Source organism: Pongo pygmaeus, chromosome 3 (genome assembly GCF_028885625.2).
Source record: "Pongo pygmaeus isolate AG05252 chromosome 3, NHGRI_mPonPyg2-v2.0_pri, whole genome shotgun sequence".
NCBI lineage: Eukaryota > Metazoa > Chordata > Mammalia > Primates > Hominidae > Pongo > Pongo pygmaeus.
Genome location: NC_072376.2, coordinates 1,308,726 through 1,449,688, shown reverse-complemented (window position 1 = coordinate 1,449,688; position 140,963 = coordinate 1,308,726). Strand labels below are relative to the sequence as shown.

General features: G+C 55.7%; 3 protein-coding genes and 1 long non-coding RNA gene across 13 annotated transcripts; 2 read left to right on the top strand and 2 right to left on the bottom strand.

Annotated features, from left to right (window-relative positions):
- Positions 1-14,204: 14,204 nt before the first annotated feature.
- NKX1-1 (NK1 homeobox 1) lies at positions 14,205-17,740 on the top strand. The gene is made up of 2 exons (XM_054486645.1): positions 14,205-14,667; positions 16,857-17,740. The coding sequence occupies exons 1-2, from the start codon at positions 14,205-14,207 to the stop codon at positions 17,738-17,740; spliced, it is 1,347 nt and encodes a 448-aa protein (XP_054342620.1).
- Positions 17,741-24,915: 7,175 nt separating this feature from the next.
- Positions 24,916-71,812, bottom strand: UVSSA (UV stimulated scaffold protein A). 3 transcript variants are annotated; one of them, XM_054484496.2, is made up of 14 exons: positions 71,627-71,812; positions 70,664-70,763; positions 69,080-69,410; positions 66,949-67,069; positions 65,424-65,804; positions 63,987-64,099; positions 63,590-63,718; positions 53,206-53,317; positions 44,515-44,659; positions 43,856-43,990; positions 40,181-40,364; positions 39,422-39,530; positions 36,527-36,701; positions 24,916-34,608 (listed from the first exon to the last, which is right to left on the bottom strand). In XM_054484496.2, the coding sequence occupies exons 2-14, from the start codon at positions 70,759-70,761 to the stop codon at positions 34,515-34,517; spliced, it is 2,127 nt and encodes a 708-aa protein (XP_054340471.1). In that variant the 5' UTR covers positions 70,762-70,763; positions 71,627-71,812; the 3' UTR covers positions 24,916-34,514. The 3 variants fall into 3 exon arrangements, with proteins under 3 accessions (XP_054340471.1, XP_063519536.1, XP_054340472.1); XM_063663466.1 differs by having other exon boundaries at positions 71,248-71,649; XM_054484497.2 differs by having other exon boundaries at positions 71,076-71,633.
- A 155-nt stretch (positions 71,813-71,967) lies between these two features.
- LOC134739397 (uncharacterized) lies at positions 71,968-84,828 on the top strand. Of its 3 annotated transcripts, none has more exons than XR_010125995.1 (3): positions 71,968-72,147; positions 83,818-83,905; positions 84,337-84,828. It is a non-coding gene; the product is annotated as an uncharacterized LOC134739397 (long non-coding RNA). The 3 variants fall into 3 exon arrangements; XR_010125993.1 differs by having other exon boundaries at positions 71,981-72,310; XR_010125994.1 differs by having other exon boundaries at positions 83,818-84,828.
- MAEA (macrophage erythroblast attacher, E3 ubiquitin ligase) lies at positions 78,652-129,721 on the bottom strand. Of its 6 annotated transcripts, none has more exons than XM_054484491.2 (9): positions 129,559-129,721; positions 107,593-107,775; positions 104,137-104,340; positions 97,066-97,188; positions 91,831-91,907; positions 86,601-86,709; positions 83,066-83,199; positions 80,053-80,248; positions 78,652-79,713 (listed from the first exon to the last, which is right to left on the bottom strand). In XM_054484491.2, exons 1-9 carry the CDS (start codon positions 129,625-129,627, stop codon positions 79,618-79,620), a joined length of 1,191 nt encoding a protein of 396 aa, XP_054340466.1. In that variant the 5' UTR covers positions 129,628-129,721; the 3' UTR covers positions 78,652-79,617. The 6 variants fall into 6 exon arrangements, with proteins under 6 accessions (XP_054340466.1, XP_063519535.1, XP_063519534.1 ...); XM_063663465.1 differs by adding an exon at positions 109,052-109,204 and having other exon boundaries at positions 78,652-80,248; positions 129,559-129,621; XM_063663464.1 differs by lacking the exon at positions 129,559-129,721 and adding exons at positions 109,052-109,204; positions 110,038-110,150 and having other exon boundaries at positions 78,652-80,248.
- Between the last annotated feature and the right edge of the window lie 11,242 nt (positions 129,722-140,963).

Below are 140,963 nucleotides of genomic sequence, written 5' to 3'. Positions count from 1 at the left end.
TACAGGTGAAGCAACTTAATGTCTGAAGATATATTTTGAGATTCCAGAATAAAGGTGTGGCTTTGGATACACAAAACCATATTGACACCAAAATGCTGACAGATGTTGCATCTGAGTGACAGGTCCCAGGAAGCTGATCTTACTCTGCTCTGTATTTTTGTGTGTGTTTGAAATATGTTATAGTAGAGGGTACTTTTTTTTTTTGAGACGGAGTCTCCCTCTGTTGCCCAGGCTGGAGTGCAGTGGCGCGATCTCAGCTCACTGTAACCTCCGCCTCCCAGGCTCAAGCAATTCTCCTGCCTCAGACTCCCGAGTAGCTGGGAGTACAGGCCTGTGCCACCATGCCCAGCTAATTTTGTATTTTTAGTAGAGACGGGGTTTCACCAGGTTGGCCAGGCTGGTCTTGAACTCCCAACCTCAGGTGATCTGCCCACCTCGGCCTCCCAAATTACAGGCATGAGCCACCGTGCCCAGCCTAATGGTACTTTTTAACCTATTGCCACCCACAAAACAACCTCAATAGCTGACCAAATGGAAAAAAGACAAAGCTCACAAAAAAGACAAAGTTCACAAAAAAAACAAAGCTACATGGCTAATATTCATGAAGGAAAATGTTTCTTCTCACCAGTGTCCACAGAAACGGCAACTGCCACAGAAGGAGACAGGGACGCCACCCTGTGGGATGGTGCCCATGCCAGTGATGCCGGAGACGTTACCCAGCCTTTAGGAATTCCCTCCCTTTAACCCAACACATCACTTCTGCTGTCTCCTAGAGGTGGACTCAAGTCTAAACAAGAGTCTGCGCAGCAGTGGTTCCAGGCACAGAAAGCCAGACTGCCCAGGCGCACGGACTGACGGCTCACGCCCTCCGTGTGACGGGGTTCTGTGGGAACAGTAAAACGTGTGTTACGAAGTCTGCTATGACAATAAGAAATGCCTAGGATATAAGGAGGGGCCAGCATCCAAGCGCCCAAGGCTATAGGTGCAGCGCCCACATTTATGTTTTTTTGTTGTTTTTTTGTTTTTTTTTGAGACAGAGTCTCGCTCTGTCACCCAGGCTGGAGTGCAGTGGCATGATGTCGGCTCACTGCAACCTCCGCCTTCTGGGTTCAAGCAATTCTCCTGCTTCAGCCTCCTGAGTAGCTGGGACTACAGGTACTCGCCACCACACCCGGCTAATTTTGTAATTTTTTTTTGGTAGAGATGGGGTTTCACCATATTGGTCAGGCGAGTCTCAAACTCCTGATCTTAAGTAATCTGCGCGCCTCGGCCTCCCAAAGTGTTGGGATTATAGGTGTGAGCCACAGCGCCTGGCCAACATTTATGTTTTTAAGAAGCAGAAAACGAGATGAGAGGAAAGCAGAAAACGGCAAGGTGTGAGCTGGGCCGTCGATGTGCCGTGGGTTATGGGAGATGTTGCTTCTCCTCTGTGCTTTTTCATGAGCACATGTTACTTTGATCACTAGAAAAGGCAACAGTTGTCTACGATCACTGTGAGTGCAGGATGTCCTCACAGAGACCTGGCAGGGTTCGGCCAGGTCAGCAGGAAGCCCAGGTGGCATCCTCGTCACAGCTGGAAAGAGATACCGTCCCAACCAGCACCCCCGCTGGGATCACGGGGTGTGGTCCTGGGTGGTGTCTCTGTTCACATTCCCTTATTCATCCCCAGCCCTGAGCTGCCTCCCACATCTGCCATGTTGGGGAGGTTGGGGAGGGGACATGGAGCCTCACCCCCTGGCCTCCTCAGTGTGATGACAAATGGGCACTTGGATAGGGGCTGGGAGGACTGACGTAATGGGGCATCCTTTGGTGAGGCAGCCGCCAGGACCCATCTTGAGTATTGACCCCAGGGCACATCAACAAAATTAAGTTCAGTAATTGGCTGGGTGAGGTGGAAGCTTCTGTAGTTCCAGTTACTGAGGAGGCTGAAGTGGGAGGATCATTTGAGCCTTCGAGTTCCAGGCTGCAGTGAGCCGTGACTGCGCCACCGCACTCCAGCCTGGGCGACAGGGTGAGACCCTGTCTCAAAAAGTAAACAAAAGTTATCATTGGCCCAGCACTTTGGGAAGCTGAGGCAGGAGGATGCCTTGAGCCTGGAAGGTCGAGGCTGCAGTGAGCCAAGATCTCTCTGCTGCACTCCAGCCTAGGTGATAGAGTGAGCCTGTCTCTAAAAAGAAAAAAAAATTATGGCAGACATTGCCATGAAATGAAAAAAGCAACAGAAAGTGAATGCCAATGGTGAAAGTTTTATTGAATTTATATATTAGTAGTAAAAAAATTAACTATGTATTATAATGCAAAATCGGAAAAGGAATGGGTTGATGCTTTTTAGTGACATTAATGTGATAAATATTTCCTTTTTGGAATGATTTTAGATTGACAGCAAAGCCGCGAGGAGCATGAGAGAGCACCCACCCACACCCCACGGCAGCCCTTATCCACCTCTTAAGTCACCCCCGGGCATTTGTCAAAACTAGGAGAGCGGCATCGCCACGCAGTATGAAGCAAATTACACACTCTCTGGGATTTCACCAACCTTTTCCCCCAAGAATGTCCCTTCTGTCATCCAGAGTCTAGTCCAGGACACCAAACTGCACTCGGCATGGATGTATTTTTAGCAGAAAAAGGCTCGTGAAGAAACGTGTCCGAGGTAGTGAGTGCCGCGAGGCGTGGGGGCAGCCTGCGCCTGGAAGAACAGGGTGAGAGCCACCGAGTTCCGCAGCTTGGTCTGTGCGGCCACTGTGCCATCTGTTTATTTTGAACCTACTGTTTACACAAAAGAACGAGTGGGACCTGGGGTGGAGTGGGGACAGGAGCTGAGCTTGAAATTGAACCACGCTCCCAAACCGCAGGCCTCCTCTCAAAATGGATGCGTGTGGCCGCATCGGCGGGCCAGAAGCAACTGTGAACCGGGATTCTATAGACTCGCTTCCGTGTAGGGCACACACTTAGCAAAGGACGTTTACATGCTCATATGCTACCTGTCCACATGCACACACCCGGCAGTACCCACAGCCGCCACTTCAAGCTTCGACCCACAAAACGCATTCGTGGGCAGGAGTGTTGATCACGCACATTGTTTAGAAGCACGTCTCCTGCGGTGGGAGGAAGCAGGTAGCCCGTTTGTTGCTTTCACTTTTTTTTTTTTTTTTTTTTTTGAGATGGAGTTTTGCTCTTGTTGTCCAGGCTGGAGTGGAGTGCAGTGGTTCGATCTCGGCTCACCGCAACCTCCGCCTCCCGGGTTCAAGCGATTATCCTGTCTCAGCCTCCCAAGTAGCTGAGATTGCAGGCAACCACCACCATGCCTCGCTAATTTTGTGATTTTAGTAGAGATGGGGTTTCTCCATGTTGGTCAGGCTGGTTTCGAACTGCCGACCTCAGGTGATCTGCCCACCTCAGTCTCCCAAAGTGCTGGGATTACAGGCATGAGCCACCACGCCTGGCCTCACTATTGTTTTAAATTCCCTACAGACGGGGTGCCCACTGCCCGGTCACCATGCCCAGAGACAGTGAGGAGGACCTGGGCCAACTGGGCAAGGGATCAGCCTGGCCTGACAGGGAAGGGGTGGCGTGGAGTTTCGAACAGGGAGCCAGCCCCGCTGAAGCCCCCTGGATCCCCGCCAGGAGGTTCCAAAGAACCTCAGTCTCCCAGAAGACAGGCGCCTCTGAGGCCCACAGCTACTGGGCAGGGCAGACTCACTGGGCCACACCTCCAGGCCTTTCCCACTAGGAAGCCCAGCAAGGGAAGGGCTGCATTCACCAGAGCCACCTGCAGGCACCAGGCTCCCTGCAGCACTGAGGACTAGGGGAAAAGCAGCCGTCAAGCTGCAGTGTCTGTGATGTCATCAGATTTCACCCCAGACCACCATGTGTGTCCTGATTTTGGGCATGGGACAGCGGCACTCCTGAAAGGCACACGACCTGGGGCAGCGGAGCCAGCGTGGGTCCTCCATTCCACCAGCAAGCCAATACATCCTGCATTGGGGGGCAGTCTTGGCAGGCATAGGGGGTTGACCAGGGCAGCCAGGATGCAGCCTCTCTGAAGAGCTAATGTCAGAGCAGAGAAATTCATGTCAAAGAGAAGATGAAGAGGACGTGACTTCAGAACAAGGGGACAGCCAGTGTGAAGGCAGCTGGCCCGCTCACCCCGCAGGCAGCAGGGGGGCCATGCGGTGGGGGTGTGGGAGTCAGGAAAAAGAGAGGGAGGGTGGGCAGAGCAGTCCTGGCAGGCCCCGTGGACTCCGGCTACCGGCATGGGTTTGCCTCCGAGTGTGGGGTGGTGTTGGAGGAGCGTGAGGACTGGGCTCCACACACGCAGGGAATGGTCTGGCCAGGCCCTCACTTCAGAGAAAGACAGGAAAGCCGGTGGGGGACAGGGGCGCTCCAGGCCCCAAAAGACAGCCAGGAACGTGGGCACCTGCCCACCTGCCAGGCCTGCAGCTCCAGGCCAGCAGCACAGGCAGGCGGGCCCTCCACCCCAGTCTCTCAGTCCCACCCTCCACCCCAGCCTCTCAGTCCTGCTGGCCAGCTGAGGGCCCCACCTCAAGCAACCCTGCCTGACATGCCCACTGGCTGCGTCTGAGGGAGCGGGGCCATGCTGGGCCTGCTGGTGGGGACGAGGCCAGCGAGGCGGGCAGCAGTATCCCAGGCCTTCGCAGCACCTGTCCCCAGATTAGATTTCCCCTTTCTCATTACCACCGTAATGGGTCCTTCAGACCTCATTCCAGCCCTAGATATTATCTGACCCGTATAATTAATTAATTATAGCCCAAATATTATAGATTATTAAAAATAGCATAACTAATAGTGTAATATCTCAAGCTGTCGACTTTAATAGTCAACATTGTCTTGGCGGAGCTTATCAGCGCGGGACACCCGGTGAGAATATTGATTCCGGGTAATTTTAGCCGTCATCTGCCATCCTGACGGGGAATTGTCAGGTCCTCACCCGAGCTGGGCCTCATTTGAAATCGTTAAACCGCCGCGCAGCTCACAGTGGATCTCAATGTTTCCTTTTTCTCCCCTTCAATATGTTTCGGCAACAGAGAGGAAAATAAATAGAGAAGTGAAGTGGGGGAAGAGGGAGAGGAGGATCCGTTCAAGAGGAGGGGGTGACTGACTTGTCTCTTGCCTTGGGGACGCTGGACTGTGCATCCCCCGTCTTTTCTGGGGGGCTCCTTTTGGCCAAGCCCACGAGGCTGTGAGGGGGAGGGGCCAAAGGAGGGCCGAGGGACTGAGAGTCAAACACAGACACCGCACGTGGCACTGCAGCCCGGCCGGAGACCAGGGGGCCCAGTCCAGGGGCCCCGCCACAGGCCCGCGACAGAGGCCCCGGACACGCTCAAGCCAGGAGCAGAAACACACGCACCCACGCGCACAGATCCACAGACGCCCGGACGCTCACACAGGCCGTGGTTGGCATGCACCGTGCGGTCACACACGGACACGGACACGCGTGGACGCCCCGCAATGCACACGATCGTAGGGACACGTGGATGCGGACACTCGGACACACCGCGCGGTCTCAGGCGCACGCACCCACTCGGAGACCACAGGTCGGACGCGCGGGATGGACACCCACGCGCCACTCACGGGGTCTTGCGGGTGCCGGGAGGGGCCGAGGCTTAGCAGGGGGCGGGGGGATCCGCGAAGGTCGCAGAGAATCAGAAAACGCAGGGGCGGCGCGGGGGCGAGGGCGGGGCCGGCTCCCAACAGCCGAGAGGAGGGGGGCCGGCGGGGCTGTGGGGGGAGGGCAGCTGCGGGGGCGGTGCAGGCCAGGAAGGAACGGCCCCCGGGGGAGGGGCTCGGCGGTGCGAGAGGCGTGGGGGGGGGGGTCGCTGCGGGGTGGGCGGGGCCTTCTGAGACCCCGGCCTTGGGCTCAGCCCGGGGCGCGCCACGTGAGCGCGCAATAGCCCGTGCTCACGCGCCTACCCCACCCACCTCCCGCGGACACGCGCCCACCCCCAACCGCCTCCCGCGGACACGCGCCCACCCCCAACCACCTCCCGCGGACACGCGCCCACCCTTACCCCCTCCCGCGGACACGCGCCCACCCTTACCCCCTCCCGCGGACACGCGCCCACCCTTACCCCCTCCCGCGGACAAGCGCCCACCCCCAACCACCTCCCGCGGACAAGCGCCCACCCCCAACCACCTCCCGCGGACACGCGCCCACCCTTACCCCCTCCCGCGGACAAGCGCCCACCCCCAACCACCTCCCGCGGACACGCGCCCACCCTTACCCCCTCCCGCGGACAAGCGCCCACCCCCAACCACCTCCCGTGCTCACGCGCCTACCCCACCCACCTCCCACGGACACGCGCCCACCCCAACCGCCTCCCGCGGACACGCGCCCACCCCCACCCCCAACCACCTCCCGCGGACACGCGCCCACCTTTACCCCCTCCCGCGGACACGCGCCCACCCTTACCCCCTCCCGCGGACAAGCGCCCACCCCCAACCACCTCCCGCGGACACGCGCCCACCTTTACCCCCTCCCGCGGACAGGCGCCCACCCCGACTCCCTCCCCGCGGGCGGCCCCAAGCAGGTGGTGGCGCCAGAATCACTCTCCAAGGCTTCCTCAGGAGCGTTCCTCAAACTTCTAATTATGATTCATGCGCGAGATGATGATAATTTAATAATCACGGAGCTGCGGGAGGCATTAACCTCAATTAAGCTCATTGCGCGGCCTGACCCGCCCTCCCTACGCGCCCTCCGAACCCAGAGCGGCCCTGCAGGGCGGGGTGAAGGTGCCGAACTCTTTCTCTGTGCCAGGTATTGAGCACCTGCTCTGTACCTGGCCTCTCAACCCCTTACTCCTCCTTCCTCCCCGCACCCACCCTGGAAGCTGCCTGCTCCCCTGCGCCAGGCGAGGGCCGCCTTCTCACGCCCGGAGCCCTCCCAGACCGCATCCGCCGCCTCCCTCCTCCCTGAAAGGCTGCGGTAACCGCGGGGTCTCCCTGAGCGCGCTCATCTCTGCCCCTTACGGCCACCACAGTGCCCACCGTGTCAGAGGAGCCACGAGGAGCCCCGTGAGTGATAACGGGGAATGGGCTCCTCGTGGGGCACGGCGTGCTGGAGGAAACGCTGGCACCCGCGTCTGGGGTAACGGTGGGGAGGATAGAGGTGAACACATGGAACCCTGTCACAGAGGGAGAAACTGAGGCAGAGGAGCCAGGTTAGAGGGTGGGCTCCGGGCAGACGCACGGTGGTGGTGCTGAAGCCACATTTTCTCAACCCCAAAACTCAGCGGCCTGCAGTGGCTAGGGGCACCACTTCTTCCAGGCGGGTGGTCTCTGTTACAATGTCTCTGGGAAACAACCCAAAAGACAGGGTCGAGGCGGCACCGTCTCCTGCTCTGGGCTGTGGTCGGCTCAGTGTGGCTGCCCTTGGTGGACTCATCAGGATGAAGGCTTCGCTTTGGATCCAGTTGGCTCCACGTCTTCATTCCAAGTCCCAGGCTGAGGGAGTAATCGCTCCTGCAGCACGTTCTCATGCAGGGGGTCTCCAACCGGCAAGGGGCCCTTATGGCCTGAGCTCAGAACCCACACCTCACCACTCTGTCCACTGCGGATCATGGGGCAAGATCAGCTTCAGCGTGGCTGGAAGTGTTCGTTCCCCAGAGGAAGGCCATGGATCACGGAGAGGGTAAAGGGAGGAGAATTGTGAGTAAACTCTCCCATGGGTCACATTGCTGATTCAATTAACGCTTCCCCAGTTGGATGGGGCTGCAATGAGGGAGGACGGGCCCTACCGTGAATGCACACCACACATCCTGGCTCCTGATTTGAGCTGGAGCCAAGCTCCACAGCATGGCAGGGATGACCACTCCCCCTGTGCAGGGGACTCCTCAGGTCTCTGTTTCCACCCTCTTCCTGCACGGCCTCTGGGGAGGACAAAGCGGAGCCAGAGGCAGGGATTCAGATGCGTTCAGATGCCCGGGACTTACCAAAGGCAGGGATATCAAGAGGGAGTCCAGGAAAGACAGAGCCAGAACTGAATAAAAATACCTCTCTGTAAAGTCCCCCATGGCCTGATCCAAGGGCAGCTCTGGGGTGTAAATCCCACCAGCTGCTCAGCCATGGAGGTGGCGGTAGTGCGCTCCCAGGTGTCTCTGGGGGCCCAGGGAAGTTCCTCCAAGTTAAGCCATGGCACTCACAGCAGCCCAGAGCAGGGGTCCACCAGCCCACACAGAGAAAATGGATCAGTGCCAGGCCACACTATTCGTGGAGGACAGAGTCAAGGTGGCCAGAGCCATTTCCCTGCCCAGGGGCTAGACAGATGGACCAGGATGTCAGACCGCTAAAAGGGTGGAGGTGGGGTGCACAGGCTGAAACACTGCCCCACTGGCCAGCATTGGGCCCTTCACTCTTCCCTGTCCCAGAATGCTTTTGCCTTTTGCATCCTGCCTCCACCTTGATGAAGGACAGAGCTAAGTGAGACACACACCATGTCCAAGAGCCCACAGTCTCGGGGGCGGCGGGGTGGGGATCCGCCAGTGAACAGATAAAGGTCACGTGACGTGTTAAGGCAGAACTGCGGAAGCTTGGGTTGGAGGGTTGCACAGGATGGCACCTGCCTTACTTGAGGAAATCAGGGTGGTTTCCAGGTGGTGCTGCCACCAAGGGAAGCAGGGATGATGCATGTGCACTAGTGAGTGGCTAAGGGCACCAAGAGGACATGGCAGCTCAGCCATCCAGGCACAGGGAGGGGCTCGGAGTAACCACCAGCAGAGAGGACATGGCAGCTCAGCCATCCAGGCACAGGGAGGGGCTCGGAGTACCTGGTACAGGCCTAGGGAGCATACAAGGTAGCTGGAAGGATCCAGACAGGAATGGCCCCTGTTGCCAGGCTGCAGATCTCAGACATGGTCCCTGGCATTTCTGGAAGGGGAGGAGTACTATTCAATTTACGTTTTAGAATGATGGAAAGCAGACAGGAGGCAGCCAGGCTGGGGCAGGGGCAGGCAGAGGCCAGGAGGCCAAGGCACCCCCAGACCCCCACTCAGGAGGGGTCTCCTGACCATGTGTCTTCAGGCAACATGACCCTGGTGATTCCCACAGAGACCCCCAGACGACTGTGGCAGCCACAGACAGGAGAACGCCTATGCTTCAAGCCCTGAGTACCGACAGGAGCTTGGGGACAAGGGAGGGAAGGTGGCCATCCCAGGCAGGCTCCAACCTGGGTATGCTGCTGCCCCATGCAGTGTAAGCCAGTGGCAGGCAGAGGCCAGAGAGGGCAGGGGCAATAAGAGAGAGTCTGGAGGGACAGAGCCTGAGGAGTAAGGACCCCTCTGGGCTTGGATGCTTTCTCTCAGAGACCAGTCACACGATTACCTACGACTTTGCACATGAAAAATGCTGTGTCAAAGGAACCCCAGCGTTCACATAAAAACCCTACCACTTACCGGCTGGGGACACTGAGCACAGCATGGGTCCTCACTGGCCTCAGGTTATGTATCTGTAAGGTGGTAATCCCTGCCCTGGCCTGACCCTGTGGTCAGTAAACCCTCAGGAGCCAGGGTGCTCTCCAAGTTCAACCAGCAGCACCCGGGAGAGGGAGCCAGCCGCGGCCACCTCTGCAGCCCTGATGGGAAGCCAGGCGTCCTGCCCTCCACATACTACCCATGTCCCCAGTTGTTCCAATTGTTTGTATCTTCTTGTTTTTAAGTTTAAAGGGTTTCAGCCTCACCTTTGCATCTCTGGTGGGCTCCTCGCCAGAAGCCAGGCCCTGTGCCACGTGCTTTCCCTCCTTAACTCACGCAGCTTGCAGGTAGGAGAATGGAAGCCCACGCGGTGAACGGCCTGGTAAACTTCTGGCCCTTTGGTGGATGCTGGCTTGGTCGAGGTGAACGGGCTGGCTTTTGATCGGGCTGTGTAATGTACGCCGTGCCAAGACTCCACACACAGCCTGCCGCCCTCTTCCTCCCCTGGGGCAGCCCAAAGTTTGAGAAGGAGTCGAGAGCGGGGCAGGGAGGTCAGAGACGGCTGGCTGGAGGCCAGGAGACACTCGGAGTTGCTGGCGCTGTCCGCGGTGCTGAACACGGCTCGAGCCCGTGGCCTCCGGGGGCGTGGCGGGAGCGCGCTGTCCGCGGTGCTGGCGCTGTTCGCAGTGCTGAAGCTGCCCTGTGCGGAGGCGCACGAGGCTGGGGCCGCGGGTCTCCAGAGCTGACGTGCTCTCGAGGTCAGAGCCTGTGTCCCCTCTCGCTTCTGGTGTCCCGAGTGTGGTGCCCTCTTTCTTGAGGAGTCACAGGCCCCTAAGTGGGCATATCTTAGAGAAGGAACCCAGGCCTGAAAGCAGAGGGCTCCCCTCTGACTTCCCAAACTCTGGTGATCAACATGGGTCGCCGTGGCGCGGAGTGTGTGCAGGGGCGACAGGAGGGGACACAGGAGCCTTCTTCCCCGTCCTCCGCCCGCACCCCCCGCCCCCGTCCGGCAGATGCCAGGAGGTGCACAGCGAGGCTGTGGGGCCACGGGTGGGGTGGGGTGCACTTCGCACCAGGTAAACACTATACAAAGTGGAGGTGATTATGCCTCTGCCCAACCCGAGAGCCCCTGGGACCCTGCTGCCTTTCCAGCCTATCCAGCTAAAGCTTTCCAGGCAAAGAGAGAAGGGACCCCCCTCCCTGCACCAAGTAAAAGGCTGTGACCTTGTCGTCATCATTCGCCCCATGAGGGGAGGGTATCAGGGCCTGGAAGCTCGCATGGGACTCAACCCCTACAATTGACAGATGAAAAAAATGAGGCGGGGGGTGGTTCATAAACCCATGCTGAGTTCGTGGCAGTGGTGGCTGGCTCCCCCTCTTCCTCTTGTCCCTCAAACTTTAAAAACCTCTAATGCTGGGAAGAAAATCCTTGAAGTCTCAGCTCCCACCCATTCCTTTCCTCATGCTCCCTTCTAAGACCCTTTACAACCACCCATACTTCTGCTGTCCCAGGTGTGTTCCTGCCGACGCCCACACCCAAGCCCATCGTGACCGCACCTGGACCTGCAGTAGGGGAGAGCTCTGCAATGGAGGGAATGTTTCCTGTGCACTGGGCAGGCAGGGGCAGCCCACCCCCGGCACTGATTTCACCTGTCAGTGCCCACCTGGCGCCCTGCAAGAGAAGCTGGTGTCTTGGAGATAACCCGAGATGGCAGATGGGCAGAGATTGCACAAATGGGGGTCTAATTGACAATCAATTGTGATTAGGAGTGTAAGGACGTCTTTATAGCCCCAGACATGCTAGGCTGAGATCGGGGAGGGGAGGGAGGTTTCTGGGGATCTGAGAGAGGAGGAAGAGGGGTGCCCTGCATCTCTGTGGCTTACCTTGTTCCTCAGAGATGGGGGAGGGGTGGGGCAGGGGAGCATGCAGCGATGCCCTCTCCGAGCTTTTCCCAGGGGAGGCGACGGGAGGTGCCCTGTGTAGCTCTGGGGGACCCCTCAGGCTCCACCACCCGGCCCCTGCTCCTCTGAGCCTGACTGAAAACTTCGAAGTTCATTACCCTGCCCGCTGCCGCTCACATGAGGATGGTGTGGGGCAGAGAGAGGAGGGGAGGGAGGGCTCAAGGAGAACCTTGGGCCCCACAAACTTCAGATAGCCACGTGCTTTCGTCAAAGTGGCACTCAACCCTGACCAGCCCCCGCCCCCATCAGGGAGAACATTCTGCAGTGCTTGGTGTGCACGTGTTTGCTGGGAAACGAGTCATCGTTGTATATTATAACACAATTTCGTTATGCTATTCCCTATCGTATATAATGTGTTATATTTACTATGTTTTAGTGACAGTCATCATACATACTGCATCTATGTTGTATAAAACATCTTTTCCATGTGATTGTGTTCGTTTTGAAAGTTGTACTAAGAGGGCTGTGTGCCCATTACCCATCCCTTCCTCACGCGCAGGTGTTCCAACTGTCTGGGACCCGGCAGGGGTGGGTGTTGTAGCTACTAGTGGGAGATGTTTGGCTGAGGTCAGGCCGTGGCAGGGACGGACGCTTTGAGTGGGTAGTGCTTGCAGGGAGACCCGCAGCCAGGTCAGGGGTCTGCCCTTGAGACTTGCCCGGCCCTCCCCCACCAAGGCTGCGCCCGCCACCCAGCGGCTGTGTCTCCTGGGGAGGGGGCACAGGGACCTGGAAAGGGTCTTGTGTGCCCCTTCTCGGGAAAGAGTTAAAGAGGAAGCCAAGACCAGCGCGGAGCTGGCCCTGGCGCTGACGGGGAAGAGGGAGATGCAGGGATGCCAGTGCGTTTGTGAGGGCTCTGCCGGGCTTGTGTGCCTGGGTGCTCGTGAACGGATCTGTGCTTGTGTGTGCTACGCACTTGTGGACGAGTGTGTGTGTGTGTGAGTGGCGTGTGCACCTCTATATCCAAATTTAGCTGAGGGAGGGGAGAGTGTGAAGAGTGAAGACCAAGATGGGGCGGAAAGGAGATAATTGCCTCCCTGCGATGGGAGATTACCCACCCTTCTTCCCCAGAGGTGATTTATAATTTAAAGATAAAGAATCATCAAGTCCTGGCAAGGAAGGACACAGTGTTGTGGATCTGATTAGAATCTCGGGATGGACCAGCAGCGGGGAGGGCGGGGGAGGGGAAAGGGGAGGGGAAGAGGGAGGGGAAGAGGGAGGGGAAGGCCTGCGGGCCCCCCTCCCCCAACAAGTTCCAGCCTCCCTGGGGCTCAGCGTGTCCGAGCTTGGCCCAAATTACAGCCGATCGGTCCACCATTATTTCTCCCAACTTTTAATTTCTGCTTCCAAAGGATCATTGCCCGCGGTAATTGCAAAGGACCGCCCTGCGCGCGGAACAGGCTCCGGGGACCGCAGCGTAAGGCGGCGCGCACACCCGCCGGTGCGCGCGCTCCCACTGCCGGCGCCCACCAGGGTCCACCTGCGTCTGGCTGCTCGCTGCGTGGGCAGGAGGAGGAGGGAGACGAGCGACCCGCCGGGGAGCTACCGCGATCCGGCACTGGGACTCCGGACGCCAGGCCCAATCCTCGAGGGCCGAGGGCCGCAGGGCCCTGTCCTGCAAACAACGCCGCTGTAGATAAAACGTCCCCAAATACTCAGGCCGCGGGGCTTCCTGTTTATCCAGATGTGGAGAAGGGGGCATTTGTCATATTATTTTTGGAAGAAACACACATGTTTCCCTTACTTGAAGAGGATCGATTTTATGTAGGCCGCCTGCTGTGTGTGCAATTTGCCGGTCCCCCTTTTGGGGGCGGGTTAAGAGGGACAAGCAGTCTTTCTCATTTTCGATTCCACTTCTAATGAGCGGCCGGGGGGCCGCCTGCCCCGCCCCTCTGCTGGGACTCCAGGTCGGGCCCTAATTTGACGACGTGAAAGGGGCGGGCGTGGGAAGGGATGGAGGGGCAGAGACCCTGAGCAAGAGAGACCCCGGAGACGCAAAAGGAGACCCCAAGCGGGAGCAAGCGAGAGAGGCGGGACCGAGACCCACGGAACGCGCGGGAGGGGGCTGCAGACCCGGCGGAGACTCGGAGAATCGCGCATGAGAACCTCTCCCTCTATCCCCACCCCAACTGCCGAGGGGCGCCAGAGCTGTGGGAGCCTTCGGAGCTCAGGGCCCTGCGCGCTGGGGGCCCGGAGGAGAGGCTGGGCCAGTCACCGCATCCTGCGCCGGGATGTCCCAGCCAACTCTTGGCGCTCGCTGGCCCGCGCGCCCTGGGGTCTCTGCGGCCCCGCCGCAGATTGATCCCGCAATTATTTAAAAGCCGGGGCTGTCTCCTCCCCCTTTGCCAAGGAGGCTGGCGCGCCGTTTCCGGACGAGCGGAGGCGCAGCGACGCGCCGCTGACCACGACAGCCGCCTGCGGACCGCGCTGGGCTCCGGGCTGCGTGTCTGTTCGTCCGGCCCGGCGGCTCCGTCCGTGTGTCCCGTGCGGAGCCCGCCTCCTCGGCCCGGGACCGTTCGCAGCCAATTAGGCGCGCGCGCTAACGAGGGCGGTGGAGCCCCGCGGCCGCCTGCGGTCGCACGTGTGTTCGGCGTGTGGGCGCGTGGGCGCCTCCGGCGGGGCTGCCATAAATGCGCGGACCGGGCGCCGCGGGCGCCTAAGGCGGCGGCGAAGGCAGCAAAGGCCGAGCGCAGGGCGCGGCGCCGAGAGTGAGAGGAGCAGCGGCCGCCTGCGCGGGGTCGTGTGGCGGTGCCGGGGCCGCCAGGGATGGGAGCCCAGTAGGCGGAGGGAGCAGAGCCGCCGGAGCGGCGGGAGGCCGGCATGAGCGCTAGCGGCCCCGCGGCTCCTGGGGACATTCCCGCGCTGCCGCCGCCTCCCAGGCCAGGTTCGGGGCCCGCACCGCCCGCTCCCGCCGCCGCTGCCCGGGAAGCTATGGACGGGCGCGCCGAGCTGCCGGCCTTTCCCCGCGCTGGAGCCCCGCCGCTCGCGGCCAGCGACACTGTGCCTGCGGCGCCCGAGGGGGCTGGAGCGGCCCGGCCCGCAGCGCCCCTGCGCCCCACCTCCTTCTCGGTACTGGACATCCTGGACCCCAACAAGTTCAACAGCAGGAGGCGTCGTTGCTTGCTGCTGGGCCCAGTGGCGCCCGCTGCGTGCGCCCCTTGCGCTTCGGCCCCAGGCGCCCCTGCACCAGCCGCCTCGGGACGCCCGCCTCGCGCGGAGGAGCTGGAGCGCCGCACCCTCGCCGGCGCCGGGGGAGTCGGAGCCGCCGGAGCTGAGCCGCCGAGTGAGTAGGATGCGCCTGGCACCAGGTCGCAGGGACAGGGGGACCGGCGGCTTCTATGCGTTTACAACCCTGGGACACCATGGCGAGTTGGGTCTGGCCCACGCCGAGGCTCCGTGGAAAGTTCGCAGAGCGCCGGGTCCGCACCAGCCCACCCGTGGCCTCCATCCGACCCGGACTGCAGGGCCTGCATCGCCAGGCTCCTCTGGAGAAGCTTAGCCGAGTCAGGCCCAGGGGCTGCAGGGTTGTGAGGCCGGTCCAGGGTTCGCCTCCGCGCGTCTCCGGCCTGGAAGGGTAGTTGGTGCAGGAGGCGAGGGGCCGCGCGCGGTGGCTGTCCCGTGACCTCCCCGCCCCCACTGTGCCCGCCCGAGGCCTCCCTCCCTCCCTCCCTCCTTTCTCCCTCTCTCTCTCTCTTTTTTTTTTTTTTTTTTTGGACAAATCAGACTAATTGTGACAAAACGCTGGTTATCTCTGGAAAAACAATTAAATCTCTTCGATTACAGTTAAGGGGAAATGTGCTTAGCGTCGGAAAGCGGCCGGTAATGGGGCGGCCCGCGCCCCCGGTCGGGTCGATATCCCATTACGGCGCGTGCATATCTCTTTCAAGCACCTTGCAAACTCCCCCCGAACATCTAAATTATAGGGTCAAAATTCGGATAATTACTCGATTAAAACCTATTACACTTATTAGGGGCCGCTATTGATCGCGAATTGCATTTGACCCGCTCCTGATTGCTTTTTGTGTCCCCTCCCCCGCCTCCTCCCTCCAACTTTCCGGCCCTGCTGAGGCACAGGGAGGACAGCGCGGGGCGCACCGGGCTGGGCCGCGGCCACCGGCTCCGCCCCTGGAGGTTGCGGGCCCACCTGCGCGGGGCTTCTTCCGGGTCGGCAGAGATGGAGGGCGAACAAATCCGGCTGAGTGGAGTGGACCCTACGGACTCTGCGGCGGCTGCGCTCAGAGCCTCCACTTGCGGGGAGCCTATGGGGCGGAAGGCCGGGATCCCGCTGAAGCCGGGAAGGCGCGCGCATAGTACAGCCGGGGAGTCATTTGGGCCAGGCACCCGGGGCAGGGCTGGGACGGCGCTCGCGGTCGTCTAGGGGCGGATCCTACTCCTGCTGAGGGACGCGGGGACCCAGACCACCTGCTGGCCTCCATGCCCGGTGGCCAGTCGCCCTGGAGGAATCTGACAGGAGCGATTGGTCATTTCTTACCGGAGATTTCGGTTCCGACCTGGCCGGAGAGCAGGCCGTGGCTGCCGCTGGGCAGCTCTGTGGAGGGCACCTGCCCCGACTCCTCCTGACTTAGGCCTCTAGTGCCGGGGCATAGACGACCCTGCCTGGGAGAGATGCTTTCTTCCAAATTTCAGAGACTCAAAATGCAGTCACTTCAGGGCCTCTGCTTGGAGGATGCGGAGCTGCTGTTCAGACTCGGCCGACGCGGGCCTTTAGGCCGCGGGGAGCCACTCCGACCTGCACGCCCGCCCAACCCTCCTGGTGAGGCCGAGCAGGGCCCTACCCGCGGCAACTCTGCGCAGGGGCCGAGGCGCGGGCAGGGGAGCCGGGGCTGACCCTCGCGACCGAATCTCAGGGCCTGGAGGCTTGAGGTAGGGTCGGGGCCAGGGCATAGGATTTGGGTCCCCTAAGCCCCATTCTCTCGGCCGGCTCCGGCCCCACCCCCGGGCCTGTTATTAAATGCCCGGTAATTGGCTGGCCCTGCGCCGGCGGTAATTGGAGGGTAATATAGGCCGAAATAAATTAAATGCCCTTAACTAGTTTGTACATTACACAAAATGAGTTTAATTAAGTTTGTATCAGCCCTGCGGATCGATCAGAGTTTCCACTCCGCTGTAATCTCCGCAGCCGGGCCCGGCCCGCAGCACCCGTCCAGCCCCGCTCAGGCAAACACGCCTGGCGCTGCGAGAACCGGCAGCGCGGGGCGAGGGGGACCCTCTCCATTGAAAGAAACAAGCAAGGGACCGAGAGGAGACGCGGGCGGCGGGAAGGAAGGACAGGCCGAGGGGAGGGAAACGACAGAGCGAAGGAAAGAGAGAGGAGGCGGGTGAAGAAGCAGGAGGAGCTGAGCAGGAGGAGGGAGGGAACCCTGGGGTAGGAAGCGGGGCGCGCGGAGGGCGGGATCTGGGAACGGGCCGGTCCTAACTGCCCTGTCCTGCCCTTGTCCCTCCCACCCGCAGATGCCGGCGACCCCTACAAGGCAGGGGAGGCCGAGACCAACGACACCAACGGCTACAACAGCGGCGGCGGCGGCCACAGCCCGAGCGCGGACAGCGGGGACGGGGTTCCCGACGACGAGGACGACGACGAGGACGAAGCGCCCGAGACTGAGGCGGCGCAAGGCGCGCAGGAGGCGCGGGGAGGCGGCGGCGGCCTCGGGGCCCGCGGGTCGGGCTGCCAGGGCGCAGCTGAGACCGACGCTTCCCCCGGAGCCACTGTCGACGAGGCAGCGGCCCCCGGACCCCGCGGGAACTCGCCCGGAGCCCCGGGCCCGCTAGGAGGTGCAGCGGCGCCGGGGGGAGCGGGGACCACCCCGCAGGGCACGGCGACGGCTGCAAAGCCCAAGCGGAAGCGCACGGGGTCCGACTCCAAATCCGGGAAGCCGCGGCGAGCGCGCACAGCCTTCACCTATGAGCAGCTCGTGGCGCTGGAGAACAAGTTCAAGGCCACGCGCTACCTGTCGGTGTGCGAGCGCCTCAACCTGGCGCTGTCGCTCAGCCTCACCGAGACGCAGGTGAAGATCTGGTTCCAGAACCGCCGAACCAAGTGGAAGAAGCAGAACCCGGGCGCCGACACCAGCGCTCCGACCGGCGGCGGCGGCGGACCGGGACCGGGGGCCGGGCCTGGCACGGGGCTGCCCGGCGGCCTCAGCCCGCTCAGCCCCTCGCCGCCCATGGGCGCCCCGCTCGGCATGCACGGCCCGGCCGGGTACCCCGCGCACGGCCCCGGAGGCCTGGTGTGCGCCGCGCAGCTGCCGTTCCTGTCGAGCCCGGCGGTGCTCTCGCCCTTCGTGCTGGGCTCGCAGACCTACGGGGCGCCCGCCTTCTACGCGCCGCACCTCTGAGCCCCGTGCCGCTCCGCCCCCGAGGCCACCGCCGGGCCCGGCTGTTTTCTAAGATTCCAGTCGTTGACTCTGTACATAACCGGTTGCTACGGAAGAGTTTTAAATTTATAAATGACCATGCGCGTCGGGGCAGGGCAGGCGGCTCCCGCGGGCTCGGCCCGCTGCGAAGCACTTTGCAGAACTTCACTCAATAAACCGCAGGCGGCCGCGCCCCCGTCTCCCAGGCTCCCGCGCCGCCCTCTGCCCGGCCGGGCCCACCCATGAATCCTCTCCGGTGGGTACCAAAGCGCCTCGGGTGTTGGCCTTGAGCGGGACTCCAGCCCGTTTTCCCACCGGCCTGGCGTCCCCCGGCCGGAATTCAGGCCTCTCTGCTGGTGCCTGCCCGTCGTCGTGGGCGCAGGGGCTGGGCGCAGGGGCTCACCCGCCAAGCTGGCTGAGGCTCAGGTCCCAGCGTCACCTCTCTGACCGCCCCCTCCGCGTCCCAAAAAAGAAGATCACGGGTCCCGGAAAGTGACCACCTGCTTCCTCTTCGCCTCTCCTCTTAGCTACGGAGCTGGTGGGGCCGCGGCTGGGTGCGCAGCATAAAGATTCCGCCTCCTGCTCCCCACCCCTGCAGCCTGCTCCGGTCCCACTCCCCTGCCCCGCAGCCCCGCAAGGGAGCACCGGGCTGGGCGTGTCAGCTTGGGGGCGGTGTCAGCTTCGGCTACTGCCTGGAGGAAGAAGCGCCTGCCTGCTTTCCCCCAGAGAGGAGAAGGGGCTGCCTGGGCGCAGCTACCTGCCTAAGAGCGTCCCAGCCCATTCAGACCCCGGCCCCCAAGAGTCGGGTCGAGTGCTCCCTCTTGGAGCTGCCACCTCTCCTCCAACGACGCTGGAAACCATCCCTACATCCCCTCACAGGCTCTCGGAGCCCTGTGGGTTTGGTGTTCGCCTGAGCTGGGCTCGGAGGTGAGAGGCAAAGGGGCCTGGGCTGGGCGGCAGTGTGGATGCAAAAGCTGGTGCTTGGAAGCGGGGAAGGGCGACGTGGGGAGGGTTCAGAGCCCCAGAACTGGTGGGGAGGCGGCATGAGACACTGGCCACAGCCGGGCAGGTGCCGCCCCTCTTCTGCCACTGGCGGGCATCCTGAGCCCTGCCTCACAGAGGGAGCCTGGCTGTGTGTGGCGGCTGTGCCCTGACTGGGCCCAGTCTCCTGGTGTCCTGTCCATTTTCCGTGAGTGGGCTGAGCTCATCTCTGGGCTGTCAACCTGACAGCAACCACTGGGGGAGGGCTGGGGGCAGGTGCCGGCAGTGAATACCCAGTGCCACACGCAAGATGGGAGACACTGCTGCCCACTGGCCCGGCCAGCACCTGTGGACAGAGAGCAGGCCCAGAGCAGCACCAGCCATCGGGCAGGTTGAGGGGGGGCGCAGGGGCGGCTGGGATCACCCTGTGCGTTTGCTGCCCCCACACCCCGGGCCCCAGGCAGGCCTTGGCTCCTCCAGCCAAGGGCCGGCCTGACTCCCAGTTGCTCTCTGCTCCCTTTCTGGGTCTGCATAGGTGAAGTCACCTGCCTGCAGCAAGTGTCCTGAGGCTCACCAGCCCGGGGGCAGGGCAGCCTCTCCCTCCTCCCTCCACTGGCAGAGCTCAGGCTTGCTGGGTGGGGGTCCATGAGGGAAGGCGAGCCACCTGCAGGTGGCCAAGTGTAGCCAGAGGGTCGACTCACAGCTGAAGCCAGTGCGGCGGGCTTGGCTTGAGCTGGGCACTGGGTCTGCTGAGTGGGAAAGCAGCTGCTGCATGGCCAGGAGGAACCCAGGTCTGTGCTGCAAGGGCCCTCCCCTTTGCTGAGCTTGCTGGAACATTCCAGGAGCTCACAGCCCCACAGGGAGATGATAGAAGGTGGCTGCGACGGTGCAGGCCAGATTCAGACCCACTCAGAGCCGGGCCGGACCGCTGCGTGCAGCCCTCCCACGGAGCTTAGATCCTGGCTCCCCGTCCCTCCAGCTTCCACATGCTCCCATCCTGGCCTCCTCTGTCTCCTCCCCTCAAGACTCAGCCAGAAACACAGAGCCACACCAGAGGGCCCCTAGCAGTGCCCCTGGGATACAGGATGGGATGGAGGGTATGGGCCGGGGGCTGACCCCCCTCCATGCACCACCCCTTCTCTAAGCTCCCTGGACAGCCCACAGCCTCATGCCGCAGGTGTGGGGGCATTTCCTCCAGTCTCTGGTTCACAGTCACTGTGCAGCGGACCCTCGTCGGAGTCGGAGTGCGTGCAAAGCCACCTGAGCCTCCCACTGCGCTTTGCTGAGAGTCACATGTGGGAAACTGAGGCCCGGCGGCCATGGGGCTTGCTGGGGGCAGTGCCAGCTCTGGTGCCAGTGGGCAGTGCCAGCTCTGGTGCCAGTGGGCAGTGCCAGCTCTGGTGCCAGCGGGTGCCCTGCTCCCTCCTGGAGGAGCCTCCACTTTTTAGCCCACACTCCTACTGGGTCCCCAGGCCCCCAGTCTCCCTGGGGGGGGGGTTGGGGTGCCGTTCCCTTGCCTGCCTCCCGGGGAGCCCTCAGGCTGCCCCACCACCCCCATTTCCACCAGGTTTGGGCCTCCCCTGCCCGCCATTTCCAGTCTAGGCCACCTGTGCCTGACTCAGTTTCAGCTTCCTGGGCCTGTGCTGCAGGCAGAGGTGAGCGGGAGCCTTGTTAGGAGTCTCGACTTGTCCCCCACTTTGGTGTCAGGGCCGTGAGGGAAGGTCTCGACCCCAGGATCTGAGGGCACTCTTCCATGGACCCTCCTCCTAGGGCTCAGGACCCATCCTGCCCTGGACCACACCTGCCCCAAGTTCCCAGAACTGCACACATGTCGTTGCTGCAAAGCCAGGCACAGAAGTGGCCTCTTATCAATCGAGCATGACAAGGGCGGCGTTTGCTCTCACGCCCTGGGCTCCCGTCTGCTGCCCAGGGACCACTGAGCCCAGACGGTGAGGGGCCTCCCAATGAGGCCACCTCCCCACCCCCACCAGCCCATGGTGCTGTGGTCCATTGCTGTGTGGGTCAGGACTGGGTTTGGCTGCGTGTAAGAGAAAACCTGAATGAAGAGAGTTGAAAGGAGACTGTTTATTTTCTCTTTGTGAAGGAATTCTGGCCGTGGCAGCCCTGGGCAGTTTTCAGACCTTCACTGAGTCCTTGGAGACCCAGCTCCTGGCTCTCTGTGCTGCATCAGGCCTGGGCAGCCCTGGGGCCTCAGCCTCACAGACCCCAATGGAATCAGAGGCTCCAGCCACCACATCCTCACCCCCTGGCTGCAAAGAGGAAGAAAGGGAGCAGCTGGCAACACCTCTCTCTTTTAAGGAGCTTTCCTGGAAGCCCACACAACACAGCTGCTCATGTCCCATTGGCCAGAGCTGGGTCACGGGCCCTCTCCTAGCCAAGGGAGGCTGGGAGGTGCAGTCTCCCCCGGGGCATCTCACTCCTAGTGAAAGGGGAGGACAGATTTGGGCCACAGCTGCCCCTGCCGAGCCCCCCTGTGCTCCCCACCCCCATGCCCACCTGCCCACACCCCCAGCCCCAGGCAGCTGGGCTTCTGAAGAAAGTCACCCTCAGCCCACCTGGTCTTTTCCAAAGCCCAGGGCCTCGACCTGGGTGGGCACCCAGCTCCTACACCCTAAGGTGTCTGGTGTACTCTCTTCATAACCCCACCCTGGGTTGGCCACAGGTCCAATCCCATCTTCCAGCCACAGGATCTTGTCACCTGCCTGCGTCCTGCCAGGGGAGACAGCCCCTGCTGGGCTTTAGATGAGACCAGTGTCTCCCGGCTTAGGCATAATCCTCCCTGGACCCCGTGGGGTCTCCAGCTCTCCCCCTTTCCTCCCAGCCTCCAGCCAAAGTATCGCGAGAGCCGTCTACACCTGCTGTCTACACTTCCTCCTCACTTCTCCTCCCCTAAGCAGGCTCTCGCCATCACTCAGGCCCTTGGCTGCCCCATCCTGGCGTGGCTTCCTCAGCGCCCTGCTCACTTGGTGGCTGGTTCCTCCTGCTCCGAGTCCTGGGGCGGCCTGGGCTTGGAGAGCCCTCATCCTCCACTCGCCTTCCTGCCATGGCAATGGTGTGCCTGGCCCTGTCCTCGCCCCGCGATGTCCTGGCAATGGTGTGCCTGGCCCTGTCCTCGCCCTGCGATGTCCTGGCAATGGTGTGCCTGGCCCTGTCCTCGCCCTGTGATGTCCTGGCAATGGTGTGCCTGGCCCTGTCCTCGCCCTGCGATGTCCTGGCAATGGTGTGCCTGGCCCTGTCCTTGCCCCGTGATGTCCTGGCAACGGTGTGCTTCTCCCTGTCCTCGCCCCACGGTGTCCTGGCAATGGTGTGCCTGGCCCTGTCCTCGCCCTGCGATGTCCTGGCAATGGTGTGCCTGGCCCTGTCCTCGCCCTGCGATGTCCTGGCAATGGTGCGCCTGGCCCTGTCCTTGCCCCGTGATGTCCTGGCAACGGTGTGCTTCTCCCTGTCCTTGCCCCACGATGTCCTGGCAATGGTGTGCCTTGCCCTGTCCTTGCCCGCGATGTCCCCCCAGGGGCCAGGGGCCCTCCAGGCACCACAAAGCCAGACCAAGCTCCTCCCAGACCAAGCCAGCCCCACAGCCTCAGAGCAAACCCCAGGCACCAAGCACCCTCCCCACATCCAACCTAATCTACCCACATCCAGATGCCTGAAAACACCCTGCATCCAACCTGATCTACCCACATCCAGATGCCTGAAAACACCCTGCATCTAACATCCCCCCCGCCACCCCCACGTTGTTCCCCCATCCCTAGGGCCTCCCTGCGGTGCTCAGGCCTCCCCACACCCAGTGTCCTGCCTGTGATGGCCGCCACCTGGGTCCCCCATTTCTTCCCTGGTGACTGAGTGCCCTCTCACTCCTGGTCTCTTCTGGCCGGCTGTGCACAGCGTCAGCTGGGAGGGGGGGAGGTGAGGCTGGACGAATAGCCCGGCAGCAGAGGGAGGTGAGCGCAGGGAGGAAGGGGCAGGGGTGGGCGGCCAGGCAGGGCTGCAGGACCGCACCTGAGGGAGGAGGTAGGGCTGAGCCCCATCCCTGCCCCCATGACCACTGCAGCCCCCACCTGCCTCCGGCACTGTTGCCCCTCCCCCATCCCAAGGTCACCTTTCCAGCCACAGAGGCCCACGGGGTGGGGGCATCTCATCCATTTGGGGGGGGGCCTTGCTCATGGGATGGGGGGCCCCTCCCCCATCCCAAGGTCACCTTTCCGTCCACAGAGGCCCATGGGGTGGGGGCATCTCATCCACTTGGGGGGTGCCTTGCTCATGGGTGACAACCTGGGGATGTCCATGTCCTGCCTCCTCCCGACTGCCCCGCAGGGTGGTCCCCTTTGGAGACAGCTCTGCTGGTGCAGACACCTTCTCTCTTTTCCTGGGAGGCTGTGGCTGAGCGCTCATCTCCCAGGCTGAGGGCCCCATGTCCTGCTCTGGGGCAGCAGGCAGCTGGGTGCTGCCTGTGACTAGGTTCTGGCCAAGTCGACATGAGCAGTGTGTGTGGGAGTGGGGGACTGAGAAGGCTCCTTATGGGAATCAGCTCAGAGGGGAGGCAAAGCCCTCCTCCTTCCTTCTGCAGACCTGGTGATGGCTGGAGCCCCAACAGCCACCTTGGGCCATGAGGTAGCCTTGGGGCTGGAGGCCACGTGCTCTGATACTGAGCTAGGAACTGGAAGGTGCTTGGGGGCACCTACCCTTGGACCCTGATTCAACAGGACACAAACCCTTCTGTCTACGAGCCACTCTTATTTGGAGTTTCTGGTTCTGTGTCGCTAACCCTGACACCACTTTCCATGGTGGCCCATCCACCCCAGTGCTGGGGCTGACCCATGCCCGTCAGTCCTCCCTTGGTCACTCCTCGCACTCACCCCCTGCTGCTCTCCGGGCCGACCTCAGCCAGTCTGCCCTGGATGAGGGCAGCAGCACGCTGGACCAGCCGGCACGGGCTCCCTCCCACTGTGAGCCCTACCAGTAGCCCCTGCATCCCTGGGAGGGAGGCCTGAACCCTTGACCTGGCACTGAGGACCTGCTCCTGCCAGCCCTGCCCACCGCACCCAGGCCACCTGCCCTGATGGGCACCCAGCCTCCAGAATCTCTCTGCTCGCTGCCTCTGCCCTACTCAAGAGCTGCGCCCAGCAGATCCAATCACCAAAGTGGCTGTGCCTGTGTCTGGTGGCCATGCTCTGTCTGCAACGCTGTTTCCAGACCCCAGCTCCTCTGTCCTCACCACCCAGGGTCACCCTCTGTTTAGCTGTGCACCCTGGGCAGCCTGGGCCCTCTCTGCAGCCTCCACTGGCTCTGCCCTTCCTTGTGGATGCCGGACCAATGGAGCTCCCTTCCCATCCTCACTGGGACTCACAGTGTGCACCTGCCAAGGCCCCCACAGCTGCAGTGACCCGCCTGCAATGTGAGGCTGCCACAGTGCCTGCCCTGTCCCCTCTGGGCCTGAAGCCTCTGGGGATGGTCCTGTTTTTAAAGCCCGGTTGCCTGGGCTACCGGCCTGTGTCAGTGCAGAGACGCATGAGAGGGACGGACAAGCTGCTGACCCCTGGCCTCTGTGCTGCTCCTCAGCGTCCCAGGCTCAGTCAACCCCAGATGTGCAGCGCTGGAGGCAGGGGTGTTGCAGGGAGCTCCCAGGAACTGCCAGGGGTCCCTTTGGCAGGCAGCGTAGGCGAAGGGAGTCTGCAGGTTCTTCCTGAGCCGTGGGACCACACTCAGGGTCCTCAGGAACCCCAGCCCTTCCTGGGCTGTGCAGGCCCAGCTTTCTTCCCAGCCTGAATCCTTGCTGGCCCCTTCTCTCCCTGGGGAGGGGGCGACCTGCTCCCATGGTTGCTCTGCAGGAACCGGGCACAGCCCTACCCTCTGGCTCTAAACGCTTCTGCAGGCCAGACCGCCCCAGGCTCCTCCACCCCCTCCATCTGCCTGGCTCATGGGGACCCAAACCACTTTGTGGCAAGTGTGGGTGGAAGGGGTTTGCTGAGGGGATCTGAGAAAAGGAGGGCCCACCCCCAGCACCCCCTTAGTGCCAAGTCACTGACAGTGCCCTGAGCCTGCAGTGCTGGAGCTGCTCCCAGGGGCACAGGCCCCACCCCCTCACCCCACCAGCCAGAAGGGCCAGCCTAGCACCCCCACCTCACAGGGCCCCTCACTTGGTCACAAACACTGAGTCACAGGTTTGTCTTTTAATCAGTATCCATGAAAATTCATTAAAAGGTCTGATACGAAAAGCACCAGGCTAACAAATCAGTCCTGAATTCAACTTTACAAAAACACCCTCTCCTCTTTCATCTCATCCCTAATATTCCCACTTTATCTCAAGGTGCAGAGAAATATAAAAGGGGTCCTTGACATAAAAACGTATTAAAAAGCCACCATGAGTACAATGTACGGTAACAGCATCTGACTCGGCCGGCAGGACAGGAAACCTACAGAGCCACCATGCTAGGGCTTTGTGTGAGCAGGCGGGCACTCCACATCGGCACGTGTGAGCAGGCGGGCACTCCACATCGGCACGTGTGAGCAGGCGGGCACTCCGCATCGGCACGTGTGAGCAGGCGGGCACTCCAAATCAGCACATGTGAGCAGGCGGGCTCTCCAAACTGGCACAAAGCGAGGGCTCATGCATAAGAGGTGCAGGGACACCTGGACAGCTATTTGAAATTTAAAAACTGGGTTTCCTGGCTCACATTTTGTATCAAAAACTAGAAGTAGATCAATGATTTCAATATGAAAATGAAACCCATAAAAGTACTAGAAGAAAACATGGAAAACATTTCAAATATAATCTTTGAGGGGGAAGAACATTCTAACTAGAACACAAAACTTAGAAGCCAAGAAAGATTGATAATTCAACTACATAACTCATGAAAGGAAGATCTGAGGAACGAGATGCCCACAGTGGCCGCTGAGAAGCTCTGCCACACTCCTGGAGGCATGGAAGGCTGTGCCCACACAGGCACAGAGCTGTGTGCGTGCCTGAGAGGAACCTGAGCTACTCCGGCCCTCACCTCTGGCTGGCTTTGTGGCTGTGTGCAAGTAAGAAGTGAAGGCAAAGGTACAGTTGGCAGCTGCCTGCTGGAGCGCTGACCACACATGAACTGCATGTCGGCGGAACTGCGATGGAGCGCTGAAGGCACACTCACCACACATCAACTGCATGTCGGCGGAACCGCGATGGGGCGCTGAAGGCACACGCACCACACATCAACTGCATGTCGGCGGAACTGCGATGGAGCGCTGAAGGCACACTCACCACACATCAACTGCATGTCGGCGGAACCGCGATGGGGCGCTGAAGGCACACGCACCACACATCAACTGCATGTCGGCGGAACCGCGATGGGGCGCTGAAGGCACACGCACCACACATCAACTGCATGTCGGCGGAACCGCGATGGGGCGCTGAAGGCACACGCACCACACATCAACTGCATGTCGGCGGAACCGCGATGGGGCGCTGAAGGCACACGCACCACACATCAACTGCATGTCGGCGGAACCGCGATGGAGCGCTGAAGGCACACGCACCACACATCAACTGCATGTCGGCGGAACCGCGATGGAGCGCTGAAGGCACACGCACCACGCATGAACTGCGTGTCAGCAGAACTGCAATGGAGCGCTGAAGGCACACACACCACGTGTGAACTGCATGTCAGCAGAACTGCGATGGAGCGCTGAAGGCACACACACCACGTGTGAACTGCATGTCGGCAGAACCGCAATGGAGTGCTGAAGGCACACACATCACGCATGAACTGTGTGTCGGCAGAACCGTAAGAGTTACTGGTGCAAAGCACTTAAAGGGGTCCTCTGTCCAGTCACTGGCTGAACATGAAGCTGATGAGGTGGACACTTCAAATTAGTCCAGAACATACACTAAACAAAAGGTAACAGCAACAGAACAACAATAAACTCGTGGAGAGGGTATCTGATTTCCAGAGTTGCACAGCACATTATTAAAGTGTCCAGTCTTCAAAAAATACATATATATGAGACCACAAAGAAAGAGTATGTTATTTCCTTGGCTCTGACATGGGAAAAAAGGTCATCAATAGGAACTTCCCCTGAATAAGCCCTGATGTTGAACTTAGTAGACAAGTCCCCTATCTATCTATCTATCTATCTATCTATCTATCTATCTATCTAACTAGTTTTGAGTCTCGCTCTGTGGCCCAGGCTGGAGTACAATGGCTCGATCTTGGCTCACTGCAACCTCCGCCTCCCGGGTTCAAGCAATTCTCCTGCCTCTGCCTCCCAAGTAGCTGGGATTACAGGTGCATACCACCACGCCCGGCTTAGACAAGTACTTTAAATCAGCTTCTATAAATATGTTCAAATAACTAAAGGAAACTGTGTCTATAGAATTAAAGTATGAGAATGTTTCACTAAATAAAGAATATGAGTAAAGATACAGAAATTATAGAAGAGAGCCAAATGGAAGTTTGGAGTAGAAAAGTACAATAACTGAAATGAAAAATTCACTAGAGCAGCTTGACATATCTGTGACCTTGAAGATAGGTCAACTGAGATGATCCATTCTGAGAAGAATAAAAAATTCTGGAATAAAGGAAAGTCAAGGAGGCCTCCAAGGCTGTGCCCAGCTCCACATCAACACACGTAGCTGGAGTCCAAGTGGGGGAAGAGAACAGGGACATAAAATATTTCGAGAAACGACAACCTAAAATTTCCCAAATTTGCGGAACCACGATGGAGTGCTGAAGGCACACTCACCACGCATCAACTGTGTGTCGGCAGAACCACGAGAGTTACTGGTGCAAAGCACTTAAAGGGGTTCTCTGTCCAGTCACTGGCTGAACATGAAGCTGACAAAACTGAAGGATTCAATACCCCACATTCAATATCAATATAACTAGGCAGAAGATCAATAAGGGAAGAGAAGACGTAAACAATCAGACTACAAAAAATATTAACCTCTATATCCAAGAAGCTCAAAGAACTGCAGGTAGGACACACTGAAAGATCCACAATTAGACACACCACAGTCAAACAGTCAGAAGCTAAAAAAAGACTGAGACACGGTGCGGTGCTCCTGCCACGGAAACCATGGAGGCCAGAGGCAGTGGAATGACATCTATAGAGGACTGAAAGAAAAAGAGGGCCAACCAAGTCAGCCATATCCAGCACAATTATTCTTCAGAAGAGAAGGAGAAATTACAACATTCTCAGATAAACAAAAACAAAGAGAATTCATTGCTAGAAGATCTGTCCTACAAGAAATACTTGAGGCCGAAGTCCAAGACAGCACACTCAACTCCACACAAAGAGCACCGAAAAAGACAACTGCAAAGCCACCAACAGAGACAGCAGAAACTCATTTCTGTTTGTACATCTTTTCTTCTTCTATGTGATTTAAAAGACAACTGCATAAAGCAATAATTACAAGACTGCTGACGGACTTACAATCTAAAAGGTAGCATTTATATGACAAATACAGCACCAAGAAGCTGAGAGGAAACAAAGCTACTCGAAGTGAAGGTTTTTGTACATTATTAAGTTCATCTGAACACTTGATTGGTTTTACGTTGTTACTGTAATACTCAGAGCAGCTGCTAAGAAAATTACTTTTTAAAAAACCAGTAAAACAGACAAGGAAATTACAATGTTACAAGAGAATTAAATGTCCATTTAACACAAAAAAGTAATGGACAAATAAAGGAAGAAAGACAAACAAGACAATATAGAAAACAAATTTAGAAATGGCAGATACAAATCCAGCTTTCTCAGTAATCATACTGAATGTAAATGGATTAAACATCCCTCTCAAACAGCAGAGACCAGCAGGACAGATGAAAGACATGATCCCACTATACGCTGTCTACAAGAAACACACTTTTGATTCAGAGCAGAGACCAGCAGGACAGATGAGAAACACTATCCCACTATATGCTGTTTACAAGAAACACACTTTAGATTCACGGCAGAAACCAACAGGACAGATAAGAAACACGATCCCACTATATGCTGTTTACAAGAAACACACTTTAGATTCAGAGATACAATGAAAGTTAAAAGGTGAAAAAAGATACCATGCAAACAATAATCAAAAAGAGCTGAGTGGCTATACTAATAACATACAAAAGGGACTTAAAGACAACATTTTTTTTCACTAAAGACAAAGAAGGACATGTCATAATGATAAAAGGGTCTGTTCATCAGAAAGAAATAGAAATACAGATGCACTTAACAGAGCTTCAAAATTTATGAAACAAAAGCTGACAAAACTGAAGGATTCAATACCCCACATTCAATATCAATATAACTGGGCAGAAGATCAATAAGGGAAGAGAAGACGTAAACAATCAGACTACAAACCAATCAGACCTAACAGGCTTCTATACAACACTACAAACCAATCAGACCCAACAGGCTTCTATACAACACTACAAACCAACCTCTGACCCAACAGGCATCTATACAACACACAAACCAACCTCTGACCCAACAGGCATCTATACAACACACAAACCAACCTCTGACCCAACAGGCATCTATACAACACACAAACCAACCTCTGACCCAACAGGCAAATATACAACACTAGAAACCAATCAGACCCAACAGGCATCCATTCAACACTACAAACCAATCAGGCCCAACACGCATCTACACAACTCTACAAACCAATCAGATCCAACAGGCATCTATACAACATTACAAACCAACCTCTGACCCAACAGGCATCTATACAAAACTATAAACTAATCAGACCCAACAGGCATCCATATAACACTACAAACCAATCAGACCCAACATGCATCTATACAACCCTACAAACCAATCAGACCCAACAGGCATCTATACAACATTACAAACCAACCTCTGACCCAACAGGCATCTATACAACACTACAAACTAATCAGACCCAACAGGCATCTATACAACACTACAAACCAACCTCTGACCCAACAGGCGTCTATACAACACTACAAACCAATCAGACACAACAGGCATCTATACAACACTCCGCCCAACAAGAGCAGGATAGATATTCTTCAACACTCTGGGACAGAAAATATGGTATGCCAATAAAATAACTCTCAATACGTACAAAAGATGGGAAATCATACAATCTATGTTCTTTAGCCATAATGGAATGAAATAAGAAACCAGTAACAGTCCAGGTACGGTAGCTCACGCTTGTAATCCCAGCACTTTGGGAGGTGAAAGCGGCAGGATCACTTGAGCCCAGGAGTTCCAACACAGCCTGGGCAACATAGTCGGACCCTGTCTCTTCAACAAAATTTTTAAAAATTTAGCTGGGCTCGGTGGCTTATGCCTGTAGTCTCAGCTACTCGAGAGGCTGAGGTGGGAGGTCGAGGCTGCAGTGAGCTGTGATCACGGCACTGCACTCCAGCCTGGGAGACAAAGTGAGATCCTGTCTCTCAAAAATAAGAAAAGAAGTCAATAACGGAAGGAAACTTGGGAAATTCACATATATGTGGAAATTAAACAACAAACTCTTAAATAACCAAGAGATAAAAGAAGAAATCACCAGAAAAATCAGAATATACTTTTAGATTAAAAAAAGGGAAAACACAATATACCAGAACTTAAGGGATGAAGTAAATCAGTGCTGAGATAAAAATTTATAGCTACAAATGTCTATATTAAAAAGAAAGATTTCAAATCAGTAAGCTAATTTTCCATCTTAAGAAACAAGAAAAAGAAGAGAAAATAAAACCCAAAGCAACCCAAAGGAAATAATAAAGATTACAGTGGAAATTAACAAAATAAAGAATGGAAAATCATACGGAACAATAAACAAAACCAGAAGTTCTTTCTTTAAATAGATCAACAAAATTGATAAATCTTTAGCTAGACTGAGGGGAGTAAAAGAGAGAAGAATCAAATGACTAAAACCAGAAAAGACTATGAATAGGCTGGGAGCATTGGCTAAACATCCACAATCCCAGCACTTTGAGAGGCCAAGGTGGGAGGCTCACTTGATGCCAGGAGTTTGACAAAGATCAGCCTGGGCAACACAGCAAGAACCTGTCTCTACAAAAAAATTTTAAAAGAAAATGAGGGCTGGGTGTGGTGGCTCATGCCTGTAATCCCAGCACTTTGCTATGCTAAGATGGGAAAATTTCTTGAGGCCAGGAGTTTGAGACCAGCCTGGGCAACATAGTGAGACCCCATCTCTACCAAAAATAAGCTTTTAAAAAATTAGCCAGTCATAGTGCCATGCCCCTGTAGTCTTAGCTACTCAGGAAGCTGAGATGGGAAGACTGCTTGAGTCTGGGAGGTCAAAGCTGTAGTGAGCCATAATTGTGCTACTGTACTCCAGCCTGGGTGACAGAGCAAGACTCTGTCTCAAACAAAACAAAACCAAAGATAGAAAATTAGCTGAATGTGGTGGTGCATGCCTGTGGTCCTTCCTACTGGGGAGGCTGAGGTGGGAGGATCACTTGGGCCCATGAGTCTGAGGTTGGAGTGAGCTATGATTGCACCACTGCACTCCAGCGTGGGCAACAGAGTGAGACCTTGTCAGTTAAAAAGAATTTTTTTAATGCTATGAACAATTACATATGAACAGATTGCAACAAAGAACCTAGAAAGGGACAAACTCCTGGAAAGATGCAAACTACTGGAACTAAACAGATCTATAATAAATGAAGATACTGAATTAGGGAAAAAAATCCCACAAAGAAAAGCCCAGCCTGCACTGGTAAATTCCACCAAATGTTTAAATAATTAACAACAATCTTTCACAAACTCTTCCAAAAAATAGGAGGGGAGGGAACACTTCCCACCTCAATCTATGAGGTCAGTAGTGACGTGACTAAAGCCAGACAAAGACATCACAAAAAGACTACAGACCAATATCCCTCATGAATACAGATGCAAAATCCTAGCAAACCAAATCCAGCAGCATAGAAAAAGGATTATACACCATGAACAAGTAGAATTTACCCCATGAATGCAAGGTCGGTTCAACATATGAGAAACAATGTAATATACTGTATCACTACAATAAAGGGCAAGAATCATACTATCATCTCAACAGATGGAGAAAAAGCATCTGACAAAATTCAATACTTTATGACAAAAACACTCAACAAACTAGGAGGAGAAGGTAACTTTTTCAACCTGATAGAAGCATCTACACAAAACTGCATTGTTAGCATCACACTCAATGGTGAGAGACTGAAAGCTTCCCGCTAAGATCAAGAGTAAGACAAGGATGTCTGTTCTCACCACATCTATTCAACATTGTCCTGGAGGTACTAGCCAGAGCGATTAGGTAAGAGAAATAAAAGAAATCCAGATGAGAAAGAAAGCTGTTTGCAGATGACATGATTTTGTGTATGGAAAATCTTAGGGAACACACAACTAATTAGAATGAATAAACAAGTTCAGCAAGGAATGCAGGATACAAGATCAATACACAAAAGTCAGTTGTACTTCCACATATTAGCAATGATCAGCCCCAAAGTGAAATTCAGAAAACAATTACATTTGTGATTGCTTTTATAAATGCAATTTACAATCTTTTAATAATTTATAATTGCATTTATAATCCTTTTGGTTATAAATCAAAAATTACAAAATGAGTAAATTTAACAACATAAGTGAAAGACTTATATACTGAAAACTACAAAATACTGCTGAAATAAATTTAAAAAGACCCAAATAAATGGAAAGATAATCAGAAGCTCATAACTCAGAAGATTTAATATTAAGACGGTAATACATCCCAAAGCAATCTCTAGATTTAATGTAATTCCTATCAAAATCTCAGCTGCTTTTTTTTTTTTTTTTTGAAGAAACTGATGAGTGGATCCTAAAATTCATTTGGAAATGCAAGGGATGCAGAATAGTCAAAACAGCCTTGAAACAGAACAAAGTAAAACTTATCACAACAAAGCAACATTGATCAAGGTACTGTGGTACTGGCATAAGGTTAAACAGGTCAATGGAATAGAGTCAAGTGCCCAGAAATAAGCCTGTACATTTTTGGCCAATTGATTATCAATAACGATGAAGAGATAGTTCAATGGGGAAAAATAATGTTTTCAACAAATGGTGCTGGGACAGCTGGATATCCATATGCAAAAGAATGTGGGCTCTTACACCACATACAAAACTTAATTCACAGTGGATCAAAGATGTACACATAAGAGCTGAAATTATAAAATGCTTATTAGAAACTAGGTGTAAATCTCTGTGATCTCGGATTAGGCGATGGCTTCTGAGATGTGACAGCAAAAGCATAAGCAACAAAAGAAAAAAACAGATAAATTGCTGGACTTCATCAAAATTAACTTCTGTGCTTTAGAGGACACTAACCAGAAAGTGAAACAACAGTATGGAACAAAGTTTTTGCAAATCAGCTGAGTGCGGTGGCTCACACCTGTAATCCCAGCACTATGGGAGGCCGAGGTGGGTGGATCACAAGGTCAGGAGATCAAGACCATCCCGGCCAACACAGTGAAATCCCGTCTCTACTAAAAATACAAAAATTAGCTGGGCATGGTGGTGCGCACCTGTAGTCCCAGCTACTTGGGAGGCTGACACAGGAGAATCGCTTGAACCCAGGAGGTGGAAGTTGCAGTGAGCCGAAATCACACCATTGCACTCCAGCCTGGCGACAGAGCAAGATTCCATTTCAAAAAAAAATAAATAAATAAATAAGTTTTTGCAAATCACATGAGGATCTAGTATTCACACTATACATATAAACTTCTGGCCAGGAGTGGTGGCTCATACTTGTAATCCCAACACTTTGGGAGACTGAAGCAGGAGGATCACTTGAGGCTGAGTTCGAGATCACCGTGGGCAACACAGTGAGACCTCATCTCTACAAAAAATTTAAAAAATTAGCCAAGTGTTGTGGCGTGTGCCTGTAGTCCCAGCTACTTGGGAGGCTGACATGGGAGGATGGCTTGAGCCCAGGAGTTTGAGGCTGCACTGAACTATGATTGTGCCACTGCACTCAGCCTGGGTAAGAGCAAAAGCCCATCTCTAAAAGGAGGGGGGGAAAAAAAACTGTTACAACTCAAGATAAATAATTCAATTAAAAATAGGCAAGAGATTTGAATAGACTCCTCTCAAAGAAGATACACAAATGGCCAGTAAGCACGCGAGAAGATGTTTGGTACCCTCCTTCAATGCTGCTGTGAAGATGTATGCACAAGCTTCCACATGGGCAGGTTTTCACCTCTTTTGTTTTATACATTGGAGAGGAACTGCATGGATAAACCTTGAAAACAGAACGCCAAGTGTAAGAAGCCAGGGACAAGAGGCCACACGTATGAAAAGGCACATCCAGAAACAGAAAGCAGATGACTGAACGGTTCACTAGCCTTTGTGTTTGTGTTAAAAACAGCATTTGCACAGAAGTGGGTTTCCCAGAGTTCCTCTGAGTGGTCGCCTCCTGGCTGGGGAATGCACGCTCTGAAGACTGAGCTGCACGCACATTTCGTCTGTGCTGAACCCCACACCACGACACGCACTGGCCTCATGAGGACTCGCAGAAGCCCTCTGGAACAGGGTCACTGCCTGTGTTCATATCTCCAGGCCTGAGGGCCTCTTCTGCGAGGCCAGACCCATCACCAGACGATGCCGAACCCTGTAGCAGCAGAGCGGCCATACCTTCAGGGCATTTCAACGCGCCATTTCCTTACATCAAACACAGTAATAGACAAGGCATGGTTACTGCCCAGACCCAGGCCCACTCTGCTGTCCTGAGACACTGGCAGAGGAAGAAGGTGCTGATGGCCAGTGCACTGGGCCCCGCTCTCTAGTTCAGTGCGTAGTTAAACTGGTTTGAAAACTTCTCGTGCTTCTTCTGGTCCATCCGGTTCATAGCTGCCACTACCCTCCGCACAGCTGCCCTGTGGGGAAACAAGGCAAGATGTGACCTGGGAGGCTTCCTCCAGGGCCTGGGCTCCCAGTGGTGGCATCGCCAAGGTTAGGCACTGGTCCTGGGGCAACTGCTACCCTCAGACACCGACAGACTGCCTGTGGGTGCCACCTTCAGAGACAGATGGGTGACGGGCCCCTTGGCCCTGGCCTGAGACAGAGACAGGCTTAGAAAGGGCCACCCCAGGTCCCAGAACCGGAGTCTGTGGCGGGTGGTTCTGTGCAGTGAAGGTGGCCCCAGCGCCACCTTGGCACTTCTCCCGTGGCCTCCCGCACTCCAGGATGAGGACAGCCTCCCCCTTGGCTTCCTGGGGAGTGGCCTTGTAGGAGATGCAGACAAGAGGCATCAGGACGGCCCTGCCCGCTGCTGCACGCACGGCTCCACAGCCAGGGCTGGAAACCTGGAGGGCTGCAGCAGGGAGGGCACGGGCGGGGCAGGCATTCTGGCGAGCAGGATGAGGTGTGCTGGGCTGACCAGCTCAGGTGCTGTGATGCACGAGGGTGTGGAGCCAGCAGGGCCTGAGGCCACAATGTGGTGAAGCTGCTGCTCAGCTGCGGCCCCTGTGGGGCTGCCAGGCACTGCTATGGGGGCCCCTCGAGGCAGGGTTTCGCCTGTGGTCATCCCAGATCCTTTCTGTAGGGAGGGGTCTGGGCCACACAGCTGTTGCGAAGAGCCAGCTCCTGCCATGGGCTTCATTGTCCCCATGAGACACAGGGAGGAGGCCTGGCATGGGCCCATTGGCCATTCCTCCTCCTGGGCATCAGCACCAAGGCTGGCCTCTGCCCCTGGCTGATCCACGGGAAAACAGCCTCACCCTGAGCTCCAAGGGCTGAGGCACCTTGGGTGGCCGGCAGACGTGACGGGTCCAGCCCTGTGCCAGGGGCCCCAGGCAGCCTCTCCACAGCCCCTGCCAGCGCCCCTGCCCCACCCAAGCAAGGCTGTGGATGCATCACCCACAAGCCCAGGGGAAGCCTGGTCTGAGTGCTGTGAAGGCGCCTCCCACTCGAGCCCACTCAGGCCGGTGCATGGTCATGCTGGTCAGGAGGGACCTCCTCTCCCCAGTGCACTTAGCACCTTCCAGGTGTGTCCAAGGGAGGGTTTCTGGGACGGTGACGGGTGGGGGCCACCTCACTGGTGCTACCAGACAAACCTGCACCAGCAGGGACTTGGCACAGATTTGGGAGGGAGTCAACAGCCTCAGGTGGCTTCTAAACAAGCATTCTGGATTTTTCTTGTACGAGAACAAGGCAATGTGAAGACAGAAACACAAGGGCGTGTGAGTGGCTGGTGCCCCAGCTGACAGACCGCACACAGGGACACCGGGCTCGTGGGCTTCGCACTCTGGCCCTGCCGTGGCCTCACCAGTCACACAGGCCCACGCTGGGCTGCAGAGACACCAGGCCAGCCTCCCAGAGCCAGTGCTCAGAGCAGCCACGCTGGGGCTGGGCTCTGCTAGGGCTGACGCGTGGACCCCCATTCTGCCGGCCTTTGCAGTCACCGCCCTCCCTGAAGTCACCGCTGCAGAAATACGCAGGCACTGACCTGCGGGCACAGCCAGGCAAGGTAGAGAGAGGCTCATTCTGCACCAGCTGAGGCCTGTGTCCTGACACAGCTCCCCCAGGAAGTGAGGATGGCAGTGCCTGGCGGTTGAGCCCCTCTTATCCTGGGGAATGCTCAGGGGCGTTCCTGACTAGACCCTGCCTGCTGCCCCTGCTGGCTGGCACTACCCCTCCCTGGGGAAAGGCTGGGTGGTCCCCCAGGGGAACTCAAAGCAGAGGAGCCCCTGGAGGCCCCAAGTCCCTGGAATATCTTGGAGCTCAGATGGCCCCCCTCAAACATCCTCACACGGGGGGCCACGCGGTGGGAGGTGACCCAGCAGCCACTCTTACTTGGCGAAGACTTTTCTCCCGATGCGAGCGCGGGCGGTGTCAGCCTGAGCCTTCAGGTTGGTGAGACTGGGGTACCTCCTCTTCTTCCCCCTGCCTTTCCCGCTGTACCTGGACGAGCCGAGATCCTGCCCTGTGGCTGCTTCCACGTCTCTCATCAACTCAGGGTCCTGCCATTCTGCAAACAAAACTCAAGCACTTTAGGAGACGTCTGGCACTGACCAGAGCCCCTCTTACCTGAGGCCCCCAGGAGGGGCTCTTGGTCTCGTCCTGCCAGGGGGGCCGGGTTGGCTTGCCCATGGCCGTACCCTGGCACCAGCAAGCCCGAGAGGATGCTCAGCGGGTAGGGTTCCCTGAGCAACAGGCTGGGGAGGGTGGGCATGCTGGCCCCCGTGGGGTGAAGGCCACACAGAGCTTGCCCCCACCACCCCACACCCCCACAGGCTGCTGCGGCCCAGAAATGGGGAGCCGGGGCTGGGCCCAGAGGCCACTCCTAGGGCACCCATGGGCCTCCCAGGCTGAAAGGCGGCCAAGGCCAGCGGTTGGGGGGTGGCGCCATCTGCAAGCTACTTTCCTGCCTGCAGGCTGGACCGTGCCCCACTAGGCAAACTGTGGCCCTGCTGGACGCCTGCTGGTGGGGAGGTACGTGTGGCAGGGCTGGGCCGAGCATGATGCTCAGCAAAGGGCTTTTCTTTTTCGTTGATCCAAAGATGACCTGGTCTCAGGCCTCAGGCCTCAGAAAGGCAGGCTGGGGCTCTCCTAGACAGAACTGCCCTTCCCAAGCAAGCCGGGCATTGTCTGCTTGAGGCCCTGTGGCAGTGAGGGGACAGAAATGTCAACAGCCCCACTGGGCAGCCTCCCAGGCTGAGTACCCATCATGCAGATGGCACTGAGGCCCTTGGCGGTCACAGGCCCAGGCTTCCTGTGGGGTTCCCCACACAAGGCAGAGGTGGGCCTCCACCAGGCGTGGTGCTGGTCAGGCTCGGGAAGGCCACTCCTGACGGGACTGTGATGGCCGAGGGACTTACAGACAACCCTGGCTCACAGAAGGGGACCGGGCACGGATACTCCAGAGGCACCCGCTCCTGCAGACAGGACCCCATGAGCTGAGCCAGCAGGACCAGGCCATGGGGGCACATCCCCGGAGGAATGCCCACACCTCGGACGGATGGTCAGGCCTCCCAACTGGATTCTTTGAAGTGAAGGAATACGGGGCCCACAATTCAGATACAGGAACGATTAATCCAAGATTAAGGAAAACTGTCCAAACAGTTTATCTCCCAGTAATAAGAAGGCGTCACAGTTTAGGAACCCAGTGAATGGAGCAATTGTTTAAACACAACGAAAAAGCCCTGGCACCCAGCAGAGATGGAGCGAGCTTCTCAGTGAAATGAAGGAGCAATTTAAAAGCCTTTGAGGAAAATCAATAGATGCTGGGACCGCGCGGCCTTCCTGGGCGCTGACGGGCCCTGCAGCACCACGCACATTGTCAATGAGGTTAGCGCCAGGGAAAGGAAAATTGCGCCGTGCGCGAGGGAGGCGGGGATCAATACTGTAGTTAGTAAAGAGATGCTATTTCACATCTGACTGGCCAGCGCCGGCCGCAGCCCGCGGCCTGATACCTGTTTGTTAACAAGTCACCAAGGGCTGGAAAACCAGATACTCTTCAGGGTTGACACAAAAAGTAGGCACTTAATTTGCTCCTGAGTGTGAGCCACCAGGCAAGACCTCACCCGGAGATTAGCAGGTCAGGGCCTTCCTGCCGCCCAGGGCTGAGCTGCTGCCTCTGGGCATCAGGCTGCACTCAACATCCACCTCTCATGACCAGAGTGCAAGACGCCCGGGGGGCCATGACAGAGACAGCTTGGAAGGGATCCTGGGCCCCCAGCGCTGCTCTTCAAGACAAGGTGTGACCCCCCGCTTCGGGCCAGGGCCAGGGCCAGGCCCAGGCCTGCAGGCGTGGCCACTCTCCAGAAGGGACCGAGGCCGGACGGGAGCTCACGCCTGTAATCCCAGCATTTTGGGAGGTGAGACAGGAGAATCCAGGAGTTCAAGACCAGCTTGGGCAATACAGTGCCACCCCACCTCTACTAAAAATAAAAATACAAAAATTAGTCGGGCATGGTGGCAGATAATTCCAGCTACTTGGGAGGCTAAGGCAGGAGGATCGCTCGAACCTGGGAGGCCACGACTGCGCCACTGCACTCCAGCCTGGGTGACAGAGAGAGACCCTGCTTCAAAAAAAAAAAAAAGCCAAATCAGATTTTAAAAAGGAGAGAGAGCGCCTGAAGCTGGCCAGGGTCTCCAAAAACAAATCTTCCTTGGAAAACAGATATGCAGGGCGGGCAGATGGGCCCTGCTGACATGGCAGTGCTGCCCCACAGTGGCCTTGCTGTCTGGGGCCTCGGGGCACCCGCACTCCTGCCACCATAGCAGTGGCCACACGCCTCCTGGACAGAGCTGTGGCCACCTGCACACTGAGGCAGGTGCGGGGCATGGCTGAGGAGGCCAGAGGGGTTCCTGGAAGCCACTCTGGGCTCAGCCCAATCACTTCTCTCGCCTCAAGGCCTTCACCTGCCTGAAAACACAACGAGGAAGCAGGACCCAGCCACACAGATGGCACACAGATGGCTTCGGGGCCGTGGGTGCCCACCTCCCAGTCGGGGCCTCATGAACACGTTACCCCCTGAAGCCGGAGCATCCTCTGGAGCCCCCAGACCCTGGACCCTCGGGGCAGCATCCCCTCCTGATTCTGCCAGTTACGACCCAGAGGCTTGTAGCTCCGTGGACCAAGCTGGCAGAGCGGGAGCTCTGTGACTCTGCAGACACACCCCGGGCCACTAGTGGTAGTGAGTCCCAGGCTGTGCCTCCCACGGTGCCTGCCCCACCCAGACCTACCCGGGCGCTCCTGCTTCTGCAGCCGCTGCCGCTGCTCGCGAGCCCTGTCCTCCGGGTCGAGCGGCCATCCTTCGTCGTCCCTTGGAACGATCTTCCCATGGAAAGGGCACTGCACAGCGAGGACACGGTGGCCGAAGGTGGGGAGGGGTCCGCCCGCCTTGACCACCTCCCCCCACCACCACGACTCGGGCACAAACAGCGACCAGGGAGGGTGGCATCGCAGAGCCAAAGTGTACACAACCCTGGAATCACGCACCCCTTAGGGGAGGGCGTCCTGAGAGCCACAGGGACATAGGGATGGCTCCGTCCTTCCTCTGGAGCCGGGAGCCCTTGGGCAGCTGTGGAGAGTCTAGGCCTCCCTCATGCCGGCATGGCCATAGCGACCCCCCTGCACCATGCCCAGCTGCCAGGCTGGGAGCTGCCCTGGCCCCCTGGCCTCTCCTCACTTCTGAGGAGCCCAGGCCCAGCACAGACCCGGGCTGCAACCACGGAGGACACTGTGTGTCTTGGCCCCTGGAGAGTCCCCAAGCCGGTGCCCAGGTGTCAGGCTTCAGGGCCCTGCGCAGGAGCCCCAGACACCATTCTCTGATGGCCAACGGCTAAGCAATTTCTGCCCACCGCGGACAAGCCCCTTCTATGGGCTTCTCAGTGCTCACAAGCGTCCCGACCCAGGGCAGGGGCAGATGGGGCTCAGCACCCCTCTGGCTGCCCCACCTGGTCCAGCCCACACCCACCCCCGCCCTCGGGCCATGGCCTCACCTTCAGCCGGTCTTGGCGCTCACAGAGCCGGCCGTCTGGCCTCGGGGCACGGCACCGGTGCTGCACAGGCTCAAACCTCCCGGCAAAAGTGATGTGGCGGCTCCGGAGCATCTCGGAGACGTCGGCATTGACCACTTCCTCCTCCACCTCGCTGGGCTTCCAGAAGCGGTGCTGGGAGTCAGACCTGCAGACAGAGCCAGAGGCCTCATAGCGTCTGCAGGGACCCCAGAAGAGCGTGGCCACGGTGGTGCAGGCACAGGGGAAGACCAAACACCACTGCAGCCCAGCCACCCCAACCCTGCGGACAGCACCCAGGCAAGAGAACACGGTCACTCCCGCCTGGGTCTGAATTCTGACACCACGTGAACCAGCCGCGAGACCACGGGCACGACCGCCTGGGTCTGAGTTCTGATGCCACGTGAACCAGCCGCGAGACCACGGGCACAACTGCCACCTGCAAGATGGGCTCTCCCTACAGGGCAAGGGCGACAGCTGCTGGGTCCTTGAGGCGTGACCTTGAAGGCCAACGGGGCATCCACATGAAGGTTGTCTTTCCACTGCAGGGACGTAAGGACAGGGCGGTAGCGCACCCAGGAGAAGGAGTGAAGACCGTCCAGCCTTTGGCAGCACAGAGGGGCTGGGTGCTGGAGACCAGACTCTGCTGCCCCAGGTTTCCCAGGCGTGTCCGCTCCCATGCTCTGCGGTTGTCACCGGCCTGGTTAGAGATGCTTTCCTGCGGATGCCACGGGATGGGGGAGCTGGGTGTGCTGGCCAAGAGGAGGCCGGCCTCAGAGGACTCCGCGCCCTGCACACCTGGATGCCCAGGTAGGGGAGAAGTGTCTGAGGGGCCCTCACACAGACCCGACTGCCCCTGTGCTGCCACCAGGTCTCCTTCTAGGGCACACAGCCACACTTGGGGCCAGCAGGAACTGCGGAGGACAGATGGGCAGTGCCAAGGGCTCCCAGTGATGAGAGGCTGCTCAATACCTGCTGACTGGGGAACGGTCGGCTCTGCCCGAAGCTCCCGGGCTCCCACACCCTGTGCCCGAGGGTGCTGGAGGAGCAAAGCCCAGCAGCCCTGCCCTCACCCCGGGTCCACAGACAGGAGCACAGCCCCAGGCACGGCCCACGCTAGGGAGAAGGGACCAGCAGGAGGCCCTGCCCTGGGGCCGCCTGGACCTCATTTCTGCATCCACCTTGGTCTGGGATGAAGCTGGTTTGGGATAAGGCAGTGGGTGGGGATGCAGGCAGAACATGCTGCCCGGGGCCTTGGCCCCACTACAAGCAGACATGTCTCGGGCAAAGCCCTGGCGGGCTGAAGAACAGCACCTGGCCATGTGCCCCGCAGTCAAGGAGGTACATGCGGCTCCCCCGAGGGTGCCTGACCGCCTGGCCAAATGCCTCCTGCCGCATCCGAGGCCCCGTGTGAGAAGCAGCGATGCATTCTGCCCCCCGGAACTCGGACCAGAGGCGCCCTGTGGATTGCAGTGAGAACACTCAGGAGCCGGCGCACAGCAGCCACACCACAGGCTCCCCTGCTTCCTCCCTGTCCAGGTGCAGGGATACTCCCATCTGCTCCCCTCTGCTCCCCTTAGCTGAGGACCACCGGCTTTTTTTTTTTTTTTTTTTCAGAGTCTTGCTCTGTTGCCCAGGCTGGAGTGTAATGGCGCGATCTCAGCTCACTGCAAACTCTGCCTCCTGGGTTCAAGCGATTCTCCTGCCTCAGCCTCTTGAGTAGCTGGGATTACAGGGGCCCGCCACCACGCCCGGCTAATTTTTATGTTTTTAGTAGTGATGGGGTTTTGTCATGTTGGCCAGGCTGGTTTCGAACTCCTGGCCTCAAGTGATCCACCTGCCTTGGCCTCCCAAAGTGCTAAGATTACAGGCGTGAGCCACTGTAGCCAGCCGGGGCCCGCCAGCCCTCTGTGTACCAGGACGGCTTAGTTCTAGTGGTTGCCTGTGGCTGCCACCCCCATCAGCCCTGTCTCCCACCACGGCCTGGCCAGGCCCTGGCCTCCCGGACCCACATCGTCTTGACCTCCTGGATGAAAGGGGCGAGCCCAGGCTCTTCAAAATCCCTAAATGTGGCTGAGAGCCAGAGGGCAGGACCCCTCCACTTGGTGAGGGAATGTGGGGTGAGCAGCCCCTGCCATCCTGGCTAGGGGCCAGCCAGGAGGAGTGTGGCCCTCAACTGGCTGTGGGGCACATACAGCACCCAGGTGCCATCTTGTGCACCAGCCCATGCACCCCCACCCACGCAGCTGACACGGGGCCCTTCCCCAGCCCGGGCCGCTGCCATGTGTAGGCTGCAACTCCATCAAGCCGGCCACCACAACAGTCTGCAGGCAGTTGGGGGAAACATGAAGCTGTGAGCTCGATGCACCAGGTGCGTGGTGCTGACGGGCCAGGCAGGTGGAGCGTGAAGCCAGGCCTGCCCAGCAGGGCCCCGGTGCCATCCAGGACTAACCAGGTCCTCACCAGCAGCTGTTCAGGCCTCTCTCTCGGCCCAACTGCCTGGGGGCTCAGGGCAAAGCCTATGGTCCTGGGGACAGGCCAGGCAGGCGGGAAGAGGGACAGGCATCCGCTTCTCCATGGGAGCTTTGCTGGGCGTCACCTGCCAGGCTCAGAAACCAAGCACTGGCCCTGGGGCACCCCTGGTGGCAATGTGTGGCAGGGACAGCTGTTTCTTCCCAATCTCTCTGGCCACTGAGCAGCCTGCCCAGCCCCTCCCTCCTCACACTGTCCCTAATCTGGCCCCCATTAGGGGCCCTGCAGCATTAGCTTTAGTGGTTACGGTGTTTGCACAGGCAGCCCAGCCCTTGTAACGGATGCTGTGGGGACGGCAATATTCCGTGTCACACCTGGCCCTGGGTCTTGATGGCAGGGACTGGCAAGAGGTCAGGGGGACCCACCTCTGCCCTCTAAGGGAGACACCTTAGGGTGACCTTCCATCTCAGGACACAGCCTTGGCACTGTCCTCCCCGCCCTCTCCCGGGTGTGGAGAACCGTCCTGCGGCAGGAGCTGAGGAGGCGGCAGGGGCCCTGCTCCCCCAATAGGCCGTGCCAGTGAGCTGTGGCAGGGGCTGGAGTACCCAGGTGGCCTCTTGAGGCCCAACAGTCTGGACTTTCGCACAGATGATCCCCGTGTGCCCCCTTCTGCTGCAGCTTCATGGAGAAGAGGCCGGCGCGGTGAGGAGTGCAGAGGGGGAAGTGGGCAGGGAGGATGGTTTCCCGAGGCTCCTTGCAGAGCCCCCACCTGAGGTCTGGACACACGGTCACTGTGAGCAGCCGTGACACGGTCAGGAACTGTGCATCCTGAAGCAGGCTTCAGCCAACTGTGCATCCTGAAGCAGGACAAACTGAACGGGCCCCAGGGCCGCCTTTAGGGGAGTGGTTTCTCGTCCAGCTGTTCCCACAGGATTGATAACACCCGAGCTCCATGGATGGCCCCCGACACAGCAGCAGAAAGGCTCAAAAAAGCCCTGCTGGGCTCCACGAGCCGGATCAGCAGGGGAGGCCCACCCCTGCGCCCCTCCAGGCCCAGAAGGTAGGGCAGAGCTGGGAGACAGGGCCAGCTTCCTCAGACCGAGGGAGGCCTGGCAAGCCGGCAGTTCCCTCCTCAGGCTGGGACCCTGGTTGTGTGCCCTGGCTGACTTCAGACACACGGGTACTCACTTGAGAATCTTCCCGGCTGTGGGGAGCTCCTGGCCCCAGTAGTGCAGGTCCACGCCGTAGGGCACCACAGGCGCCCGGGCCCGCTCTGCTGCCAGCTTCTGGGCCTCCTGTGGCTCTGGCAACGCTCTGGAGGGGCTACAGGAGCAGAGTGGGACATCCTGACGGTGCTGCTGGTGCCAGCCACAGCCACCCTCCTCTCCCTCCTCACCCCCACAGCAAGCCTGGGGCCTTGGTCGGATCAGGTGAGCAATGGCTTCCGCCACACGACGCCTGGGCCTCAGAGCCACCGCTGAGGTCCTGTGAGAAGCTCTGGGCCCTCGTCAACAGCTGGCCTCTGGTCTGCAGTCCTTCACCCTGGCCCAGAGGTGACCTGACATCTGCCTCTCAAACCCCAGCCCTGGGGGCTCCTCTCAGAGGCACGGGCAGTGTCTGGAAGGGTATTTGTTGGCCCAGTCCCACCCGGGCTCCAGCTTATGCTGGCACTGACAAACCCAAACATGGCACCAACACTGCTCACCCGGCCGGGGGTGCAGACCCCAGGCTTCCGCCAAGATACCCAGAAAAGGCACTGAGCAGCCTCTCAAGGCTGGCCAGTGCTCTGGGCAGAGGCTGTGGCAGCACCGGGCAGGGGGCTCAGCACACAGGACACTGGGAGTCACCTGGCAGATGAGGGTGGGGGCAAGTGGTCCCGGAGCTGCCGCAGCTGAGCAGCCGCAGAGGTGGGGTCCGATGCCTCCTCGTCCTTCCTCGTCCTCGTCCGCAAGCCCCGCACAACTGTGTCTTTCTCTGGTGCTGCCTCCAGCCCTGAAACAGACACGTGTCCACTCCCTGCCACCACTCCCACAACCCACCAGGCACATCCCGCGAGACTGGGCAGTTAGGATGCGCCTATGCGTTAGCGTGTTCCATCTTCCCGCAGTCCCGAGGTGGGTGCCTGCTATCTGCTCCTCACGGGCGAGGGTGAGGCCCGGAGCAACAGGTCAGGCCATGCTCTGCTAGAACATGGCAAGCGTCGGGGGCTCCGGCAGTCCCGCCTTGTGGCCACACTGTTCACACACTGTGCTGCCTGGCTTTGCAGAAGTGCCAGCCTGAGCAGACGGATTCGCCAGGCTGTAAAGAAGCTGGGAGCAGCGAGAGCCCAGACTGCCCGGCACACTGTGCCCACAGCCCCGGCAGCTCAGGCTCCGGTGGTGAGATGTAGGCAGCCTGGAGCCCTCCCCAGCACCCAGGCCTGAGGTGGCAGCTGCTTGGAAAGGCCACCCACAGGGTGCTCACATGGTCCTCAAGGAGAAGAGACACACAGCTCCACACAGGGTTTCAACCCACATCTCCCGCCGACGTAAAACCGTGATGTTAGCGGGGATTCCAGCCCCTGTGTCCCCACAGAAACGCCTGGGGCTGCACCACAGCTTCAGCAGGCGCCTCTGAGAGCCACAGGGGCCGCTGGACCAAGGCCTTGGCCCTGACAACTCCCTCCCTCTGTCTGCCAGGCAGAGGCTGAGTTCCAACAACCAAGATGCCGTCCCGGAGTGCCCGTCGAAGAGGGTCCGCCCCGCCGCCAGCAAGACAAGGCCATGGCGCTGCGTCTCACCAACGTCCCACAGAGATGACAGGGACGAGGCCACCAGCCCCTGTCTTCCACAGCCCAGCATGCACCCAGGGTCCCCGGAGCAGAACAAGGAGATTCTCCAACACTGCTGGGCCCTGACCTGCCTCTCCCCTCCTCCTGCACCACGGCCTGCGCTCGGCTCTCAAGCTGCTCCGTGGGGCTCACCCTGACCCTGATGGCACCTCTCAGTCAAGGCAGGGGCCTATACTCTCTAGCGGCTAAGCTGGTGTCCTGAGGCGTCGGGATGGCAGGGGGCACAGGAGGTGCCAGGTAGGCTATGGGTTAGGACAAACGGCACCACCCACCTCCTGTGGGGGATGCGCAGGTGTCAGCATCGTCGTCTCTCCTAAATTCCCAGGAGGAGAGAGAAATAATTGGAGCGCAGAAAACAGTTGAAGAAACAATGAGCCACATTTTCCTGGAATTGGAAGGCTCACTGAGAGTCAAAGGAGACGGAGGAAAAACCATGGCTAGAGGCACTACAGGAAAACCTAAGAACACCATGGCCCCAGACGGTTAACACCGAGCATTGAGTGTCAACTTGATTGGATTGAAGGATACAAAGTATTGATCCTGGGTGTGTCTGTGAGGGTGTTGCCAAAGGAGATTAACATTTGAGTCAGTGGGCTGGGGAACGCAGATCCACCCTTAATCTGGTGGGCACCATCTAGTCAGCTGCCAGCAAATATAAAGCAAACGTGAAAAGGAGAGACGGCCTCGCCTCCCAGCCTACATCTTTCTCCCGTGCTGGATGCTTCCTGCCCTGGAACATCAGACTCCAAGTTCTTCAGTTTTGAGACTCGGACTGGCTCTCCTTGATCCTCAGCCTGCAGATGGCCCCTTGTGGGACCTTGTGGTCATATAAGTTAGCTGATACTTTCAAAAAATAAAAATTCTATTGACACAAGATTTTCAATAGCAACCGTGAATGCAAGATCTCAAAAGGTCACTTTGAAAGTGCCAAAGGAGAAGTTCAAGCTCAGGGTTTTATAGCCAGCTAAGCGGTCATTTCTTGTGTAGGCACAGGACGACAACCTCATGGAGACAAGGCCTTTTGAGGTTTGCCATGGTGAGGTCCACTTTGAAAACACCTTCAGAGTCAGTAGTCACAAAGAAAAGCCAGGGTGGTGGAGCAAAACATGGGCAGTGAGTGTGTGGAGACCCGGGAGGTGAGTGCCCTGAGACAAGGGAGGTGAGTGCAGAGAGGCGGGAGGTGAGTGCAGGGACACGGGACGTGAGTGCAAGGACGCGGGTGGTGAGTGCCCTGAGACGCGGGAAGTGAGTGCCCTGAGACGCGGGAGGTGAGTGCCCTGAGACAAGGGAAGTGAGTGCAGAGAGGCGGGAGGTGAGTGCAGAGAGGCGGGAGGTGAGTGCAGAGACGCGGGAGGTGAGTGCAGAGACGCGGGAGGTGAGTGCAGAGACGCGGGAGGTGAGTGCAGGGACGTGGGAGGTCAGTGCCCTGAGACAAGGGAGGTGAGTGCAGAGATGTGGGAGGTGAGTGCAGGGACGGGGGAGGTGAGTGCAGAGTCGCGGGAGGTGAGTGCCCTGAGACGCGAGAGGTGAGTGCAGAGGCGCGGGAGGTGAGTGCAGGGACGAGGGAGGTGAGTGCCCTGAGGCACGGGAGGAACACTGAGCACATGGCTTTGTAAAGTTGACTCTCGCCTGTCCCTACCCCAAACCCACGTGTTCATATCAATCCGAATTAAGTTGGTTCTGGATGATCCAGTGTGATGGGGTGGAAGGAGGCCACACATGGGGAGAGGGTGCTAGGTTATTTGTCTTATGCAGGAAACAGTACAGAAATTGAGAAATATATATGCGTGTAAATCCTTTCCACAACGAGGAGTGACCATCCGAAGAATAAAAATCAGCAGAACAACGGGGCACATAAATGGCGGGAGAAAAGAAAGAAACGAGACAAGGATGGCGGCAGAAGTCAGAGAGAAAGTGCCACAGACGGATGTGTGACAGGCTGCCAGATGTGTCTTTTGAAGACTTCATAACAACCGTTAACTAAACAGATTCAGATTAATGAAAAGACAGACTCTGGAGTGGATGTCTTTAGCAATATGCTGTCTAAAGAAGACCCACTTAATACAATAGTTAGCGAAAATTTGAAAATAAAGGGATGAAAAAAGATTTACTACGAAAACAGTGACCAAAAGACAGAGGAGGTCCTATGTGGGTACTAGAAAAGCTGGATTTTAAGTAAAAAAATAGGAGGGTAAAAAAAGGAATGCTTGAAGATGTAATAAACAAGAAGAGACATGTAACTTACAATTGCAGTCTCAAAACATAAGAAGCCATGCTGAGGGCTACAGGTGCAGAGGTACCCCTGACTGTGGGGACTTCGGCGAACCCTCTTGGGAAGTGGCTGTTAGGGAAAGAATGAGCCGTATCATGGGTGGTTTGTACAGCACAGTCAAAACCACCAAACTAAGAGATGTCGTGAGATTTCCTATCTGATATGGTCTGGCTCTGTGTCCCCACCCAAATCTCATCTTGTAGATCCCATAATTCCCACACGTGTTGGGAGGGAACCGGTGGGTCTTGCCCATGCTGTCCCCGTGAGAGTGAATGGGTCTCACGAGATCTGACGGCTTTAAAAGCAGGAGTTTCCCTGCACAAGCCCTCTCCCTGCCTGCTGCCATCCACGTAAGACGTGACTTGCTCCTTCTTGCCTTCCACCATGATTGTGAGGCCTCCCCAGCCATGTGGAACGCTAAGTCCAGTAAACCTCTTTCTTTTGTAAATTGCCCAGTCTCAGGTACGTCCTTATCAGCAGCATGAAAACGGAGTAATACAATATCCAAGAAGTCCCTTCTTCAACACACACACAGAACTGACGAAAGAAAACCAAGTACTAAGTCAATAGGGGCCTCAGTCACCTCCCAAGAATCAGCACCGCCCAGACTGTGTCCTGAGACCACAGAACAGAGTGTCAAAAACAGAGGCTGCCAGAGAGCTCAGACGCCTGGAAACTCATGTACACGTCATCGATTACACACACACAAACACACAGGTCCACCCACAGACGCACTCTCACTGAACACGGGTGAGCTGCAGAGCGTGCAGGCCTTCTTTTGTGCAGGTTTACTGAGTACATACACACATACATGTCCACACACACATACTTACAGGCATGCTGTCACTGAACACACATGTGCTCACCACAGGCTTTCTGAGGGCACCCACAGTGCCTCCACTTACCAATCTGCACAGCCGGGAATGCTGTGTTTGGAGAGAAGAGCTGGGAGGAGAATGAGGAGGCGTGAGAACTGGGGGTACTGCAAGGCTGCCTGGCACAGGGGCTTCCGGGGAGGGAAGTGGGTAAGGACAAAGGGCCTTGCTCAGGCCCATGACAAGCATCCCGTAAACCAAGGAGTGACCCACCGACCCTGTCCCTGAGTTGCAGAGGAGGAAAAACTGCCTGTCTGAAAGGGCTCACAGAACTCGGGCTGTCTGGAGCCACCTCTGACTTGGGCCACCGGCTCTCTGGACAGAGGTCAGCCTGGCACACGCACCCTGTGCTCAGTATCTGCAGGGCTTGCTAGCCTATGGCTGTGGGCCAAGTCCAGCCCACCGCCTGTTTTCGTGAATAGGGTGTTACTGGCACACAGTCACACCATCATCTGCACGTGGAGACAAGGCCTCATGTGGCCCCCAAAGCTGAAGAAACTGCGCTCTGGCCCTTCACAGGTGCCTGTCCCGCTCGGGAGCTCCTCTAAGCCGTTCACAGCTGCACGCCTGCCGGGCTGCTCCCGTTTCCTGGGTTCCCAGGGGCTGACAGCGGAGGGTGTGAGACAGAGCCACACAGAGCAGGTGATGGGGACGGACCTCCAGCCCCGAGGCGTGCACCCGGGAGACACTGGGCAGCCCCTGCTCAGCCCTGGCACTCAATGCTGTGTCCCAGGTTTTGCTCACAAACCTGCCAAGTGCCCCCCAGTATTCCGGCAATGCACATGACACAGATACGGGATGTCAGCACACGCATGCACACGCACGCACGCACACACACATGCACACATGTGCATGCTCACAGTGAGGGAGGCAAGACTGACAAGTGAACAATGTGACATTTAGATACAATCGCAGCCAAAAGATCAATATGAGAATTCCTAAGAGTTACAAGAATGAAATATATTTTTCATCGATTTGTTGTTTTAAGCCATTAAAAAGATGGGTAAGCGTGTTAAAGCAGGGTAAATACTTAGGGCACTAAACACACTCCCACTTGCACATCGCGTGGAAAATCAATCTCACTGACATACTTTCAAAGCAAAACCCCAAAAATCAGACAGCATTCCTCAGGCACCGAGGGCACTTTCAGGAAGAATAACGACTCCTGGAAAACAAGAGGCCACACGTCACAGCTGAACCCGGCGCCTGCCTCGCCTGCACAGCATCTCACTCGAGTCCAGCATCTTGGCTCAAATTCACTCCCACGGTTGTTTTGAGAAAGAATCATAAAAATGTCCAAATGATTCGCTTTTTTGTTTAAATTGGCCAAGTGGCGCCTATTTGCCTGAAGCACCAAAGCAGACAGTGAGGGAGGGAATCGATGGTAGGAAATGGAGAGGGGGGCCTCTGCGCCCAGGCGGGCTGCCCAGCGCTGACACTATTGATTTTACCTAGTTCGGCTGGCCTTGTAATTAAAATGTAAATTTGAGAAAGAGATTATGTCCTGACAGAAACGGTAGGATTAAGGGGAAGATAAAGGCCCCTCAGTGAAAATTCAGAGAAAGAAATGAGAAAGAAAAAGAGCACGGGTTTCCTCCGTGGTGTGGATTTAGACTAAATCTAACTACTTCAGATTCGCCCACGTTTAATTGAAAAGACAGCGACAGAATATAAACTAGTGTTATGAACTGAGCTGGCCCCTCCACCTGCCCCCACAGTTCCCGCCTGGTCCTCGCCTGCAGCACTCCTGGGGCCCCCGGGGTGTAAAGCTGAGTGGGGCCAGGGGTCCCCCCTGCGCACCCCAGAGGACAGCTGTGTCACCAGGGCCTGCCCCTCCTTTGGGCCCTCCAGCCCTCGCCTGGGGCTGGTACAGCTGGTGCCGCCTGCTCGCACCCGGGCGACTCCCAGCCCGGGGTACCCAGGCCAGACCCACAGGGGACACCGGCACCTTCAAGGCTGAAGGTAGAACGTGGTTAGCCTTCTCACTTCAAGAAGTCAATCAGTGGCGATAAAACCACCAGGGCCTCTGCCTGCCCCAGACAAGGCTGTGATGGAGCTCCCAGCTTCTAAGGCACCCTCCCCTCCACCGGGGCAGGTGTGGGCCTTGAGAGGAAAGCGGCAGGCGCCATGCAGTGGAGGAGGCTTAGAGCCAGCAGAGGAGGGCGCTGTGGGGACCTGTGGCTGCAGTGAAAGAACCAGCGGCCAGTGCACCAGCTGTGCACACTTCCCTGGACCAGGACGGACCCAGCAGGGACAGCTCATCATCTGCTGAGCCTGGGGCCTGAGCTGGAGACACACATCTAGAGGTGCCTTCACAACCAGGGTCAGGCTGGGACAGCCTACGGGTGGGGCTTAGCCGGGACTGCCATGCCCAGTGCCTGCCTGTGACCCTGTGAGGCTCAGTGTACCTGCAGCAGGGCTGTCAGAGCAGGCATCCCAGCACACCCGGCAGGGGCTGCGAGGCCTGTGCAGCTCGGCCCCCTTGGCTGGACGCTATTGTCGATGGGCTCAGGACCCCTGGGCTCCAGTGGGGAGGGGATGGCCAGGCCTGGTGACGAGTGAGTGAGCACTGTCATCGTTGTGTTTGGCCACAGGCCAGGGGAGCCTCACCTCTTCTGATGAAAGGAGACCGCTCTGTTCTTTGGGGAGAGCCACCTCGTTTGAGTTTCGCTTCTGGCCTTGCTTCAGATAATTGAGAGCCACAAGGTCAGGTTTTAGGGAAAGTGTGGATTTCTGCCTTTGAGACGCCACACATCACCCCGTCCAAGATGTGTAACTTCTGCTGAAAAGGCTCAGAAGCCATCATTACAGGCCCGTGCAGAGGCCCAAGGCCAGGAAATGTCAGTGACGCTACAGGCCAAGGGTCCGTGCCAGCTCCCAGACTCTGAAGATGCCCAGGAGGGGTCCGGGAGATGAGGCAGCCCCAGCAGGCCAGGTCAGGGCAGGCCTGCGCAGACAAGACGGCTGCCTAGGCCCCAGCTGCAGCACCTCCAGGAGACACCTCTGTGCTTCGACCGCGCTCCGGGGGCTGGACCCATGGCCTCATCCACCTGAGGGCGGCCAACAGCATGCTCGGGCACCCCCAGCGCCCTCATGTCAGGCGTGGGGACTCCTGCCCGAGGTGGGGAATCAGCAGAAACACCATTTCAGATCGATGCTGGTGTTGGAAGAACAGTGTGTGGGGGGTGGGGGCGGGCAAAGCCCGATGAGGGCACAGCTGGGGCTGTGTCTCGGTGGGGGAAGTGAGGTCGGTGGCGGGGAGAGGCATGCAGGTCCCTCGGCTTCTGCCTGCCTGGCCAGAACCCCTGGAGAAGCAGCACAGGACCCTGGTCCAGAATGGGCCAGGCCACAATGGTGCCCAGAGAGAGGTCCCGGCTGGCCCCAGGTGTCTGAGGCTTTCTTCCAGACCCTCAAGCTCACGCTGACCCCAGGAGATCAGCCTTCCCAGCCTGGGCCCTCCCTGGGCGGCCCCAGGGCAGAAGACAGCAGGCCCCAGTAAACAAGACCATACAAATGGAAGGTCGTTAGAAGTCTGGCTGTGCTAATTCGGCATGACACCCTTAATGGGTCATATCTTCACACATGAGTTGTCTAATCATCTAAATTTTCTTAACAAATTTACATCTCTTCTTATAGACTCTGATTGAAACCAACTTGTCCATTTCACACAAAAGCTGAGGGTCTTGTTTTCATTTGCTTCCCCTCCATGCAAACCCCAATGTGGGTGCTCTGGGGAACTTAAAGAGTAGACCCACCTGGGTCCACGCCCATCCCCGAGGGCCACAACCCTGGGTGTGGCATGGGAACTCGGCTTTGGGAGGTATTTTTGAAAAACCTAAGCCCTGGACGGCACAGGCTGTGGCAGCGTTCGGCACCTCCCGAGTGCTCCCTACAGTCAGAAGAGCCCCTTGCCATGGAGTGCCCAGCAGCCCTGGGCCCAGACCCGAGGCTGTGACCCACCCTAAGCGGGGATGGGAGCCTGGAGGGCGTCGGGCGGCTCCTCCCACCTGCCAGCAACAGCTCCTGTAGCTGCAGGAATCACACCCACAACCCTCGAGTTTAAGGAGCCCACCAGAGCCCACTCGTGAGTGAGACCTTTCTGTCCCTGAGCAGGGCTGCTGATGGCACAGAGGGAGAGACCTGCCCCACTGCGTCCTTACAGCAGGCCGGTGTGCTGGGTGTGCAGGCCGGTGTACTCCACACACAAGAACCAAGGGTAGGATGGTGGTCCCTGCCCCAGACTTGGGTACCTGAGGGCCTGCCTGGCAGAGGAGAACCAGCATGACCACCAGAGAGGAAGCCCACCTCGGGGCAGGCTACAGGGAGGGCCCCAGGCCTGAGATCCTGAGATGGAGTCAGAGCGCAGAGGAAAAGCACACACACGACTTCTCGGCCTCGTGGCTACGATCATGAGCAGGAAACGCAGCATTTTAAACCAAAGCAGCAGTTACCACAAGACGGGCTCCAGGCCCTGCCCCCAAGGTCATGACTCCAAGGGGCCACATCCTGAGTGGGAGACCCTCCATCCAGGCACCCCCCTCAAGCGGGGCCCGCTGCTCACCATACTCAGGCCGCAGGTGGTCGGGGATGTGGGGCTCATACCCCTCCTTCTCAGGGACCTCCACAAAGTCCTCATCGTCCTCATCTTCCTCCGCATCCCCCAGGGCTTCTGTCTGTGGAAAAACACCCCAGTACAAATCAACCCCCAGACCCTGTGTATGAACACAGCTCCTAGTGAGCAGAGCTCTGGAAATTCCTATTACTTGTGGAGCTTTTTCTCCTGTTTAGGGCTCCAACATCAGCCACGGTTGGACTGCATTTAAGGTCGTCTCCAAGGCTGTTCTTGTTCCCCAAAATCACACCACCTCTGCACTGCCCCTGTGCTGGGGGCAGTTTAGAGTCTATGTTAAAACCACGAACTGTAACCCTGGCTGACTCCCCAGGTCCCTGTGGGAGGTGCTGCCCTCCTGTGGAATGGTGTCACACCGGTGCGAGGGCGGCGGTGCCCCTGGGGCTTAGGGGAGTTATCTTCCCACCAGGTGGAGCAGGTGCATCTGCTCTTAGGCAACGGGCCAGGGCTAGCTCCCCACACAGGGTTCTCCCACGGTGCTGGTGTGACCACAGCATGTCAGAGAACAGAAAGGGACAAGTACCTTCTGGAACATTCTGTCCTTGAGGACTTGTATGAAAACCACCTCCATTTCCTTTTGACAAGGTCACTTCTCTGCCAGGGTAGGTGTGGGGGGATCCCTCACTGAGTCTGAAGAGCCCTCGTGCCACCCCCGCCTCCCTCCTCCCATTGAGGAGCTGGAGAATGGCAGGAAGGCTTGCTTTCTTTTTCCCCTGAGAAAAGCCAGTTCCTTGAGCCCACCCTGCCCCTTCCTGCACCCGACTCGGTGGGCAGAGGCAGGGACCTGTGTGGTGACTCATCTCATCAGGCCAGAGAAAGACGGTGGCTCCTCCACATAGCACGGCTGTGGCACAAGACACCATGGCCGCAGCTATAACCACAGGACCAGCCCAGGCAGGCCTGCTCTGTTGGTAACAGAACGCCAAGCTGTCTTGCGGGCATAACAGGGCCAAGAAGAATCGGGGAGGCACCTGCCTCCCTGCTGCTTGCCCTGGTAAAGCCTTTCTCTTCCCAAAAGCTGCTGCTGCAGTACTGGCTTCTGTGTGCACTGGGTAGCAAGCCCACTGCTCAGTAACATGGCCACACGGTGGGTATCACCTGCTCCATCCACACACTCAGAAGCAGCCGTGGGCAAGCTCTTCTCCGCCTCACCTTCCCTCTGGCCTGCATCCTTCCAACAGCCCCGCCACAGCCCAGGACAGGGTGTGGGAGCTCACACGCAGCCCCTAGGGCACACCAGCCTTCCCTGAGAGCCCCGCCTCTGCAGCTCACCCACCACAAACTCGGTGTGGGCTCAGCACAGCAGGGCGGTCATTCCTCACCTTCAGCTCCCTCAGGCCAGGAGAGGGGCTGGCAGGGCTGCTAGGGCAGCTGAAGGTCATGCCCCCAGGGTGGCCAGGGTGGTGGTGCCCTGGGGTGGAGGTGCCCCGGGGTGGAGGCGCCTGCATTCCTATTCCCACAGCACAGCTAAGGGAAACTTCCCGGAAGGGAGATCCCTGTTGGAGGAATACCAAGCAAGGGGACCCTTAACGGGTTTATAAGAGAAAAACCGAAAAACAGAATCATTCTGACACACACCTTCGTTTCTAAAAATCATTCCCAGCAGCAACACCTCAAAGGCGCCTGCGATTGCAGCTGTTTCCTGAAGGGAGGAAGGACAACTGAAGAGGGGCCTGACCCCTGACCCCTAGGGCGGGAGCCCATATGTTCACCAGAGACAAAGCCCAGGTGTGCAGGGGACTGCGGCTCCACGCCCAGCCCCCACGGAGCCAGGCCACACAAGGCCACGGGGCCCGGGCACCAGCACCCTGCCGGGAGGTGGCCCCCACGGAGCCAGGCCACACAAGGCCACGGAGCACGGGCACCAGCACCCTGCTGGGAGGTGGCCCCGGCACCAATCATCAGACCAAGTGCACTTTGTTTAGGAGCAGCCCACTGCTGAGCATCTGGGAAGCACAGGAGACATTAATCACTGGAAACTGTAATTTTTGTTATCAGTCTAACACTGATCAAAAGGGAAGCCTGTCTCCACCGCTGACCTGTGAAACGTCCCAATTATACTCTTTGGAAATGACCGGGGCACTTAACTCCCGCACTGAGCAAATGATGGCGATCCATCACGTCTGAATAACAACAAGCCACGGACCTGAAAATTATTTCTGTACAGAATCTGCCAGGAATTTATGAAAGGTGGAGAGCAGCCCAAGGTTTCAGGGCATTACGGTTCTCAGCCAGTGCAGCGTGTATCACACACTAAACAGAATTTATGTGTTTTAATTTTCTAAAAGGTAGATGTGGACCGGGTGCTACAATGCATAACATATAATGCCAGATTTTAAATATGGGGGTCATTTTCAAAAAATATTATGCTTATTGTTCGCACCCTTGAATTTCATCGGGGACTTTTATCAAATTTTCATTTCCTAAAAAATATTCAACTGCTCAGCTAACTATTAGGAATTATACCTTCTTTCTCTCCAAATAATGGTTCATTTCTGTGATTAAATTTGGAGCCCTGGGTTCCCCTTTGTTCTTAAATTAGCGCTGATGGAGGCTGCCCTGGTCCTGGTGAGCATCTCCCTCTGTAACAGCGGCCAGGTCCGTGGGTGGATCTTCCTTCACCTCTGAGCAAGCCCCAAGCCTTCCTCCTGGGCAAGAGCCCACCACAGCCACTATTTCCATATTTCAGCTTGAAACCATTGAGGCCGTGGTAGCCCCTCAAACCACAGCAACTCAGCATTGAGGGACTTCACTGCTGATACTAAATGGAAGGCTGAAAGCTGCTGTTTTCAGGGTTCAATTCACACGGGATAAACTCTCATGTCTGAAACCCACAGACCCACAGTGCGGTCACCTCCAACATCTGCTGCTGGGCACGCTGAACACCAGGGACAGGCAGGGATGCTGAAGATGGGGAAGCTGTGAGCCCAGGAAGCTGTGTGGCTATTCACGGGCCTGTTCCGAGGACACGAACAGCGTGGTCACCAGGGACAGAGCTCCCCAAGGCCTCGAAGCGCACGGAGCCCAAAGGGAGGGTGAGGCCCCGCACGAAGCACCCCTTCCACACATGGTCCCACATGCCTCCAGTTCACCTCTAAGAAAATCATCAAGTGGTGACAGGCAAGAGCCACTCGCCCTCAAGGTGAGGGACAGAGGAGCCGGGGGCCAGCACCATGGGTCTGCAGGCCCTGCTGAGGGGCTGGGCACCGGTGCTGGGGGGCTCTGGACGAGCAAGAATCCAGGAAAGGAGATCATACACCCTATGTGGTGCTGGGGCTGGAGATGTCTACAAAATGAGGTTAGGTTTGGAAAAGATTCTCAAGAGCAGTCTGCTTTTACCCCGACCTGGCAGCTGACTTTCCTGTGATAAAGCAGGGGCATGGGAGGCACAGGTCACCCGCAGGCCGTTCCCTCCCAAGGAGGCTGTGACCTGTGCCCACACCTTCCCTAATGGGCCAAGTCCCCTGCAGGGCATTGGAAGCCTCCCGAGGCTGGTCCGCAGTGCAGGAGCTACAGGAGCTATAGACCCCTCGACATGGAGAGCCAAGACCACCCATGCACAGGGCGCCTCCAAAGGAACTCCGGCCGCCGCGGGGAGGCGGGCAGGAGCACTCCAGCCTCTGCTGGCTTCATACAAATGGATTCTCACCCACGCTTAAAAGGATTTAGAAAAATAAGCCTCCACGATCATAATTAAACAAGCAATAAAATGGCTAAAATATACAATGCAATCAGCTCACAGAAGTAGGGTGGCGAGGTTACTAATTACTTGAGAAGGAAAGGAAGAGGAAAGGCCGTGTGAAGGGGCAGGTGCGTCCGCCACACGCAGGCTGGGAGGTACAGCTGGGGCCATTAAATAAATTTTGTACGATCTAATTAACTTGGTACGCGGTCTCAATTACTTTTCACCCAAGAAATCACTTTTGTTCAATTTTATGTGTGTCTGTTTCCCTTTTTATAAAAAAAAAAAAAAAAATGATGTAAGGCCTCGTCAGACAAGTGAGTTCCAAACTGCATTTGTCTTTCAGCGCCTTGATGGCTATGCGTTTAAAAACCCATTCTATCTTATAAACTAAAAATTAAACGTGCTCAGCTGTGATGGTCGTCATTGCATCTGCTATTTATATGCTAATGCCCTCCCTGGAAGGCCGTGCAAATTGCCCGGCCAGGCCAATATCTCATGTGCATCTCCGGCTGCCAGGGACGCACCTTGAGAGGATGGAGGGCGGCGCGGTGCAGGGCTGACCACAGTGAGCGTGCGGGAAGGGCACCTGGCGGGCAGCACTGTCGGGGCCGAGCGGAACCTGCTGGACACAGACACAGCACCACAGGCGCATCCTCACCTCCGAAACGAGAGCCTGGAGGTTCTGCTGAAGCAAATCGTTGCTTTCTAGAATGACTGGTTCTTTACTATAAAATCTACGCTCATCAATACGCTCTTACAAGAATATCACAAAACACAGTGCTGTGGGCCTCTTCCCATTCTCGTCTAACCCAGATCACTCCCAGGAATGAGGCTCAGACAGACCTGCCCTTGGGAGCTGCCAGCCAGCATGATGGGCCTCGGGCCGCTTCCTGAAGTCCCAGCTGCAGGGGCCAGGACCACAGCACCACAGGCCTGGGGGCCTTCTTGGGTGTGAGAGGAGGAGGCCTCAGGTTCACAGGATGCCTGGAGGTCGATTCCAGAACTAGGCTAGGGGCAAAATTTCTGCTGGGTCCCCGGAGCCGCCTGCCAGATGGAGACACACATCTGTCGACCAGATGTGGGCCGGGGGTCCTGGGTCTGTGTTGCCCTCCAGATGGATGGAGCTGGGCCAGGGCGGCCTCTTCTCCTGGGGCAGCCAAACTGGTGTTTGCCCCTGGGTCCCACATAGGACGTTCTGAGCAGAGGTTGTGGGCCTGGTTCTTACTGAGCAGGAGCACTGTGTGCGGTGCTCAGGAAGCTGGTTGAGGCATCAGGGGTCACGCGGACTTTATGTAAACGCCCCCTTCAGTGGAGAGCGGAATGACTTCTTAGAACGTCTGGCGCCTCCAAATCTAGTAGCTCCTGCCCCCAAGCTCTGCGGAGAAAGCTAACTCTGGGCTTGGGAAAATGAAAGCTGCCTGTGTCCTTGCTCCCGCGCTCTGGTGAGTCACACACACACTCGGCTCACGGGGGCGGGAAAGGATCCTGTTTCAGCCTGACCGTCTCAGGGAAGGAGAGTGCAGCCAGGGCCCACAGGGGCCAGAACGCCAGCCTCTGGGAAGCGGGCACCAGCCTCTGGGTGCGGCCACCGCGTGGGTTCGTCAGGCAGCCCTCAGGCGCACTCCCATTCATCAGGAGGCCAGGCCTGGACAAGGACGCCGGGGCCCACACAGCTTCTCCCAGGCTCAGCTTCCGTGTCTATAAAATGGGGTGGAAAACCAATCGACCACACAGGGCTGCTTTAAAATGAAAGGGGTAACAGCATGGGGAGGTGTTTCAAGGAGCGCTGGGCTTGTCTGGCAAGTGCCCTCTGTTTTGCAGACAGGTACTGAGGGACGGTGAAAGCCCGAGAGACAGGTCTGTGCCACCAGTGTGGGAGGGAGGCCTGGCACGAGGCCCTAGCTGGGCCTAAGATGTTCTCCCCATGTTCCCCGTGCTGACTCCAGAGAACCTGTGTATCTGCGCCCCCGCCCCCGTGGGCAGCCCTCGGGATGCGGCGGCACACGCGGAGGCTTGGCCTTCGGCGTGATGGAGAGGCCCCATCACCCAGGAAGGTTGTTTCCCGGCCCTACGGCGGTACGAGGTTTCCCGACGGCGCTGATTTAGGTCCCTCCTCCCCTGCCTGTGCCTGGTGGGTCCACATTTCATTCCTGGGTTTTCAGTTTCTGTCCCTTTCATCTCCCGGAAGTCAGACACTCCCATGGCTCCAGAGCATCACAGAAAACTTTCCCTCATGCACAGCAGGGAAAGGAGGTGGGGCCTCGATCCCAGGGGCTGACAGGGTCCCCAGGAGGCTGTCAGCTGCATCCCGGAGCCCACTAAACATCAGAGGGCAGAATGCTTCTGGCATCTAACTCCAAAGATCAGAGCTTTGGTGGTGAGGCCGGTGGAGGAGGCAGGCAGGCGGCCGACAGAGAAAGAAAACCAGAGTCGGGGGGATGACTCTGGTTCTGTGGGCAATGGAGGACGCATCCACGGCCAAACCCATGTGGCTGCCACATCAGACTCAACATCGGCGAGAACAAAAACAAACCCGTATCTTTCAGCCATGGAAACAAGTAACCCGGTAACTAGCAGAAGGAAAGAGAGAGCCACGCTGACGGTACTAAAGAGAACGATGCTTAAGATGAGTTTCTGACTCACTGGCTGATAGGAAATTAATATTTTGTTAATTACACAATACAAAGTAATTGGTGATCTGATCTGAGCTATGTAATCTGGCAGCAAGCAATGTGAAATTTCCCGAGGATTTTTATCAGCTCAGTGAATGACACAGCCATGGATGATCACACCGGCCCTACAGCGCAGCAAGGCTAGACGCTCAATCTACCAAATTACGCTGCACATCGATCCAGGAGATTCACCCTCGGCCTGCTCCCAGACGGAAGCCACACAGAGGCACTCCAAATGCACAGCACACATATTCAAACCAGCGTATTTTCTGAAGACGGAACATCTGTCCCCAGACAGAAGCCACACAGAGGCACTCCAAATGCACAGCACACATATTCAAACCCGCTTAAGTATTTTCTGAAGACAGAACATCTGTGTCAAAAGGAAAACAGTATTACGTAGAAACCAAGTGGGAAATGTTAAAAAGGAAAGACATGGTGTCTGCTCCCGGGTGGCTGCCCGAGGAGAGCCTCAGCACGAGCACCGGCCGGAGACATCACAGGACAGGCTGGGCCTTCCGGGGCTGGGCTCCTGCCTCCTGCCTGCAGCTAGCAGCGTTCCATGTTCCCATCTCCTACACATTTGTTGGAAGTTCTAAAAATATTTAAATCAGGCTTGATTGAATTAGCGTGCCCTGTTCTACACACGGAGTTAACGATGCCAATCCCGAGCTAAATAGGGAGACACGGAGGAAAGTGATTTAAACCCTCTGTAAATTTTGTTCGAAAATTAACGAGGAGCACCTCGTTCATAATTTCCAATTAAAACGGCTCTAATTAACATCCACGTTCGCCAGCCAGCCCCACCTGCCGCACACACGCCACTCGGACGCAGCAGCCGCGTGGAGCCAGGAGCTAGATGGGCAGACACTGCAGTGGCGCCACGGCATCTATTCTGGGAAGCATCGCTCACCTGAGCCAGGCGAGCCCGCCAATCACTTCATCTCCAGGCAGCTCCTCGCACTCCAGCTGCCGCAAGCAAAATCTCCAAGGACTTCAGAGCGGTGCTTTAAAAAAAAACCAGTTTGCGGAGAAGAGTCTAGAAAGTGTCCATTCAACTGACAAAGGAGCAGCGTGGCGCCTCCCTTCCCACCGGAGCTGTGACATCCTCAATCCAGCCTCACAGGCCCTGCTGCCCTTGCACACTCACCAGCTCTGAAGCACAGCTGGGGCACATCTGCTGGCCGGACCATGTGGTCAAAGGGGGCGAGGGGCCCTCCAAGCACCATCAGTCCTGGCCGCAGACACCCCCCGCCCAGTGCCACCACTCAGAACTCGAGAGGACGCATACAGATGGGTCAGGAGTGGGCCCCCGGCCAGCAGGAGTGAGGAAGGACAGTGGGATGGCAGCAGGCCCCGGGCGCTGGGTCAGGGTGGCTGCCTGTGTGCCATGGAGGGACAGTGCTGGCGGCTCCACCATGTGGGGTGTGAGACGCTCATGTCAGAGTCACTCAGAAGCTCAGAGACAGCTAACAGTGTCAGCGGGGTCCCCGGGACCTGGTGGGTGGGAGCAGCAGCTGCTGGGGGTCCTTCAGGCGGCCGTGCCCTGCCCAGTACCCTCCTGCATGGCCCGGCCCACACCTGTGTTATGGGCCCTGGCCCCCACAGACCACGCCCTGAATATAGCACCCCTGAGCAGCCCTGTGGCAGGAGGGGCTAGTGCTGCCTCTAGGAGGGCACGGCCAGCAGGAGCCCGCAGCCTGCAGAGGTCTGGGAGGCCAGCACTCCTGAGCCCACACAGGGCAGGGGCCAGGCTGAGCTGAACACTCATGAAGAGCACACAGGGTCCCTGGCACACAGGGGGAGTCTGCATCCACCAGGGTGAGGTGGAGCTGTGGGTGCAAGTCAGCCATGGCCGGGAGCCTGCAGGCCTCGCTGGTACTGCGGCCGCGCTGAATTAGAGTCCTGACTCAGGGAGCGGCAGCTCCTCATCCTCACCCAAGCAGGCCGAGCTGCCAGCAGCCCTGGAGGCTGCCCAGACTCATTTCCACCAGCCAGCCCCACTTGGGGGCCATCCCAGATGCTGTGGAGCTGTGAGATGCAGGCAGGGGTAGGACCAGGCATTCCAGAAGGTTCCACTGCCAGAACCTCAGGCCAAGGAGAGCCACCTGGCTGCCCCAGCCCCAGCACTGCTGCTGGTACTAAAGGACTTTGCCAGCTGGAGGGGCCCAGGCCTGATGAGACCAGACCACGCCACCCATCAGCACCCCTCTGCTCTGTGGACCCTCACCAATAAGCCAGCTACTCCAGGGGTTGCCACTGCCAGGCAAAGGCCCACCGGCCACCTTCAGACAAAACTGTCTGCAGACTGCAGAAGTCGTGCCAGGTGAGTCCAGGGCGGCAGGTGCACCGGTGCAGTGCCTGGTGCAGGGTCTCGGTGTGAGGCTCCAGCAAGCCTTGCCCGTGCCGTGGAGACCAGGCAGTGACCCTGAAAGGGCCTCAATGTGAGCCACAGGGAAGCGCCCGTGAGCCCAGCCAGCAGCCCCTACGCAGCCCACTAGGCAACAGTGACAGGGGCTGGCATAGGGGCCCGGTCCTGCGGCTGCCATCCTGTGGGCCCAAGTGCGCTGGGCATGGGCAGTGGGCTCACCCTGATCCTGACGTGCTGACGGCACTCACCATCTTCCTCCCAAGCCTAGACCAGCATCCTTTCGCATTGCAAAAGGTATACTTTCGTCACAACTCACAAAAGTATTTCCTCATGGAGCAAGGTGTTGACCAGCACCCACAAACGCAGCCACACACGAGCGGCGAGGCCAGTGGGCTCCCACGTGACTATAAATTCTCCGGGAGTCAGTTTCAGACTTGAAGGAGAAAAGCAAGCTCGCCCTCTGCTGGCCCCCGGGGGGGGCTGCACACCACCATGTCGGGGACGCGGGGCCACTGACCTGGGGAAAACGACAGGCTCAGCACTTAATTGAAAGGAGCTTCCCCACCCTCCAACTTCCAAGGCCCCGCACGTCTGCTGCTGTGGAACCCAACCTCTTCCTCAGCGAGGAGCCCAGTGTCACTTCCACCCCAAAGCTTTCCTTAAAGTGGGGACAGCCAAAAGGCCACCATCTCCTAGGCCAGGGCTGGGTCTGGGGTCCGAACTCAGGGGTGTTGGGGTTCAGGGCTTGGGTTCCTGAAGGGAGAGGTGCCTGAGAGACAGCACTGCTGTGCGAGCCCAGGGTGGCCGCGGTGTGCCTCCAGTCCTAAGGCCCGACTGTGCTGGGTGCTGCCGAGGACGTCTGCAGCACCGAGGCACCGAGGCCCAGATTTCCATTCCATGCTCAGCCAGTTCAAGGCCCCCAGCACAGCAGTGTGCTTGGCACTCCCACCCTCGAATGGCTCCGACACACCCAATGCGATGGTCTCTGCTCCCAGCTTCACCCCACCAGAGGCACCCCATACCTCCCTCCAGCCTCCAGCCCCTCATGGCGGCCCTGCCCCCTTCTAACCCCGTGCTCCCTGCTCAGGGAAGAGTAGCGCCCCCATGACCCTCCCACAACCCTCGCAAGGCCCAGCAGACAGTAACCTAAGTCTCCACCCCAAGTGGGCACCGGTGCCCGCGCTGACCCTCCTGGCCGTCTGTGGGCTTGCCAAGGGTCTCTCTTCTGGCAGATACAGTGCCTGCCAGGACATGCACCACACTGCTGATGACTCCCTAGAAGGAGTCACGGGGGGACGGCCTGACTGGTGGCTTCCCGGAGGCGCGCGCAGCACTCAGCACTTCTGCTCAGCTACCATACACGGCAGCCGGGCAGCACCCGAGAGCTGCACTGTCCCCTCTGCTATGGCGATGACCCTGGGTTCACAGGAAACCCTTGCTGGGGAGGCAGGTCCTGCTGAGGCTGAGTGGGCTTGGGGTGTGGCTGGGGTCTGCCAGGCCCACAGGCCCAGGGCACAACCCCTCACAGCTTCTCCTCCCCCACTGAGGCCTCTGGGACCCCTTCCCGCTCGCCGCCTGCCCACTCACCCTGCGCCTTTGCCCTCCCTCAGGCTCGATGTCCAGCTCCTTGTATTTTCTCAGTATGAGCTCCAATTCCGCCTTCAGGTCAATGGCATGCTTTAAACATCCACCGTGGGTCCCGACGCGGGTGAAGCGCTGCGAAACGGGGGTGTAAACAGCTCAGGGGCTGGCCGGGCAGGCCCTGGGAAGCTGTCCTGCTGGGAGGCACATGCCAGGTCCACTGGCCCGGGGGGGTCCCTGGCACACCTGGGATGCAGAGGACAAAGCTGCAGGTGAGAGACAGAGCCCTCGCGGGTCAGGGGCCATTCAGTCACCGGGCCACAGTCCCCCCAAGAAAGGGACCCCCCATGCATGGCACTCTGCACACGTCCCTCCACCCACAGGTCCCAGGTTCGAGGCTCACTTGGATCCATGAGCACACAGTCGGCAAGAACTTGTTCCGGATGAGTTTGAGTGTGTCGCGGGCGGCGTGGACAAGAGCAAGGTTGTCCTCGTTCTCCTGCACCTTCAGGCCCTCTGGGGAGAAGCACACAGAGGTCACAAAAGGGCGCCAGGCAGCGTCTCCCACAGGCCCCGGAGAGGCAGACCATGCAATGAAGGCTGCTGTAGCCTGAGGGGAACCTGCCAGACACCCATGCCTGCCCCCGGGAATCCCAAACCTGATGCTGTGAGAAGGAAGTGTTTTATGATCTTGGAAAAGAACATTGTGGCTTAACACCAAAGCCTCCCCTCACACGCAGCTCCACTGCCTGTGTCTCAATCTCCTTGGCTGCAGCCATCCCATCTGGAGGGGTGAGACCACCCACAGCCTCTTCTACTCACCGCCCCCACACGCTGGGCACAGAACCTTCCCCTCCACAGCCCACCCCACAGGATAGGGCCCCTCCAGCCCAGCATCACCAGCCCCCACCCAACCTGGCCTCTCCTCCGCTGGACACCCCAACTCCAGTTCTGCCCTGCCGTGGCTTCCCCCGGTGTGGCACCCTCAGTGTCCGGTGCAGGGCAGAGCTCTATGCAGGCAAGGACAGCCCAGGCTGGCAGCAGCGGTGTCCACCCCACACAGGCCTGCAGCCTCACTGCTGAGGCACCTCTGGGCAGCTGAGACCCGAGGATCAGTTCTCCCAGCAGCTTCCCAGCCCAGCTGCTTCCTGGCCCTGGTGAAGGGACACCTGCTGTGCCTGCTTCCAAAAAAGCAGGTTCCTCAAAGAGAGCGATTTGAAGCCATGCACATACCCAAAGGGCCCCAGCCTCCACTCACACCCCACGGGGGCAGCAGGGGGCTTGGGAGGAAGCTGGGGCTGGCGGGTCGGGGACGGCTATGTCTCTGCAATCCTCACCCACACAGGCTGCAGTGCTAAGGCTGCCCGTGGCCATTTCTGGAACACATTTTCCTCCCAGCAAGGGCCGGTGCTACCCGACCCCTCATGGCAACACGGGACCCTGACAGGCCTGTGAGCTGGCGGGATGCCCACACAGCCTGCCCAGGGATCCGGTCACTTGGAAGTCAGACCTGTGCTCCCTCATCCTTCGAGGACCGCAACAGCCTCGAGACCCCACCTCACCCCAATCCTGCGGGTCCTTGCTCTGCCCACAGCCTCGCTGAGGTGGGGGCTGCCATGAGCTCTTAGAAGTGTCCCTGTGGCCACAGAGGCCTGGCATGGGTTGGGGGAGCCCAGTGCAGACACCACACAGAAAGGAAAAACCTGGTGGTGACCCCTGGCCTAGCTCCCCAGGGGAGGGCCCTGCATTCCCAGGCTCCTGGGCCGGGTGCCAGTGAGGGAGGGGCCTACCCGGGAGCTGGGGCAGGGAAGCGCCACAAAGACTCCGGGAAGGCAGTTACCTGAGCAGAGCTCCACGTCCAGTGTGTACTTGTGCGAACCCAGCCCATGGCTCCGCACAAACTCCTCGAGGTCGCTGTCCTCGTCCTCATCTGAGGGGTCACCTGTGGCTGTCTGGGATGGCTGTGCCCCGCCGCCCGCTCTGGGGTGGCCTGCAGAGGCAAGCAGGTCTCTACTGCAGCAGGGCTGCTCCCCGTCCCGGGGGTCGGGGGTGCCAGACCGGCAAGGGCCCACCTGGCCCGCACAGGAGTGAAGGGCATCGGACGTGCCGGAAGCCATGCCAAGGGATTCCGTCTCCGGGTTCAGGTCAAAGTCAAAAGGCACCAGCAGCCTAAAGCAGCTCTCTACCTCCGTCAGACAGGATTCAATTTCTCCAGACATTTCTGCCAGAAGATCAAGACACCTGTTTGCTGCGCCATGTGGAGCAAAAGCACCAGCCCACTCAAAACCACACCCAGAGGCCCACTCCCCGCAGGGTGTCACTTTTCAGCACCAGGTGGAATGCAGTGGTGAAATCCCAGCTCACCCCAGCCTCGACCTTCCAGGCTCAGGTAGTCCAGCCGCCTCAGCCTCCTGATTAGCTGGGACTACAGACACATGATACCATGCTCAGCTAACTTTAGCGTCTTGCTATGTTGCCCAGGCTGGCTTTAAACTCCTGGACTCAAGCGACCCACCCGCCCAGGCCTCCCAAAGTGCTGGGATAACAGGCGTGAGTCACTGTGCCCTGTCGTGCACTTTTTAACTGCTTACTAAAGCTCCCAGCTCAGCAGCTGGGCCTGCAAGGCCACCTCTCTGTACCTCTGGGTAGCCAGCACGAGTGCGCAGGGGAGGTCAGCCCGCCCGCACTTCCCAGGACGCGGCTGCATCTCTTTCCTAGGGCAACAAAACAGCCTCGTTCATGCCACACCTCCCGGGTCGGAGCAGCTTTCCTCCTGGCAGCCGCCTCATTGTCTGGGCACCCAGCTGCCTGCCTTGCGAGCTCCCCTGAGGCCTGCGTTTCCAGTGGCCTGTGGCAGGGCCCACACCTGGGACCACAGTCTGTCAGGAGAAGGATCTGGGGTACATGTAGTCCGAAGACACAGGGCCGTACCTCCGCCCACATCAGGAGGTGTCTCAGGAGGGCCGTGGCACCCCCTCCTCACACTCTCGTGGTGCCCCTCACAAGAAAGGCTGACTGCCGAGAAGCAAACGGTGAAGTTTTGGGGAAGGGGCTGGCAAGGGCAAGGCAGTCACAAAATAAACAGGTGGCAGGGCCTTCAGCCAGGCTGGGGCTCAGACCACTGCCCACAGGCACACCTGTTTGTCCGCGCAGCAAATGGGCGTGGGTGAACGTGACCACCAGAGGGCGCGGGAGAGGCATGGACGGCCTGGGAGGCCAATGGCTGAGAATGCCCTCCGGCCCGACCTAGCCTGTCTCAAAACCTGGGTTCCTTGCGGCTGGGGCCCTGGGACCAGGAGGATGAACGGCTGGACCACGGGCAACCCCCAGAGGCGTGGGCCCCTCCCTCTGTCCTGGGCACTTGCCTTGCATCTCCCTCTCTGCCTGGCTGGCTCTTTCTTGATAAATTTTATCCAAGTGCTTCTGCTTCTCCTCTTCTCTCTTCCTTTCTGCCAGACTCCGAGCATTCGTGTCTTGAAAATCCACCTGAGCAATTGAAAATAAAGACTAGGGGCCGGGTGCGGTGGCTCACGCTTGTCATCCCAGCACCTTGGGAGGCCGAGGCGGGCAGACCACAAGGTCAGGAGATTGAGACCATCCTGGCTAACATGGTGAAACCCCGTCTCTACTAAAAATACAAAAAAAAATTAGCCAGGCGTGGTGGCGGGCGCCTGTAGTCCCAGCTACTCAGGAGACTGAGGCAGGAGAATGGTGTGAACCCGGGAGGCGGAGCTTGCAGTGAGCCAAGATCGCGCCACTGCACTCCAGCCTGGGCGACAGAGTGAAACTCAGTCTCAAAAAAAAAAAAAAAAGAAAGAAAATAAAGACTAGGGCTGGCCCGGCACGGTGGCTCATGCCTGTCATCCCAGCACTTTGGGAAGCCAAGGCGGGCGGATCACGAGGTCAGGAGTTCGAGACCAGCCTGACCAACATGGTGAAACCCCATCTCTACTAAAATACAAAACTTAGGCCGGGCGCGGTGGCTCATGCCTGTAATCCCAGCACTTTCGGAGGCCGAGGGGGATGGATGATGAGGTCAGGAGATCAAGACCATCCTGGCTAACACGGTGAAACCCCGTCTCTACTAAAAATACAAAAAAAAATTAGCCGGGCATGGTAGCGGATGCTTGTAGTCCCAGCTACTCGGGAGGCTGAGGCAGGAGAATGGCGTGAATCCGGGAGGTGGAGCTTGCAGTGAGCTGAGATTGTGCCACTGCACTCCAGCCTGAGCGACAGAGCAAGACTCCATCTTAAAAACAAAAAATAGCCAGGCGTGGTGGCGTGCACCTGTAGTCCCAGCTACTTGGGAGGCTGAGGCAGGAGGATCACTTGGACCAGGGAGGCGGAGGTTGCAGTGAGCCGAGACCGCGCCACTGCACTCTAGCCTGGGTGACAGACCAAGACCCTGTCTCAAAAACAACATCAACAACAACAACAAAAAAAACTAGAGCTATCTATACAGAATGTGAGGAAGATAAAGCTCAAGTAGGCCTAACAAAAGACACAGCACCCATGTGTGGCCAGAGCCCCATGCGCCTGTAAGTTCACAGTGGTTTTTTTTTTTTTTTTTTTTTTTTTTTTAAGAGACAGGGGTCTTGCTGTGTTACCCAGGCTGGACTCAAACTCCCAGGACCAGGTGATCCACCAGCCTCGGCTTCCAGAGTCAGTGGGACTGTGGGTGTGCACCCTCACACCTAGCTGTTCACAGTGCATTACAACAAAACACAATGCACATCTCTCTGCTGTCTGAGCCCGGGAAAGCCAGCACGTCTGCCAACTTAAAAGAGGTAACGAGACTTCTCACCCCAAGTACCTCACAGGTAGGAGAGCAGTGTGCTTGTTCCATTAGCAGGCAGAGGCTGCTGACTGGACCCCAGGAGTCTGAAACAACCCCTGAGCATGAATCCTGGGAGACAGGGCACTCCAAGGGCACACAGGGAAGCCAGCAGGGCTGGGTCATTGCACCAGGGAGCCCTGAGCCTCCGTGGCAGGTGGGGTAAGGGGCACGGTAGGGTCTGGGCAATGAGGCTGGGTTCAGGCCACAGCGGCAGATCCTGGTGGGTTTCATCATGCCAGGCACCAGCCAGAGCCCACAGTAGGGTCCGGGTGGAGCCTTAAAGTGCAAGGTTGGGACAGGTCCCAGAGTCCAGGGGCCACTGTCATAGAAAACGCTGCATCTGAGAAGTTGGATTTGGCTTTTCTTTTGTCTCCTACACATACGTAAAAAATGACGCATGCAGCCTCAGCTCCACCCACACATAAAGCTTATGCTCTTCCTCTCAGAGCTGCACCGCCCCTCTCAAGGAGGCCGTGACCCCAGATGCAGTCCTCTTTCCCACACCCCACAGATGGTCTGGCAGCCTGGGTGTTCAGGCAAGGCCAAGCAGGCCCCTGCGTGCTAGGGTTCAACAGGAGGCACATCTTCACCCTGGTACCGTCTGCCTTCCTCACGTCAGGTAACCAGAGTCTCGGAAAAAATGGGCCAGGCCCACTTACCTTTTTGTTGTGTCTTAAGAAGTGGTAGCCCAAGGCAAGCTTCTTGTAGGCCTCCCCGAACTTCGCATTCCACCCTTCCACGGCCCGGGTGGTCGCCTGCCTCAGCCTCTGTGCCGCCTCCCTGGGGGGCGGCAGGGGCTGTGCGGGGTCCGTGCCCAGTGTGAGCTCCAGGAACTCCTGGAAGTTGGAAACAACCAGCATCCGGAACTGGTGAGACCTGACGAAGAGTTCCTCCACGATCTGGAAGGCTGAGAGGCGGATCTCGGCGTGCTCCTGGGTCAGCTGTGCTATCAGCAGGCGGTAGGCGCGGCTCAGCTGCTCCTCTGAAGACCTGGGGATGCGAGCTGGCCTCACCCAACTGCCCGACACGCAGAGGATGGGCGGGGGGAGACTCTCTGTGCAGGGATGCTGTAGGCACGTGTGGCAAGGACCACCACTGCCTTCCCATCTTCATTCTCTCCTTTTCTAGAGCAGGGTCTGCAAACTATTGCCCAAGGGCCACATCTAGCTCCCCAGCCCCTGCCTGTTTCTGTGTGGCCCACAAGCCAAGAATGTCGAAACAAACAAAAAATACTTGGTGAAATGTGAACATTATATAGACTTCAAATGTCGGTGTTCATTCGCAAAGTTTCACTGGAACGTGGCCCATCTATCCACCTACATCATCTACAGCTGTGTTCACAGCAGAGCCATTACAGCAAAGCCTGAAACAAACCATCCAGCTCTTTAAACACACGTTACCTAGTGCAACACACAGGGCCCGACACAAACGCCCACCGCCCGGCACAAACCGCACACCGCCCGGCACAACGCACACCGCCCAGCACGCACACTGTTCAGCTGGGTGCCTCCTGCTGCAGGAAGGAAGGGAAGGCCTAGAGCTCGGGACATCTCCTAGCCCCTCCTGAATGCTCCTATTCCCAGCTCCTGGCCCCACATAAACCATTGCGAATTGGATTTCCTGGCGCAGGCCGCAAAACCTGACCTGAAATTTTCTACCAAAATGTCAACACTCCATCACTCTATAAACAATCTATAAGTTGCCGTTTTACAAACGCAGGATACAGGATAATCAGTGTCCTCGACTTATGCTCCACCCTCCGAGGTGAAGTTTTGCTTCCCCCAGGAATCCCTGGGTGCCTGAGGGTGACGGCAGAGATCCCGGCCGGCGTTTTCCTCGGAGGAAGTGAACAGAAGTGGACATACCCTAAAGGCGATGGACCAACTCGCCCATCAGCAAGCTCTATTCTCTCCCTTCGAAAAGTCCAACAGCAAAGAAAAAGATGCACGTTTCTCTCTGAATCACATATTTGCACTCAAGAACTCCTACATGATGTGCTTCAGCCCACACAAACGGGAATGAAGAGAAGCACCAACCGCAGAGCAGTGGGGTCCCCAACGCCACACGCCCCGACCCCAGAACATAACCACCCGTCAGAGCTGGGTACTGCAGAGCCCTGAGAAAATGTCCTGGGCGTGTCCCTCGGGTGGTTCTCTCCCAGGTGGGGGCAGGAGGGCATGGCCTTGTGTGTGTCCTGGGCTCAGTGGGCCAGTTACTGTGAGTTACTGAACCCTAAGACATACTTGCAAATTTTCTTCAGTTCCTTCATTTTCTCAGGATTTAGTCGGGGTTCTCCTGAAGTTGTGAGCTCTTCTACCAACTTCGAAAGTTTCTGATCCATATCTAGAAATAAGTAAGGCAGAGATGCTAAATCACCATCTGTATTTTATAGCTCTCGGTGTTATTAACCTGTTTACTGGGCTCCACTATAAACCGAAAGCTCCGGGAGGACCCTGAGGCTGGGGTCCATCTGTGGGTGCCTCTCTAGGAAATATGTGTGTCCAGCAAGGCCTTTACGGCGGTGATTACAGTTTTAAAAGTGAACCTTAAACTCGGGACCTCTACAATCCCATGTGTGTGGGACGCTGCATTGAGGGCCGTGCGTTAAAGGAACAAGTGGCACTGTCCGAATCATCAGCTTTTCCCCAACGTAACTGTTGCTGTTTCCCTTATTCACTCAGATTCCGCAGAGCCGCCTCCAGCAAGGCTGCAGAGGCTAAGAGGAGCCAAGAAATTCTGAGACCAATGAAAGTCGCGTCCGGAGACCAGGGGTGGCCCTAATGGAGGCAGCCTGCCCGGAGGCCCAGGGTCGAGCACCGCGACGTGCCTGGTGGGATGAGGCGAGAGCCTGCGGCACCGCCAGGGAAAGGCCGAAGGACCCGGAAGGAAGCGCCAGGCGAGGCCGGGGCGGAGGCTGGGGAGCTGCGCCCTACTCGGGGAAAGAAGGGGCCCGGCAGGGCCACGCGAGGCTTGGACCGCGGGGTCGCCCTCGCACAGCGGCTGCACCGGGCGGGTGCGCCGGCTTCGACGGTGCACGGGGGCTGCGGCCTGTCACTCGGCCCAGGACCCGCCCTCCGGCCCCGCCGCCGGCGCTCTCGGACACACGTGACACGCCCCAGCCGCAGGTCTCTGCCCGGCGCCCGCAGAGCCGCGGGTGCCGAACCGGCGCGACCCCCGCCCGGCAGCGTAACCACAGCCCCACCTACCGCTGACGCGGCCGCTCGCCTCGCCCCGCCCCTTCCGGCGGGGGGACCGCCCCTCCTGTCAGGTGCCCAACACCTCTACAGCCATTGGCTGGCCCTGGGCCGGACGCATCAGGAGCTGGGGTCACCACGGCGACGACTGCACCTACCGCTCGACGCGGCCTTTCTCGCCGTTGCCCCACCCTTTCCGGTGAAGGCCCCGCCTCCTATCACGTGCCCTGAGCTCGGTAGCCAATGGCTCACCCCAGCCCAGGAGGCGCAGGCGCAAAGACGCGGCTGAGGTCTGCGCGGTGACGTAGGCGCGCTCCCGGCGAGGGCGGGGCAGCCTGCCGGGGTGTGGGGAGGGGGACGCATGAGAAAAAAAGAGGCGGGAGGGCGCAGAAAGTCCTTAAAGGTGCCGCATGTGCGGACACCGGGGGCGGGGCCGGCCGGGAAACTGAGGCCGAAAGGAAGTTCCGGTCTGGGCCTCAACGCCACGCCCGCCCGGGGGCTCGCGGCCAGGTCCCTTCCCCTGCAGAGGGCCGGTGAGGACCGCCCAGACGGGAGGGCGCGGGTCCCCGCCCCCGAGCTCGCCCCGCGCAGGGCGCCCTGAACCCCGCGGCCCCTCCCCGCTCCGGCCTCGGGAAGGGAACCCCTGGGCGGGCTCGGGGGTCTTCGGGGCCCACCTCGGCGCCAGACACACAGCAGGTACCCCTGGGCCCGGGCTGGCCCTGGGCGGAATGAGGAGCAGAGGCGCCGTCCGTCCTGCCGCCGAGGTCCGCAGCCTGGAACGCAGGGGAGTGCGAGGCCGGCTGCGGACGGACGGACCTGGAGATCGGGCTTGGGAAACCGTGGCTTCGGAGGAACGCGGTGTGGACCCCACTCGCGGGGCGCCCGGCACAGGCCACGCAGAGCAGACGCCCGACTGGGCTCCCGGGGCTGGGTGCAGGGCGGGGGCCGCCGGCGGCGGGCCGGGGTTTCTTTTTCGGGGGGATGGGCGTGCCCTTGCATTACAGTGGTGGTAGCTCACAACTCTGTTAATCGTGTTGTTACAGGGTGGGTTTTACGATGTTTGAGTTATATCTCAGTAAAGCAATTATTTTAAAAAGGAAAAGAAGAGGGACTCCCTGCGCCGCCCGTCTCTGCAGCACCAGCTTATGTCCCTGGGCGTCAGTGGCTCCCAGCTCCTAGCTTGCAGCCAGCCCCGAGCCGCTCCTCCGCCTCACCCCTTCCTCACCCGGCCTCTTGCTTCACTGAGCAAGCTGCAGCCAGACCCTCCCTCAGCGCCCCTTGCCCTATGCACCCAATTCCCGGCCTGTGGCTTCCTCCAAGGCACCCATCCAGCAGTTTCCCTCTGTCTTCTACAGCGTGGTTTTTGTTGTTGTTAGTAGTTCTCATTAGTATAAAAGGGTGCCGTTTCTTCCATACTAACAAAACCCTCTCTTTATCCAACTTCTCTTACCAGTTGCTAAGTCCAGTCTCCTTTACACTGCCCCAGGGTGTCCTCTCAGCCCTCAGGCTCAACAGCACAGCCAAGCTGCCCGTCCACTGCCCTCTGTATCCGCTGATGGCCCTGCAGCCTTTTTTTTTTTTTTTTTGAGACAAAGTCTCGCTTTGTCACCCAGGCTGGAGTGCAGTGGCACGATTGCGGTTCACTGCAGCCTCCGCCTCCCGGGTTCTCCTGCCTCAGCCTCCCGAGTAGCTGGGATTACAGGCGCCCGCCACCACACCCAGCTCATTTTTGAATTTTTAGTAGAGACGGGGTTTCACCATGTTGGTCAGGCTGGTCTCGAACTCCTGACTTCAGGTGATCCGCCCACCTCGGCCTCCCAAAGTGCTGAGATTACAGGCGTGAGCCACCGTGCCTGGCCTGTCCTGCATCCTTCTGTTCCCTTGGACCAATTACCTGACTCACTTGGGCTTCTCTCTTCCTCTCACTCCACGCCCATTTGGTTTGCAAATCCTGACAGCCCTACCTTCAGAACACATCCAGATCTGAGCACGTCCCACTGCCTCATTGCCACTGCCAATTCCTGGCCACCCCTGCAGCGGGTCACTGCCGTCACCTTGTCTTTCACTTGCACCTGGTACCCCTAGACCATCATGCAGCAACCAGAGGGACCTTTGCAAGTCTAAGGTCGGATCACAGGATTCCTCCACACAAAATCCTCCGACGGCTCCTATCCCGGGGCAAAGCAAAACCGGTCGTGGCCTGTGTTTGCCGCCCCCTACATCCCACGGTTGACTTCTCCAGCCTGCTCTTGCTGCCACACTGGGCCTCCGGGGAGCAGATCCCTCTGCCGGGAAGCTTCTGCCAGTATCCACAGAGCTCCTTGCCTCCTTCCAGCCACTGCTCATGTCTCACCCTGAGCAAGCACTTCTGCACCCTCTCGCTTCCCAGGCTCAACACCCCCCATCCGTTTTCTGAACCTGCCCTGCTTGTTCCCAGGGCGCTTCTGGCCTTGTGTCATACAGACTTACTGTCTTACTAGCTGATTTGCTTTTTCTCTTCACTCCTAAAACATACAGTCCCTGAAAATAGGGATCTTTGCTTTGTTTCATGAAGCCAGACACAAAGTAGGTGCTCAATATTTGTTGAATGCTGGATAAGATTAGAAAGCCAAGATAAATCATGATGAGAATTAGACGATATTTTTGTTTGTTTTTGTTTGAGACAGAGTCTTGCTCTGTCGCCCAGGCTGGAGTGCAGTGGTGTGATCTCGGCTCACTGCAACCTCTGCCTCCCAGGTTCAAATGATTCTCGTGTCTCAGCCTCCCAAATAGCTGGGATTACAGGCGCCCACCACCACGCCCAGCTAATAATTGTATTTTTAGTAGAGACAGGGTTTCACCATATTGGCCAGGCTGGTCTCAAACTCCTGGCCTCAAGTGATCTGCCCACCTCAGCCTCCCAAAGTGTTGGGATTACAGGCGTGAGCCACTGCGCCCAGCCAAGAATTAGAAGATACTTCTAAAAGATATTTTAAAAGAACCAACGGAAACTTAGAGATGATAAAACCCAAGCAGGATAAACAAAGAAAACCACCCAAGGCACATCTTAAATTGCAGAAAACTAATGACAAATCTTAGAAGCAGTCAGATTAAACAAGGCGTATGGGATTTCTTGTCCCCTCCTCCCCCTCCACCAAAAAAACAAGCCAGAAGAAAATGGAACATCTTTAAGGTGGTAAAAGAAAAAATACTGTCAATCTAGAACTGTATATGCAGTAATATAGCCTTTAAAAACTGAGGTGATATAGAAGCATTTTCAGACAAAAGCTGCATGAACTATGACCAGCAGATTTGCAGTCCAGGAACTGTTATAGGATGCTCTTCAGATGAAAGGAAAATGATACCAGAGGCAAACTTTATAAAAGGAATGAAAAGTTCTGTAAATACTTTTTTTTTTTGAGACGGAGTTTCACTCTTGTCACCCAAGCTGGAGTGCAATGGTGTGATCTTGGCTCACCGCAACCTCTGCCCCCTGGGTTGAAGCGATTCTCCTGCCTCAGCCTCCCAAGTAGCTGGGATTACAGGCACGTGCCACCACGCCTGGCTAATTTGTGTATTTTTAGTAGAGACAGGGTTTCACCATGTTGGTCAGGCTGGTCTCGAACTCCTGACCTCATGATCTGCCTCCTGGAAGTGGCAATACCTTCAATGAGAGAAGGATCTAAATCTGCAGGAAGATATACCATATTCGTGGGTTGAGGACTCAATATTGTTACGATTTGTAAGTCCAACATGGACTGCATTGTGGCCCCGCCTACCAAATTCCTATGTCGAAGTCCTAACCTGCAATGTGACTTTATTTGGAGATGAGGCCTTTAAAGAGGTGAACGTTAAATGAGATTCTAGGGATGAACCAGAGATTCACCTGATAGGACTGATGTCCTCGTAAGATGAAGAGACTCCTGAGATGTGTGTGCACAGGAGGGAGTCCACCACGAGAGGACACAGTGAGAAGGGGGCCGTCTGCAAGCCGGGAAGAGAGGCCTCACTGGGAGCCAACCCTGCCAGCATCTCCTCTAGAACCGTGAAGAAGTAAACCCGCTAGTCCATGGTATTCTGTTACGGCAGCCTAGCAAACTAATACCGTCCCCAAATAGGGATGATAGGTTCACTGAAGTTCAGTGACAATCCCAGCACACTTTTTACAGTGTTCAGCAGACAATGATGAGTTGATTCTACAACGTATGTGGAAATGCAACAGACCTAGAACCACCGAGACCATTTTGAAAAAGCAGAACTGGAGGACTCATCATACTCCCTGGTTTCAAGATTTGCCTTAAAACTGCAATAATTAAGATAATGTGTTAGGACAAGGATAGACCTAAAGGCCAATTTAACAGAAGATAGTGTCCAGAAATAAACCCCAACTTACACAGCCAGGCATTTTTTTTTTAATGGAGCCAACATTATTCAACGGGATAAGAAAGGTCTTTTTAACAAATGGTGTTACAACAATAGAGTAAACATATGGGATAGTGGGGAATCATCCTTGGGCTTTTCCTTACACAACACACACAAGTTAGAGATGTGTTACGGACTTAAAAGCCGAAACTGAATCTTCTGGAAGATATATTATTGCAGCCCTGGAATAGGCAGATTTTTTTTTAGAACATAGAAAAGCATTAGCCACAAAAGAAAGAATAAATTGAAGTGCACTAAAACTTAAAAAATCTGCTGATCAAATGACAGTTAATAAAGTATGCATACACATATCCCTCAAAGGATTTGTATGTGAGGAATTCCTACAAATCAATAAGATAATGCAATTTAAAATGAGCAATAGACAAATATATAAATTACAATCAGCGCATCAGGAGGTCAAGATCAGACATCAGAGAAAACCAAGGGAAAATCACACTGTGGCCCCAGTGCATACCCACCTGAATGACTAACCTGACAACACCAAGTGTTGGCAACAATGTGGGGCCACTGGAATCCTCACACTGCTGCTGGAGTGTAAAACGCTACCACCAACTTTGGATAAATCTTTGGCAGTTGTGGTACAGTTAAACATATAGTTAAACACACCATGACTCAGTTCATTCTACTTCCAGAGAATTACTTCCCAAAGAAATGAAAATGTCTGCAAGAAGACTGGCACACAAATGTTCATAAGAGGTTTACTCATCATAGCCCCAAATAGGGAACAACCCAGATGTCCATCAAGAGAATGGAATACAGGCCAGGCGCAGTGGCTCACACCTGTAATCCCAGCACTTTGGGAGGCTAAGGCAGGCAGATCATGAGGTCAGGAGATCGAGACCATCCTGGCCAACATGGTGAAACCCCGTCCCTACTAAAAATACAAAAATTAGCTGGGCATGGTGGTGTGCACTTGTAATCCCAGCTACTCGAGAGGCTGAGGCAGGAGAATCGCTTGAACTCAACAGGCAGAGATTGCTGTGAGCCAAGATTGCGCCACCACACTCCAGTCTGGTGTACACTGTGGTCTGTGCACACATGGATTACTATCACTCCACTCAGCAACACCTAAGGACTGAACTGCTGACATGTGCAACAGGCATGAACCTCACAAGCGTCTGCAGAGTGAAACAAGCCAGACCTACCAGTGTCCATACTCCACCATCTGACACCTACGGAGGCACAGCTCACCTACGGTGACAAAAATTAGAGCAATGATTGTGTGTAGGGGTTGTGGATAACTCAGAAGGTACAAGGGGTCCCTTTCTGGGGCCACAGGGACGTTGCATACCTGGGCTTCAGTGGTGGTCACATGGAGGTACATTTATTAAGACTCATTGAGTAGCTTTTACTTGTATGTGCATTTTGGTGTACGTAATTTTTACCTCAATTGAGAAAGAGTACAGCGAGATAACACAACCAACAAAACATCTCACATTCAAGACTCCCAGTGCCACTCGCTGGTGTGGATGTGGAGCAGATGGGCAGAAGTGGGTGCAACCCCTTTAGCAAACCATCGTCTGCTGAGTGGACACATGACCCAGCAATGGCACTCCTGTGCATCTCCCCACAAAAGAATGATGTGTCCAGCAAGTGTCATCTCCCAGAGTGTTCACGGCAGCTTTACCTGGACACCGCCTGATGTCCACCAGCGTGAGAGGGGCCAGGCCGCTGTGCTTGTTCTGCCTGGAGAGCACAGGACTGTAACCAGGCAAGACTTTGCCGTGCCAGGGCTGAGCCGCCGAGTAACGCTAAGCCATGGACCCAGGCCATGTGGCTCTGTGTTCGAGGAGCTCAGGGCCGGGGTGCGCCACTCCGATGATGACTGACCAGGATATTGACCCAGCAAGGCCAGGGGCTGGGAACAGTCTGTTTGGTGGTTACATGCATGTTACACAGAAATTCGTTATGTGAACTTAGAATGTGTGTGCTCCAGTATGTTCTACTCGAGTTAAAAAGGAAAGAACAGGACGCAAAGCAAGGAAAGCCCCTGCATGTGACGACGGTGGAGCCCGGGGCGGCTGCGTGGCGGTGGGGCCGCAGGGTCTGCTTCGGCCAAGGGCTGACCTGGGCACGGGCACTCCAAAGAAGAGCACGTGGGAATGTGGTGGGTTCCAGCTGGGCACTGTGGAGGGGCCAGGGCAGCCACCATGGGGTAAGAGATGGGCTAAAGGGCACCAGGCTGGCCACGGGAGCTGGGATGGGGCGCTGGAGAAAACAGGGGTGGGCGGTCGGGGGAAGGGCCAGTCGCCACAGCCCGCAGGCCTCCTCAGCCCAACCCTAGACTCAGCCCAAGCCGCAGGCCTAGGTTTGCTGGAGGCTGCAGCCTGAGCCCCCACCCCTAACAGACAACGGCCTGCGGGTCCCAGGAACCGGTGTCTGAGTCACCCAGCTGCAAGCTGGAGCCTCAAGACACTGGGGCCATCATGCCTCAGGGCAGCGCCCGAGAGGAGGACTGCGGTGCAGGCAGGAGTGGCCTCCAGCCGGCTTCTCAACTCCCTGTGGCTGTGGTACCAGAAGCTACGCGTATGCCCGCCATGCTGCCCGGGCCCCGGGGGGGAGCAGAACACAACCTCGTTGTTAGAAACGCACGGCAGCCTCGGCTCACACACAAATGAGAAATAGAAAACCATTTTATTCGCATGGTTTACATTTACAGTTTATTAGCTAGTCAACATCAACATGCAAAAATAAGCACTAACTACAAACCTCTACGATACGGTTCTCTGTCAACTACGGTGGTTCATTTGTTTTGAAAAGTCATCAGTACTTCTTTCAACTGAACGATTAATTTCTGTAATGGATAGTAATTAGACTCTACAGTTGTGGAACCATCCGGCAAGGCCTCTGCAGAAACTTGGTCCCGTGGATTTCCACGTTATACATTCTCGAAGCAGGAAGTAAGGCGGCACACAGAGGGTGTGATATTGAAACTACGCACGTACGAACACAGCCCCGCGATGTGATATCGAAACTACGCACGTACGAACACAGTCCCGCGGACACGGCCCGCGAGGCAGGCGGGTGTCCTCGAAGCCGGCCCGACGGTGGCGGCGCCAGGCGTTTTGGCAGCAGCTCTCGAATGAAGCCATAAGTGTCCCTCGTGGCGCGGCATCACGGGTCACTGCAGGTCAGTCCAGTGCCGCTGCCACCTTCCCCGGCCGGGCCAGGGCCAACAGAAAGCGGTGAAGGACCAGCCCGTTCTCCAAGTCTCATCGTTCACAGAAGGAAAGAAACTGAAAACACAGGGAAATCACGGACTCCTATATTTTAAACGTTCTAAAGTTTCCCTCGGTGTTTAGGTCAGTCTTTAAAGAAAAGTTTCCTTCGCAAGTTGAAAGTACTTTTCCGAAGCATCAAATGGTTGACGTGTTACAAAATCCTACCAATCAAAATGTTTTCAAGTACAAACTTATTAAACCTTATTTTCTCTCTTCCTAAGAGTATTTATCATTGCTCACTGATCTTTGGTCGCAAGAAACAGAAACGCCGTGGCAGGCTGGAGCGAGGGACAGGAGGAAGGCGTGGCCTCCCCGCCCGCCGCAGCCCGTCCCCAAGGCGTGCGCTTCACGACATGGGGCCTACATGATGTACACCTTCTCGGCCTGTGAGAAGTGGAAGACTTCTTTGGTTCTCGGGCAAACGACTTTATCATCTTGACGGATAGAAAGCAGAGACTGAAAAATAAAAGCGGGAATGCATTAAGGCAAGCGAATACAACGTAAACACGGATTTCCACGGAAAATCCCCACAATGAACCACCAGGGAATCACTCATCCTCTCAGGCAAAGTTCTTTCCCGAAGACACACCTGCCAAAGAAATCCTGGGGCCACCTTGCCTGTCCTTCTCACCCCTTCATCCATTTCGAATGAAGCTAAGGCAGGGTGGGGTGAGAGGACAGCTCTGTCCCAGTGGCGACGCGTGCCAGCCTGGCCCCCCTGCCCTGCCCGCCCCACACAGCCCTGTCCCAATGACGATGCGTGCCAGCCTGGCCCCCCTGCCCTGTCCCCCTCACATTGTAGCCGTAGACGTAGCCGTTGGGCAGCATCATGGGCGGGTTGTTCTCGTTCATCACGTCGCCAGAAATCTTGCAGACCAGGCGGGAGTTGGCACAGTGGGCCATGGGCAGGGGCTGCGCCAGCTTGTTCAGGGAGCGGCTGCACACAGGGCAGTCAGGGCTCTTGGAGCTGCCATCCTCCTTGTAGCACTGTCTGAGCATCGGGTCAAGGAAGGGTTGGGGGCCACCCAGGGCAAGCCCAACCCCCTGTGGCCACTCTACCCTGGGCTGCGTGCCCTTCTGGCTATGTAGGCACCATGCTGACTACACGGGGCTGTCTTTCGAGGCAAAGCAAGTGCTGCATTCGACAGCTAAAAAGCCCCACTGAGGCCTGGGCGGAGACAAGAAGCCTGCGCCTTCTCGCCCCGGCCTCCTGCACCAGGACCACAGGCACACAGCGGCTCCGTCGCCCACCACCCTCTCCCCGGCCATGCAGCCTCTCCAGGCAGGACAAGAGCCACCACGCAGCAGGGATGTTCTGCTGGCACCTAGGAACAGGCAGTGGACAAGCACGCCAGCCCTCCCCGTCAGAGTTCCACAAAGAGGGGACAAGGGAGGGGGCCTGAGTCTCATTCATACCCCAGCACAGCCGGGTACCAGCAGCAATCCCGAAACACTGACTGCCCTCTGGGCCTGAGTCAGGTCACATGAAAGACATTCACAGACGGGGACACTCAGTTGCAGGAGGACAGTCAGTCACTGGTGGGGACAGAGTCAGTCACAGGCAGGGGCAGAGTCAGTAAGAGGCTGAGTCAGTCACAGGCAGGGGCCGATTCAGTCACAGGCAGAGACAGAGTCAGTCACAGGCAGGAACTCAGTGAGTAGCAGGTGGGACAGAGTCAGTCACAGGTGGGATAGAGTCAGTCACAGGCAAGGTTCTTGGTAATCACATGGGAAAACTATTCCGAATGGTAATCTCCCAGCTGCCCAGAACACATCAAAATCGGGCTTTTAGATCAATGCCCATGGCGGCATCTGAGATGATGAGAGGAAGCGCGCCACTTCCCAGAGGGAAGGCTGCACGACGCATCCGAGGCCCCTCAACACGGCCCCACCCCGACCATCTAGACACTGCGCAAGTGCAGCACACGGGAGTCCGGGGCTGTCTGTGGTGGGGGCTGTCTGTGGTGGTGGGGGCTGTCTGTGGTGGAGGCTGTCTGTGGTGGTGGAGGCTGTCTGTGGTGGTGGAGGCTGTCTGTGGTGGGGGCTGTCTGTGGTGGGGGCTGTCTGTGGTGGTGGAGGCTGTCTGTGGTGGGGGCTGTCTGTGGTGGTGGAGGCTGTCTGTGGTGGTGGAGGCTGTCTGTGGTGGGGGCTGTCTGTGGTGGGGGCTGTCTGTGGTGGTGGAGGCTGTGTGTGGTGGGGGCTGTCTGTGGTGGAGGCTGTCTGTGGTGGTGGAGGCTGTCTGTGGTGGGGGCTGTCTGTGGTGGTGGAGGCTGTCTGTGGTGGGGGCTGTCTGTGGTGGTGGAGGCTGTGTGTGGTGGGGGCTGTCTGTGGTGGAGGCTGTCTGTGGTGGTGGAGGCTGTCTGTGGTGGGGGCTGTCTGTGGTGGTGGAGGCTGTCTGTGGTGGGGGCTGTCTGTGGTGGTGGGGGCTGTCTGTGGTGGTGGAGGCTGTCTGTGGTGGTGGAGGCTGTCTGTGGTGGGGGCTGTCTGTGGTGGTGGGGGCTGTCTGTGGTGGTGGGGGCTGTCTGTGGTGGTGGAGGCTGTCTGTGGTGGGGGCTGTCTGTGGTGGTGGGGGCTGTCTGTGGTGGGGGCTGTCTGTGGTGGTGGAGGCTGTCTGTGGTGGAGGCTGTCTGTGGTGGTGGAGGCTGTCTGTGGTGGTGGAGGCTGTCTGTGGTGGGGGCTGTCTGTGGTGGGGGCTGTCTGTGGTGGTGGAGGCTGTGTGTGGTGGGGGCTGTCTGTGGTGGAGGCTGTCTGTGGTGGTGGAGGCTGTCTGTGGTGGGGGCTGTCTGTGGTGGGGGCTGTCTGTGGTGGTGGAGGCTGTCTGTGGTGGGGGCTGTCTGTGGTGGAGGCTGTCTGTGGTGGTGGAGGCTGTCTGTGGTGGGGGCTGTCTGTGGTGGGGGCTGTCTGTGGTGGTGGGGGCTGTCTGTGGTGGGGGAGGCTGTCTGTGGTGGGGGCTGTCTGTGGTGGGGGCTGTCTGTGGTGGTGGAGGCTGTCTGTGGTGGGGGCTGTCTGTGGTGGGGGCTGTGTGTGGTGGTGGAGGCTGTGTGTGGTGGGGGCTGTCTGTGGTGGAGGCTGTCTGTGGTGGTGGAGGCTGTCTGTGGTGGGGGCTGTCTGTGGTGGGGGCTGTCTGTGGTGGTGGGGGCTGTCTGTGGTGGGGGAGGCTGTCTGTGGTGGGGGCTGTCCGTGGTGGTGGAGGCTGTCTGTGGTGGGGGCTGTCTGTGGTGGTGGAGGCTGTCTGTGGTGGTGGGGGCTGTCTGTGGTGGTGGGGGCTGTCTGTGGTGGGGGAGGCTGTCTGTGGTGGGGGCTGTCCGTGGTGGTGGGGGCTGTCCGTGGTGGGGGCTGTCCGTGGTGGTGGGGGCTGTCCGTGGTGGTGGGGGCTGTCCGTGGTGGTGGGGGCTGCCCGTGGTGGGGGAGGCTGTCCGTGGTGGGGGAGGCTGTCCGTGGTGGGGGAGGCTGTCCGTGGTGGGGGAGGCTGTCCGTGGTGGTGGGGGCTGTCCGTGGTGGTGGGGGCTGTCCGTGGTGGTGGGGGCTGTCCGTGGTGGTGGGGGCTGTCCGTGGTGGTGGGGGCTGTCCGTGGTGGTGGGGGCTGTCCGTGGTGGTGGGGGCTGTCCGTGATGGGGGCTGTCCGTGGTGGAGGCTGTCCGTGATGGGGGCTGTCCGTGATGGGGGCTATCCGTGGTGGGGGCTGTCCGTGGTGGGGGCTGTCTGTGGTGGGAGGACTAGAGTGGTAAGGTGCAGGGTCAGCGTGTTAAAATGTGACCAAAGACGCGAACCCCAGGCCAAACCGCACTGCGCACAGGAGGCAGGATACGGTGTCTTGATGGCTGAGAGGCCGGCCTGCAGCGTGAGGGTGAACACAGAGTTGTTTCCCAGCTGGTGTAGTCGGTAGTTGTCGTACCGGAACTGCTGGATCAGCATCCGCCACCGTGCAGGGTCCAGGAGGTCCTGGAAGACAGAGGGCAGAGGGTGCTGGGGATGCTCCCAGAGAAGCTCCTGGGGCAGCTTAAAAATGTGGACCATGGTGAGGCAGGTGCCATCGGCCCCCAGCCATCCCCCAATGACCCACACACTTTGCACTAAGGGTCAGCGCAAAGCATAACTCCCTCAAGTGTTGACTGATACACACAATGGGATGAGTGCTGACCTAACTCTGATTTCAACACACTGCAGGATGAGTGCTGACTTAACTCTGATTTTGACATGCTATAGGGCCAGTGCTGACTTAACTCTCTGATTTCAACACGCTACGGGATGAGTGCTGACTTAACTCTGATTTCGACATGCTATAGGGCCAGTGCTGACTTCACTCTCTGATTTCAACACGCTACGGGATGAGTGCTGACTTAACTCTGATTTCGACATGCTATAGGGCCAGTGCTGACTTAACTCTCTGATTTCAACATGCTACAGGATGAGTGCTGACTTAACTCTGATTTCAACACACTGCAGGATGAGTGCTGACTTAACTCTGATTTCGACATGCTATAGGGCCAGTGCTGACTTAACTCTCTGATTTCAACATGCTGCGGGATGAATGCTGACTTAACTCTCTGATTTCAACAGACTGCGAGGCCAGTATGGACTTAACTCTCTGATTTCAACATGCTGTGGGACAAGTGCAGACCTAACTCTGATTTCAACACACTGTGGGGTGAGTGCTGACTTAACTCTGATTTTAACATGCTGTGGAGTGAGTGCTGACTTAACTCTGATTTCAACATGCTATGGGGCCAGTGCTGACTTAACTCTGATTTCAACACGCTGCAGGATGAGTGCTGACTTAACTCTGATTTCAACACACTGTGGGGTGAGTGCTGACTTAACTCTGATTTTAACATGCTGTGGGGTGAGTGCTGACTTAACTCTGATTTCAACATGCTGTGGGACGAGTACTGACTTAACTCTCTGATTTCAACATGCTGTGGGACGAGTACTGACTTAACTCTCTGATTTCAACATGCTGACGGGTGAGTGCTGACTTAACTCTGATTTCAATATGCTGTGGGGTGAGTGCTGACTTGTCTGATTTCAAAATACTGTGGGGCCAGAGCTGACTTAACGCTCTGATTTCAACACCTGCAGGACAAGGGCTGACTTAACTCTGATTTCAACACTCTGCGGGCGAGTGCTGGAACTCTCTGATTTCAACATGCTGCAAGGCCAGTGCTGATCTAACTCCCGGATTTCAACACGCTGCAGGATGAGTGCTGACTTAACTCTGATTTCAACATGCTGCGGGATGAGTGCTGACTTAACTCTGTGATTTCAACACGCCGTGGGGCCAGTGCTGACTTAACTCTGATTTCAACAAGCCACAGGGCTGGTGCTTACTTAACTCTGCTACACTCACTTATGAATCAACTCGAATGATCTGGAATGTGTGGATCCTGTGCACTGTGACAAAAAATAGACTCACACAGCTGGAAGGACAGCTCAGTGCAGAGTGCACCTCAGAGCATTAGGCGTAAAAACTCTTACTTCAGAGAAATCATGTATGAAATGGAAAACAGCCAGTCCATGTTAGGTTAAAGCATCACAGAACAGAAAATTAAACCTGATTAATGTCTGTCCCTAAATAACGTCAGGTTTAGACTTAAGAGAGAGAGCGTGTGTGAGCACAGGAGAGAAACACCTTCGCATCAACCCAGAAAGGCCACTCAGCCTCTAGCTTGGGGGGAGACGGCCACACCTGGAGGGAGGGGAGGTGGCCATCAGGGGATGTCACCCATCAGTCTCTGTAAGCTTCTCAGTCTCAGTTTAGGGTAAACACCACACTTAACTCCCACATTTTTAAAGGCTGTTTTTAATCTCATTTTTGTCTAAAAATCAAAGTCTACAAGGGAGGCAGCCCACAGTCCAGAAGGTCCTCACTGAGAAGGAACAGGACTGGTTGCCTCTGGGCCTCTGATGGCGTCTGCCATTCTCTGAACAAAACACTTCCTCCTGTTTCTTGCCTGACCCATGGCAACGGGGCCCATGTTCCTGCCACGAGACACGGTTTTGCCCCCTGAATCTGGCAACAGATGAGCCTTGGGGCTGGCACTGCCTGCCTCCCTCTTCACCACACTGCAGGGCTGCGTCCGGTGAGAGGTGCACGCTCCACCCGGCCTAGGCCCAAAGTCTCAGCCCCCTGTATGGGTCAGCCTTTCTTGCATTTCTAACAAAATCCTCCCCAGAGCAAGCGAGAGAAACAAGGTGCCAACTCACAATCTGGGAAGCTTAGACTTCACCCCTGAAGATCCTCGTGACCTAATGATGATTTATTATGAGATGTCCCAAACGCCTGAGATCCAGGAGATTTCAGGCTGAGAAAGCTTCCAGCAGCTTTCAGAAGGCAGCAGGTTTGGGTCTGCCCAGGGCTTTGCAGTCCCTACAGGGTGGCAGGTGGGGCTGCTGGGAAACACCCCCGCCTCTGACGGAGACCGGCGCCAGGCTCCGAGAACAAACTGTCAACTCCAGGAGGTTTTATCTGCTTCCCCCTTTTCCAGGAACTGAAACTGTTCCCAACGTGATGAGCGCAGGGGTGAGCACACGGGCACGGGGTGGATGCAGGGGTGGGCAAGGGTACAGAGTGGAGCCACTCACCCAGGAGCAGCCAGCTGCTGGGTTGGGGCCAGGTCTGAGCACAGGGTGCCTGGTTAGTGATGGCAGAACCCCCACCCCCTACCCCAGTGACCGCGGAGACTCGGAGGCTCCAATATTTGCAGATAAAATACAAAGCGTCAGCAAGAGAAAGAACCACAGAAGACGGTGCAGCCTAACTCCTGACTCAGGGGCTGCAAAGAAAGGAGAACCAGGGAAACAGGCAAGGAAGCTGGGCCCCGGCTGAACGCTCCAGGCTGAAAGGCTTCCTGAACCTTTCTCATTCAATTGCTTTTCTTTTTTTTGGAGACAGGGTCCCACTCTGTCACCCCAGCTGGAGTGCAGTGGCACAATCTCGGCTCACTGCAGCCTCAACCTTCTGGGCTCAAGTGATCCTCCCACCTCAGCCTCCTGGGTAGCTGGACTATAGGCAGGTGCTACTATGCCCAGCTAATTTTCAAAAAATTTTTTTTGTAGAGATGGGATCTCACTATGTTCCCCAGGCTGGTCTCAAACCCCTGGGCTCAAGCAATCCTCCCACCTCAGCCCCCCAAAGTGCTGAGATTCAAGGAGTGAGCCACCACACACAGCCCTGATTCAAATTTCTTATGAGCAAAATGGGAGTCAAACAAGAAAAGCTTGTCTTGGTAGGCTGGACAGGCTGTGTGGCTGGGATGGGGCCCTCACGTCCTGCCCCATGTGTGGAAGCAGCTACAGACCAGAGACACACCCTGGATCCCCGACCCCAGGGACGCACGCCCTACCTTGTACGGGGAGATGTGCGTGTCGGGTGGGAAGGCCAGCATGCCCATGGCCTGGCGCACCTCATCCAGCTGGCTCCCTTCTGCTTGGCTGAAGTGCTTTCTTGCATGTCTAAAAAACAACATTTTGGCACATTTAAGTTTGCATTTTAATTTTAATTTTTAGAGACAGGGTCTCACTCTGTCACCCAGGCTGGAGTGCAGTGGCACAGTCACAGCTCACTGCAGCCTCGAACTCCCGGGCTCAGGCGATCCTCCAGAGAAGCTGAGACCGCAGATGTGCGGCACCACACCTAGCTAATGTAAAAAACATCTTGTTAGAGACAGATTCTCGCTGTGTTGGCCAGGCTGGTCTCCAACTCCTGGGCTCAAGCCATCTTCCTGCCCCGGCCTCCCAAAGTGCTGGGAATATAGGCATGAGCCGCTGCACCCGGCTTGCATTTTTAAGTTGAAAAATCTGAGCTAACAGCTTTTATGTCAGAGTCTAGGTACAAAGTAATCGCCTCACTCCAAGCCAACCTGCTGGGTGGGGCTGGGATGGCGGGAGGTGCGGCTCACCAGAGGCTGAAGAGCAGCTACCAGACACTCCTTCCTCCAGGGGACAGGGCACCCAAGCCACACACACAACCTACGGAAAACACCAGAACTGCAAATGGCACCTGCCCCCGAGGCCTCTCCAAAGCGATTCTGGTTTACAAGGAACCCAAACCCTGAGGATTCCCACTCCCCCTGGATGCTCGCCCCCGTGGACCCCGTGGCCCCAGCGGACCAAGAACGTGTAGTCTTCTCAACTGCAGTCCTTGCTGTTCGGCAGTGACGCCCAGCACAACCTTCCAAAGAACAACAGCCTCCCTCAGCCCACCGGCTGGACTCCCTGCAGATCCGGCCCAGCCATTTCAGCCCTAAGCGTGCCACACACCATATGCAGCCACGATCTTTCCTGAGCCAACTCTGCGGGATGCACACAGGCCTACTCCAGGCCAGAACCCCACTCCAGTCTAAGGCTGGGCAACCAAGAAACCAAAGCAGAACATAACAGGTCCCTTTCAAGCTGACCAGCGGGCACCTGCTCACCCCCAAGGCCCCCATTCTCATGCCCCCCCCCCCACACAGGGTCACCGTCCCTCTGGCTGTCCTGAGGCCTGCACCCCCATGTCCTGACCCTCACACGGGCCCCTGTGCACCCCATGTCCTCAGCCCTCAGGGCCTCTCCGCCAAAGCGACCCCAATGCACAGAACCAGGGGCCTCAAGTCCCACGTGTGAGTCGGCCCTGTGCTGTCCAGAACAAGGCATGTACCCAGGAACACAGGGCTGAGGAGGTGCCAGGCGCTCACAGTGGCCTTGGAGAAGATGCAGTGTCTGGCAGAGACTGGAGTTAGTGCAGGAGGTGGCCCAGCAGCCCCTTGATGGATAGTACGGTGACCACGTGGTGGAAGCACCACCAGGACAGCTCAGGGCAGCAGGGAGTGGGGGGCGTCCAGGCTTGGGACCTAGCCTGGGGAGTCCACATGGCTGACCCTGCAGGGCATGTGCAGAGACTGGGAGTTGGGGGTGAGACCACATGGCCGACCCTGCAGGGTGCGTGTGCAGGGGCTGGGGACAGCCATCCGAGATTCCAGTGCCTGTGCATCCCCCTCCTGGAGTGCGTGGGAGGGCATGGGTCTGAGTCCAGAAGGAGCCCCACCCAACCCCCTCATTCCATCTCTGCAGACAAGTCACCCTTCGTCACACGCCAAGACGTGCACAGAACACGGCCAACGGGCATCTCACCTCCTCCCAGAGCTGCTGAAGAGAGTAAATTTAATCTCTGTGGTTGACATCTATGAGATCTCATTTGCATGACCTGGTTTACACATCTTATCTCACTATCAATCAAACCACAGACAGACATCGTCCACCTAACAAGCTGCCTCACCTCGCACCCCAGGTCCCTGATCCACAAATCCTGACCCCAAGACAGAAACAGAAAACCTAACAGTGGCGGCTGACTCTTTTCAGATTGTTTGATGCCAGCATTCAGCCCCAACACACAGAGAACTGCAGCCCAGATGTGGGGCCCTCAGAGCGGGTCCAGGGAGAACAGCACGGTGTGCATCCACAGGAAACAGGGGAAACAAAACCGTGACTTTTCTTTAACAAACTAAATGCAGCTAACATAAGAAACACAAAAACATCCATTTTTCTTTACAAATATAAACACACAGGCCAGGCACGGTGGCTCACACCTGTAATCCCAGCACTGTGGAAGGCCAAGGTGGGTGGATCACAAGGTCAGGAGTTCAAAACCAGCCTGGCCAACATGGTGAAACCCTGTCTCTACTAAAAATACAAAAATTAGCCAGGCGTGGTGGCAGGCGCCTGTAGTCCCAGCTACTCAGAGGCTGAGGCAGGAGAATTGCTTGAACCTGGGAGGCGGAGGTTGTGGTGAGCTGAGATTGTGCCAGGCAACAGAGCAAAACTCAATCTCAAAACACACACATACACACACACACACACACACAGAGAGAGAGAGAGAGAGAGAGAGAAAACACCCAGAAGACAAAATTCCTAAACTGTGCCTGGCCAGACTGAGGCGTGGGTGTGCGACAGATGGCACGGAGCCGCTCACACAAAGCCCATGAAGTGCAGGCCAGGTCCCAGCGCCTGGGGTCAGGGATTCACTTACTCATTTACTAAAAATTAAAAGCATTAAAAGTTAATCACTAGCAGCTCATGCTTTCGCATTTCGCAAAAACCCACAAATGCCCCAGGCAGGGCGGAGCTGCAGCCACCCCAGCCAATGACGCCCCCTGCCCGGCCCAGCACGCTGGCTCCACAGACAGCAGGACTCACTTTGCCTGCCCCAGTGGACCCAGAGGCTAGGCTGCTGGCCTCAAGCCCTGCAGATGGTGCCCCACGCTCCAGCGCCGTGTGGACCGTGAGTTCACAGGCGGATGGGAAGCTCCTGCGGGCTGGGACCCTGGCAGCAGGTGAGAGGGCCCTGCCTGGAGCCCTCAGGAGACACGTGGCCAAGCTTCTCCGCCTTCCCTCTTGTCCAGCCTCAGCGATACATACCACTCTCTGGGCTCCCAGCCAGACACCTGCACTCCCTCACCCCACAAACGTCCTGCCGACGCCCCACCTGCCACCCCAGCCCAGCTCCCGTGTGCCTTGTGAGTGGCTCCAGGGCCACGATGAGCTGAGGCCGGACTTCCCTGACCAGGCCCTGGCACCTGGAGACCCACTCCCAAGACAGCCCCAGCAGAGGATGTAGCTCACACTGCGCGTGCCCCTGAGACACTGGGGTGTTGTTTGCCACGCCTGCCCGGCTGGCTGCTGAAGCTTCAAGACAGCACATGTCTGCGTGGGGGACGAAGGACACGCACTTCCTGGGACCTGCCTGCTCCCCTGCAACAGACGAGGCCGCAGAGGGCGCAGCTCTGAGCTTGGCTCAGACATCATGAGGCGGAGGCCCTGCGAGTCTCTAGGGCAGATTCTACCCAGAGAGGGGGGAGCACAGGCAAACAGACCCTACGCGGAGCGGGGGTAACACAGGCAAATAGACCCTATGCGGAGTGGGGGCAACATGGGCAAAGATACCCTACCCAGAGCAGGGGAAACACAGGCAAAGAGACCCTACGCGGAGTGGGGGTAACACAGGCAAACAGACCCTACGCGGAGCCGGGGTAACACAGGCAAATAGACCCTATATGGAGCGGGGGTAACACAGGCAAATAGACCCTATGCAGAGTGGGGGTAACAGGTAAACAGCCCCTATGCGGAGCCAGCTGCCGCCTAGATGAAGACACCTGTGATGGAAGGACTCCGGGATGGACACGTTTTGTTTTCAGACTCCTGGGCTGACAGTGGCTGGGGCCCTCAAGGAGATGGAGGCTGACTCGGGATGGAAGCAGGCTGCGGCCGGACAAAGGCCAGTGACACAGGCACCGAGGCCACACGGAGGCCAGAGCAGAGCGGGAGCCCCTCCTCTTGACAGGGCGCCCCTGGCCGTGTCCCCGCAATGCTCACGCGCCACTCTCCACTGGGTCGGGTCCTGAGATCCCCGCTTCAGCCCTCTCAGGCACAGAAGGGAGGTGAGCTCCCCTGCCGCAGGCCTGTCTCACTCTTGCATGAAGACGAGGCCTGACCTGCCACCATGCGCCCAGGTCGGCATCAGGAGCCAGAGCAGGACCCCGGGCCTCTCCAGGGTCCACGCAAGGGCAGGGACTTGCCGTGGTTCTGCCGTGCGTCTTGGGGACCACCCTCAGCACCTCATCGCGAGACGCCCACTTCTCCGAATGGGCCCTCTGTGGAACACTCGGCCACCCAGCCCGCTGCAGGTGGATATGGAGTCACAGCTGGGTTTCTGTGGGCACGGACAGGCGCGCCCTCCTGGCAAACACACCTGCTGGGCACTCGCCCGGGAGCTGAGGGCCAGCCAGGCCCACACACCCCACACAGCAACTCAAGCGTCACCGCAAGGCTTGGCCGCTCAGGAACCTCCACAAAAGTGAGTGAGACGACCCAGCACTCAAGGAGCAGCCCTGCCCCGAGACGGGGTGAGCATGAACTGGCCGACACTGCCCAGGCTAGGGCCCACTGCTGCCTGACAATGCCCACTCTGGGGAGCCAGCGGGAAGCCAGCAGACAGCCTCTCTTACTTTGCAGACGCCGTGCACCCCAACTGGGCTGAGCCACAGTGACAGCCAGCATCCCCTCCTCAGGCCTGACCACCAGGGCGCCGCTGGCCTCAGCTCACTGCACGCCGCCCTTGGGTTGGAGACAGGCCAGAGAACCCAGAAGTGCCCTCATCACACGCTGTCAACACTCCCCGATGACCCTGAGGGACATTCCCAAGCTGAGGACACTTGGAGCTACCTGATGACCACACGTCAGAGACACTCCCAAGCTACAGAGGCTGGCAGCACTTTCCTACGTGGAAAGGGGGTGCCGGGAGCCTGATCCACGTGTTTTACGTGGATGGTCGGGACTTCAAAGCTGGTTCCCCCGGCAGCCACGGGGGTCTGGATGCCCACCTGGGGCCACACCTTGGTGGGGGCCCTGCCAGGCTCCAGGCCTCACTCCCCAAGTCCCATTCAGGAACAGTGGGAGAAGCAGCCACCTGAGCGGGCAGGGGTCAGACTCAAGACCCAGGGGACGTCCCAAGACCCAGACCACGACAGGGAGGGCCGGCAGGGGCCACAGCCGAACATCCTGCCCTCCCTCGAGGAGCCGCACGACCGCGATGCCTACCTCACAGCGTCCAGTCTCTTATTCTGCCGGATGAGTTCAATGAACTCCTGGATTCTGAGGCTGAACTCCAGGCAGCTCTGAGGGCAAAGACAAGACGAGGGCTTAGACAGCACATCCCACAGAGCCCAGGTGCCCGGGTGCCGCACCCGCATGTCCACCAGCAGACCCCACAACCAAAGCTCTGAACCCCTCTCTCACAGGCACGGGGAAGACAGAGCTGAGGCTGACACTGCCACTTTAACCTGCAGCAGACTTTCCAGGGAACACTGGGTTCTGAATGTGAGTCCCGCCCCTGCTCCTGCAGCTGCGGTGGGGCGTGCAGCCGCCCAGCATTTCAACCCGAAGACCGGGGCACTCAGGGCGCTTCCAGGAGCGCGGGCCTGGGAGACGCTGGGAGGGCAGAGCAGCAGGTGTGGCCGCTGGAGCACAGGCACCAACCCCTCTGCAAGGACAAGGCAGCTTCCTGGGTCCCGCCCTGATGCCACTGCTTCCTCCTTTACACCCCCACCGGGCCTCTGGACCCATCTATCCCGAATGTAGACTGGTGGCTGGCTTGAGCCCGGTGCTGTTCTGGGAGAACGTGGGCAAGTCCTGTCCCGAGGTGCTGATGCCCCGGGCGGGGAGGAGACAGGGACCACGTGGGGGTGCTGGGTGGTGCCTCACAGGGGCAAGAGGCAGAGAAGCAAGTTTAGACCAGGCAGGACCCAGGTCAGCAGGGCGGGGAGTGCCTGCGCCAAGGTTATGGACGGGGGACCGCACAGACACCTAGCGAGAACGTGGCCAGCAGAAGCCAGGGCCAGTGCCGAGGCCCCAGGCGGGTGGCACATGGAACAGAGGCCTGGCCCAGGGGACACTGAGGTCCTAGGTGGCTGCGAGGCCGAGGGGCGGCTCTTGTAAAGGGAGGGCGCTTCCAGGATGTGTAGAAGACAGAGAGAGGCCGAGTTGGGGCTGCTGGCTGACAGCACCATGCCTGAGGCGGGGGCTGGCGGGGAAGCTCCTGCAGGACCAAGTCCCACATGTATCTGCCTATGAGCCTCTCATGTGCACCTAAGGGAAGCCCAACCCTCACTCTGAAATCTCAGCAACCTCAGTCCAACGTGGGCCGAGACTTGTGGCTGGGGTGGGGGCAGCGGCAACACTGACCACAGTCATCCAAGATGAGACGCGGATTCTACGGAAGTGACACGTCCATCTAAACCGTAAGATCTTCCGTGTGGTGTCAGGACATTCTCGGGGCTTCACCCCGGAAACAGGATATAGGCGTGGGCACCACGGAGCGAGTCTTGGGCTGGGGCCGCATTTGTCACTCTGAGTTCACATGGTCTGGATCTCAGGAAGGCATGAACAGAAACTACGTGGCAAATGAATCCACCCCGGATCACTGCATTTAAGTCGAAGCTCATCACTTCCATTTCCCAGAGCTTTTCCCACTGAGCTTCCTGAGGAGCCACCTGTGCTCCAGCCCACCCTGCCTGCCAGCCTTGCTGCCCCGACGCACAGAGCACCCACAGCAGTGGCTCCATGTGGGTGTGGGAAGGACTGGGCTGCCCAGACCCCACGGGGGCCACCTGCCTTCCAGGGGCTCAGAGGGGCTCAGGTCCCTGCCCTGCTGCCTCGGCCCTGTACCCTCAGCCCCTCACCACCCTGTGTCCCTAGACAGACGGGTCAACAGGCTGGACGCAGAACTCACAAGCTTGCTCCAAGCTGTGGCAGGAGGACTGTCTCTGACCCCAGCAGTGGCACAGGCTCTGGGTGGGGAGTGCCAGGCTTGGTACAAACCAGCCGAGAGGCACAAAGTCATCCCAGGGTCCCAAGTCCCCACCCCACTGATCAGCAGACAGACTTCGGTCAGCACTCTTTTCCCTTCAGAGCCAGCCCGGCAGGAGAGGAAGGGAAGGGCCAGCGGGAAGAGACAGAGGCTCCCCACCAGGGCCCCACCTGCCTCCCAGGGGCTGCCTGACGGCTGCCGTGTCTAGAGCAGGCAAGTGCCAGGGCTCTGTCTAAAGGCAGGAAGCAGCTGCCGAGGGCGTGCTCTAGAAGAGCAGGACTCTGGGCCCACTCTAGGTTACCACTTCACACAATAGACACCTCAAACCTGCTTTTCAATTACACCTTTTGCTCTAGTAGGTTACTTTCAATTGGTCCACTAATATGTAAGTGTGTCTATGTCGTGAAACTTAGGTATTCAGACCCAAATCTAAAACACCGAGTCTACACTGTCCCATACGGCATGGAGCGCCAACAAGGCTGTGCCCACCCTGCGACAGGCGCCCACACTGATAGCTCCTTGTGGCTTTCGCACAGACGTGCGGCAAACAAATCACTGCTTCAGGGGCCTTCAGGGCCACTCACCCACCCATGCCTGTGAAATCCATTTCCCAGCCAGGTCAAACTTGGGTCTCAAGTTTCTTTTCCCATCTAGGTTCTCACGGCTGGTCCCAGGGACCCGTTAGAGCACAGTCTGGCTCCTCCTTGCCTCCCCACACACTCCCTGGCATGCATGCACATGTGAGCAGACTGCACAGACAGCCGTGTACCCCATCTGGCTCGGCTGCATCTCGTACCAGGCATGTTTTCGTGTCATTTGGAGTCTTCAGGGCGCATTTCTGGACAGCATCCAAATATGGATTCAGGCCCCGTCCAGTCTCGACTTCATCCAATGCCAGACACACTCATCCAGTCTCAACTCATCCAAAACCAGACACACTCATCCACCAGGCATCCAATCGCAACTCATCCAAAACCAGACACACTCATCCACCAGGCATCCAATTGCAACTCATCCACCACCAGGCACACTCATCCACCAGGCATCCAATCTCAACTCATCCAACACCAGGCACACTCATCCACCAGGCATCCAATCTCAAATCATCCAACACCAATCTCAACTTTATCCAACACCAGACACACTCATCCACCAGGCATCCAATCTCAACTTCATCCAACACCAGACACACTCATCCACCAGGCATCCAATCTCAACTCATCCAACACCAGACACGCTCATCCAATCTCAACTCATCCAACACCAGGCACGCTCATCCAATCTCAACTCATCCAACACCAGGCACGCTCATCCAATCTCAACTCATCCAACACCAGGCACGCTCATCCACCAGGCATCCAATCTGAAATTCATCCAACACCAGTCTCAACTTCATCCAACACCAGACACACTCATCCACCAGGCATCCAACCTCAACTTCATCCAACAACAGACACACTTGTCCACCAGGCATCCAATCTCAACTTCATCCAAACCAATCTCAACTTCATCCAACACCAGACATACTCATCCACCAGGCATCCAATCTCAACTCACCCAAAACCAGACACACTCATCCACCAGGCATCCAATCTCAACTCATCCAACACCAGGCATGCTCATCCACCAGGCATCCAATCTCAACTCATTCAACGCCAGGCACACTCATCGACCAGGCATCCAATCTCAACTTCATCCAACACCAGACACACTCATCCACCAGGCATCCAATCTCAACTTCATCCAACACCAGACACACTCATCCACCAGGCCTCCAATCTCAACTTCATCCAACACCAGACACACTCATCCACCAGGCATCCAATCTCAACTTCATCCAACACCAGACACACTCATCCACCAGGCACCCAATCTCAGTTCATCCAACACCAGGCACGCTCATCCAATCTCAACTCATCCAACACCAGGCACACTCATCCAATCTCAACTCATCCAACACGAGGCACGCTCATCCACCAGGCATCCAATCTCAACTTCATCCAACACCAGGCACGGTCATCCACCAGGCATCCAATCTCAAATCATCCAATACCAGTCTCAACTTCATCCAACACCAGGCACACTCGTCCCCCAGGCATGCATTCAGGGCCCTGAGTCCTGGCCCTGCCTGTCCCCACAGCAGCTTCAGACAGGTCGTGTGCTCGTGGCAAGCCCGCAACACCCTCCAGCAACACTGTCTGGCAGGTAATTAGGGCTTGCAGAAATATCCTGGCAGCACCAAGAACCTATCTTCCCTCTGACATCCACAGGAAATGGCCCTGGCGGAGTTCCCACTGTGAGGCATGCGCCAGCTCTCTGGGAAGGGAGTGTGGGGCTGGCACTGTGTGGTGGGGCCGCAGGTTACATACCAATTCTGGCTTTCCTTTTAGGGTTTCCATACCAAGATCCTAATTCTCTTTAGGGGAGCCACTAGCCGCTCTACTTTTTCGTCCCGTCTTTGCTTCATGCTCGTTTTGGCGGCCCTGAGTGGCAGTGTGTCACTCCTGGCTGGTAACTGCGTGCACCCTGCCAAACTCAGCCAGGGTGAGGTTAAAGCAGCGCTCAGTTTAGAAAACAGAAAAGTTTTGCTCATGGAGGCAGAGGTGTTAACATAAGTTAAAACATTTCTGTAAGCCCCTAGGGTGACAATGCCTTTTAATAAGCAGGTTTAAATTCTGTCGTTTAAGAGTACATTTCTTAAGCTTCTTTTGGTCTCTAGAAAAGTGGGTACTCGGCCGGGCACGGTGGCTCACGCCTGTAATCCCAGCACTTTGGGAGGTTGAGGTAGGTGGATCACAAGGTCAGGAGATCGAGACCATCCTGGCCAACGTGGTGAAATCCCATGTCTATTAAAAATACAAAAATTAGCTGGGCATGGTGGCACATGCCTATAATCCCAGCTACTCAGGAGGCCGAGGCAAGAGAATCGCTTGAACACCGGAGGCAAGTGAGCCAAGATCGTGCCACTGCACTCCACCCTGGCGACAAAGTGAGACTCCGTCTCAAAAAAAAAAAAAAAAAGAAAAGTGGGTATTCATTAACAGTATCACAGCCCAGAGCTCTGCAGCCTCGCAGATGGAGAATGACTTCCCAACCAGCTTTTCTGTGTCTATAACTGAGTGCAGGGAGCCCACGGAGTACCCCCATGGAGCAGAACTGACCTGTCTCCAGGCTCTAAGCCCAGCAGCCCCAACACGCTGTGTGCACGTGGTCAGTCTCCCGTAACCCACCCCTTCTGAGCCTCATGCCAGGTGTATGCAAACTGTAATGCCAAATGAGGTGCACTTTTCCAGATTCTAGCCTAAAAGTGTAACATAGCCACCAAAAAAACTCCCAAACCCAACCCCCACCTTACAAACCAAAACCAAACTACTGTGAACCACCAGGCAACGGGGTGCTGGCTCCAGGGCAGGTGGCGCAGCCTCAACCCCAACCCACTCCCACCCCAACCTGGGAGTCCGTTGCACCTTCATCTTCCGAAGCCGGGACTTGTTGTCATGGCACCAGGCCAGGCAGGTGGCAGTCTCACGCCTCTCCAGGGACTCCTCCACCTCTTTGGCCGTCAGGAACATCTCAATATTCACTAGGTCCTTAGAGGAAGGAAGCAGCACCTGATCAGAATGTGCTGGCTCAAGGCCCCCACGCCACCCTCCCGCACCCCGGCCTCCATGAGGCAGGCCCAGCACCGGCCACCACTCGAGATGCATCTCCAGTCCACACTGTGGGTCTGCACTCGTGGACTACTCAGGGCCGCTCTGAGATCCTAGAAACACAACAGCCCCCAAGGACCAAAAGGTCGGACGCTCACGTAGACAGCAGCCATAGCCGGGCAAGGGAGTCAGGCTGGCCCCGCCTGTCCCATGGAGACGAGCTGCTGAGACACACACGCAGGCAGGGCCAGGCCACATGCCAGGCGGCCCTGTCTCCACTCCCCGCAGCCCCCCAGCACATCTACAGCCCCTTCCTGGGCAGCCCCCTCATTTCAAAATCAACAGTAAGCAAATAATAACATGCTAAATAATACATAAACACATTATGGCTAATATTGCAGTAGTCAAAACCAATGATTTATATGAAAGCAAAAAAAAAAAAAAAACAGAGTAACCCAGGCTTAGCATCAAGGCTCCGCTAGTGGCTGGGCACTGGGGGTGGGTGCTCACTGCCTAGCAGTGGAACATGGTCTCCAGCAGGGGCAGGACAGCAGCCAGTACGGGACTCCACCAGGCACTGCAAGGCTGGGAGCAAGCGCTCAGGTGGTCCTCAGCAGCAATGACTCCCGACCTTCCCCAGTGGGACCAAGGACAGCACCTCCGCCTGCACACAGCTCAGGACCCAACGGCCCAGGATGAGGCCACAGTTCACCAATTGGGTCCCACAGCCCCACGTCTGGACCACCGGCCTCACAGATGCGCTGTTTTCTTTGATGATTTCTCTTCTGAAACCCCTCATAACGTTGTTTTCTTGCACCTTTTCTTTCATGATTTCTTGTGGCTGAAACCCCTTCATAGCGTTTTCTTGCATGTTTGCTTTGATGATTTCTCTTTTCTGAAACCCCTCACAGTGTTGTTTTCTTGCATCTTTTCTTTAATGGTTTCTCGTTTCTGAAACCCCTTCATAGCGTTTTCTTGCATGTTTGCTTTGATGATTTCTTTTCTGAAGCCCCTTTATAGCGTTTTCTTGCACGTTTGCTTTGAAGATTTCTTTTCTGAAGCCCCTTCATAGCGTTTTCCTGCACGTTTGCTTTGAAGATTTCTTTTCTGAAGCCCCTTCATAGCGTTTTCTTGCACGTTTGCTTTGATGATTCTTCTGAAGCCCCTTCATAGTGTTTTCTTGCATGTTGATGTTTCTTTTCTGAAGCCCCTTCATAGCATTTTCTTGCACGTTTGCTTTGATGATTTCTTTTCTGAAGCCCCTTCATAGCATTTTCTTGCACGTTTGCTTTGATTTTTCTGAAGCCCCTTCATAGCGTTTTCTTGCATGTTGATGTTTCTTTTCTGACGCCCCTTCAAAGCGTTTTCTTGCACGTTTGCTTTGATGATTTCTTTTTCTGAAGCCCCTTCATAGCGTTTTCTTGCATGTTTGCTTTATGATTTCTTTTCCGAAGCCCCTTCATACCATTTTCTTGCACGTTTGCTTTGATTTTTCTGAAGCCCCTTCAAAGCGTTTTCTTGCATGTTTGCTTTATTTCTTTTCTGAAGCCCCTTCATAGCATTTTCTTGCATGTTTGCTTTGATTTCTTTTCTGAAGCCCCTTCAAAGCATTTTCTTGCACGTTTGCTTTGATGATTTTTCTGAAGCCCCTTCAAAGCGTTTTCTTGCACGTTTGCTTTGATGATTTCTTTTCTGAAGCCCCTTCATAGCGTTTTCTTGCACGTTTGCTTTGATGATTTCTTTTCTGAAGCCCCTTCATAGCATTTTCTTGCACATTTGCTTTGATTTCTTTTCTGAAGCCCCTTCAAAGTGTTTTCTTGCACGTTTGCTTTGATGATTTCTTTTCTGAAGCCCCTTCAAAGCGTTTTCTTGCACGTTTGCTTTGATGATTTCTTTTCTGAAGCCCCTTCATAGCATTTTCTTGCACGTTTGCTTTGATTTTTCTGAAGCCCCTTCAAAGCGTTTTCTTGCATGTTTGCCTTGATTATTTCTTTTCTGAAGCCCCTTCATAGCATTTTCTTGCATGTTTGCTTTGATTTCTTTTCTGAAGCCCCTTCAAAGCGTTTTCTTGCACGTTTGCTTTGATGATTTCTTTTCTGAAGCCCCTTCAAAGCGTTTTCTTGCACGTTTGCTTTGATGATGTCTTTTCTGAAGCCCCTTCATAGCGTTTTCTTGCACGTTTGCTTTGATGATTTCTTTTCTGAAGCCCCTTCATAGTATTTTCTTGCACATTTGCTTTGATTTCTTTTCTGAAGCTCCTTCAAAGTGTTTTCTTGCACGTTTGCTTTGATGATTTCTTTTCTGAAGCCCCTTCAAAGCGTTTTCTTGCACGTTTGCTTTGATGATTTCTTTTCTGAAGCCCCTTCATAGCGTTTTCTTGCACGTTTGCTTTGATTTCTTTTCTGAAGCCCCTTCATAGCGTTTTCTTGCACGTTTGCTTTGATGATTTCTTGTCTGAAGCCCCTTCGTAGCGTTTTCTTGCACGTTTGCTTTGATGATTTCTTGTCTGAAGCCCCTTCATAGCGTTTTCTTGCACGTTTGCTTTGATGATTTTCTGAAGCCCCTTCATAGCATTTTCTTGCATGTTTGCTTTGATGCTTCTTTTCTGAAGCTGCTTCATAGTGTTTTCTTGCATGTTTGCTTTGATGATTCTTCTCTGAAGCCCCTTTAGAGCAGGCAAATGTTGGGTTTCCCACAACGTCTTGCTTTGTTTTACAACTTAAAAAAACATTTTTTTTTTTTGAGACAGGGTCTCACTCTCTTGTCCAGACTGGATGGAATGCAGCGGTGAGATCATGGCTCACTGTTGCCTCAAATTCCTGGGCTCAAGTGATCATCCCACCTCAGCCTCCTGAGTAGCTGGGACTATAGGCGCACACCACCATGCCCAGTTAATTTTTTATTTTTATACAAATAGGGTCTTGCCACATTGCCCAGGCTGGTCTTGAACTCCTGGGCTCAAGTGATGCTCCCACCCTGGTCTCCCAAAGGCCTTGTTTTGTAGTTTTGCTCTAAATTTCAGGAGGTGGCTCCTGGTCTATCTCCTGCCTCATGTCCCATCCACACGGCCTCGGGGTCTGAACCCAGCTGGATCTCTCTTACTGAGGGTTTCTCCAACGTCCGGGTCTCCGGTTGTGAGAGTCACAGGAAAGATGTGAGGCCAGCTGGCAGCAGGCTCGTATGTCAACTGAAACTGGAAACCGTCTAAGTGAACTGGTTTTCTGTCTCACATGAAATGCTCATGCTGACTTTCGTTTGTTTGTTTTGAGACAGGGTGTCGTCCTGTTGCCCAGGCTGGAGTACAGTGGTGCAATCTTGGCTCACTGCAGCCTCTGCCTCCTGGGCTCAAGTGGTCCTCCCACTGCAGCCTCCAGAGTAGCTGAGACCCCAGGCACCCACCAACACTCCCAGCTAATTTGAAAAAAATTTTGTAGAGAAGGGTTCTCACTTTGCTGGTCTCAAACTCCTGGGCTCAATGGATCCACTCACCTCAGCCTCCCACAGTGCTAGGATTACAGGTTGAGAGCCCTGCGTCTAGCCTCTCATGCTGATTTCTAAGGCGGCACAGACAGGCGCACAGCACCAGCCACACTGAGGACTCTGTTCTGCCCCTCCTGGGCAGGCTTCCCTCAGCAGCAGGCTTCCTGTCCTGTTCCTGGGTGGCCTTCCCTTGGCAGCAGCTTCCTGTCCTGTCTCGTCTGGGACCTTGCTCCAATCCAGAGCATGACGTTATTTTCCTAAGTTTGTTACGTCTCCAATTTTGGTGCACGGGAATTTTGGTGCACAGGTATGAAACCAGGGGTCCCGCGTGGGAATTGCATGGCGCCCCCTACAGGAAGTCCAGGTCTGACCAGTACAGCCGGGGTTTACATTTCCACAACCTGGCAGCTCCCCCTCGGCCACAGCAGCACCTTCCCCAGGGCTTCCTAGTGCCGTGGTCACCTGTGGTCAAAAGTGATTCCTCAGCTCAATGCCCTCTGGAGTATCTCAGCAGGAAGAACCCCTCCCCCCCAACCCAGTCCTCGTGGGCTCCACACACGCCCGCCTTCTTCCACACAGCAGCTCCAGGCCCTCTTTGGGACAGACACGCTCAGGGCACCGCAACACCTCGAGTCTAGCCTGTTGCACCCTGCTGAGGCCTACTCCAACTGGCCTTAGAATCATCAGCCCTCCCATATCCACCCTGCTCTATGCACCTCTGTGGAACATGCGGCCCGTGCTCACCACAGGACCCTCTTCTTTCACCTCACGCCTCTCTCCCCCAACACAGCGCACGTTCCCTGGGGCCAGGGGCACCCACAGCTCATGCTTCAGCAGCCACTGCCAGGTTGCTTGGCCACACCCTGTAGGTCCCAAGGACAGCATGCTGGGCGTTTAGGAGAGGACAGCTAGGTTATCTGTGAACACACGGGGGGCTGCCCCAGGCAGCCAGGACATGTGGGCAGCACGGAGCGAGGGCCTGTGCACTGGGGGAAGCCAGGCACATGGGGCCAGGGAGGCTGGTGGGTGAGACAGGCATGTGGGACAGGGGCACCAGCGTGGACATGTGCTGGCCCCACTGTCCGTCACATGAGCCTGGGCAGGTACAGGCGAGAATGCCCTTCCCTGACACCCAGGTGGAGGAAAAATGGCACCAGATGGGGGCCACAGGGGCCCAGTGGGCAGCACGGCAGACGCATCACAGACGACTCCGTCCAGCGACAAGAATGTTGGGTGCACACTGGAGTGGCTGCGAGTCATGACCTGGAGACTTTGGAAACTCAACAAGACTGCAGGGCGCCCAGGGGCACCAGCCCCGGTCACCGCAGAGGACCAGTGCACTTTGCCATCTGGCAGATCCACTCATGGCACAGCTGTGACATGTCACACTCATGCTTGTGAACCAAGACGCCACACCCCAGGGGTGCTGAGAGCAACAACGCTGTGCAGGTCTGGGCAGGTGAGGGCCTCCAGGACACGTGGACTCACTCGCTCACCCTGCCCACTGGGCAGTGCTCGCCACTCCCCTCCTGGAGGGCAGGACGGACATCACACACACACGAGCAGGGAGGCCGTGCAGCAGTGGGGAGAAGGCATGGGTGGGAGGGTGCCACTCCACCCAGGACAGCATCTGAGAGAAGCTGAACGAGGTGCGGGACAAATGCCGAGGACAGAAGCCAGCAAGAGGGTGGGGCCGGGTGGGTGTGCAGTTGAGTCCAGAGTGTGGGGCCTGCGGGTGAGTCCAGAGTGTGGGGCCAGGTGGGCCTGCAGGTGAGTCTGGAGTGTGGAGCCGGGTGGGCCTGCAGGTGAGTCTAGAGTGTGGGGGCTGGGGTGGGCCTGCGGGTGAGTGTGGAGTGTGGGATCCAGGGTGGGCCTGGTGAGTCAAGAGTGTGGGGCCGGGTGGGTCTGCAGGTGAGTGTGGAGTGTGGGATCCAGGGTGGGCCTGGGGGTGAGTCGATAGTGTGGGGCCGGGTGGACCCGTAGGTGAGTCTGGAGTGTGGGGCCAGGTGGGCCTGGGGGTGAGTCTGGAGTGCCGCAAGGCGGGGGAGCTGGGCAGGAGCGTGACAGGAGCATGGGGGAGGCTGCGAGCCAGCAGGGCCTGCAGATGACCGCAAGGGGGCGTGAGTGCGGCCCCACAGGCACCCGAGGCCTTGGACTGCACAATGTGAGGCCGCCTCCAAGGCTGGGAAGGGAGCCTTGTGCTGGGGTTGAATGCGGCCGGGGCTGAGGCCCACGATGCCCCAGGTGGGAACCACACACATGTGAGTGGGATTTCAGCTGTGGAAAGAGAGAAGACCCCTGGTTAGACAGAAGCAGGGAGGAGGTGGGCTGAGGAGCCGTGGCAGGGAGCAGCATGGGTGGGAAGCCTGTGGGGCCAGGTGCATGGCTTGGGCATGGGGAGGCTGGGCCCGGGGCAGGGCCATGGGGCACGATCCTCTCGCACAAGTCCTGCCTGAGGGGTTCTCAAGGGTTGTCATCTTAGTCAAATGGAACACGGACACCACCTTAACCCAAGTCAGGTAAGGCTGTGCTCCCACAGCGGGATCTGGACAGGGGCAAGGACGACGGGCCCAAGTGCTGGTCTGGGAGGCTCCAACTGCCATGGGCCCCCACGGCAGTGGACAACTGCCTGATGGCAGAGGGGCCGCCCCAGATAACCTAGCCCAAAAGTGCCAGAGGGCAGCACCGCCCAGCATCTGCTCAGCTGCACCCACGGAGGGCAAGGGTGCCACGTGTTTCTACAGCCAAACAGGGTGCCGCAGAAAACACGGAAAATGCACCCCGCCTGAGATAAAGGCAAAGCTCTCACAAGGCAGCAATGGAGCATGTGCCAGCGCGAAACCCGGGGTACAGGTATCGGGCGGGAAAATCCTAAGCAGGATGTGTAGAGACGCCACAGGGAAATGAGAAGAGCCTGGAGAGCTGCTTAGACACTGACTTCCTGCCTTCAGAAGGCGAAGTCCCAGGTGTGTTTCCACAAAGGGTCAGGGCCTCTCAGCTGGGGAGGAGGCCCTCACCACAGCGCAGACACACACACGGGGTGGGGGAGAGACACGCACACGGGGGGGGGGGGGGGGTGGGGGCACACACACACGGGAAGGGGACACACGCACACGGGGGTGGGGACGTGCACACTGGGGAGGGGGACACGCACATGGGGAGGGGGACACGCACATGGGGAGGGGGACACGCACATGGGGAGGGGGACACGCACATGGGGAGGGGGACACGCACCTGGGGGGAGGGGGACACGCACACAGGAGTGGGGGGGACACATGCACACGGGGGTGGGGGGAGGGGAACACAAGCATGCAGGGACACAGGCATGCCAGGGGACATGCCACAGGGTGGCTGGCTGTAGGCCGGGGGCCGGCTGGGGCGCTGTGCCTGCATCTGGCGGGCACCCACCTCGATGCCGCTCTGGCGCGCCAGCTTAACGGCCGTGTTATAGTAGCCGCAACGCAGCAGGTGCTCCACCATCATGCGATCCATGCGTTTCCTCTTCCACACGCTGGCCGCCGCGGGCTGGTCGCTGCTGTGCTCTTTGAGGTGCTCGATCCGGCGCTTGCACAGCTTGGCGCTCTCGTCCTCAGCCTGGATGGACTCCACCGCCTGAGCCACACATAACAGAGGCCCATTCAGGACAGGGACGCCCCGCAGCCCTGAGCCAAGGGAGGCCAGGCTGCCCCAATCCACAACACTCACAAGGAGAAAAGCGGGGATTACAGGACAGAAAAAAAACTGTGCTCTACCGAGTCCGCTAGGCAGGTGTGCCTGGCCCAAGAGCTGCAGACGGAGGCGGTGAAAATCCACCACCCTGGATCTGCAGCTTCTCTCTGTTATTTCTGGCTTTATATTAATATACCCTGAAGCCATGTTGCCAGATGCATACAATTTCAAATTTGCTATGCCTTTCTGGTTAAACTGTTTGTCATTATAAGGTGACTTTAAAAAATCTTTTGCAATACTTTTTTTCTTAAAGTCAATTTTGTTAAAAATGAATCGGGCTAGATAGCAACGTTCCAGGCCTGCGCTGCCCAACACAGCTGCCACCAGCCCATGTGGCTGCCACACACTGAAGGGCAGCGGTGCAACTGAGGAACTGAATTCTTCATTACAATTTGACAGCATGCACGGCGACTGACTACTGGACAGATCCAGGATCCGGGCTGGCTTCTTTCAGCACATTCTACCAATTTTGGCTTCCAACTGCTTTGCAGAAATCAGCTGTCTGGCTGTCTGTTGCCCCTTTGGAAGTGATCTTTTGCCCTCAGGTGTTTTTCAAATATTTCTTTGTCTCTGTTTTCTTCAGTTCCACCACGGGAAAATCTCATGTCGGTTTATTTTCACTTACTCTGTGTCAGATTCTGACCTGGTGGTACCCATCAGTTCTGAAACCTTGGTCACTCTCCCCACACCATCTCTGTCCCCACCCACTGGTGGGCTCTGGTGAAACATGCCACAGGTTTCTGCTCTATTCTGTGCTTTACTCTCGCAGCCACTTTGATTTTTCAGTCTCTGTGCTCCATTCTAGATCATTACTTCAGACCCACCCTCCAGTTCACTAATTTTGTCTTTAGCTTTGTCTAACTGTTAACTGTTAAACTATTATAGGCAAATGTTGAGTTTTCCATTTTTGGTTATTATATTTCCCATTTCTTGAAATTTTAATTCCTTTTAAATTCTGAATCTTTTTTTTTTTTTTGGAGACAGAGTCTCTGTGCAGGCTGGAGTGCAGTGGTGTGATCTCAGCTCACTGCAACCTCCAGCTCCTGGGTTCAAGTGATTCTCCTGCCTCAGCCTCCCGAGTAGCTGGGACCACAGGCGCACACCATGCCTAGCTAATTTTTTTGTATTTTTAATAGAGACAGGGTTTCGCCATGTTGGCCAGGCTGGTCTTGAATTCCTGACCTCACGTGATCTACCTGCCTTGGCCTCCCAAAGTGCTGGGATTACAGGCGTGAACCACTGTGCCTGGCCAATCACTTTTTTTTTTAAGACAGTGTCTCACTCTGTTGCCCAGTCTGGAGCACAGTGACACAATCTCTGCTCACTACAGCCTCGACCTCCTGGGCTCAAGCGATTCTCCTGCCTCAGCCTCCCAAGTAGCTGAGACTACAGGTGTGTGCCACCACGCCTGGCTATTTTTTGTAGAGATGGGGTTTTGCCATGTTGCCCAGGCTGGTCTCAAACTCCTGGGCTCAAGCAATCTACCTGCCTCGTCCTTCCAAAGTGAGCCACAGTCTCCAGCCTTAAATCACTTTTTATACTGTCTCTTCCCTGCAGAGACTTTCAAACTCTTTTTTTGAGACAGGGTCTCGCTGTCGCCCAGCTAGAGAGTGCAGTGGCATGATCATGGCTCACTGCAGCCTCGACCTCCTGGGCTCAAGCAATCCTTCTGCCTCAGCCTCCTGAGTAACTGCTGGGGCTACAGGAGGACACCAGTACGCTTGGCTATTTTTTATGTTTTGTGGAGATGGGGTCTCCCTGTGTTGCCCAGGCTGGTCTCAAACTCCTGCGCTCAAGTGCTTCTGCTGCCTCAGCTTTCCACAGTGCTTTCCAGGTGTAAGCCACCGCGCCCAGCCTGCTTCTGTTCTTTAAGCACAGTAAGGTGTGGCACCTGGCAGCCCCTGCACCTGCAGTCCGTGCAGCTCTCTGTCTACTGTCTGCTGGGTCTCCAATCCACTATGGTGTCTTGAGACAGGGTCTCACTGTCGCCCAGGCTGACTCCGTGCTGGACGTTGTACTTGAAAACTAAGAATCTGAGAATCATCTTATGCCCATATTGAAGGTATTCTCCCCAAGAAAGAATCTGAATTGACTCTGCCCGGAGCTGGAAGGCACCACCAGCCAGGACCACCTCACTGGAGTGAAGGCTGAGGGTCTCCAATCACCTCAGTCCTCTGAACTTAGGCTGCAACGTGGTGTCAACGCCAGTCTGCTTCTGGTACACCCCACCCTGAGCTGTAGTACCGTGGGGTCCCAGCTTCTCTCCACTGGGCCCCACTTTCCAAGGCCTGGGTCATCGGTCCTCAACTCCATCTGGCCTGGCCAACACTCCAGGGGGCAACAGCAGTCTCTTGCTGCTCACCTCTGACCCCTGCCCTCCGGTTCTGGCCTGGTGATTCCTTTCTGTTTCATGGTCTATTGGGTGTTTTCAGTGCGATGTTTCAAGATATCTTATCCCACTTTCTGGGTGTGTTCAGTGGGCCAGAGTAGTCCCAACGCCCCTGTCCACCGATCCCAGCGGCAAGGAACTCCACATGCTCCTTGGAGGTGAAATTCCATCTAAAAATAATCAGGCTGGGTGCAGTGGCTCACGCCTGTCATCTCAGCTTTCAGAGCCCAAGGCAGGTGAATCACCTGAGGTCAGGAGTTCGAGACCAGCCTGGCTAACATGGTGAAACCCTGTCTCTACTAAAAATACAAAAATTAGCCGGGCGTGGCGGTGGGCACCTGTAATCCCAGCTACTCGTGAGGCTGAGGCAGGAGAATTGCCTGAACCCGGGAGGTGGAGGCTGCAGTGAGCCAAGATCGCACCACTGAACTCCATGAACTCCAAGCCTGAGTGACAAAGTGAGACTCTGTTTCAAAAAAAAAAAATCAATCAACCTGCTATACATCTGGTCTCCCTGTGGCCTGGGCGCTGGACACTCCTGGAGCAAGACAACACGGTCCCTACAGGAACAGGAAGCTCGCCTGCTCAGCTGACAGTGGCCCCAGAAGGCAGACAGCAGGGAAGGGGGCCCCCATCCGCACCTCCCGCGTTCCCATCATTGCAGCTTGCCTGTCTTAGGACTCATTTTCGAGACAAAAGGGGTGTCCATGCCCCCAACCGAAGAGGGACCGCCGGGCGGGACCAACCTTCCTCTTGAGGACACTGAGCTTCTCCACCACGCCGTCCAGCAGGCTGACCACGGAGTCCACGGCGGGGCAGCCGCTCAGCGTCTTCTCCAGCTCGGCCACCACCATGGTGACGTGGCTGGTCTCCCGGTCAATGTTCTTCTGAGCTGCGCGAAAGCGTTTGTTCAGCGTCTCGTAGGGCACCTGGAGAGGAAGGAGGATGGTGAGGGATCCACTCCCCTGGTGTGAGCCCCACCAGCCCCACACCCAGGACACACCAGGTCTCCTCATGGCACTTGTAGAGGCAGAAGTCTCAGAAGGTTCGTGGTCTCAAAGTATCTACTCTAAACCTCAACCAAGACCCACAAAAGCCCTGGTGAACGGAGAGCCACTCCACATCCCTGGAGAAGAAGCAACCCCAATTTTTGCCAAAAACATTGTACGTGTATGTTGACAAAATAATCCCAAAGATCACCCAGAATAACGAAGTTAAAGAAACTTCCAAACAGGAGAGGAGTGACCGGGGTGTGAGGCTATCAGACGGTAAAACACAGGACTGGCCGGTGATCAGTTAGGCTGGTGCGGCCGCAGGCGCCACCACAAGAGGCCAGGCTGGGCAGGGACAAGGGTGCATGGGGCGTGGGCTCCACACGGGCTGGGGTTGGGCACAGCAAGCCTCAAACACGCACGTGAAGCCACAAGCGCACTACCCACACCTCTCCTGTGTGACAGCGTTTGCCTTCCCCACTTGTAAGAACCATCCATTCCCTGTGGAAAATAAGCCTATCAAGGAGAATCTTAAAGTCATCGTTAGTTTTCTGTCCCTCTGAGAGAAGCGCTGCTGAGTTCCTCTCCGCACGTTTCCTGCGCTCTACGGTTTGAAAGCAGCATGACAGAATCACGCCCCAGCGCTCCCCGGCCTCCGTGGCTGGGCTCCCGCAGGAAACACTGCCCATGGTCCTGGCTGCGCTGGCGGCCGGCAGCTCACCACACAGCGCGTCAGCAACATGGCCATGCTGCCACCCAAGAGCAGTGGGCCCAACTCTGCCGTCATAGCTGTGCCAGAACAAACGCTCCACCTCCGCCTTCTCTCCAGCCGTGCCCAACCATGGAGGACAGACTCTCGGGTACCGCCTGCTCCTCCGGCCCTGGGCAGGCCTCGACCTCGTGTCAGCCACTGTGCTTAGCCGTGAGGCCACGTGAGGAAGGCAGGGCTGCAGTGAGGGAGACCTGGACGCAGCTCAGCACTTGGGCTTCCCAGAAGTAGGGACAGCCAGGGCAACAGAGACAGGACTGGCCTCAGCCAAGGAAGGAGCCACACAGCAGGGCTCTTCCCCAGACTCACTTTCCCCCCGAAAGCAGGGGCAGGAGGCGGGTGGCAAGGCCGGCCCTGAGCCCGTCCCCCGGGCTGCCACCCCCTACTCAGCCTGGCCCCAGCTGCCCTCCACTCAGACATCCCCCAAGGCCGACGTGGACCCACCTCGGGTGACAGGGTGCACACGCTTTCGTCCACACCAGACAGCCACACAGGAGGGCTTGCAAATGGCAGCTAGCATCACCGTCTGCTACGGAGCAGGACTCACACTTGCTGGTGAGCAAATGAGTCAGGATGTTGAGAACGAGGGCAGGCAAGCTATCAAGACACAACACGTTTAACCAACTCACAAAGCAGTGACAACAGGAGACGGACTCGAAACCAGGCACCGTGTGTGGCATCTGGAACCAAGCTCGCTGGTGCCGCACGGCCTGGGGTCCCATCACCCACACTGCCCGCCTTCAAGATTTCTCCCAAGGATTCGGCACCGCTTAGGAAAGATGGGAAAGATTCTTTTTGTCTGCTCTACATCCAGTGGATGGGAAGTCACAGCAGACAGCACTTCAGCTCTCCATAAATACTTGACCAGTGCAAGCGAGCTCAACGACCCACTGGGGAAGGCCCCCCGAGGCCCTGACACCACAGCCCGACACCGGCCTGCAGGACTCTCCCACTGGAGACCCTATCTGAGTGTGTCCTGCCACGAGGTGGAATTTCTAAAGGACGCAAGGCATATACTCAGTCTTTGCTCTGCCTGTGCAGGGGTCTCACAAGAGCAGGACAGAAAGTCTTCGTCATTAGACCATTAGACAAAGCGGCACAACCACCCTCCCTCGCGCGGAGGAACCCACACGGCACCCACACACCAGCACATTCCAGACCGCCACCAGAAAAGGAAAGGCCTCTCTGGACGTCCCTTAGCTGCATTCAAGTTCTATGCGGGAACGGGGCCTTTCTGGACTTTCCAACCCCTGCCGGGCCGTCAGCCTCACCGCGGTGCTTACGCCGCTCAGGCACAGGGCAGAGCTCCCGGCAGCTGGTGTGCTGCAGACAGGAACCCTGTGCTCCCAGCGCAAGGGAAAGAGGCCCTGCCCAGAACGCGCCACGGTTACGCAGGACGCAAGCAAGGAGGAGGCCGGGGAGGGGCTCACCGGGGCCACGGTGTCTTCACCACTGGAAAGACCCCACCTCCCTGGCAGTGGCTCTCAGGGTCCACATCCCGCCGCTTACTCCTTAGGCCTCCCACGCCTCTGCGCACGCTCCTCCCACGTCCCTGCCTCTGCTCCTCCTCCAGCGCTGGCCTGCGGCTCTCCAATCTGAGTTCAGGGGATGAGCGCAGCACCCCCTCTCACTCCAGCAGGGCAGCTGCTGACCCAGACAGCAGCTCCTCCCCGCGTCCACGCCCCCCCAGAGGAGCCAGGCCAGCCCCGGAAAGCACCGCCTCGCCTCTTCCGGGGGACCCAGCACGTGACTCCCGGCCCTAAAAGCTCCCCTCCACTGGCCTGGGCTGGCTGGTTAGCAACAGCCCCTTCACAGGCTCCTTAAAGGGCATTTGGTGACCGAGTGAGTGGAATTTCAGAAATGCTAAAGACTCTAACTCGAGCCAAATTATCACTCAAGAATGAGGACAAACTGAACTTACTTTCAGATACGCAAGGGCTGAAAGCTGAGCACACACAAACCTTCCTGGGAGAAAACCTACTCAGAAATATTGCTTAGTGATCAAACACAATAAATCCATGGAGAAAGACAATGTAAGACACAAGAAACAGCACTGCAGAAAGGGGCCAGCAGATTCTAAGACACAAGAAACAGCACTGCAGAGAGGAGCCCGCAGAAGATACAGCTCGCCCAAATGAGGACGGGCAACCTAACAGACCGTATCACAGGAAGAACTGTGAAAAGGGGCAAACCATTAAAAAGATTCCTAATAGCACGAGCAACAGAAAGAGACAATGAGACTCCATCAAACTTAAAAACTGCAGAGCAGGAAAAACCAAGAGTAAAAAATGGGAAAAAATAGCTGCAACCCAGGAATCTGCATATGGAGATAGTATCCAGAATGCACTTTTAAAAACTCCTACAACTCCACAACCAAAGGAAATATCCAATTTTAAAACGGGTGAAGGACTTAGACACTTGTACAGAGAAGATAAACCAATGGCCAAGCGGCACATGACAAGATGCTCCACACGACCAACCACTGCTCAGGAGACACAAGTGCAGACGTGAGGCATCACCTCGTGCCCGTTAGGACGGCGATCACTCAACACCAAAAGCTATGCCACGGCAGGAAGCGGAGCAGCGGGACGCGCGTGCAGTGCCAGGGAACGTGCCCGGCGCAGTGTGGAGAGCAGCAAGGCAATTCCTCAGAACGTTAGGCACAAGGCTCCTGAGTCCCCAGCAGGCCACGAGAACTGAAGGCAGGGTCCCAGGAGGTATCTGCACACCTGTGTTCATGGCAGCCACGAGGCAGAAGCAACCCAAGTGTCCATCACCAGGGGAATGAAGAAAGAAAACGTGGCAGTCGCACGCCACATAATGACATTTTGGTCAACAACAGACTGTACAGGTGATAGTGGTCCCATTAAGATTAGGATACTGCATTTTCACTGCACCTTTTCTATGTTTCCATGTGTTCGATGCAAACCACCACCGTGGAACAGCTGCCTGCAGTATTCAGCGCAGTGACATGCTGTACAGGTTTGCAGCCCAGGAGCCACAGGCTGTACCACGGTGCGGGCGTGCAGCAGCCACACCATCTGGGCTCCTGTGAGTTAGTTCATTCCGTGATGTTCACACCGCGAAGTCGCCTAACGATGCATTTCTCAGAGTTTTTCCATGTTTAAGTGACACATGACCGTATGTGCACAGGTAATGGTTCATTCCAGGCATCAACATGATGGGGTTAGGGATACTAGAGAACCTGTGAAGCATTACTTCTGGGTGTACCTGTGCGGGTGTTTCCAGAGGAGACTGGTGGGTGAGTGGGAAGATGCCCTCCAGGTAGGCGGCGCCATCTAGTCCGCTGGGGCCCAGACAGAACGAGAAAGGCAGAGGATAAGCAATTTCCTGTCCCTCCTGGAGCTGGCATCCTGCCCTTTGGCATCAGAACTCCAGGGTCTCTGGCCTTTGGACGTTGGGACTTACACCAGCATCCCCCAGGGTTCTCAGGCCTTTGGCTTTGGACTGAGCCATGCACCAGCTTCCCAGGGTCTCCGGGGTACAGGTCTGCTGGGGGACTCAGCCTCTGTAATCACACGAGCCAGTTCCCCAATAAATCCCCTCATCTACCTCTATATATTATGAGTTCCGTCCCCCTGGGGACAACTAACACAATACACAGTGGAATAGAATTCAGCCTTTTAAAAGAAGGCAATCCTCTCACACACTGTAACATGGGTGAACCTTGAAGACATTATGCTAAGTGAAATAAGTCAAGCATGAAAAGACAAATCTGCATGACTCTGCTTGTATGAGGTATCTCACACAGCCCAACTCTTAGACACAGAAAGCAGAATGGTGGATGCCAGGGGCTGGGGTGGGGAGGAGGCAGTTTTGTTCAATGGCTATGGAGTTTCCGGTTTGCAAGATGAGAGGGTCCTAGTGATATAGATGGTATGACTGTACTGTGTGCTTACGGAACAGTGTCTATGCTATAAATGGATAAAGTGGTTGCTGTATAAAATGGCTGATGGCAAATTTTATATATATATATAACAGTAACTTTTTAAATTAAAAAATGTTAACAAAAATTCTAATGAATTTTGATAAATGGCACCTGACTGCAAGACTTGTTACAAAGCTAGAGTGCTGAAGCCAGTACAGCACTGGTCTAGGAATGGATGCAGGGCTCAATACAGGGTGGGGAACCCAGAAAAGGACCCACAGGCAGGGTCCATTTACATCCAGCCAAGGGGCCAAGGCAACGGAGGGGAAAGACAGTCTCTGCAACAGCCAGGACAGGGAAGTGATGGCCCTCAACTCAAACCTCACATCCCATGAAAAGTGCCTCCGAATGGATCACGAACCTAAACACAAAAGCTCAAACTGTGAAACTCCTTAGAAGGAAACATGGGAGAAAATCTTTGCATCCTTGAGACAGGCAACGATTTCTTAGAAGGATACAAAATGTACCAACAGTAAAAGAAAAATCCATCCTCTGAACCTTATCAAAACTAAAAATTCTGCTCTTCAGAAAACAATGTAAGAAAGTAAGAACACAAGCCATAGACTGGGAGAAGGCCTTCACAGCACAGCTGACAAAGGGCTTCCATCTGGAATACAGCCAACTCCTGCAGCCTCAGTATTAGGACAAGCAAGCCCTCCCCAATCCACTTTTCTTTTCTTTTTTGAGACACAGTCTCACTCCATCACCCAGGCTGGAGTGCAATAGCACAATCTCGGCTCACTGCAACCTCCGCCTCCCGGGATCAAGTGATTGTCCTGCCTCAGCCTCCTGAGTAGCTAGGACTACAGGCGCCCACCACCTCGCCCGGTTAGCAATCCCATTTTTTTAATGGGGAAAAGGTTTGAACAGGAACATCAAAGAGAAGTTCTATGAAGGGCAGGTAATCTCTAGGAAGACGTGCAACATCATGAGTCATCAGGGAAATGCAAATTAGACCACAGCGGAAGGCGCGACGGTGAATTTTGCGGGTCCATTTGATGCTGCCAGGTTCCCCAACAAACATTTGGCCAAGTATTATTCTGGGTGTGTCCGTGAGAGCATTCTGGGATGGAATTAACGTCTGAATGTGTAGACTGAGGAAAGCACACAGCCTTCCCCGTTGGGGAGGGGCCCTGCCCAATCTGCTGAGGACCTGAAGGGAACGGCAAGGCTGGGTAAGAAGGAATTCCTCCTGTGGGCGGGGCATGGTCTTTTCTGGCCTTTGCACTTGGACTAAAACCCTGGCTCTTCTTGGATCGCCTGACAGCTTCCGGGTTAAAACTGTTACTGTCAGCCCTCTTGGTTCTCAGGCCTTGAGACTGAGACTGGAACTACATTTCAGCTCTCCTGGGTCTCCAGCTTGGGACTTAGCCTTGATAACTGCACCAGCCAATTCTTTGTGACACAACTCCTTACATGCACGCATGCGCACGTACACGCACGCACACCCCCACACGCTTACACACACACACGCGGGTGCCACTGGCTCTGTTTCTCTGGAGAACACTGGCACCCAGAAGAACAGTTCCAAGTCAAGAGGCCGCCACCACATGCTGGTGGAGCCAGGATACCTGGACTCTTGCTGGCAGCAGTTCTGATGGTCCTTCTGGAAAAAGCGCTTAGTTCTTTAAAAGGTAAAGACATCTACCAGAAGACTCAGCCATTCCACTCCCAAGAAAAATGGACATAGAATATCCACATACAGGTGCAGGAATGCTTGTTCACCACAGTTCCAAGTGTCCATTGACCAGGATGGGTAAACAAACCGTGGTGTGTCCACACAGAAGAGTCCTCCAGCAATCAGAAGGAGAGCCGCGCCGCCTGGAAGCAGCCAGGCACAGGAGCACACGCAGGCTCCACTCACAAAGCACCCTAACCAGGGCTGGGCTCACCTAGTGCAGCGGCTTTCCACAGGGACAACTTGCTCCCCAGGGGACATCTGGCAATGTGTGGAGACCTTTTTGATTTGCCACTATTGGAGCATGGCTGTGAACTGGACAAACCACAAGAGGAAATTAATTGGAACAAAGAAAACCTTATCGATCCACCAAAAAAAATGAAAAAATGAAGACAAAAGCATAGGAAATAGAAAGCAAAATAAGACGGTGAAGAGAAGTCCACAGTGTTAGTAATCATCATAAATCTGGATGGCTATGGAAAGACAGAAACATCAGTACAACTTTTTTGTTTTTAAAACATCTCCGAGAAACCGAAGCAGATAAGAAAAGGATAAAGTCACAAAGCAGTACCATTCAATAGAGTATAGTGTGAGACACATTTGTATAGTTTCAAATTCAATAGAGTATAGCGTGAGACACATTTGTATAGTTTCAAATTTTCTAGTAGCCATAGTACAAAGAAACACATGAAATGTGTTTTAATATATTTAACCCAATTCATCCCAAATATGTTCATTTAAACACTCAATATAAATCATTACCAGGGGCCGGGCGTGGTGGCTCATGCCTGTAATCCCAGCACTTTGGGAGGCCGAGGCGGGCGGATCACGAGGTCAGGAGATGGAGACCATCCTGGCCAACATGATGCCCCCGTCTCTACTAAAAATACAAAAAATTAGCCGGGCGTGGTGGCGGGGGCCTGTAGTCCCAACTACTCGGGAGGCTGAGGCACGAGAAGGGCGTGAACCCAGGAGGCGGAGCTTACAGTGAGCAGAGACCACGCCACTGCACTCCAGCCTGGGCGACAGTGCGAGACTCCGTCTCAAATAAATAAATAAGTAATTTTCAGGGCCAAGCATGGTGACTCGTATCTCGAATCCCCGTGCTTTGGGAGACCAAGGTGGGAGGACTGCTTGAGGCCAGGAGTTGGAGACCAGCCTGGGCAACATAGAGACACCCCCGTCTCTACAAAAAAAAATACAAAATAAACAAACAATAAATAATCATTAGATATTTTACATTCTTTACCCTCTTTGTACTAAATCTTTGAAAGCCAGGGCATATTTTACACTGAGAGCACACGACGATTTGGACCAGCAACATCTCAAGTGCTCGACAGCCACATGGGCCTCACAGAAAACACACCAGTGAGGTGAAGAAACTGGAGCCACGCTACTGACGGGGAGGAGGGTGCGTGGGGTTTGACAGGAGCTACAGAACCTGGGCCTCACCCTTCAACCCACGTATTCTACTTCTATGGACCTGGACTAAAAACTCCCGACTCCTGTGTGCAGAGCTACACACCACGGACGCCCCTGCCCTGCCGGACCCCCACCCTGCCCGACCCCCCTGCCCTGCCGGACCCCCCTGCCCTGCCAGACCCCCACCCTGCCCTGCCGGACCCCCCTGCCCTGCCGGCACTGTGCAAGTATGCTCTTCAGTTGTCTATTAAGCTGAATCATAAAAAAATCCCAATGTCATTTTTAATTTTACCGATTTTTACTGATATAATTCACAGGCCGTAAAATTCACCCTTTTAATATGTACAATTTAGTAGTTTTTAGAATAAGCACAAGGTTGTACAAACCACTCTACTTCTAGAAGATTTTCATCACTCCAAAAAAGGAACCCACTATAGTCCCCTCAGACCCAGGCAATCAACCACCAACCAATTCCATATAAATAGAATCACACGTGATACGGACTTTTATATCTGACTTTTCTCACTTAGCATGTTTACCAGGTTCACTTGTGATGTGGCATATAGCGATGCTCCATTCCTCTTCATGGCTGAATGGTCTTCCATGATATTCGTATACCTATTTGTTTAGGAATTCACAAGTGATGGACCTCTGGCTGCTATCGAGAAGGACATGACATTCTTTTTTTTTTGAGACAGAGTCTCACTGTCACCCAGGCTGGAGTGCAGTAGTGCGATCTCAGCTCACTGTAACCTCTGCCTCCCCGGTTTAAGTAATCCTCCTGCCTCAGCCTCCCAAGTAGCTGGGGCTACAGGTGCACGCCACCATGACCGGCTAATTTTGTGTGTGTGTGTGTGTGTGTGTGTGTGTATTTTTAATAGAGAAGGGGTTTTACCATGTTGGCCAGGATGATCTCAATCTCCTGACCTCATGATCCACCCGCCCCAGCCTCCCAAAGTGCTGGGATTACAGGCGTCAGCCACCGCACCCGGCCCAAGGATGACATTCTTAAGAGTTTCTACTGCTCTTGGGGATAAGCTGAGGAGGGGAACTGCCAGGTCCTATGGTAACTCCGTGTGTCACCTGAAGAACGGCCAGGTTGTTTTCCGAGGTGGCTGCTTATGAGGATTTCAATTCCCCACATTCACACCCAACAACTCGCCATTGTTTTTGCTACAGCCCTTCTGGTGGGGTAGGAAGCAGCACCTCACTGTGGTTTCAGTTTGTATTCCCTAAGGATTAATGATGTGCTTAGTGGCCATTTGTATATCTTTGCAGAAGTTTGCTAAAATTGTGTGCTCATTTAAAAAATGTTTTCTTGGCCGGGTGCGGTGGCTCATGCCTGTAATCCCAGCACTTTGGGAGGCTGAGGCAGGAGGATTACAAGGTCAGGAGATCGAGACCATCCTGGCTAACACAGTGAAACCCCGTCTCTACTAAAAATACAAAAAAATCAGCCGGGCATGGTGGCGGGTGCCTGTAGTCCCAGCTACTCGGGAGGCTGAAGCAGAAGAATGGCATGAACCCGGGAAGCGGAGCTTGCAGTGAGCCGAGATGGCACCACTGCACTGCACTCCAGCCTAGGCGACAGAGTGAGACTCCAACTCAAAAAAAAAAAAGTTTTCTTTTACCTTTGTGTTAATGAACTAGAAGAGTTCCTAACCTATTCTGAATACTAAACCCTTAACAGATATATGACTGGCAAAGATTTTCTCCCTGTTCTGAGCAGCTGTCTTAGTCAGCTCAGGCTGCTGTAACAAAAGTATCACAGACTGGGCAACTTAAACAGCAAACACTGATTTCTCACAGTGTAAAGTACTTTTGTTGCATCTATTGAGATGATTATGTGGTTGTTGTCCTTCATTCTATTAATATGATACATGACATTGATTTTCACACGTTGAACGAACCTTGCATTTCTGGGGGAAATCCTACTTAGTCCTGACACATAATCCTTTCTATATGTTACCAGATTCAGTTTTCTAAGATTTTGTTGAATATTTTGGCATCTATCTTCTTTCATCTGGAACAATGGTCTATGGTTTTCTTGTGATGTCTTTGTCTGGTTCAAGGTTATATGAAAGTTATACTGGCCTCATAGAAGGAGGTGGGATGTACTCCCTCCTTAACTGTTTTTAGGAAGAGTTGGTATAAATTCTTCTTTAAATGTTTAACAGAATTCATCAGTGAAACCATCTGGTCTCGGGCTTTTCTTTGTGAGGTTTTTTGTAGTAACTTCACCTGTTATAGGTCTATTCGGTCATCACTGTTAACTTACAAAAATAACAACTGTATATGATTCAACCTAACACATTTTTCCTTCTACACATTTTGTCTGTGTCCCTTGTCCAGTGCTTATTTATTTTTATTTACTTATTCACTTACTTATTCATTCATTCATACAGGGTCTCACTCTGCTGCTCAGGCTGGAGCGCAGGGACACAATCATAGCTCACTGCAGCCTTGAGCTTCTGGCTCAAGTGATCCTCCTGCCTAAGCCTCCCAAAGTGCTGGGATTACAGGCATGAGCCACTGTGCCTGGCTTGCTATTTGCTTTTAAATTCTGGTTCTATCTTATCTGGTTATACCAAAGAATTAAACTTTCATTTATCACATCTCCCCAATTTTTCCTAAGTAATGTGTTGCATTACAGCTTTTTATGATCACAGGATTTGTCTACTTAGCGAATGTTAAATTACATTTCCTCCAGTACATCTTCCCCTTCGGTGACTCACAGAAGTAACCCTCCCTGATTTCGTCACTGAAACAGATTGTGGCAAGCAGCGTGAGTGGAGACATGCGTGAAACATGTGCACCTGCCCGCCCGTTGCCCCCACACTATGCCATCAGCTTCAGGATGCGCTTCCTCAAACCGTCTCCAGCGTTTGCCGTGCTTCTCTGACAGAATTTGCTGACAAAAAGAAACGCATTTCAGTGTGTCATCATCATGTTTTCACCAACACAGGAAGAATTTCCCCAATGGCATGAGGCTCTTTGTCTTTTGCAATTAACCAGAAGAGGTTTCTAAATATTGATCACGAAGCTCATCACAGGGCCAGAAGTGCTGGATTAAGCCCTGGGTGGCAGTTTACATCCCTCTCTGTCCTGGAGGGGCCAGTCCCATGTTCTGGTGCGGGGCACATAATCACGGTGGCTTCCTGCCATCCTGAGCTAATCTCCCCAAGCACAGCACATACCCTGAGGGAGGCTCACCAAGGACAAAAATGCTTTGAATCCCCTAAGAGGCTTCTTGAAAAAATGACACTTCCAGTCAACTTCTGAGGGGATGAGACCAGACTGATGTTGCGCCCTACAAAGCTCACGGTGGGAAGAGCCCTGTGGGCCCTGAGCTCTGCGCTCCCTGTTGTGTGCACGCCCAGTTAGGCCCAGCCTTAGCCAGCCACTTCCTTGCAGGAACCTTTTTAAGCCACTGGTCCGTCTTGGAAAGGGTATGCGACCTGCGGCAGCGGCACACACGCACGCCACGCAGCCCCAGCCTCGGAAGCCAGCAGCACGGAAGAGCCGGGGCCGTGCCCCACGCGGTCCAGTGCCCTCATCCCCGGGTCACTCCCTGACCAAACAACAGAGACTGCAAGCGGGCAGGAATGTCAGTTCATAATCACAACGTTAGCAGAGCTTCCTCTCTCACCTTTCCATAAAATATTTCAAAGGGAGCCAGCTGTTCTGCCACAAGGTCACAACTTTGGCAGTTACATACCTGGCTGTGGTGTGTGGCAGGGCCCAGCCTTGGTGTCCCTTACATTATAAATAAGAAATATTTTATCAAACACAAAAAGAACAATATGATATCATTATGGTTTTCATGCAGAAACGTGGCATCCTCTGCTAGTGCCAATCTTCCTTCGGGCCTTTCCTGAAACGGCTCCGTGGCAATCAGCTGCCTGCTAAGGACGCTGTTGGATCGTCTGTCTCTGCTGCTTTGGGTTATGGTGAATGGGATGTGTTCTAACTGGCTGATGGTGGTATAGAGAATGGCGACTGGGTTTCGTGCACTTACTATATGCCCCGTTATTGTGCTGACTTTCTCAATGGTTACATTTACTTCTACTCCAATTCTTACTGCTTTAGACAGAATTGCCAAAATAATATTTAATATTATTTTGTTCATTTGTTAATTGGAGAATTTATTTCTTCTCTATCCTTCAAAAGAGCTTATAATCCCACTGGTCAGAAACAAGCAAAATACGTTATGTGAGACAGCGGTCACGACTCACGAGGGAAAAGGACAAAAGTAGGAGATGCTGGGGCTGCAGTTTCAACAGTGGAGTCAGACAAGCTTCACAAGGTGACAGTTCGGCAAAGATTGAAGGAGGTAGGGACATGGGACCACGGACATCGGCAAAGATTGAAGGTGAGGACATGGGACCATGGACATCTGTGGAAGGAGCGCTCCAGACAGAGGAGGGTGTCAATAAAGCCCTGGGCTCGGCATGCTGGCCTGGCTGAACGGCGGCAGAAAGGCCACTGGCCCAGCACCCTACAGGGCAAAGGGCCTGGGAGCCACTGTAACGACCCTGGCCTTCATCCCCAGGACAGGAAACTCCTAGAACAAAAAGATGACAGGATCTGGCGCTGGGGCAGCTGGGGTGAGCACGGGCAGAGCAGGAGCAGCCAGAAGGCTATTCAATATTTCGGAGAGAGATGCGACTTGAGACACAGGGGCAGAGGAGGGAAGAGCAGCAGCAGCTGGGCCTGGGCATGTCCTGACGCCAGGGTGGAGGGGCAGACAGGCTGGGCATGAGCTGTGACAACAGAGGCATCAAGGCCAACCTGAAGGTTCCGGCCTGACCAAGGGAGACGGAGGGGCTGCCCTTCCCAAAGAGAAGGGAGACTGGTAGAATTGGTTTGGGCAGCAGGTGTTAAGATGAAAAGCTCAGATCTAAATATGCCAAGGAGCTGGGCATGGTGGCTCACATCTGTTATTCCAACACTTTTGGAGGCCCAGGAGGGAGGATTGCTTGAGCACAAGAGATGGAGACCAGCCTAGATAATGGAGCGAGAACCTATCTCTACAAATAAAAAAATTAGCCAGGCACGCAGGCAGGCACCCGTGGTCCCAGTTACCCTGGAAGCTGAGGCAGGAAGACTGCCTGAGCCCAGGAGGTCAAGGCTGCAGTGAGCTGTGATCATGCCACTGCACTCCAGCCTGGGTGCCAGAGTGAGATCCCATCTCTAAAAATAATAATAATTTTAATGCCAAAGGGCCTTGCCAAGTGGGTATGTTTTACAGGCTACTGGACACAGGGCTCTGGGGTTGGGAAGATACCTGCCTGGGAGTCATCAGTATACACAGAGGGTCCTATGAGTCCACTAAACCCTGTGAGAGCACCAAAGCAGCGGTGCTCACAGCAACACCCAGGGCCAAGGACTGAGCCCAGGGAAAACGCGAGGATGGCGCTCTAAGAGCCCGAGGGGGTGAGCTGTGTTCCAGCCCTGTGAGAGGTCGAGATGGGCAGCAAGAATCCATCATGGGTCTCAGCAGTGTCTTGGGGTTACCTGGTGCCCTGGCTATAGCACTGTGATGGGGGCAAAACCAGATGAGAAGCAATTCCAGAGACCCCAAGGCAGGGCCGGCTCAGACAGAGGGGACCTGTGGGTCCCGCCCACAGTTAACCAGAAGACGGCGCGTGTGCCTCTTCGTGGATAACCAGAAGACGGCGCATGTGCCTCTTCGTGGATAACCAGAAGACGGTGCGTGTGCCTCTTCGTGGATAACCAGAAGATGGCGCGTGCCTCTTCAGGTCACAGGGATGGGGCAGGGGGTCTGGTGCATGAACAAAGGCTGGCCTTGGGTGGGGCACAAATGACATATCTCCAGTAACAAGAAGGAGACAGTGAGCGCAAGAAGGCAGGGGACAGACAGGGCCAAGCCACGAGCAGAACACAAGGATGGGGCAGGCATGGGGGGCTCATGGAGGACAGGGGGCATATGGAACAGTACCTGGGGTACAGGGTGCTAAAATGCCTCAAGAAGCATGGCCATGCTGCCAGGCAGTACTCGGCACCCACTCCAGGCAGCAACCGGGTTCCTCAGCAGTTAGGTGCGGCTTCTGTGGCCAGTGCAGGGGCCTTGCACAGCGGGGTTTCCATGCTGGAATGTTCTAGAACAATGGGAAGGAGAGAAGGGCAGGGGCTGGGGCTACATCGCGAGGGGTGGAGGCGAGGCAGAAAGGAAATGCAAGAGGCTGACCACACCCAGATGAGGGCACAGGCCATGAGACCAAGACATACTCTGGAATGTGGCAAGTGGACAAAAGTGAGATGCGAAGTTTAGGAATTTCCCAGACAGACGGGGGAGAAATTGGTTCGGCCAACAGCCATTGACTGACTCCTGTGCCAGGCACTCATGGGTGTGACGTGAACAACAACAAAGGACGGCCTCTGCCCTCGCAGAGCAGACGCTCTAAAGAAGACGCCCAACCAAAGCACAGAGAGATGCAGGCAACCGCGTCAGACTGTGATGAGTGCTGCAAAGGAAACCAGGCAGGCAAGGGACAAAGGGCGAAAGGAACCACATCCCAATTTTATTTAGGGCAGCAATGAGCCCACACTCAGGCACGTGCTCTCTCTCTCTATATATATACATATATGTACACACACACACACACACTCAGGCACGTGCTCTCTCTCTATATATATGTACACACACACACACACACACACACACACACACACGTACCTTTTCAGGCTCTTTCAAAGCTAGAAATGGCCAGCCCCATGCTCTGGGTAATGAGCTGAAGTGTAAACACTTGGGAGGATCTCCACTAAGGCCCCATGCAGGGAGCTGGCCACGCAGGGCGGCGCTGACTCCCCCTTACCCTCCTCCTGGCTGCGAAGGCCACAGCCCCAGCAGCCATCGTGGACTCAAGGATAAACGTGAGAAACAGAAATCGAGAAAACCTCCGAGTTCTCGGCTGTCACTGAACAAGTGCCGGGGGACATCGCTGTCAACTGACTTGGGAAGAGTGGCTTAGTAAGGCAGGTCTGGGGCTCGTCTGGGGCTCCAAGGCCGAGATGCGGCATTTGGTTGCGCGCCTGGTATCGTGTCTTTGAACTGCCTCCCAGACATGCGGAGAGAGCTCCGGGAGGCGACTACACGGGACGGCCTCAGGGAGAGGCCTGGGGAGGGCAGCAGTGTGGGGACAGGAGCTTGGAGACCATCTGTGAAGCCACACAACCTCTGGAGGGCTGGCTGGTGACATAAAACAAAAAGCCTCCAAGACTAGAGAAGACAGCGTAGGCAAGTGAGGACATGCAGCGAGGGGTGGGGAGAGCCCAGAGGATGGTGTCACAGGAGCCGACTGACGGGAGCGTCTCGAGGCAGTGGGGTTCGCTGTGAACTGATCACTTCAGGAGCATCATCCTGTCCTCAAGAGGAACATTTGGGTGGAGTGCTGGGGGGCGAAAACCTGATTTAGGTAAAACAGGAAGAGAGACATGAAGGGGCAGAGACAGGGAGTAGTAGCTGGAGGACGAGGGGCAAGGAAGGGGTTTAGTTCACGAGAGGAAGACTCAAAGCCATGTGCACACCAGGGAGCTGCACAGCCAATGGGAAAACCGACCAATAGGAGAGGGAGAACCAAGTGCAGAGCAGCCACGAGGCAAAGGGCACAGCGCAGGTGAGGGGGCACAGGCGCAGGTGGGGGGGCACAGGCGCGGGTGAGGGGGGGCACAGGCGCGGGTGAGGGGGGGCACAGGCGCGGGTGAGGGGGGGCACAGGCGCGGGTGAGGGGGGCACAGGCACGGGTGAGGGGGGCACAGGCACGGGTGAGGGGGGCACAGGCACGGGTGAGGGGGCACAGGCACGGGTGAGGGGGCACAGGCGCGGGTGAGGGGGCACAGGCGCGGGTGAGGGGGGGCACAGGCGCGGGTGAGGGGGCACAGGCGCGGGTGAGGGGGCACAGGCGCGGGTGAGGGGGGCACAGGCGCGGGTGAGGGGGGGCACAGGCGCGGGTGAGGGGGGCACAGGCGCGGGTGGGGGGGGCACAGGCACGGGTGAGGGGGCACAGGCGCGGGTGAGGGGGCACAGGCGCGGGTGAGGGGGGCACAGGCGCGGGTGAGGGGGGTACAGGCGTGGGTGAGGGGGGTATAGGAGCGGGTGAGGGGGGTATAGGAGTGGGTGAGGGGGGTACAGGTGCGGGTGAGGGGGTATAGGAGCGGGTGAGGGGGGTACAGGAGCGGGTGAGGGGGGCACAGGCGCGGGTGAGGGGGGTATAGGAGTGGGTGAGGGGGGTACAGGTGCAGGTGATGGGGCTCATCCACCACAGGTGTGGGAGCAGGTGCAGGTCAGGCAGGGTCTGTGTGACAGGCATGGGTGAGCATGAAGTAGGAGGGAAAGTCTGAGAGAAGGACAGGTATGAAAGGCTCGCCTGGGAGGAGAAGAAGGAGACTGCTCTGGGCCCCTCCCTCGAGTGGGGCAGCACTCAGGGTCCCGGTCCGGGTCCACAGCCGGCCATCAGCACAGCAGGTGCTTTCTTCTGCTTGGCCACATTCAGCTCAACAGTCACTAAATGTAGTATTAACACAGTGAATAATTCTTTTGTTCAGGTTTTCAAAATAATGGCCCCTAGCTATAACGATTCTGAAATAACAGACCTAAAAATCATCAGCAGTTACCCCGGCAGGAAGTGTGCTTTGAGATGCCTAAGTCAGCACCCAGACATCCCCACTCGGCCTGAAGCCCCCAGAGGGTGGGGCTCGCAGCACGGCCTCTCTGCAGACGGGGCAGTCACATGCTACAGGCACCGGCCGGCCTTGTCTTCATTCTGGTGCCAATGTGTCTCCTTGGGCTTGCTTCCCATTCTGCTGACCCCTGTACCCACAGACCAAGTCACTGCCCAGCACTCAGTCTCACTGTGAGACCCTCCCTGCACAGCTCTGGGACACCCCCAGCCACATCACCCCAATGGTACTGTGTGCCTACTGGGGTGAGAGCCGGCCAGGACTTCAACACGGTCCACAGAGCCTCACCCCAAAACTTAGCTCCGCCAACCAGCTCACAATATCGCATTCACTGGAGGAAGCTCATCCCCACCCCCGCCCCCGGCCCCGCCCCTGCCCCCTGCCACTGTCCAACATTCACCTCAACCTCATCAGTGTCTTTAAAGGATCTGAGATGTCTGTGTGTGCTTGTGCTGACGCCTCCCTCCCGCCGGAGTGTAGACAGGGGCCTCACTTGTCTCCCCATCATGCTAGCCCAGGACCTGACTGTGCAGGGCCTGACCGTACCTGGCCGATGGAGGCTCTCAGACCGCTACTGCGGAGGAGGGCATAGGAGAAGCTAAGTGCACCTGCAGCCCTGCTCTGCAGCCCGGTGGCGGTGCCTTGCTTAGGTCCCAGGGCCGCTCCAGGCCTCACGTCAGTACTGCCTCCAACCTAGCCCAGCCATTACGGTGAATCAGGCATTAAAAAGCCCTTTCTTGACTTGAATTGTGTTAAAAAAAAATACCTAAAAAAACAAAAACAAAACCAACCCCCAGCTAGCAGTGAATTCAAGTCTACATCCTCGTCTCAGCCTTGCCCATCCAGCTGGAAAGGACCAGGCCCGGGAGGGAAGACCTGTGCCAGCACCGAGGCCGCGGAAGCCAGCCCAGGACCAAACCACCAGTGAACGGTGGGAGAGGCGAGGGGAGTGGAGCTGGGAGCCACAAACGGCAGACCATGGCTCTTCTGGGCAGAAGGAATTTCCACTGTGCTCTAGAGACTGGGAGGATTCTGGAGGGCTGTGTGACGTTACTGCAGATAAAGTACATCGAAAAAGCTGGCCACAGAAGAGGTGGAGACCCGGCCTAAGACTCCTCAGACACAGCATCACCAGGGTCCAACCCAATGTGTGTGTCATTAAGTCAAATGCTTCGTGGTTGCCTGTGTTTCTCACACTCGAGAACACATGATCCTCCCAAATCCAGCCAAGATGGAGTTAAGAAAACTGCAAAAGGTGCAGGAGCAGTTACAACTTCAGCACACAGCTGGCATCCAAACTCCCTACCACAGGCACAAACCCAGGCTGTGAGGCATCAGGGCCATGCCTGGGCAACCAGACTGTCCTCAAACCAAAGGCAGAACATGCAAATCTTCCTGTAGAGAATTCAGACACCTGAGAATGCAACCACAAGCCCGGTGTTTCTCAGCCTGTCCTCTGAGGAGAGGACAGCATCACCACCTTGGGTGTGAGAGGACTCACTGGAGCTGGGAACCCTTGCTGGGGCTCCACGAGAGGAGAGGTGGGCCCAGGTGGGGTTCACAGAGAGAAGCCAGGTCCAGACCAGGGTCTCCAGGTGATGAACGCCGCTTCCTACCCTGGGCCATGCAGACACCCATGTGAAATTCTCTAAACTATTATTTTTCTTCAGCTATCTGAAGGGAAATAGTAGGAGTAAATACACCAAAATGTTAATGAAGTTATCTCTGTGCAGCAGGTTAACTTGAAGAAAAAACAAATTACTTTTATTTATTTATTATTTGAGACAGGGTCTCACTCTGTCGCCCAGGCTGGAGGGCAGTGGCGCAATCTCGGTTCACCACAGCCTGGATCTCCTGGCTCAAGTGATCCTCTCACCTCAGCCTCCCAATTAGCTGGGACTACAGGGGCACACCACTGCATCCAACTCATCAAATTACTTTTATAATCAGGAAAAAAAAAACAAAAAAAACCTTTTAAAAAATAATGAAAACAAGGGCTTCCAATTCAAGATGGTGAACTATGCATGTTGAATTGAAAGATGGTGAATTCCTGAGTCAGGAGTTCAAGACCAGCTGGACAACATGGAGAAACCACGTCTCTACTAAAAAATACAAAAAATTAGCTGGGCATGGTGGTGGGTGCCTGTAATCTCAGCTACTCGGGAGGCTGAGGTAGGAGAATTGCTTGAATCTGGGAGGCAGAGATTGCAGTGAGCTGAGATTGTGCCACTGCGCTCCAGCCTGGGCAACAGAGCGAGACTCCGTCTCAAAAAGGAAAAAAGAAGAAAAAAAAAAAGATGGTGAGTTATGCATCTTTCCCCTCCCCCACAAGGCATTACCCACCACCCTACACCAGACGGCGTCCACAGCATTTGACAGCAAAAAGACACAGCCACAGCCAGGACGCAAGGCTGAGTTCTCATGGGCCACACCTCCGTTTGGTAAGAGGAAGAAACAAGTCCCTTAAACCAGGATCCAGCCCAGCAATTCTCATGGGTGTGTGCCTGCCCCTAGGGCACATCTAGCAATGTCTGGAGACATTTTGGGGGCATGCTCTTGGCATACTGCGGGCAGACACCAGGGATGGTGCTAAACATCCTATACTGCACAGCCCCCACCCCCGACAAAGGCTCATCCAGCCCAAATGTTCACAGGCTGGTCCACCCCTTTGGTGAAAATAGAAGCTCGTGACGACAGAGGTGCCCAAGGTCAGTGCGTGTTGGCTGCAGCAATTCACGTCTGTTCCATTCTCTTCCCACTTCACCAGGAAAATAGAAAAATAAGTACCTGCCAGGCACTCAAGAGCCCCACCAGCCACCCTGACGCTATGATGAAGCAGACATCCCAGGTGTTACTGCTGAAACCCACCTAGGGCTACCAAGCCCTCTGAAGAGGAAGGAATCCCCTGTGAGTCTGCGGAGGACTCACTTGGCAGGAAAGCAGTTTAACTCTTACCAGGTGAAGATCCAGTCCAGAGCATGCCAGCTGCTACCACCCTGCAGGAGGACGTGCTCTCAGACTAGAGAAGCAGGACATCCACCCCCCACCTTCCACAACCCCAGTCCTGCAGCCCTCGGTCCCTTCTCTGACATCCGCACTGGCCCCTCCTAGAAACTGAAGAGTGTAGCTCTTGAGCTGTGAGCTCAGCATGTTCTGTTTAATTCTATACCAATAAATGCTTCTAAATCAAGGATCCCTAGTTTCCCAGCAAAACACCTCCATTATCCACTAGGAATCACTCCTGAAAACTTCTACGAAAAAAAGTTTTAACTCAGTAGTGACACAAGTGTCAACAGAGGAATTATGACACTATAGTATTTCTTTACCTGTATGACTATCTGCATGACTATTTTAATCAGAAGCTATGCAATCACTCCGGAATGCAAATTACATTCACAATTACAAAACAGCAGAAGACCTGAAGAAGAATCCTTTCCGGAGAACTTCCATCTCCCTTCCTAGTTCCTTCAATACACAATGAAAGGATTTCTGGAAACCTTTCCTATCTAGTGTTTCCCACATTCACCAGCCTGTACCAGAAGTGACAAACCACCACGGTTCTGATCTTCAAGCCTTCTTGTGTGTTAGCTGAAATGACAGGCCTGGAGGTGCACTGCGTGAGACAAAGTGGTCAGTGGTTAGCGCTCCCTACTAATGTCACCACAATGTCCTTGTATAGACCTCTCTCAGCTGCAGGGTCTCCATCTCTAAACCAACAGAGATCCACCAATGTCACTGAGTATTAAAAACCAACCACCTACATCTTGGAAGGATCTAGCAAGAGGCTAGACCTTTGGTAATGTCAGCAACATTGCCCTCCCTTCCTTCATCAAATGAAGTGCTGGACACACAAGCACCATGAAACCCCACTGCGAAACCATTAGTGGGCCGGGCGCGTGGCTCACACCTGTCAGCCCATCGCTTTGGGAGGTCAAAAGGCAGGAGGATCGCTTGAGTCCTGGAATCCAAAACCACCCTAGGCAACAGTGAAACCCCGTTTCTTTTTAAAAATATGAAATAAACCGCTAGTTAATGAAGAGGAAGAGAAGCTTGCTTCTGCTTTCCTATGAAGACCAGCTACACCAGGGTACAGCCTGACTTCAGCAGCGCTAACTGTAGCAGGGACCTTTTAATGAATGCCAGGCACTGCTTGAAACAATACCTGGTCACTCATTTCACCCTGAGGTGACACAGGCGCTACCATTGCTTAAATCTGACAAGAATAAACAGTCATCAAGTGGGCCCTGATGTCTCCCAGTAAGGATGAATACAGAGGAGCCTGATTCACACCCCAGCAGGATGGCTCACAGCCTGTGCTCTTCAGCCCTTTGCTGAACTGCCCTGGGGCTGGGGGAACGCACAGCAACCTGGCCATACTGCATCCTCCACACCTGTCGCCACACCGTCCGTCCTGAGACGGACGGGAACACCAGGGCGCTCTGGGAGGGGAGAGAAGCTACGCAGCTCTCCAGGAAGGCAACACAGAACCACAATGCTCAGCCGCAGCTCTAGAAAAGCTATGACCTTGATCTTTTAAAGAATTCCTTCCAGGTGCTTCATATCAAATCCTCTACTAACTAGGTAAAGTACAAGTATCGGCTCCTTCTACTAGGAGCACAAATTTCATTCTAAGAAGTGCGACGTGGCTAGGTGACCACCCAAGGTCACGCAACCGGCAGCCGGACGACAAGAGCTGTATTTCAGGTTTGGTGACGCCCATCAAAAAGGTCGCTGGGTGCCATCAAGCCGTGAGGTTTCTCCCTACAGTTCCTAACTAGCGACCGGCGCACCCGGCACCTCCCAGCCCTGGGCTCCCGGGAGGGCGGCCGGGCACTGGCCCGGCACGCCGCGCACTTCATCTGCCTGGGCGCCAGAGACCCCACGCCCCGCAAACTCCGGCTTCCACCCCAGCCCCAAATTCGCCACCCTTCGCGCTGCCAGAGTCGTCGCTGACTCAGCTCACGCAGCTCTTCAAGCAGAGGGGCCACAGTCGGGCGCCTGGCAGGGCCAATGCCGCCGCCCCCGCCACACCTGCCCGGCGCGGACCAGGCGCCCCTGAGAAGCTCGCACGGCCCCGCGAGGCCGCGCCCAGCTCCCGCCGCCCTCGCCGCTGGCCCTCCTGGGGCGGCCCCTCGCGGCCCGAGGGCACTGGCTGGAGACGCCTTCGCTGCCCTCGGCCTGCGCGGCGCAGGCGCCCACCTTGAGGGTCGGGTACTCCTGGACCTTCAGGGTCATGGACAACTGAGCCGCCGACTCCTGCACCGCCATCTTGAAGCGGCCAAAACATTAGCGGGCGGGGGACGCGCGAGCGCGCTGCACGCCGGGAAATGACGCCGCGCGCCGGCCGGAGCGGGGTGGGGGCGGGCCGATGCGCCTGCACCAATCGTATCCGCCCAGTCGGCCGGAGGCGGAAGAAGGCGCGAACCAATGACTGCCGGGTTTCCTCTCGTTCAGCCAATCAACGATAGCCCCAGCTGGCGGTTTCCTCCTTGAATTCGCTACCGGGTTCAGGCCGCAGAAGCCGGGGCTGGGGATGCTCCCCGCCCGGGGGGGGCCGATGGGGCGCGGGCTGTGGCCCGGGCGGGTGGAGCTGGGGCCGAGCGGGCTGGGGGACTTGGCGTCCGTCCAGTTACTCGGGGCTCCCGCGGGGTGGTCCTCTGTGGGTCCCTCGTGCCTGCGGTACCAAGGGCAACGCCGACAAAACGCCTGGCCACATGCACTTGTAGCCAACTATTTTTCTTTGGCCATATTTTTTACCGATTTACAGCTGCTGGAATCCTGATGTGGAACCTCCGACTTCCCATTGGAAAAGGAAAGGCCCAGTACCTAAAATTGATTTATGGACAGAAACTCCCGAAGCATGAGAAGCGTGTGGCCTCTCTGCCCTCTCCTTGCAGGGCAGGCAGCGCTGGCATCCGGGTCGTGCCCTGCCTTCAATTCAGCCACTTCACATTCTCAGCCTTTCAAACACCACCCGTCTCCCTCCTTTCCAAAATAAAACTGAAATTAGGTTTTATTAATTAGGAAATGACGTCCTAATTAAACCACCTTGTGTTTCACATATCACATTTCTAAACAACTTTTAAAATATTTGGTGTTTAAACAAAGGAAAAATATCTAAGGTGACGCAGCGATGAAGCGAGAACCTCCGCTTGGAGGCTGCTACATGTTACAGCCGGAACGCAAGACATCCGACCCGCACTGTAGAATCTTTCTGTCTTACTTAAACAGAAGTTGGGACTAAGGAAAGTGTTATTCCTCGAGTGTGTGGCTGCAGACTCCAGTCTTTTAGACATCTGAAGTAAGTTTTACAGTGAAGTGCACAAATCTTAACTATACAGCTTTAATGAATTTTCACCCATATTTGCACTTTTATCTAACCATGTCCTGGTTGAGAGTTAGGACATTTCCCATGGCACAGAAAGCTCCTCTGCCCCTTCCCAGGCTATATCCCCATCATTCAAACCCTGCTCCCCATAACAGCGTTCCTGACCTTCCTGTAGATGCAAGCATGCGCTCTGTACTCTTTGCGTCCCTTCACAGTTCGCATCGCGTCTGCCACTCTCCGGGATGGTCCCAGTAATACACGGGAGCACTGCAGCAGTTGGATGGACTGCCGTCCTCTTAGAGACTTTGCGTTCACTTCACCAGGGATTCAAGATTAACCCAAAGGAAAGGACACGGGTTTCATTTCCATGGTAAAATGATCCCATCCTAGTACCATCTACAGTCAGAAATACTTAGGAATTATAAGGCAGAGGTTTGCACATTGGAGAGGTTGTTTAACCCTCTACAACCTTTGAGTCATTCATTCTAGGTTTTCTTATGTTGGAAGATAAAACTGTATTTGAATTAGTCCTTTTGTAAACCAAAAAGTGTCTGAGACAGATCTCAATCAGTTTAGAAGTTTATTTTGCCAAGGTTAAGGATCATGACCAGTGACACAGCCTCAAGAGGTCCTCAGAACACATGCCCAAGGCGGTTGGGTTACAGCCTGATTTTATATGTTTTAAGGAGATGTAGGCATCAATCAATACATGTGAGATTTACATTGGTTTGGTCCGAAAAGGCAGGACAACACAAAGCACGGCGGGGCTTCCAGCTCACAGGTGGATTCAAAGATTTTCTGATTGGCATTTGGTGCTTATCTAAAGATCTGGAATCAAGAGAAAGGAGCATCTGGGTTAAAAGGGGTTGTGGAGACCAACGTTCTTATTACATAGATGAAGTCTCATAGGTGGCCACCATTAGAGGCAATAGATGGCAAATGTTTCCCATCTAGATCTTTAAAAGCTGCTAGACTTGGCCGGGTGCTGTGGCTCACGCCTGTAATCCCAGCACTTTGGGAGGCCGAGGCAGGCAGATCACGAGGTCGGAGATCAAGACTATCCTGGCCAACATGGTAAAACCCTGTCTCTACTAAAAATACAAAAATTAGCTGGATGTGGTGGCACTCACCTGTAGTCCCAGGTACTTGGGAGGTTGAGGCAGAAGAATCACTTGAACCTGGGAGGCAGAGGTTGCAGTGAGCCGAGATCACACCACTGCACTCCAGCCTGGGTGACACAGCGAGACTCTTAAAAAAAAAAAAAAAAAAAAAAAAGAGCTGCTAGACTCTCAATTAACCATTAACTTCTTCAGAATCAGAAAAGACCTGGAAAGGAAGGGCAAGGGATTCCCTACAGAATGTAAATTTCTCCCACAAGAGACAGCTTTGCAGGGCCCTTTCAAAATATGTCAAAGAAATATATTCTGGGGTAAAACACTTTGATTTCCTTCAAGGCCAGCTATCCGTCATGTGATGCTGTACTAGAGTCAAGTTGGAATTTGGCGTCTTATTGCTACAAAGAGTCTGTTTTGTCAGTCTTAAGATCTCTGTTTTAATGTTAATGCTGGTAAGTTTTGTGCCTGAACTCGAAAGGGAGGAGGGGATACTGAGGCATGTCTGACCCTCCCTTCACGTTAATAATGGCAGGAGGCAGACAGAGCAGTTACCCAGTGAAACCTGACCTTCAAGCAGAAGAGTTTAAAGCCGACCTACAAGTCCCAGGTAAATCCATGGACTGGATTGGGAACCTGTCTTCCCGCTTGGCATGCTTTCCTCTGATTGGTCCCCACCCTTCCCCTATTTTACATATACCTATCCTTCCCTAATTGGCTTTTTGTTTGCTTGTTTGTTTTTTTGAGGTGGAGTTTCGCTCTGTCTCCCAGGCTGGAGTGCAGTGGCACGATCTCAGCTCACTGCAAGCTCTGCCTCCCAGGTTCATGCCATTCTCCTGCCTCAGCCTCCCGAGTAGCTGGGACTACAGGCACCCGCCACCACGCCGGCTAATTTTTTTTGTATTTTTAGTAGAGACGGGGTTTCACCGTGTTAGCCAGGATGGTCTCGATCTCCTGACCTTGTGATCCGCCCACCTCAGCCTCCCAAAGTGCTGAGATTACAGGCATGAGCCACCGCACCCGGTCCCTAATTGGTTTTTTACACTGTTGTCCCCACCTTTGAGTGATGCCTTTGTTTTAGCCATTTTTGCGTCCTCACAAACCAATCAGTGTGCACTCTGAGGCCATGAAAGCCCCAAACCCAGCCACATGGAGAGAGAAACCATCTGACTTCAGGTGGGGGACCACCCTCACATCCCTGCTCCACTGAGAGCTGCTTTGTCACTCAATAAAATTCTTCATCCTACTCACCCTTCAATTGTCAATGTATCATTATTCTTCTTGGACATGGGACAAGAGCTCAGGATGCAACAAATGTGAATACAGAGAAGGCTGTAACACCATGACCCTTTGCCCTTCACCAGTGGAGGACAGCCACCCCACATGACAGAAGCAGCAGCGGGACTGAGCCAGCCCTGGAGCCATGGGCTGACGCGGGGCAAGCGGCTGACAGAGCTGTTGATGCATTGCTGTCCATCAGGATGCAGACTAAAAGAGCTAATTAGCATGCTGTAACACCCCCTCTGGGGCTTCAGGATCACAGCACCCCTACCTGGGCACCACTGTGTTCCCCTTGTCTGGACGCCGGAGTCCACCATGGGAGTGGCTTGCAACATGCCTGCTCCAGCCACAAGCCCTGCACGGAGCCTGCTTCTGTGCTGACACTTGGAACCATTGGTTGGACCCTGCACTCACTCGCTCACACACCCCTTCCCACTGGGGGCTGAGTGCACAGTCGCAACAGCCAGAAACGCCAGAGTGCGGGCCTGGCATCACCTGAGAGGCCAAGTGAATGGGCATCTCCTGTGGCAAACCTGGGCCTGAGTAAGGCCTGGGCAAGGGTGTCACTGGCTGGAGGTCTCTGGCTGACAAGTGACCAAGAAAAGTGTGCATTGCCATTGTGTCCTGAACTAATTTTTCAGGTTTCTTTGAAACCCCCTTGGCTGAAGGTGGGGGTAGGGGGTTCCATTCAGTCAGTTGGGGGAGCTTAGAATTTTATTTTTGGTTTACATAACTTGAAATTGTCCAACTGTCAGACTCTGACACCAACTGGGTATCCTACAATCCAACCCCATTCACACTCACTCGCAGAGTTAGCACAGACCCCACAGGCCAAGGGCTCCGTTCCACAAGGCTGTCCCTACTCCAGGTGATGGCTGCACATGGGGTGCCCAGGCCACCCACAAGGCAGATGACACATTTGGGGCTCCCACGAACCCTTCCTCAGGTTCAATAATTTGCTAGAATGACTCACAGAGCTCAGGAAACACTTAATACTTCCCAGCTTATTATGAAGGACACAGCTCAGGAACAGCTAACGGGAGTGCACTGGGCATGGTGGGGCGAGGAGCTCCCAAGCCTTCTCCGCGTGGCAACCGCTCAGCACTTCAGGGCATCCACCAGCCAGGAGGCTCTCCTGAATCTCATTATTGACACATTTTCACATCTCAATCCCCATTCCCCCTTATCCTCAGAGATGGAGGTGGAGTGGGAGAGGGGCTGAGAATTCCTGCCAACTAATCTCCGGGTCTTTCCAGTGATATCTGGAGGCCCCACCCAGAGTCACCTCATTAACATAAACTCAGGTTTGGTGGGAAGGGGCTCCTTATGAAGAAATAAGACACTCCCACACTCAGGAAATCTCAAGGGTTTTAGACACTCGGTGACTGGAACCAGGGACCAAGACCAAATATACTTTTTGTTGTAGTATAGCATTCAACAGCTGCCATGTTCTGCGTCTCTTGGTTCAAACTTCCAAAATCTTAGGCTCCAAAGTCTTGCCCAGCGTAGGTCGGCTGTCCATCTGGACTAATCAGCTGTGCCAGGGATGAGCTGTGGGGCACACATGGTTCCCTTGTGTGGGTGGGCCAGGAGCGCCCAGAGAAGAGCAGCCCAGAGACGGATGGCGCTGGGTGCCTCCTGCATGGCCACCGTGTGGGAGGACCTGACCTCTGGCTCAGGGACGCACTGTCATAGCCAGCTCACATCACATGCTGCAGGGGGTCCACATCTCGGGGCCCTTCTTATCTCCACTGATGGACGTCAGGGCTCTGCTACTTAAAGGTAACCCCCTCAAGGTCGAGGGGGTGACTCTGCCCCGAGCTGCACGACACAGCACTTCCTCTCACCCAGCCAGATCAGTTTTCTGCGCTGGAGTTGCCCTTGTCGTTATTTTGATCCACACATCTCTTAGGAGGTGGTTAACACCTGCTGAAAAACTTGATTCTTGAATGAATGAAACATGTACCTCACATCAGGTGAGAAGATTTTACACAGTTCACTGTTCTGTTGGTTTTTTTTTTCTTTTGAGACAGAGTCTTGCTCTGTCACTCAGGCTATAGTGCAGTGGCACAATCACAGCTCACTGCAGCCTCTACCTCCTGGGCTCAACTGATCCTCTCACTTCTGCCTCCTAAGTAGCTGGGACTACAGGCATATGCCACCACGCCTAGCTAATTTTTGAAGTTTGTTGCAGAGACAGAATTTCACCATGTTGCCCAGGCTGGTCTCAAACTCCTGGGCTTGGGCGCTGACTGTTTTGTTGGTAAGCAAATAGCATTTGATTTTCCCTTAAAATTATTTAGTAATACAAACTATAATTATTTCCTGTGGTTAGCCTAGAGGTGGAATCGACTCAAGCCACACAATTGTTATCTTCACAACGTCTGTTTGTAAACGTCTCCAGTAAAGGCCTCCCGGCTCCCTGGAGGAGGAGGCCGGACACCTGCCGGTGCTGGACGGTGGCCTCCCTGCTCCCAGGTGGGGCCCAGCCAAGGTGAGTGCTTGAGGTAGCTTCTGTTGGGCCAAGATTGTAGAAGTTCCTTCCAAAAGGTGGTATGAGCCCTGAAATTACACTTAAAAACCTTTACCTGGGACTGGACAGAGTTAAGCGCCTTGGGCGAAGAAGGACCTGTCTTCCTGTAGATACCATCGCCGGATGGGCGGGGGCAGGGGGCAAGAGGATCTGGGGTGAGAGGTGCCGCTCACCTGCTCTGTGGGTTTCTGTGACCTTGGCTGAAGAAATCAGGAATGTGTGCATGTGTAAGCATGGGCACGCGTGAGGGCCCTTCCCACCCTCTCATCAGGTGAAGTCCACCTGCAAGGACGCCTGGGCTCCGGTGCGGGAGATTTGCATGCAGAGCCCCCCTCCCTCAATATTGCCAGTGTGGATTTCCTGGGGAGGAGAGACAGGATCTATTGTGAGAGCTAGACTGTCTGACACGAGGCCACTGAATCATTGCAAAAGGGTTTTCTCCAAGGCTGGGCGTGGTGGCGTGCATTGGTAGTCCCAGCTACTTGAGAGGCCAAGGCGGGAGGCTTGCTTGAGCCCAGGAGGTTGAGGCTGCAGTGAGCCATGACCACGCCACGGCATCCCAGCTGAGGCTGCAGAAGGAGACCCTGTCTCAAAAAACAAAAGTTGTCTTCTTATTTGGGGGTCATATTACTGGAATTAATCCACTATTTTCCTAATTCTAAGCAATGAATCTCAACAGATAAAGAGGGTGCCCACAAAACAGTCACTAAAATTGTCCATGTGTTAGGTCACAATGAAAGTGTCAATATATTGCAAACAGTGGAAGCGCTACTGGTGACATTCTAGATCACAAAACACCCAAACTATAATAAAATAGAGATTTCCCACCCAGAAATGGAAAATCCCTCTTTCTAGTGTCAAAGAAATGCTAAGAAATGGAGCTTGCGGAATTTCTAGAAACCAGCAACAATGAAACTACGTACATGGGAACTAATGGGCTATTGTTACTGCCGTGCTCACGGAAAAGTTCATAGTTTTTAAGTGTTGTATTAATCACAAAAAGAAGAAAGAATGAATGACCTATGTATGCTATTCAGAAAATTTAAAGGGACAACAGCAACAAGAAAAGCCAGCAGAAATAAAAAATAATAAAGTTGGAAATTAAAAGGTAAGAAAAATTTACAAGGTAGAACCAAATATATATAAGTGTAAATACATAGCAAGACCCTGTCTCTCTCTACACACACACACATACACACACACACACACACACACACACACAAAGCTGAGAATGAAGGTGCATGCCTGTGATCCCAGTTACTTGGGAGGCTGAGGCGGGAGGATCACTTGAGCCCAGGAGGCTGAGGCTGCAATGAGCCACAGTTACACCACTGCACTCCAGCCTGGGTAACAGAGTGAGACCGTGTCTCAAAAAAAAAAAAAAAAATGAACAGACATTTCACAAAAGAACACACAATTGACCCTTGAACAACTTGGGAGTTAGGGTCGCTGACCGCCTCACCGTGGAAAATCCACGTGTGACACTTAACTCCCCAGAACCTAACTATGAATAGCCTACTGTTGACTGGAAGCCTTATCGATAACATAACAGTTGATTAATACCTGGAAGCCTTTTCGATAACATAACAGTTGATTAATACATACTTTGTTTGTTATGTGTATTGCAAACTGTACTCTTACAAAAAAGTAAGCTACAGAAGAGAAAATGTTATTAAGAAACTCGTAAGGAAGAGAAAATAGATTCACAGTCCACTGAGTGCAGGCGGTCACCAGGGTCTCCATTCCATCCTCCTCTTGCTCACGTGAGTGGCTGAGGAGGAGGAGCAAGGGGGGCTTGGTCCTGCCATCTTGGGATGGCAGAGGCAAGAAAAACCCACAAACAACTGGATTTTGCTCAAGTGATCCTCCCGCCTCTGCCTCCCAAGTAGCTGGGATCACAGGCATGAACTTTCATTCTCAGCATTTTTTTTTTTTTTTTTTTGTAGAGACAGGATCTTGCTATGCTGCCCAGGCTGGGCTCAAACTCCTGGCCTCAAGTTATCCTCCTACCTTGGTCTCCCAAACTTCTGGGATTATTTTTTTTTTTTGGTTATGTTTAAATTGTGTCATTTGTCTTTGTATTGTTGATTTGTAAGAGTTCTTTTGAGTTCTTCAGATATTCTGTACACGTGTCTTTTGTGAGCTATAGTCACGTGTGGCTGAATGACGGGGATGTGTCCCAGAAAATGCATCATTTCATGATTTTGTCATTGTGTGACATCACAGAGTGCACCCACACAAACCTGGATGCCACGGCCCACCACACTCCCGGCTGCAGATAGAGCCCATCACTCCTAGGCACGAACCTGCACGGTGCGTCCCTGCACCGAATCCTCTCGGCTGCTGTAGCACAATGAAGTGTTTGTGTATCTAAACATAGAAAAAGTACAGTTAAAATAGGGTATGAAAGTACGAAATCGCACACCTGTATAGCTTCTTCACCATGACGGGGGCTCACAGCACTCGAAGTTGCTCTGGGTGAGCCGGTGAGTAAAGAGTGATTGTGAAGACCTGGCCCATGACTGCACACTGTCATAGACTCTATAAACACTGCACACATAGGCTGCACTACATTTATACAATTTTTTTTCTTTCTTCAATAATAATTAACTTTGTCTTACTGTAACTTTTTTACTTTATAGACTCTTTGATTTTAAAACTTCTTAGTTCTTTTATAACAGCTTAAAATACAAACACAGGCCGGGCACAGTGGCTCATGCCTGTAATTCCAGCACTTTGGGAGGCTGAGGTGGGCAGATCACCTGAGGCCAGGTGTTCGAGACCAGCCATGGTGAAACCCCATCTCTACTAAAAGTACAAAAATTAGCCGGGCGTGATGGTAGGCACCTGTAATCCCAGCTACTTAGGAGGCTGAGGCAGGAGAATCGCTTGAACCCAGGAGACGGAGGTTGCAGTGAGCCGAGATCGTGCCACTGCACTCCAGCCTGGGTGAGAAGAGTGAGACTCTGTCTCAAAAAAAAAAAAAAAACACACACACATTGTACAACTATACAAAAATATTTCCTTTCTTTTTATCCTTATTCTGAAAGCCTTTATTTCTATTTAAAAATGTTCTTATGTTACTTTTCATTTTCTCAACTTTTGTTAAAAACTAAGACACAAGGCTGGGCATGGTGGCTCATGCCTGTAATCCCAGCACTTTGGGAGGCCAAGGTGGGTGGATCACCTGAGGTCAGGAATTCAAGACCAGCCTGGCCAACATGGTGAAACTCACTCTCTACTAAAAATACAAAAATTAGCCAGGCATGGTGGTGTATGCCTGTAATCCCAGCTACTCAGGAGGCTGAGGCAGGAGAATCACTTGAACCCAGGAGGCAGAGGCTGCAGTGAGCTGAGATCGCACCACTACACTCCAGCCTGTGCGACAGAGTGAGACTCTGTCTCAAAACAAAACAAAACAAACAAAAAAACAAGCTAAGACACAAACACACACATTAGCCTCAGCCTACACAGGGTCAGGATCACCAATATCTCTGCATTCCACCTCCCCATCTTGTCCCACTGGCAGGTCTTCAGGGACAGTAACACGTATGAAGCTGTCACATGTTATGATAACAGTGCCTTCTGGCCACCTCGCAAAGGACCACCACACACGTGTGAATGATGCATTGTGCTGTGACATTAGGACAGCTACAATGCCCGTGGGTGACAGGAACTTTTCAGCTCCATTTGACTTTTACGGGGCCACCATCGTGTATGCAGTCCACTGTTGACCAAAACGTTATGCAGCACGTGACTGTATATGTGTTGTGATATTTCCCCCCAATCTATAACTTACCTTTGTTATTTACTTAATTTGTCTTTCTTTTCTTTTTTTTTTTTTTCATTTTGGAGACGGAGTCTCGCTCATTTGCCCAGGCTGGAGTGCAGTGGCGCGATCTCAGCTCACTGCAAGCTCCGCCTCCCGGGTTCACGCCATTCTTCTGCCTCAGCCTCCCAAGTAGCTGGGACTACAGGTGCCTGCCACTACGCCCAGCTAATTTTTTTGTATTTTTAGTAGAGATGGGGTTTCACTGTGTTAGCCAGGATGGTCTTGATCTCCTGACCTCGTGATCCACCCGCCTCGGCCTCCCAAAGTGCTGGGATTACAGGTGTGAGCCACCGCACCCAGCCCTTAATTTGTCTTTCAATAAGCAGGTGTTAATTTTAATGAAGTCTAGTTTTTTCTTTTATGGATCATGCTTTTTGTGTCTTACCTAGGATCTCTTTGACTACCCCAAGATTACACAATGCTCTCCTGGAAGTTCAGTAACCTTAGTTTTTACACTGATGTCTATGGTCCACCTTGAATTCATTTTGCAAATTGTTGGATATAGTAGTTGAGGTTCACTTTTTTGGCCAGGCACAGTGCAACCCTGATGGCAGTGGTATATCCAGACCTTGTAAAATAAAAAACAGGTGGTAGAGCTACATGTATCAGCATGAAAAACCATCCAAACTATACTCGTAGGTGAAAGAAAGTACACTCAACAATGCCTAGCAGGCAGAATGGTGGCCCCGAAAAAACACGTCCACATGCCGACCCCAGAGCCGGCCAGTGTGACTTGTTTGGAAACAGGGTCTTTGCGGATGTAATCACGTTAAGGATCTTGTGATGAGATCCACCTGGATTTACGGGGGGGCCCTAAACTGAATGACAAGTGTCCTTTTAGGAGAAAAGACGGACTTCACTGCAACCCCTGCCTCCAAGGCTAAAGGGATCCTCCCACCTCAGCCTCCCGAGTAGCTGGGACCGCAGGTGCATGCCACCACCCCTGGCTGACTGTTGTAGTTTTTGTAGAGTCAGGGTCTCGCCATGTTGCCCAGGCTGACGTTCTTTCCACCTCTGGAACCGTGGAGCCTGCTTGGGCCTCTTGCTCATTCAGCAGGACTGCGGCCTCCAGCCCTGCCTGCAGAGCCTGTCCAGCCCAGGCCTCTCTCGGAGCCACACGGTGGCTGTGTGGGACGGTGCCCGTGTGGAAAGTGCTGCCACCGCCAGGCCAGAAACACCACACTTCCCTCCTGTGGGGGGGGAGGGCAGGATGCGGCATCACCCTTTATCTTGTAGGGATTCCCTTTCTCTACTGGACCCCACAAACCTCCCGGGGCAGCAGTGCCTGTGTCTCTATGGGGTTAATTCTGGTTCCCTGAGGCTGGTCCCAACAAGGTCCCCGACACCATCCTGCACCGTCCTGGCGTGGGCTGAGTCGTCTCCTCCCAGAATATGTCCAGGTCCCAACTCCTGGTATTCCAGGATGTGACCTTCTTTGGAAACAGGGTTCCTGCAGGCGACCAAGTTCAGACTCCTCCATCTTGAAGGCGGGCCTCACTCCAGCACCCCTGTGTCCTT

Bases quoted from the DNA above. Each gene is read 5' to 3' on its own strand.
- UVSSA (XM_054484496.2), bottom strand. From the start codon at position 70,761: ATGGATCAGAAACTTTCGAAGTTGGTAGAAGAGCTCACAACTTCAGGA. The intron at 64,100-65,423 runs GTAACTGCCTTC...GCTTCTCCCCAG, and splicing joins GGACGTGGAGCTCTGCTCAG to AGGGCCTGAAGGTGCAGGAG. The intron at 36,702-39,421 runs GTAGGTCTGGGT...TTTTGTTTGCAG, and splicing joins GCAGAAGCAGGAGCGCCCGG to AATGGCAGGACCCTGAGTTG.
- MAEA (XM_063663462.1), bottom strand. From the start codon at position 129,627: ATGGCGGTGCAGGAGTCGGCGGCTCAGTTGTCCATGACCCTGAAGGTC. The intron at 107,776-129,558 runs GTGGGCGCCTGC...CTTCCTCTCCAG, and splicing joins AGGAGTACCCGACCCTCAAG to GTGCCCTACGAGACGCTGAA. The intron at 83,200-86,600 runs GTAGGGCGTGCG...TCTGTCTTCCAG, and splicing joins CGCACATCTCCCCGTACAAG to GACCTCCTGGACCCTGCACG.
- NKX1-1 (XM_054486645.1), top strand. From the start codon at position 14,205: ATGAGCGCTAGCGGCCCCGCGGCTCCTGGGGACATTCCCGCGCTGCCG. The intron at 14,668-16,856 runs GTGAGTAGGATG...TCCCACCCGCAG, and splicing joins CGCCGGAGCTGAGCCGCCGA to ATGCCGGCGACCCCTACAAG.